Here is a 144,179-nt window from a genome sequence, read left to right on the forward strand (position 1 = left end):
GCAGAGCAATTGAGGGGGGCCTAGCAAGGGCACTGTACACGGTTAATGGGGCCTAGAGCTGGTGTCCTGGACCTTCAGTGAGGCTGGCTGGTGACAGGAGAGGCCAGGCACAGGTTCCCTGAGGAACACCGGGCCTGGCCACCTCTTCCTCCTCTTTTCCCTCTCTCATTTGGTATTTTGAGTCAGGCTCTCACTGTGTGGTTCAGGTTGACCTCAAACTTAGAATCTCCTCCCCTCAGCCTTTCAAGTGCTGGAATTGTAGGCACGCACACCATGCCTGATCTTTTGGGAGCTTTTAGACTCAAGTCAAACACTAGAGCAGCCATAACCCCCTTCTGAGGTGGGTGCAGGATGGAGGCGGGAGGTCTCCTCATTCTCAGGCCTCGGTCCAGGTCACTGACCCTCAGAGATGGTAACGGGAGAGGAGCATGAGGCAGGGATGTGAGGAGCAGGGGGTTCCAGAGAGCTAAGGGCACCGGTCATGTTGTCGTTAGGAGTTTCAAGGTGACTGAAGCGGGTGGCTAACTGAAACGTAACACACTGTCAGGGTGGCGTTAGCTCCCTGGAGGGGAGGGTACCGCTTGGCTTACTACTATTACTGTTATCTCAGCCTTAGTGACATAATGCTGACCCAAATGAATGATGACAAAACTTCTTGGCTGAGTGTTTACTATGTGCTACAGGCTGGGTTGGCCTCCTCAAGCCTGAATGGATGCTATTTTATCCTTTTGAATCTCTCTGTGTAGCTCAGCCCCCAAGTTCTGTGTATATGTATGTATATACCTGGCTGACCATTTTATCCTGCACTTATACCACCTCTTGGTGCACATAGAGCACATGGCTGTGATAGCCCATGAGATGTCATTGGCCCCGGGACTGGATACAGCCCAGCTTTGCCTGTTGTGATCTGTGGCCAAGGTGAAGAAGTGTCCATAGTGTCTCCCCATTGAGAGGCCATAGCTCCAGGAGCCTGCCTGGTGCCCTGTGCAGCCATTTGGTGTGGTTCCTATTGGTCAACGTTCATTTGGTGATCTGATCATGAAGTCTGTTTATCAGTCAGCAGATGGCAAGGCTGAGAGAAAGGAGGGAGAGTCCACACACTAGGGGGGATACAAGGACAATTTGGGGACACAGATATCTGAAGCAAGGCCTAAATGGACATAGTAAGGTTGAAAAAGGATAAACATAAAACCTGTTTTTAAGCGTTAAAAACTCAGAGACACAAGTAGATGACAGGAAGTCTGACGTGGAGGCTGAAGGGGTGAAGCCACTTCCCTGCATGAGTTACAGGCAGATTTGTCATCACTAGGGATGGATGTTAGGATAGGTTACGTATCTGAAATAGAATAAACATGAAGCCCATGCCAGTGGTGAGGTGGCACCTGGTCCAGCCTGGGGAACACATTTTAAAAGGCGCTCAGCAAATTGGATGCCATTCAGGTAAGCATGTTTTGTATAGGGAAGACCCAATAGAGAGAGGAACGCGGCAGTGATAGTATGTGGGAAAGGGGTTAGGTCTATCCATCAACACTAGGGGGCAGCATGACAGTGACGATATGTGGGGAAAGGGGTTAGGTCTGTCCATCAACACTAGGGGGCAGCATGACAGTGACGATATGTGGGGAAAGGGGTTAGGTCTGTCCATCAACACTAGGGGGCAGCATGACAGTGACGATATGTGGGGAAAGGGGTTAGGTCTGTCCATCAACACTAGGGGGCAGCATGACAGTGACAATATGTGGGGAAAGGGGTTAGGTCTGTCCATCAACACTAGGGGGCAGCATGACAGTGACGATATGTGGGGAAAGGGGCTAGGTCTGTCCATCAACACTAGGGGGCAGCATGACAGTGACGATATGTGGGGAAAGGGGTTAGGTCTGTCCAACAACACTAGGGGCAGCTTGAGACAACAGGAAGGTTATGGTGACACAGTGCTAGCAACAAATTCAGTTTGTGTGGGCCGCCTTGAGGGCAGTGGTGCCCCAGTGCATGTTCAAACTCCATGGGCTACTTCTGAGGAAACCCACAGGAAGGTGTAAACAAAAGGTGGGCCCGCTGTGCTGTTGTACACACCAGTTTCCTTATTTATGCTTCAAATTCTTTAGCTATAAGAATCAACTCATTCTTTTTTTTTTTTTTAAGATTTATTTATTTATTCATTATTTATACAGTGTTCTGCACCCATGTATGCCTGCAGGCCAGAAGAGGGCGCCAGATCTCGCTATAGATGGTTGTGAGACACCATGTGGTCGTGGGAACTGAACTCAGGACCTTTGGAAGAACAGACAGTGCTCTTAATCTCTGAGCCATCTCTTCAGACCAAGAATCGGCTCATTCTGCCCTTAGTATTTTGCAGCAACAGAGCCCCTTTATTGAACAGAATTCTTTGTAACCACTCAGCCCCAGTATTCGCCTAGGGCGTTACTGCAAGGCAACGGTTGGCCATGTGTATTCTGGCTCTGATGCCTCTGGGAGCTCCCGGGAAAGGTTTAGGGGAGCATGGAGCAGCTCATCTTTCAGCCCTAGAAACCTAGACTCCCCAAGGTCACTTCTACCTCAGTTTTCTTTCATTGTGCGTGCGTACGGGGTCTGCAAGCACACACGCTTGGCTCAAACTCAGGACATGACGCATGTGAAGCGTATACATGATTGCTGAGCTATTCCCTCACAGTTTTTGATTCTATAGCCCTTGGTATTGGGGTTCTAGAGCCGCAGGACTTGTGGAGTGAATCCCTACACAGAACAGGGATTTGTTAGAATGACTCAACAGGCTTCCATCCAGCTGGGCCAGCAACGAATGGAAGGTCCAGGAACCCAGCACTTGTTCAGTCCATGGGGCTGGATGCCACGAGAAGTCGACCTTCACTAGATGCTGGAATGCTAGGGAGGGGATGGGCTTGAAGGGCAAGGGCAAGCAGGTACAGAGCAAAGGCTTCCTTTTCCCATGTAGGCTTCCAGCAGAAGGTGTGGCTCAGGGTAGAGGTGGACCTTCCCACCTCAGAGATGAGGGTTAAAGGCTCATCTTCCCAACCTCAGAGATCTGGATTAGAAGTGGCTCTCCCTACTTGAAATGACTTGATTTTAGTTATGTCCGGATGGGAGTCAAGTTGACAATTAAAACAGCCATCACACTCCTGTTTGGGTGGGGAGACTATACAGTATGTAACCTTCCTTTTAGCGCCCCAGTAACAAAGCATCTTTTGGCTGCACCACAGTTCTCTCTGCCTCCTCCCAGACAATGAGTTTATTAGGCATATTTACAGGCATGAACGGGGGCCTACTGACAGGGGCACCCCCAAATAGCCACACTAGAACGGCTTTTGCTAACATAGACGATGGCTTCCCCATGGCTGAGTAGACAGAGCCCACTTCCCCCTAGTGTTCCTCAGACTACACACTGTAGGCCCTTAGGACCCGAAGGCCACGCTGTGCAGTTAGGACCAAGTCACAGGGGACTCAGGTGAGGGCTCCACGTCTCCCAGGCCCCACCCTGTGAGAGGCCAACAGTCAGCAAGCAGACTGTGATGACCCTTTGTAAGCAGGCACAGCGGAAACCGTGGTGGACATGGCGCTGGCTAGGAGAATAGTGCTGTACAACAGCCCCAGTTCCTTATTTTATGGCTGAAATATCAGGCTTGAAAGCGTCTGTCACTCTAGCCCATATGTACTTGGCAACCAGGAAGCTGCCAATGATGTCAAGCCTTTCCCTAGAACATGCCAGCGGACACTGCGGGCTGCCGGCTTGTTTTCTAAAAAAAATGTCATGTAACTTTTTTCCCCTGGCAAACATGTAATGACAGTATTTTCAAACTACTTTTGTGTTAGAGTAACCTATCTTTATATGCACAACCCACGTGCGCTTGGTGCTCTGCAACTTGAGTTTCAGAAGATGTGAGCTACCGAGTGGCTGCTGGGAGCCAACCCTGGTCCTCTTCAAGCGCAACAGGTGCTGCTCTTACCTTGCGCCATCTCTCCACCTGCCCCGCCCCATTACTTCATGAATTTACCAAATTTACCTTAATCTGATGCAAAAATTTTCTTGGAGTGGGGACTCCTTATAAATTCCAACTTAACTTTCTTAACACTTGGAAGGTATGTTCTAATGAATCATGGGGCTGTCTTTTATGCTCTCATGTTGTACATATAAAAGTTCAGCTGTTAAAAAGCAGCACTCGGGAGGCAGAGGCAGGTGGATCGCTGTGAGTTCGAGGCCAGCCTGGTCTACAAAGCGAGTCCAGGACAGCCAAGGCTACACAGAGAAACCCTGTCTCAAAAAACAAAAAAACAAACAAACCCCCCCCCCCCCAAAAAGCACTGATTCTATTTGTGTGTGTGTGTGTGTGTTTTTGGGGGGGTACCTGTGTGTCACTGCAGACAACCTTCAGATTGTTGCCTTTCTTCCTTGTTTGTGACAGTCTCTTTGTCACTGTGTAAACCAGGCCTGGAGCTTCTTAGATGAATTTATTTCATGTGTATGAATGCTTTGCTTGCATGTATGTTTGTGCAATGCATGTGTGCTTGGTACCGTTAAATGTCTGCAGGCAGGCTGGTACTGTAGTCACGGATGGCTGTGGAACACCATGAGAGTTGAGCCTGGGTCTTTTGCAAGAACAAGCGCTCTTGAGTCCTGAGCCTTCTCTTCAACCTTATGACTCAATTCTTAGAGACCAGACTCTAATTCTTTCTGGTGCTAACCTGGTGGAAGAGGTCCTACCAAATTACTTCATTTGGAACAAAATTCATTAAGTTTGAATAGAACCTCACATTCATTTTCCCTGAGATACTAAAGTACAAAGACAAAAGGCTAAATTTCTTTTAAATTATTTTATTATTGTATAAGCTAAAAGGAAATTTACACACTGAAATCTCAAAAACCCTTGGGCATGCACATTAACCTTTGTTAGAGGCTCATCTACATGTCTCTCTTTTTTCCATAGGAATTTTCCCAAACATTTAAAACCCATATATTTTTTAAATTGTATATACAGCCTAAACCATAGCAATCTATGATTATGTCATTTTACACTGTGCAAAATCCTCAAAAAATAGTGGTATGAGAGAACAGAAAGACTTCTACAAATTTCATTTTAAGACATTCATATAATTTGGTCCTCCTCCAGATCACACTAATTAAAACTGGCACAATCTCTTTCAAGCCTGCAATCCAATTCTGACAGTGATCCACAGCGCGCAACTGAGAGCAGTGATGACGTGACCTCTGCAAAAGGCCACACAGCAACATGCCAGACTGAAAAGACTTAAAAACAGAGCCCAGGGAAGTTAACAAACGCCAGGTCCCAACAGACCCATCACTTACAAAATTGAAAATCAAACAGGAATTTTGGAGCTTTTTGTGATAATGAAGGTAACAGAACATACGACAGGGAAAATTAAGAGCAGTCAGTGCAATGAGAGAAGACTGAAGGGGATTTCACAGACAGTGGAGATTTTAATTTTAATTTTCTTTTTTTATTTCAAAAGTTTTAAAGAAGGACACCACCAGTGTATTTCACAAAGACATAAATGTATACACCCCTGCAACACAAAAGAATAAATCTTCAAAAATGTTCATCCCCAATTATTTACATTTTTTCTAATATAAATTTAGGACTTCAGTATGTAAATAAATATACATTACTATGTATACCTGTCTAGTGTGGCTTACCAACAAATCAGCTGAACGTGAATTGATTGATTTATTTGTAAATTATAACAATATGCTTCTGATGTCAGGGAAGAGATGGAGGAAAGGAAAAAGTATTTAAAATTGTCCAGTTCAATCAGCTACCCGTCTGCTTGTCCCTGGGAGCACGTGGAAGGTGTCAGGGTGGCTGGGAACATCAACACCTTGGCATGCATGAAGGTCAAGTCTGGAAGGCTGGCGATCACCTTCGCGGCTTCTTCACTTAGGTGTTCCTCTCTTTTTGGTTTCCTATCAGCCAATGAGAAAAGATAAGTGTGTTAATGGGACTGTGCTTTAGGTCAGTGGGAAAAGACGCCCTCCTAAGGTGTGTGGTTGGCAGTCTCGGGCATCTGGCCGGCTTCTCCTCTGCTAGCTGCTGAGTGAAGAACAACTTGTGGCTTTTCTGTTGCTGCCCTGAATCAAGCATGAGGGCATAGATGTCTGTATGTGCATGCATACAGGAGCAAAGCTTTACTTAAGGCTGGAAGCACCTACCCAGCAACCGTGTTCAAATGTTACTCAGCACCAGACAGTGCTAAAGCCTTGATAAGAGTCTGCCCACCCCGATTTCCCCTGCCCACTGCAAAACTATCAACATTACCTCAACAAGAAAGGTGTGGTGCAAGACATGGTAAGTCATTTACCCTCAGGCTTTCTAAACTAACAGGGATTCCAGGAGAGAGAGCCTTCAGCCACGCTGGGATGCAGCGGCAGCATGAGACCTGGGTACAGGCAGGAACCTTACAGGTCTCTGGCCTTGTCAATAATGTCTATTTAACTACATCTCCCTCACTCTAACAAGTACTTTGAAGCCTATCACAGATGCACAAAAACTTCTGGTGAGCTGATGGAGAGATAAGGAAATGTCTGATGACCAGCGAATGTGGCCCAACAGTACACAAGGCCACCTACACCATCCAAGCCCATCAGGTCGGTAAGTATATCCAAAGCATCATTATAGTCACACAGAGTCATTTCAAAGCAAAGGTCATTTGGAATTGACCGCAGAAAGCCCAGTTCTTTAATGGTCATCACACAAGCAAGTGAGTCAATATTCAGTCCAGATCTAGCGTTTCTTAGAAAACAAACAGCACCAGGCGTGGTTGCGCACGCTTTTAATCCCAGCACTCGGGAGGCAGAGCCAGGCGATCGCTGTGAGTTTGAGGCCAGAGTAGAGATGAGTGAGTTCTAGGGCAGCCAGGGCCACACACAGATCCCCTGTCTCAAGAAATCAACCAACCAACCAACCAACAAAACTCCAAACCAAAGTGCATTAAAGACCCTCACATTGGAATATAAACTCTTAGATATAAAAGCTTCCTAATTTTGAATTAGGCCATCATTTCTTCAACCTAAAGCACAAGTAACAAAAACAAGACCCACCAACAACCAACCAACCAACCCCAAACGAACTGGGTTTCATACAAAATAAAGGCTTTTGAGCCCGGCATGGTGGTGCACACTCGTAATCCCAGCACTCTGGGAGAGAGAGGCAGGTGGATCTCTGTGAGTTCAAGTTCAAGGCCAGCCCTAGCAAGTTGAGAACAGCCAAGGCTACAGAGAGAAACTGTTTTAAAAACTAAAGGCTTTTGAATGCCAATACATGGTATAAAAACTGAAAAGATAACGGAGTAGCCAAGTATTTGAAAATTATATATCTGACAAAGGTCTGGCATGTGTAACCTATACGGAAAGCTTACAAATACCTGACTGAAAACAGGCAGACTCTGGAGCGGTCACCTTAAAGGCAGAGGCCCGATGCTAAGAAGCACAACAGAAGGTGTTGAATAGCTCTGCTACCACAGAAATGCAAATTACAACGATGAGATACAACTTCATACCCACTGGGATAGCTACAGCCAAAAGTCAAACCAGTTTTGGAAAGTGTGGTGGGAACACAAAACATTCCAGCCCAGCACTATGGAGGTGAGTGCCAAGAGGTGTTCAAGGTCAGCAGGCGACACGAGACTGTCACAACCAGATTCCACAGGTCCTGAAGCCCTGTGTGGTTTGCACACCTGTAATCTTGGCACCTACAAGGGTGAGGAATCCTGAGTTTGCCACCCTCCCAGCCCCACCTTCTTCTGCCATGTTGCACCAGGGCTCAATCTCAGGGCCTGTGCATGCTAGGCAAATGCTACTGCTGAGCTAAAACCTCAGCAACAGCTAAATGTATATAGGGATTTTTGAGGCTGGGGGTAACAAACATTTTTCTGTGTTAATTTAATGATAATAGTTGCAAAGCTTTGTGAACTACTGGAAACTAGAGAATTTACACATATTAGAAAAGATTTTGATATGTTAATTAAATCAATAAAATCTAAAACCAAAAGCCCCAAAGTACTCATGTTAGCCACTATGTACAAATGTCAGTTACTGCCTCTGTAGATACTTACCAGCTGACCATGCACTAATTTACATTAGAAATTAAACTTTTTCCATATTAGGACAGTTGAGCAAAAAGATGGAACTATTTTCAAACGAAGGACTTGTTTAAAAACAAGCTGAGTGCTGGTGATACAGATCAGCAGTGCAGTGCTCACCTGGTGTGCACACGGCCCTGGGAACAACACCCCACCAGCACAGCCAGGCGCAGTGCACATGCCTGTAGTCCTGCTCCCGGGAAGGTTGAGGCAGGAGGATTGCTTAAGTCTGGGAATTCTGGGCTATAGTGTGCTATGCTAATTTGGCTTGCACAAAGTCTGACATCAGGTGGTGGCCCCTCCAGAGTCAGGTACCAGGTTGCCTAAGGAGGGACAAACTGGCTCCAGTCAGAAATATAGTGTGTCAAAACAGCCACCACAAACAAGAAAATAAGTGAGGTTAAAAGATGGCACAACCTATGTTGAGAGAAGACCACAGCGAGTTTCCTCACGTACTCAAAGGCTCTTAGAAAAGTGTGTGCGGGTCTGCGAGAGGGCTCAGCAGTACAGGAACTTTGCCACCAGGCCTGATGACCTGAGTTTGTCCCTGGGGCCTACACAGTGGGAGGAGAGAACTGCCTCCCACAAGTTGTGCTCTGACCTCCACATGTGCACCGAGGCTCAAGCAGAGAGAGCATCCATCAGCCCAGACAAAAACTAAACAAACGTACTTTAGAAATGGAAAAAAGAAAGGCCGGGCATGGTAGTGCACATCTTTAATCCCAGCACTCGGGAGGCAGAGGCAGGCGGATCTCTGTGAGTTCGAGGCCAGCCTGGTCTACAGTGTGAGTCCAGGACAGCCAAGGCTACACAGAGAAACCCTGTCCTGAAACAAAGAAACAAAGAAGAAGAAAAGGATAAAAGAAAGGAGTGTCTCCTGTCAAATGTCCTCTATCCCAACTATGGTCTCTTTGCTTTTAGAGACAGTTTTGCTTTGTAGCCTAGGCTGGCCTCAAGTTTATGATCCTCCTGCCTCAGCTTTCTAAGTACTGAAATTATATGCTTCCTCAGTACACCCACTTCAGCTACTGCCTTAACCCTCTCTTATCCTGCAGCTCTTTTCATAAAGCTTTCCCACACTCTTATGTACTGTCACAACCCAAGATGACTTTGGCCTGGACTACTACTTCTTCTTTTTTTTTTTCGAGACAGGGTCTCTCTGTGTAGCCTTGTCTGTCCTAGACTCACTTTGTAGACCAGGCTGGCCTCAAACTCACAGCGATCTGCCTGCCTCTGCCTCCCAAGTGCTGGGATTAAAGGTGTGCGCCACCACCGCCCGGCTAACCCAAGATGACTTTAATAATCTTTACTTAAAAAGGAAAAGAAATAAATCCTAACGATCAAGTTACTGAGGAAGCCTTCTGAAATCGTGTGTGCCACTTGCCTGTAGTGGAAGGCTGGGCTGAAGCTCTGCTTTAAGCATCTGCCCAGCATGTCTGAGGCTTTCAGTTTGATCCCAGCATTGCAGAGAGAGGGGGGAAAAAAAAAGAAAAAAGAAAAAAGAAAAGAAAAAAAATTGTAACAACTTCTGCCTCTGCAAAAACAAAAATTAAAAACAAAGACACCTCAAACTCCTGTGGTGATATTTTGTAACTTTAAATACTAATATTAAGATGTGGATATTTTTCTCACTATTTTCTTTTTTTTGGGGGGGGGGGTTTCGAGACAGGGTTTCTCTGTGTGGCCTTGGCTGTCCTGGAGTCCCTTTGTAGACTAGGCTGGCCTCAAACTCACAGCAATCTGCCTGCCTCTGCCTCCCAAGTGCTGGGATCAAAGGCGTGCGCCACCACTGCTCAGCGCTTTCTCACTATTTTCAAACAACAAAACATTCTTCAAAATGAAATCCAAAGTTGACAGCTTGATTTCAATACATTTAATTTTAAGTGTTAAAGTGGGTCTGAGAAAAAAGCGCAGTGGTAGTGCCTAGAGTCTGCGAGCAGGCCTGGGTTTGATCTGCAGTGCCTCTGTAGCAGAAAGGTCAGATAATTATCATGGAGAGGCTACAACATCCCTCCTAGATGTGTGCTACAATTTTAATTTATTCTTTAGTTAAGAAGATGATGAAAAAAGTTTAGTAGCAATAGAGGCTGGGCCCTTGGGAAAAAGAAGGCTCACAGCTAACAGTGTGGGGTAGAGCTCCCCCTGCTGGCACAGTGGATGACTTCTCCTACTGGGAAGTCCTCAGAAGGTGGAGCTGCAGGGTTAGCTCAGAAAGGCAGGGCAGTCTCAGAAAATAAAGCACAAGTCCCATAACAGCCAATGGCAGACGCCTCATTTAACATGCAGGCTGGCAGTGCTGGGGGCACAAATGCAGGACAATGACAGCCATGGAGTGAACCTGTGGACAAAAGAACCTATATGCTCTAAATTTATTTCCTGGAAAAGTTAAAAACATCTACAGTCATAAAACAACTAACAGCAGCTTTTCAAATTTGTTAGCATCTGTTAAATAAACACCCATACGGAATAAAGTTTCATTTAAAAGACACTGCAATCATTTAAGTCAGGCATGGTGGTGTACTCCTTCAACCCCAACACTCAGGGGGCAGAGGCAGGTGGTTCTAAGTTCAAGGCCAGCCTATCTATATAACAAATTTCTGGACAGCCAGGGCTGCACAGAAAGACCCTGTCTCAACCAACCAACGAACCAACCAAAGAGATTGCAACCATTAAGCTAATTTTTTTTTTATATTGTAAAGAAAAAGGGAGGAACAGATATTTCTTATGAAAGAATTCACTTTAAAAGATAAAATCTAAATGGTGTGGTTTATTCAATAGGAAATTCTAAAATTCCCAAAGTGGACCCTCTTGAAGATGCAGGTGGACGGGGATCTGGGGAGCTGAGAAGACTGCTGACCCACCAGTGTCTGCCCTGTGTGAACTGCCTTATCCGATGCCTACCGTGTCAAAGCATGGATTACTTAACTGCGTGAAGGTCCTAGTGACATTCCCTGTCCCTGGCCCAGCAGCAGGAGATGACTGTCCCTAAAGAGGCTCCCATAAAGGAATGGTAAAGGAGCGCATGATGCCTCAAATTAGGAGCACAGTAGCAAAAATTCTGAGAAAAAAAAAAAAGCATTTTCTTTACTCTGTCTTTGCTTCAAAGTGAACACAGTAGCTCATGTGAGGTGGGAGTGTGAACTAGTTCTGAGAAGTGCTTTTCTCCACTGTTATGAAGGGATAGGGATGTTTCTCATGGCATCAGCACCTCAGTACTTAATCAGAACCAATTCCTATGGGGCGGGGGGGCGGGGGGGGGAGGGGGAAAAGAAACTTCATCTGTTAGTAGTCTTCTGCATTAATTTGATGTTTTCTAGGCTTTGCCGCCTACTAGATTTAAGATACGAAGTCAGCTTACCGCCCGAACACTGCCTCCTGCATGCTTTGCTTGTAGCTGTTTAAACCAGAACACAAAGTTGAGCGCAGGCATTTACCTGGTCGACGTGCTTGTCTTCTCCACTGTCGACATGAGCTTCGCAAATGCATCAGTCACCTTGAGGCTTGAGGTGGAGGTCTCCAGCTTAGCAGTTGTTAATTCATACAACTCTGGGTCCACACCTTACAGCACAGAACGACAGTGAGTGAGGGCCAGCTGCATGGGTTACAGTGAGCCACAATCCAAGACGTAACAGCATCTCTACCCACACCTGAGTCTGCATAAGCACCACTCGCTGTCAGGTCATGTGCTGCTCTTCCAATGCGAGAAGTTACTACTGTGTGTGCCGGCACGAGGGCAGGTGTGCCACGGTGGGCGGATGCCAGGTCCCTGCAGCTCACCCGCCACCCTTCTACGGTTTCTGGGGATTGAACTTGGATTACCAGGCTTGAGCAGCAGGCACTTCTGTCTGCTGAGCCTGCTGTGTTCATCTTTGTTTATTTTTTGTGTGTATTGGCCTGCACTGATGTCTGCATATCCCTTGCACGCTTAGTACCGTGGAGGGCAGAAAGGGGTCTAGGAGCCTTGGAACTGCAGTCACAGATGGTTACAAGCCACCATGTAGGTGTTGGGAACAGAACCCACGTCCTTTGCTCTTAACCACTGAGCCAATTCTACAGTCCCATGTTTTTTGTTTTGTTTTTTACATTAAATGGAAGGCTTTTAAGTATCTATAAAAGGAACATATAGAAATTCCATTTTGAAATAAATGCTGTATGTAGCTGATGCCTCCCAAATGTTTCAAGATTTCCATCACATCTGTATTCATTTCTGACACATCAGTGTTTATAAATAGAATGAGCATGCTATGATCGTCTCTATTTTTATTTTGTCAATTTTAAGGCAGGGTCTTTCTCTGCAGCCTACATTGGCTTTAACTCATGGCAATTCTCCTGTCTCAGCTTCCTGAGTGTTGGAAATACAGGTATGAGTCACTACACTTAGTGCCAACATTCTCAAATTAAAAAACTTTTTTCCTTTATTTTGTGTGCACTGGTGTTTTGCCTGCCTGCCAGTCTGTGTAAAGGTGTTTGTGATCTGCCGTGTGGGTGCTGGGAACTGAACTTAGGACTTCTGGAAGTGTAGCTAGTGCTCTTACGTGCTGCGCCATCTCTCCAGCTCAAGAGCCTCAGTGTTTACATTGGCTAATGAGCCTAATTTTGAACCCTGTTCTGATCTCATCTCATCTTTTTTTAAACTCCAATATTTTCTTCCATGTCAGAGACTTAGAGATTGATATAAAGTCTCCGCTGTAGAAAATGATTTGGTTACCTTAGCTATGACTAAAGGTGTGAACAGTTATTAAAAGCATCAAATTATTACAAGAAATAGACTGCATGTTCTTCAAGTAAGAGGTGGAGAGGGTAAAACGCTTTCAGAAAAAGTGGGTAAGTGCATGTACAGTTTCATCTAAATCTGGTAGCCTACAGTTAAGATACCCAGTTAGGGTACCAGAAAGGAAACTAAGTCGGGGCTATAATTAAGCATTAGTTAACAAAAAATGTTTGATAGCTTCTCCATTCTTAAATTATTATTATTTTTTTGTTATTTTTCATTACAATATTGTTCAGGCTGGTCTTAAACTCCTGAGTTCAGGTGATCCTCCTGCCTCGGCTGGAACTACAGATGTGCATGGCTGTACTTGGTTCAATTTTATTTTCTAAGAAGAGGCTACAAGATTATACTAAAAGTATAATAAATGCTCGAACAAGTTCTCTGCTCTCTGAACCGGCTCTGTGAATGAGCACAGACAGAAGTGTGGATCTCAGCTAGCTATAGACATCAAATAGCTTCCGCTTCCACAGTTACCAGGCCATCAAGGAGGAAGGTGCATGCCGACTCCCAAGTTCTTAACAGCTCATTAACATACATTTTCAAGACATACTTTAATAACTTGTTTTTCTACAGTAAGCACACAGTCCAAAGTTAAAATGTATGAAATTGTAGATGTCTACATAAAGATCAAATGAACCCACACTATTTCTCTCTTCCACTATTAAAGGCTAGCTTCCACGTACCCACAATACTGAAGGGGAGCTCTACACATCATGCAGAACACCTGCATCCTGACTGGGAACAGGAAAGTGCCAGTGACATCTTTGATGGGTTTGTAAAATACTGGGCACTCAGCTGTCAGAAGTAAATGGTAGACTGAAAACAAGAGTGCTGACAGTGACAGAAACAAACAAAAAACCAAAAACACCTTTCTAGCCCCAAACAACATTCTTCCCCCAAACTAAAAAATGACTGAGATCTGTAACAACGATAAACTAGAGATTTTTTTTATGGAAGTTTTTTTTTTTTAAATAGAACCTTAATGAGGCACAGCTTAATTACACAATTAAGGTAGCCAACCAAATTCTATGCCAACCACTTAAGAATCACACACAAGATATTTAACGGCAAGCTAAGATAAAATGACTTTCCCATAAACAAGTTTTAAAAAAGGACAAACAAATGGTAAGATGGAACACTAAGGAAGGCACTGATACCTGAAGCCTGGGGGAGTAGTTTTAGTAAAACCCAGTAACAATAAAAAGCCAAGGCAAATTTTTTGTAGCTAAATTTATACAGCAGCCAGAGCACACTGATGAGGTTACAGGTCTCCCCGGGAGCAGAGAGAGGACGCCCTGGACCACGCTCTGCTCACGCTCACTGCAGCGTTGAACTTTCCAAACTGATTGTTTTTCCTGCCGTTGTACCCTGAGCCCAATCATCAAGTCCTTTCTGCACTTCTTTAAGCGACCAGGTTATTTGTGTTCTTTATCAATGCTTTTTAAATGAGCTTAAAATATAAGCAAAATTTAAATCTGAACCAAGTTTTAGGCACCCTGAAGAAAAAGTGACCCCTTTAAATTATAATGCAGACTCTGACCAAAATCAGCTGAGAGGGAACTTGGGTAACTCTTGGCTTCTCCCTTTACCTCCAGTAAGGACTATGAATTGTCAATTTTGGCTCTTCCGGGCTGTTTCATAAGTCAAGTGTACTTAGTAGAACTCTTAAGTAGTAAAATATCAAGTTTAAGTAAGTAGAGAAACCAGATACAGACTTTTTCCATATACTTTCAACAACTTTGAAAACGATGAAAATGAAAACTAGGAGCTTAGATTTGAGAAATCTAGTTACTGTATCCTAGAGATTTGTGGGACTTCCCTGTGGCAGGAGCACAGAGAAGGGTATCTTGGTCCAGCTCCCCTTAGCTGACTTTGTTACTTTCCTTCATATACCATCATGGCTGATAAACCACCGAAGTGGGCGGCTGGGTCTCCTTATAGACTCATCCAAAACAAAACAAAACAACTCACTCACTGGCCACAGTGGGCACAGAAGGGAGTCCTCACTGTGCACTCCAGGTTGGCACTTGAGTCGAACACCAGTGATGATCAATGATTACCAGATCACAACTTGGCATGACAGGGATTCACTCAAATCATATTCAATAAAATGTAAACATTAAGATGCCATTGTAATTTTCATCTTTTATTTAGTTAGAAAATGACAAATACATTAGTCCTTTGGTCAATGAACTGTAGGGCTGAACATTAACAGGTACTAGAAAAGCTTAATGTTTAGCTATTAGGTTCATAGCTTTTGTTAACATTCTTCTTCCTCCATAGAAACTAACAGTATGCTTTCTATTTAAGAGCTACATAAAAATAGTAATTTTTTTGATATGGGACTATATAACTACATGCTAGATCCCAACAGTTTGGATTCAATTATATATTTAGCAATACTAATAAGAACTAATTAAAATGCTAGAATTTGTAAAAGTTACATATTATACACTATAATACGAAGTCATCCTTGTGTACTAAAACATTCTTATCTCTGTAAACTAGTATTATTTTCAAATGGCTTTATAGACTGTGCTTTCAAAATAGCATACAATATATTTCTCACTCAGAGAGGGTAAAACCCAAAACATCTTTAGCTGTCTAAAGCCATCAAGGCTGTATTATATAGAAACCACTGTCAGCGCTGAACATACCCTCTGAGAAAGTTGTCTTTAAACTGCATTTTGTGTAAGCTGTTTCTTACAATCAGACATTAGAAAGGAAGATAGATGAAGGAAAGGTACTAGAGAGAATACAATCTAGGGTTCTCTTGTTTATAGGAAAGTCAAGTGTGGTCATGCTTTTAGTAACAACCAGAACTATGGTTAAATGCTCTGCTGACCTGGGATTGTGCTGCTGCTAGAGCTACTGTCATCCACGGGCCCAAAGAAATCAAGGTTCAGAAGAGTGGAACCTCCACTAGCTTGGAATTCAGTGACCGTGTTGGTAGGCAGCCACACAGAAGGTAAGCCAAGGGAGGAGGGGTTATGTGTAAAAAGGGGTAAGACACACACTTGAACATGCAGGTTATAATTAGTAGTCATTACACATTTTAAAAATCAACATTAAAACAAGGTGTACAGCATTAGGTTTTCATAACTAAAGTAACAATTTAACTCAATGTATATTTCCTCATGTACAATGTAAAGAATGTAACACTTTGTTAGGTTTTAGTTAGAAGTCAGCTCTTCCAATCAAAACTGAAAGGTATCATAAAGACCAGGGAAAGCATACTAGTTAAAGGGAAACAATTTCAACCCAACATTAAATCCCTACATGTCCGATCTTTCATGATAGTTTCTATGAATAATTTCTGGTTTCTAATGATGCTTTTTAAAAGAATGACGAAATTTTAAGTTTTAGGACATGCATCTTACTTAAAATAACACAACATGGGCGTTGTAACTGCCCTGCCCTGATGCATAAGCTGTATTGTTCCCCTTTAACTCTGCAAAAGTAATCACAAATAGTATACATTTTTAAAGAAGTTGTTAATAAAAAGCATGATGATTTGACTAAAGACATCAGACAACAGCAAAAGGTGCATCCAGGCTTTCCTTCAGCAGGACATTCAATTGATGGCTTCCAGGTGCCCTAGGACCAGCTACAAGGAAAAGCTGCCAAGAGTGCCTCAAACAATGGCATGGTAAGAGCCACTGAGACAACAGTAACAAATATTCTGGACAATGGCTCCAACAACTTAAGAAGCAATTATAACTCAGGGTCCACTGAAAACCCATAGCTTGGACTCCGAAACTAGTACTGTGTGTTAAAGGCCCTACAGTACTTGTATAAGTTACTCCCCTTTCAGAGTTTTAAAGTCATTAAAAACAAAACAAACAAACAAACAAACCACTTGATTTCTGGAACTGCTCTGTTAGTATTTGGAGATAAGTTTAAAAATAATCATGAAAATCATTCCTCTCTCATTAGCATGTAAGTACTCTATAAAGTGCTACTGAATCTGAAAACTACATTAAGTCAATAAATATGATCTATATGCACACTGGTTCTGGTTAAGTGAATAATTGTGCTTTATGCTTTGGAGCAATTTCTAGCCACAAGACTTTGTACCAAGAAAAGTTCACAAAGTAAAGCTATAAAATACTCAAACAAATCGGTCTTAGCTAAAATATCATTTAAACTATCTAATTTTGACTTAAGATAAAGAAGCTAAGACTTTACCTTGCTCTTACTACCAATACTTGGGCATTGATATTGTTGGTAACAGTAATGGCTGGAATCTTGAGCAATTGCTATTTAGAAAGAAAGCCTGAATTTCCAAAGATAAGAATAAGAAGTTATGTTCAGAACCAGAGGTCAGCAGAGAGAAGTCTGTCTGAACTGTGTAGCTTTCTTAGCTCTAGCCCTGCTGCTAGAGGCTCTACGGAGAGACGTACCATCTAAAGGGTTAGTAAGGCCACTGCTACTCCAGTCAAACTGCACGGGTGGGAGAGACTCCTAGAGTTGAAAACCAAAAATAAAAAAATAAAAAATAAATAAATAAAAATAAATAAAGAATAAAAAAAATTAATCAGTATATGTAGTAGCAATGTAAAGAATCTTTAAAACAAAGCAACCCCCTCAAAAGACCATTTATGCAACAATGTAGCTATTGGCAAAATTTGGATAACATGCAATTTCAGGTTATTTGCAAATAATAACACAAACTGAAATTGCAGAATTTATAAACAAAACAGTATGCTTATTGTTCTATTATATAAAATTTGCATCCAACAAATGATGTATCTTTTACATTTTCAAACAATTTTATGGACTAATTCTATTTCAATCTTTCTCAAGTTGCTTTTGAAACTGCTAGATTTCAAGAAAAGTATTTAAAAGACTTTTTTTAAAACTTAGTGATTACATTTACTTACATACTAGACATGTAACACTAACAGATAAGATACAATACAACAGAGAAGATTAGAGGAATCTAAGTAGCTAGTTATGACCTTTGCTTAGCTTGTCTCATGAAATATAAAATAAGAAGAAAAAATCCAAGGTCTCTAGTTCTTTACAAGTTTCCTCATTTCAAAAGATAAGAAACCGTGGGCCAATAAATAAGATGTACACTTTCTTTGCTTTTGAGACAAGGCCTTATTACGTAGTTTTGGCTGGCCCCACACTCAGAGATCTGCCTGCCTCTGCCTCCTGCGTGCTGGGATTAAAGGCGAGTGCCACCAGGCCCGGATGAGCTACACATTTTAAAATGCTGATTTTCAGATATCTAATTTAAAGTATGTGTGTGTGAGAGAGAGATTCATGTGGAGACCAGAGGAAGACATAACCATGCTGCTTTATCCACTCTACCTTACTCCACTGAGACAGAGTCACTCACCGAACAGGAGCTGGCAAGCCCCAGGGGTCCTCTAATCCCTGTCCTGCACAGCACTGGGGTTACAGTCTGTGAGTGGATACACCCACTTTTTATTTCAGTGTGGGAGATTCAAACTTATGTCTTCATGCCTTCAAAGTAAGTGTTCTTAACCTATTGAACCATCTCTCTAGCCCACTTAATGTATATCTGAGATAAGGTCCTGCTGAATTTCTCAGGATAGCCTCAAACCTGTTGTCCGCATGCTTCAAGACATTTCGACAGACGGCAAATATGTGGGTGTGTGCCCCACAGCAGGTCAGGTGTTTATTTTAGTCAAGTTTTCTGACTTAGAATTTACTTGGAAATAATGGCTTGCTTGCTTGTTTGTTTGTTTTGAGATGGAGTCTTGTGAAGTTCCTGAGGCTGGCCGGAAGTAGATTATGTGAAGCCTGCTCACTCCTCCAGTGTGATCACTGTGTGCACCATCACGCCTCGGGAGACTCATGAACTAAAGCACTAGCCTGATTCTTACACCTGGCCGACTACCCCAGGGCTTTACATTTCACAACACACAGTGAGCAATGGCGAGCTGGGCAGGCCTGAATGGTTCCCTGGGATGTGTTCTGGGTGCTGGTGCTGCTGCTGCTGCTGCTGCTGCTGCTGCAGGTGTGAAGGGAGCTCAAGCAAGGGGCAAAGTTGCAACAGGAGCACAGGGACCTATAGTGATGTGCATATGAACTTCATTCTTCAGCTGCCAAGAATGTGTTGTCCAAAATGCATGTTTAGCTGTCACGGATGGACTTTCAGCTTTACTTGGTTTTAAGTGTGTATGGAATGTTATGAAAAGACAGTGCTACTGGGGGTCAGATGTGGAAATGCTAGGGAGATAATGCTCTGTAAGTGAGCAGCCATTTCACTTTAAGAGGTTTTTTTTATACAGTAGACTAGTTTTTGTTTTCTCTTTTGTTGGTGTGTTAACAACACTTATGGAAATAATGTGTTCTATTAGACTTTTACATGCTAACATGTTGTTTCTTATTTACTCTCATGTTGTTGGTACTGCTACCCCTACCCTTCACTGTCAGGAGAGCACTGTCACATTACACTTTACACTGCTGCATGTATAGCAGGAACATGAATTCGTTCTTTGGGGAAGATATAACTGATTTGGGAAAATAGGGATAGACAGATTAATATAAGCATCTAGTCTCCAAAAGCCAAGGTCAGCTTGTCCAGCTTGGAGGCTGAGGAGGAAGGTATAAAACCAAGTGAATGCTAACACTAAGAGATGCCAGGAAGCCGGGCGTGGTGGTGCAAACCTTTAATCCCAGCCTCAGGAGGCAGAGGCAGGCAGATCTCTGAGTTCGAGGACAGCCTGGTGTACAAAGTTAGTCAAGGACAGCCAAGGCTACACAGAGAAACCTTGTCTGGGGGGGGGGGGATGCCAGGAATAAAAGAGGGACAGAGGGAGTGTAACTATGAAGGTGTCTCTGTTCTGTGTCTGTGCTGTGTACCAGCTCCCAAGGGCCTGACACTTGTCTACCACTGAGCTAAACCCTCAGCACCTAAGGGAGGTCTCTGTGGTGAGGAAAGAGACTGTATGCTTACTGTGGGGCGGTTTTCTGCATCTTTACGCATGACCAAGTGATACATAACAATATAAAAATAACTGGCATCATATTCCTGATTACAGTTTATATTTACTATAAATGTGAAAGGCAGCCTTCACATAGGTGAAGGACATACAATCCTTTTCTTTGTTCTATCTTTGTAATAACCACGGATATCTGTAATAATTTCATGTTAAAAATAATGTTGAAGAAAACCTAGTTTATAATCTAGCTAAAGATTATAATAAACACTTAGGAAATATCTTTTTTGCTAATCTCAGAGCAAACAGAACCTCGAAGCATTTGAGCAGATCTAAGTTATCCCACTTTTGGATAAGAAATAAAGACCTTTAGTAGTTATGTGCAACAGTGAGGAAATGGGCAGAACCTAAGCTTATACAGTAACACTTCTGGAAAAAAGGTACAAGCTCTTTGATGAACATTTATGTAAGTGATATCAAATAGTTGGAAAATTAGAACTATTTCATTGATTTGCTGGAATTTTTGGCTTTTCATGGATGTTTATGACATTTTGAGGACAACCAAAATTATGACAATGAGCCACTAAATATGAATTAACAACATTTAGTGGAAATGAGGAAGATAAAAAAGCAGCATACTTTAACAAGGTGGCTGATTATAATGACTTCACAAGTAAGGCAACCCAAAGAGAAGCCAAGGGAAAGAGGCTTGTGAACCAGCTCTGCATCACATGCCGTGCAATGGATGATTCTTGCATGTGAACCAGCCCTACATCACACGCCGTGCAATGGATGATTCCCGCAGAGGCAGAAGCACCAGAACAGAAACATGGAGCAGGAGGCAGGAGGCCTGGCCCTAGCACCACTGACCCACTAATGAGCAACCTGGGGCAGTCATTTAGCGTTTCCAAGTATGTTTTCTTATTGAAAAGAGGCTGCATGGTATGAGGCAACCCTCTAAAACACCGATTCACAACTACCCAGCTCATCAGGCAGCTGAAGCTGCTACTGATGACCAAGTGGATAAATACGTCAGATCTGCTTCTATACACTGACATGTGCGTCCAAGACAACCCCCAAAACCCGACCCAGGTGTCCCTTCTAAGACTTTCGCCTTTTATTGGGTTTTATTCCTGATCTACTGAATTTTACATTCTCATGGTGTCATTACTAATCTGCTCACCCTGAACTCAAGGTTTACCTGCCTCAGTCTCCCAAGTGCTTGAATTTTTCTTAACGAAAGAAGCAATGGCTGTAGGACCGACAAATCCTACTTTAGTTGGGGTGGAAAAAACCCAAAACCATAAAACAAGTATTTAAATTGGGATAGAGTAGGTAGATTGACAACCAACTATGCAACTGTGGTATCCTGAAAGTTACTTTTTAATGATGCTGAAAATGAAAACATGCAGGAATGTGGAGTATAAGGTTTCTGGGGAACAGAAAAAGACTGAGGTACTGAACAGGTATTTCCTGAAATAACCTGCAAGCCTTTGCATTACAAGCTATGGCCGTTAACTTCAACAGCACAGCCGCCACAGGATACAGCAGGGTTACTGTATGAACTAAGAAAGTGGCATACAATTACACACAGCCTGCCGACGACCAGTGGTAAGACACTTCGCTTTACATGAAGAAGGTCTTTATAATGGGCCTTAGGTGCTTATTTTATTTTATTATTATTATTATTATTATAATTATTTTTTGAGACAGGGTTTCTCCATGTAGCCTTGGCTATCCTGGACTTGCTTTGTAGACCAGGCTGGCCTTGAACTCACATCAATCCACCTGCCTCTGCCTCCCTGAGTGCTGGGATTAAAGGCGTGCGCCACCATGCCCGGCATTCAGGTGCCTATTTTAACCTGAACCACAGGTATGGAGCCAAGCAGTGATTGTGTAATTGGGTGATGGCAGTTAAGCAGCTCAACACAAAATTCTCAATTAAAATATATGTATTCCATTTGGTCACCTGGAATATGCTTTTGGTTAAGTCTGAATTAAGTGATATAAGAATAGAACCCAGTGCAAGGTTATGACTAGAAGCTGCTTCTAAGATGTAGGAGCATCACAACAAGCTACAGCCAACCCCAATGAGCTGAGCAGTAGCTACGGGAATGGCTTCATAGAAAGAGAAAAGAGGAAACACTGACACTAAGTGTCTCAGTGCAGAAGCTCCATTTTCCCTCAGTATCCCAAACCAGCCAACACTGGAGGATTGTGAGTGATGAGCAAAGAAGAAGTGAATGTGTTGTGGTGGTGATTTAGGAATCAGTGTAGACAGAGTAGGCCTGGACAGCAGAGTAGCTGAGACGTGCTGCCCAGCCATCCACAAAGGCAGGCAGAATACATAACAAACAGGCTTGGCTACCTACTAATACTGCGCCAGCAGTATTCTGGCTTGGAAATGAAATTTAAGCCATACCAAAGAATAAACCACAGTGGCCAGGCAGTGGTGGTGCACACCTTTAATCACAACACTCAGGAGGCAGAGGCAGGCAGATGCAAGGCCAGCCTGGTCTACAGAGCAAGTTCAAGAACAGCCAGTGCTGCAAAGAGAAGCCTTATTTTGAAAAACCACAACATTAACAACAGTAGCATACAGCAGCAGAAACAGGTGTTTCCTGACACACATTTGAACCGGTTGGACCTACATTTTATGTATCATTTTCTAAAGTATATTCTTCAAAATGCTACTTCCACAGAAGTATGCTGTGCTTTCCTGAGTCCTAAAAATGGGTCCTGTGGTCAGATAAAGTGAGAAATGAAGTAAAATTAAACAGCAGCATTTACTGCAGTCTCAGAGGCACTGACTATGTACTGTTAAGGCCTGAGGGTGCTTACAAGGGTGTAGTATTTTCCCCAAACTTACTTTACCTTGGAACAGTGCTCTGGAGGGCCATTCCTATAGAACACACACTGTTAGATACAGCCACGAGCGTTGGCACAAACGCAGTGTTCCCTGCCTTTGCGAGTGTGGCACTCACCAGGTCTGTGTCCGTGTCTATGACCTTCCCTTGCAGTCTGAATATTGAGATCTAGAGACTGTGACTTGGACTGGTTTAAAAACTTACTAATAATAACCATCCTGTATCATATTTTATCTTTTTAATTTTGAAAATTAGATTTGTTCATTGTACTCTAAGAATGTTAACATGTCCACCATCAAGTTTTACAACTATAAAAGAAAAGTTATATTAAGGACAATAAGCCAGTATGTGTGATTTATGTCCATATTCATGCATAGTCACTTGGACAAATAGGGACATCCTTTACCTGGAATGACTCAGATGTACATGTATTCATTTCTGGTGCCATAATGGTTGTCTGGCCAATAGAAGCAATTTTTTCTGCAGCAGAGAGTGGTTTCAGTGGTTCCTTGGTGGGCTCTAACATACCCTGAAAACAGTGCATCAGTTATTCATTGGAGAGGGATCAAGTTTATAACAATGGCAATCTAAGAGAAAATGATTATTTTTCAAATATTGTATATATAATAATTTTAGAATATCATTTTTTGAAGTAAAATCTTTCATTTTTAAATTAGATTTTACATTATGATGCTTAAGATATCAATATTACACAAAAAGGTAACCTTTCTAACAGTGGTATTTTGACAGCACAATGTCTTTTAGAGTGAATTTAATGTGTTTAAATCTGAGCCGGTGTCTCAGTACTTAGATCCTAGGCCTAGGAGAGACTGCCATTTCAGAAGGGAGACATACTATGTAATCCACTGGATCTGAAGCAATTCAAACACACTTTTTAAGTAAAAAGAGAAATTATTTTATATGGGTATAGAAACAAACAAGCAATCAAAACCATTTGGTATCAAGGTTCTACCAAACACAAAATGGATAATCCAGGTAACAGCACTAAAAAGCAAAGTTTTTACACAATATTATCATAGCTGAGGACCAAAGTAAAGTGCTTATATTTATTCCTTCTGAAAACCAAACAAATAAAACCAAAACCTTGATAAGCTCTTAAATATTTATTGAAGCGTACACTCTAACCCTAATTCACTCTTCCCTTTGTGTGCATGTGTGAGAGAGACAGCTGCTAAGCCACTAACCTCAGAGTCTGTACACTTCTAAAACTGCCTATTTAGGACAATCCAAAGCTGGTGAGCTTACCGAGCTGTAAGTCAACTTCCTAGTTCCTACTCAGATCAAGAGACTATACCAACAACCTCTGGAATACTACTACTGTTTGAGAAAAACAGAAATTCAAATAGCCAATAATTAAAGAACGCTCTGGACTGTATTTACCTAGAACAGAAAAGCATACAAAATACAGTAAATAAGGGAGCAGAAACTAGTAAGAAAGAAAATTCCACAACAAACTGCAAAAAGTTCAATGCCAATAAAATTAGTGCTTGTTCACAGAAAATAAATTGTGGACTTAAAAAAAAAAAGGTACAGTTTGCATGCACATATAAGTGGTAGAATTTAGACTTAAGTTTTATGATTCTTTTATGATTCGTTTTGGTTTTTCAAGACAGTATTTCTCTGTGTCGCCCTGGCTGTCCTGGAACTCAGTCTGTAGACCAGGCTGGCCTCAAACTCACAGAGATCTGCCTGCCTCTGCCTCCTGAGTGCTGGGATTAAAGGTGTGCATAACCACCACTGGGAGTTTTATGCCCAGACAAGTCTAAACATTTTAAAAAAGACTTATATATGTAGGCACGCATGTGTATACAGATAAGCACAGGTTCCCACGGAGGCACTGAACCCCTAAAACTGGAGTTACAGGTGGCTGTGAGCTGTGGGTACTGAAAGCCAAACTCAGGTCCTCTAAAGAGCAGCAAGTGCTCCTCTGAGCCATCTCTCCAGCTCCAGGGTTTATGTCACCTAAGCTTTTTACAACTTATGTATCTTGGCTGGCCTCAAACTTGTGGCCATCCTCTGCTTCAGCCTTCCGAGGTATGAAATAACATGTATGAAGCATCAGAACCAGCTTTAAAATACACTTTCTGGCAGGTGTAGTGCACCTTTAATTTTAGCACTCAGGAGGCAAAGGCAGGCAGGTGAGTCTCTGTAAGTCATGGCCAGACTGCTCTACATAGAGAATCCTATGTCAGACCAAGTCTTAAAACAAACATCTACTTTTTTTGGGTCATGCTATATCAGATGATTTTACAGAATGAATGCAATAAAGATAAATATATGCAGAAATATTCTGTACTCACCAATCCTGCTGCATACATGGGCACTATAACAGGTTGCTTCTTATTGCCAGTGAATAGCTATTTGTATTAGGGAGAAAGAACATGTATTTAGAGAATGATTTGTGTGTCGTACAATGAGACTGTTCCTAATATGCTTACAATACTTTATTATAGACTGTGAATACTGAATAAACTGTAAGATTTATATATGGGTTCATATATACATACACACTACATGTATCTACATAACACACACACATGGACATACATAATACATACACACTACACGTATATACATAATATATATACATGTGCATACATAATATACACATGTAGCTGGGCATGGTGGCGCATGCCTTTAATCCCAGCACTTGGGAGGCAGGCAGGTGGATCCCTGTGAGTTCAAGGCCAGCTTGGTCTACAAAGCGAGTCCAGGACAGCCAAGGCTACACAGAGAAACCCTGTCTCAAAAAACCAAAAAACAAACAAACAAACAAAAAACCCAAAAAACAAAACCAAACCCAATGCGCGCGCGCGCACACACACACACACACACACGCACGCACGCACGCACACGCATGCATGCACACACGTATGTTTATATATGTAACCCAGTCCAAAATTTCATTTTATAGTTAAGGAAAAACAAACAAAAATTTTCAAAAATAAGACATTTTTGAAGAAATTTCAGAGAGGCAGACGGATCTCTTTAAGTTCAAGGTCAGGCTGGTCTACACAGCAAGTTCCAGGGCTACATAGAAAAACCTTGTCTTGAAAAACAAAAAAGAATCCTTACAGCAGTGATTCTCAATCTGTAGGTTGTAATACCTTTGGTGCTGAACAACCCTTTCACAGGGGTCACCTAAGACCATCAGAAAACAGATATTCACATTACAGTTCATAACAGTAGCAAAATTACAGTTCTGAAGTAGCAATGAAAATTACTTTGTGGTTGGAGGTCACCACACCATGAGGAACTGTATTAAAGGGTCACAGCATTAGGAAGGCTGAGAACCACTGACTTTAGAGGAGCATTACGGTGTCTTAGAACTGTCATATTCAAAATAAGTGAACACTTCAGCCAATCAGTTTTCTATAGAGCTAGATAATCATAGCTTAAACAAGAGAATAGTAAATTTTAAAACACACAGGTTGATTAAAGGACTTTTCAAGATTCTAACAAACTCACAATGTTTCGAGTGTCTATTCCCAAGGAGCACAGAAGCTTCTTGTTGCTATGGGAGCCACCCCACTGGTATCGCAAGCCATGTGCGTCATGGATATCCTGCAGTTCCGTCCATACGTCCATCAGCTCACTGTAAGGGCCACAAGGAAGCCAACAACAGGTTACTCAAGCGCTTTCACCATAGCTTTACCTTCACCACACTGATGACGTACTACGCAGTTAATCTCACATCTAACATATCTTGTATCAACTGTTATCTCAGTGCAATCAAGAGCTAGCGCTAACAGTGATTAGAAAGGTAAGCTAAACTCATATGAAGGAATACAGTCCAGGAACCAGCTTGTTTCTTAAAAAAATATGTATTTACATGTATAAGTGTTTTGTCTGCCTGGGTATTATGTATGTATACCACATTTGTGCCTCATATCTTCAGAGGCTAGAAGAGGGTATCAGAACCCCTGGCCTTGGAGTTAGGGATGGCTGTGAGCCACCATGTTGGTGCTAGGAACTGAAAATAGGTCCTCTGCAAGAGCAGTGAGTGCTCTTAACTGCTAAGCCATCTTTCCACTCCTAGATTGTCCTTTTTTATTGTAACAAACAAACATTTAAGGGCTGGGGCTATAGCTTAGTTGGTTGGCTGCTGCCTTGCAGGCCTAGATCCCTGGGTTCTATCCCTAGCCCTGAGAAACTTGGCACAGTGGTGCAGGTCTAAAATCCTAGCACTCAGGAGAAAGAGGATCAGAAGTTCAAAGTCATCCTTGGCTACGTAGTAACTTCCAGGCTAGCCACTTGGCACCACTATTAATTAATTAACTAATTAATTAATTTTTGGTTATTTGAAACAGGGTTTCTCTGTGTAACCTTGGCTGTCCTGGACTTACTTTGTAAACTAGGCTGGCCTCAAACTCAGAGAACCACCTGCCTCTGCCACCCGAGTGCTGAATGCTGGCATTAAAGGTGTGCGCCACCACACCTATCTTGGCACCACTATTTTAATAGAGTTACTCAATATTTGTGTTTCAGCTTGAATGTTTATTTTAGTAGTGTGAGGCAGAGTCTCACTAGCTCAGGTAAGCTGCCCACTAGATCCTCGTGCTTCTCCCTCTAGAGTGCTGGGATTACACACTACCATGTCCAGCTCTGCTTGCGTTTTGATTCCCAAACAAAGGTGCAATTATATTATATAACATACTTTTCTACTTTTTTCCAGATTGTATTTTCTGGCCTGCATGTTTACAGAAGTGCCTTCTACTCCATCTGTCACTCTCATTTCCTTTTCATGGTTTTCAGTTACCTGTGGTCAACTATGATATGAAGATATTAAAGGGGAAATTCTAGTAAGACATAACACATTAACTTTTAATTAGGTGCTATTGTGAGTATTAACCTCATACCATATCATCACAAAGACACTGCATCGTCGCACAGCACAGCACTATAAGGCACACTGAGATACCACATTCACCTCTTAATACAGTGTAATCTTCTATTCTATCAGTTATTACTTATAATCTCTTACTAAGTTTAATTTATAAATGGATATATAGGAAAAATACAACACTTCCAATATTTTAGGTATCTTCAGGGATATGGGGACAAAACCCTGTGGACAGAGCAGGGTTGCTGACTTTGCCAGTGGCTACAAGGTACTCATGCACCATGACCTGTTTAGCTATAACCTACATCTCTCCGTAAGAAATCTTTTACTATTTGGCCATCTTTTATTATCTTATGGTGTATATTATTTCCTTAGATTGAGTCTTTTGGAAAGAGATTTGTTACTACTACTATCGGCGCCTGCTTTTTTTCTTTCAAAATCAACAAGAAAAAACAAACAAAAATCTCAGTCTTGAATGGAATCAAGACAGGTGAAAACCTGTACAAGAAATACTGAAACAATAAAGAGGGACAGACAAGTTACCAGTGACTTAGTTAAGTGGAAGACAGGGAAACTTGAGAAGGAAAGGATGCTTCCAGAGGCAGGGAATGGCAATATATAAAAAGAATAGTCCAGACATAGGAGTAACATTGAAATTAAAATGAGAAAACAAATTTCTAACATCAAATAATTAACAAGAATTCTAGGAAGGAAAGCAGGGGCAAAGGAGAGATGGTCATTGTGAAGATAAAACTAAAAAACAGAATGCTCACTGCTGAGAACAAAACACATTAAGATCCTTCACTGTGACGTTTTGGATCAGCAATAACAACTTATAAAGTTGCATTAGCAGAATAGAGTAACACTTTGTGTCTTATGCACTTTCCCTATAGGCTGCACCAAATGGGCTATACAGGAAGTCTAAACAGGGGCAGGAAAGCTGTTGGGCAGTGAGACAGGGAAGGACAGCTTGATAAATTTGATCACAAGTAAATTTTGATCAAGTAAAATTGCATGAAGGCTCTTAGGGGGCAGTGAAAGATGTAGAAAATAAAGAAGAGAGGCTACGTGAAGTGCTTGAGAGCAGATGTGGTTTTGGTTTTAGTCTGTTTTAGATTTTGGAATATCTGTATAGACTATCAGTTGGGCATCTGAAATGCTCCAAAATTACAAAGTTTTTGAAAGTTATGTCAATGTTCAAAAATTTGTGGATTTAAAACATAAAAAGACAGCCTCTCTTCCTTTTTCAGTGCTAGGGATCAAACCCAGGGCTTTGGATAAGCATACTAGGCCAGCGACCCACAGCTGCTCTACACCCACAGCTCCCCAAAACTTTGAATTTCATAGCGCTTCAAAGTGTGAATCTCCAGATTAGGGATGCCCATCTGGAATAAGGATCAGAAAAGACATTGTGTAAAGAAAATAACCGCTAGCCAGGCGTGGTAACAAACACCTGTAATCCCAGCACTCAGGAGGCAGAAGCATGAGGATCACTCTGAGTTCGAGGCCACCCTGGTCTACAAAGCAAGACCAGGATAGCTAAGACCACACAGAGAAATTCTGTCTTAAAAAGCAAAACAAACAATAACAATAACAACAAGAACAACAAAACCACAGAGAGAGAGAGAGAGAGAGAGAGAGAGAGAGAGAGAAGAAAAGAAAAGAAAACAAGGGCATTCAGGGGCTGGAGAGATGGCTCAGCAGTTAAGAGCACTATCTGCTCTTCCAGAGGTCCTGAGTTCAATTCCCAGCAACCACATGGTGGCTCAAACTATCTATAATGAGATCTGGTGCCCTCTTCTGGCCAGCAGGTGTACATGCAGGCAGAATGTTGTATACATAATAAATAAATCTTGAAAAACAAAAACAAAAACAAAAACCCACCTAATTCTCAAGAGTCACTGTAGTTAAAAAAAAAAAGAAAAGAAAGAAAACAAAGGCTTCTTTAGCAGTATAGTATTTATATAGTTAAAAGGAAAATACAAGATTTAAAAAATTAACGAAAAGCTATGATTTACATACTGAGAAGGTGAAAACAAATTTTCAGTTAAACCAAGTGTGGAGACACATTTTCACTTAAGCCAGGTGTGCACACACACACCTGTTATCTCAGCGCGTGGGAGGCTGAAGTAGGAGGCTCTTGAGTTTGAGTGCAGCATGGGCTATGTAGTCAGGCGCTGTCTGAAACAAAAGCCATCTTCTTTATCACACTAGGTAGTCAGGAGGTAACATGACAGGCTAATGATGGTTTTAAAACAAAAGGAACATCTCAGAAGTGGAGAAGGAGGGATTTTTTTCTTTAAGTCTTTTAGCACATGGTTCAGCTTCAAATACAGTATTTAAAACAATGCTGTGAGATATTTACAAACAAAGCCACTGACACTGACAGTCACATGCTCTCCGGGAGCTGTCTACTCACCCACTCTCAGCTAAGGCCTCTTGTGTTCTTACTGGCGAGGTGTTTGTCTCCAGCAAGTGCTTCAGGGAAGTAACTTCCTCCTCAGCGTCAGGGACAAAGACAGAAGGAAAACAGGCTTCGAAAATCCTCTCCAACCGCTTGAGTAAAGCTGTCTGAATCAACCCCCAAAAAGTTCACTTTCATTTCTTCAGTTTTAATGATGTCATAATTTTAGCACAGTGCACATGTGTGCAAACACACACACACACACACGCGCGCGCGCGCGCGCGCACACACACACACACACACACAGAAGGAAACACCACTCAAGTGCGGAAAACAGTGAGACAAGCAACTTCACCAATTACTCTAAATGATTAAGTAATCACATTGTTGCTGCAGCAGGTGACAAACAAATGTAGGGAACAGCCAAGCAACTACCTGGTACTTTCTAAACTGTATCTAAACTGTTAGAGATTCTATAAAGAAAAGGTTACTACTCTGTTATATAGTATAGAAAAGTAACTTGCAAGTTTGAATACTCTTCCAAAAGCCAAACCAAAAGGGAAAAAAAAATTCAGACAACATTTATCTTCTCTCCATCACTCCCTCAGGTAACAGGGTAAGCACAGAGATATACACACCAAGGAAGGTGGGTGTTTGGGGGAGGTAGGCTGCTACAGCTAATCAAAACTGCTTTCTTGACATAAACAGCTTTGTTGAAATACCATTGTTGCAAAAACTGCAGAACACCATGTCTCAATTTAAAAAAGGAGGAGGGGGAGGAGATGGGTGGGCGGCTGAAGAGATGGTGTAGTTATTAAGAGTGTTTGCTGCTCTTCTAGAGGACCCAATTTCTGTTCCCATACCCACATCAGGTAGCTCACACCTCCAGCTGCAGGGGATCACGTGACTCTGGCCTTCTTGGACATGTGTACAAACATGCACATGCCCATATACAAATACATATGTACATCTACACATACTTAAAGATGATAAAAGTTGCTTTTACGTGTATTTGCTCTCTGTGTAGTGGTGGTGGTGGTAGGTGTGCCACGGTGTACACCTGGAGGTAAGAGGGCAACTTTTGGGATTGGTTCTCTCCTTGTAACACAGGGATCCCAGGAATTTTTGTTTTTCTTTGTTTGTTTGTTTGTTTTTTCAAGACAAAGTTTCTCTGTGTAACAGCCCTGGCTGGCCTCAACTCAGAGATCCCCCTGACTCTGCCTTTCCTAGTGCTAGGATTAAACATGTGCGCCGCCACCGCCGCCAAGCTGGAACCCAGGAGTTAAACTTAGGTCTTGGCAGCAAGCACTTTACCTATTAAGCCATCTTCCTGGCCTGAAATTCACCAACTCTTTATCATTTTGACAGACTGCATTGTCTTCTAGAAATCCATTTCTCTTACTAGCCTGCATATTTACTAGAGCATTCTTTATCATAACATAAACAGATAAATTTACTTGGCAATTTGAGATTTTTTAAAATTAATTCAAATTTGTTGTATTTAGAGTAATTTTTTGGAAGGTGCTACTGTATTTATTGTATATGTTCAACCTTACTCTCATTTTCTTAATCGTATTTCATATATATGGCAAGATATTTTGAAACTGAGTGCAATTTATTATTTAAACATCAAGTAGGAATACAAACTTATAAGTTAAAGCCTGTTGGAAGATGTACTACTGTAACTGGTAACAGAAAAATACCACATCAAAATAGTTCCTCCTGACTGGCACAAACAAGGCACCACTTTATTCCTTCTTTGTAGTAATAATCAGGAAAAAGAAGACAAAGGGCATAATTTCCATAATCACATTTTCTAAACTCAAACCTCACTTCTGGAAGCTGTACTGGAGAAAACCTTATCACTTTATAATTAATCTCAGGGTGTCCCTTGCTAACTCTGCCAGAGTTTTCAGATGGCCTCATTATAGTCATGTGAGAGGAGAAAAAGTCTCACTTTCAATTATGAGCCCTAAAGCAAAGGGTAGACTTTAGGTCCCCAGGCTCCTGAAACCTGAGCGTGTCAAGGGGACCCAGCACTAACTGGCTTCAACAAGGGGATGCACAGACATGACTTTGAAAGAGATCAGATAACCATCTAATTGGAAACCTGATGAGCACTTCCCTCCTGGCAGGGAAGGGAAATAAAAACTCACCTAGGACCACATTTTATTTACCTGAAAATTAAATCTCTACTGTATCTTCTTTGTTATCTTTTTAAAGGGACAGGGGGAAAAAACTCAACCTGTTACCAGAAGAAGACAGGGATCCTAAATTCAGCTGGCTGGGCAACACAACATATAACGGAGGCCTTAGGCACACTAGTGCTATCAGCCAACAAGTGCTCAAATGACCGCAGTGTATTTGAGGGAGGGAAATTCCATTAACCTAATCACTTCATTTTTTTTCTTCAGCCTTTCCTCACAAAGAACATAAACTACGTAAAAAAAGTAAAACTGAGTTTTACATATCTTTAGAATTAAATATAAAATATACTTTTGCCTCTAATCTTTTGTTAAATGAGGCCACACAAAGGTTTAGCAACTTTTTCTAGAGAGCAATACAGTATATATTTTAGGCTTTGTGGCTCATCTCTAAAAAAGCAAGTATGAGTGGGTGCTAGTAAAATTTTATGTACAAAAGCCCATAAAAAAGCCAGGTGTGGTGGCACAGCACTCGGGAGGCAGAGGCAGGCGCATCGCTGTGAGTTTGAGGCCAACCTGGTCTACAAAAGTGAGTCCAGGACAGCCATGACTGTTACACAAAAAACCCTGTCTCGAAAAACCAACCAACCAAAACAAAACAAAAAAACCAACCAAACAAAAGCCCATAAAAATACAACCAAGATAATGCTCAGAAGAAAAGAAAATTTACGAAAAAAGAATAGCTTTATTGTGATCAGACAGATCTCTCTGATTTTTCAAGACACTGTGATCAGATACTACTTAACTTAAAACCACCAAACTTTTTTTTTTTTTTTGAGACAGGGTTTCTTTGTGTAGCCCTGGCTATCCTGGACTCCTTTTGTAGACCAGGCTGGCCTCGGTCTCACAGCAATCCACCTGCTTCTGCCTCCCAAGTGTTGGGATTAAAGGCGTGCGCCACCACCGCCCGGCAACAAGCATTTTTTTTTTTAACCATTGTATTTTGAGCACAAAAAATATCACATCAAAGGCTAGAGTTGCTCAAGTAGGATATTAAATTTGGATTTTCTTTTATGAGTTAAAAAAGAACTTTCTTTATATTGACCTACCTATATGAACTATTTCTAAGCAGAGTAAAACTGGTCATAACATGACATTCACTTCTAGCTTTGATATAATGGGGCACCACCCAATTTTTGAAAGTTGTGACTTAAAAATATTTAAATTGTATCTATTTTATGTAAATGGTATTTTGCCTGCCTGTATGTCTGTGTACCACATGCATATCTGGTGCCTGTAGAGACTAGAACTGGAGCTACAGATGACTGTAAGCTGCCATGTGGATGATGGGAATTGAACCCAGGTATTCTGGAAGAACAGGCATCTCTCCAGTCCAAACTTCTTTTTTTTTTTTTCATGTAGTTCAGACTGGTCTCAAATATGGAATTCTGTCTTAGCTTCCCAAGAACTGGGATTATAGGCAAATACTATTATGACTGGCTGAACAGTGATATTTACTAACACTCTACTATATGTGGACTTGCATTAGGCATAAAATCCCCAAAATTCAGACTGGCTGAGCTCTAGTTTCCCTAAATAGGTAAGATGGCATTTGTAAAGCAAACTGAATCACTACAAGCCAGTTTAAGAAAGTAAGAAGCTAAATTTAGCAAAAGACCAAAGCTATTCATTCTCTGAACACAGACACCGAAAGGCCTGATACAATGTATTATAGTTTTGTTTAATAAACCACAGTTACATAGTACTTGCCTTGTGCCAGACATTATTCTAAATGCGGTACAAATACTGGCTCATTTAAGACATGTAAGAAACATTCTGGAAGTAATTTTATATTATTTATTTAGTGTGTGCTGGAATGTATATATATGTTGGAACTATATGCATGCAGGCACCTGGGGCTACAGGTGTTTGTGAGGCATGTGATGTGGGTGCTGGGAAGCAAACCCATGCCCTCTGTAGAAGCAGGGAGTGCTCCAGAAGTAACAATATCAGGTTTACTTTCTAGCTGAGAGAAATGGAGCATAGAGAAGTTACATTAACTTGTCTATAGTAACATAAATATTAAGTGGGAGGCTGAATTTCAATTTTAAATCACTGTATCTGCTGTCATGAAAGCAGTTTTTGTTGTTTGTTTCCAAGACAGGGAGGGTTTCTCTGTGTAGCCTTGGCTGTCCCGGACTCACTCTGTAGACCAGGGTGGCCTCGAACTCACAGTGATCTGCCTGCCTCTGCCTCCTGAGTGCTAGGATTAAAGGTGTGAGCCAACACTATCTGGCCATGAAAGCAGTTTTAAATTGAGCTTCTGAAAATTACAGGGGCTTTGAGGGCATAAACTATGTCTTTAATTTTTGAATCCTGAACACAGTTGGGAGGATAACTAAATCAATGTGAACATGAGATTTTTAAAAAGCACTTCACATTAAAAAAAGATTGATTTATTATGTATAGTGTTTTGCCTGCATGTACATTTGAACACCAGAAGAGGGCACTAGAACTCGTTATAAATGATTATGAGCCACTATGTGGTTGGGGGACTTGAACTCAGGCCTTTTGGAAGAGCAGCTAGTGAGTGCTCTTAACCTCTGAGCCATCTCTCAAGCCCCTATAAAAGTTATCTTACTGTAGCTATCTAAATCACGTGCATAGGTTGGCATGTTTATTTAATCACAATATATTCTGGCAACATCAGCTTAATGTTATGTTTGATGTTAGAAATGTATTATGTGATGAATCTTTTAAAACAAACCCCACCAACTTGCAAACTGGCCTAGCCATTCTGAAAATCAGTGTGGAGAATTCTCAAAAAGCTAAAAATAAACCTACTGTATAACCCAGCTAACCCTCTCCTTGGCATATACTCGAAGGACTCAGTATCCTTCACCACAGCTACTTGCTTAGCCATGTTCATTGATGCTCTACTCATCATAGCTAAGAAATAGAAACAACCTAACTGTCCTTTAACCAGTGAAGGAGTAATGAAAATATGGTACATATACACAATGGAATAATATGCAGCTACAAAGAAAAGTGAAATCATGAACTTTGCACATAAATGGATGGAATCAGAAAATATCATATTGAGTGAGGTAACCTAGACCCAGAAAGACAAATGGCCATGTCTTCTCATTGCAGGCTCCTAGCTCCAAATCTTTAGATATGGGTATATATGCTGGAGTCACTGCAGAAATCAGAAAAGTAAAATGGGACCATTGCACGGACAGGAGGACTGCAGAACAACACAGGGGGAATGTCAGGGTGGGGAAAGGGGGGGGGGGTTGTTGATAGGTATGGGGGAGGGAGGAGGAGGAGGAAGAGGAGGAAGAGGAGGAGGAGAACATAACGTAAGGATGTCTAGTAAAAATAGCTCTAAAATACACGCAGGTCTGTGTATAAATATACATACATTGTTTAAAATTTCTCATCTGGGCTGGCAATGCTACCTAAAAGAGCAAAAGGCCATTAAACAAAAAATACCCAAATCAGGCATGAGAAATTCTCCTCTGAGCTGTTGATCAGAGTTGTCTAAGAGACTCCCCAAATATTACAAGCTATTTAGTGCAACTGCGCTCATCTGACCCCAGGGGTGGATTGTATGTCTCTATTGTTGAAAACATCATACATTTCAGATGCAGAACCCAGAGGCTCCTAAGCTGGGACTGACCTTACGTGACTCCTCCCTGAGGACTAACTTTCATGGTACTAGACAGTTCCATACAAGCTTCTAAAAGAAGGAAGCAACACTCCTACCCAGCTATCAAGTGTATGAATGAGCAGCAAAGCACAGTACTCCATGTTTGGCAGCCTTTAGATGGACTTAAGACTACCTAACAAGAGAGGGAGAGGGGGAAAAAAAAAAGACTACCTAACAAGAGGGATATCGTGTCTGATACTAGAAACTTAACCAACTCCTCATGGATTGTGGGTGAGAACCTACAACCACCATTTTACTTAACTAACATAATCCCTAATTACATTCTAAATATTTGTTCTTATACCCACAGGGAAGTATACTACCTCATCCCTTCAACAAGGAAACTGCTCTCTGAAACAGATGGAGAGTACTACAGGAAACCCCAACCAATCAAAATACAGCACAGGGCCCAATTCTAGCGGATACATCTACAAAGCAACTCTAGCACTTAAGGTTCATGCAACATTAATTAAAGAAGAGTGTGTGAAAGGAAAGTAAGAGGAAGAAGACTAGGGAGTTTGCTGTGAAATTGTGTCTCCTAATAATGTCAGAAGCTACCTCCATTCAGTTTTACCAATAGGTATGGAGAAATGTCTTGAGTGGATGTAACAACTGTCAATAAAGTGCTGTTTAGCCAATCAGCTGGACAGAAGACAGGAAGTGGAAGGCAGGACTTCCTGGAGAGGGGGCGGAGCTAAGATTGATAATTGAGAGGGAGGAAGAAGATGGTGGACAGTTGATGGAGAAGGAGGGGAGAAGTCTCCGAGGATCATAGTGGCAAGTGCTTGGGATATATGTATGCTATGAGATTTAAAGTAGTTTATGTTAGTTTATGAGTAGATTTGTATCAGTTTAGATTCTGCCTGGCATAGTGCTTGCAGCTGTAAAGTACGTTTTAGTCTTTCTGTGTCAGTTATTGGCTTCCTAGGCCAAACCAATACAATTTATTGTAACAAATTAGGACTACCTAAACCAGAGCTGACAAGGACAACAACAGCCATACTAAAGTGGACTAGAGTGGGGTAGGGTGGGGTGGGGCAACCCTTCAACCCTTCAAAAAGAACCACAGGCAACTAAGGAATGCTGAGAGCGAAAGAAATAATCTTCCCCCGGGGAAGAGCATACCAATTGGTTATCCATGAGCACATGCATACAAGGAACATATTACAGACTGAGCAGGTTGTATTTATGTATTTAGGAATGTGTACACACACACACACACACACACACACACACACACACACGTATGTAACAGCAATACTTTTAAAAGGGGCCATGAATTTGAAAGAGAACAAGGAGGGGTATATAGGATGGTTTGGGGGATGAAAAGGGAAGGGAGAAATGATGTAATTACATTATAGGATAAAAAATAAAATAAAAAGTATAAAAAGAAAGAAATCCCACCAGATAAGGGTTATTAGCTCCATGTTATAAACAAACTGAAGCTTGAGATCATTAACTAATCTTATTGCTAGTGTGTCGAAAACCAAGGACTCCAAAAACTTTTTTTTTTTTGCAACAAAGCATGCTCTTATCTGCTTTGTGTCTTTCCAACAGTTCTAGCTTACAGTAGGGTGATGATGATATACTGTATGGAACAATAAAACTAGGAGCGGCTAGCTAAATAACCAGCTTATGTAACTCAGTTGTATTGTCTGGCTTTCTATGTGTACTAATTCCAAGCCTGGCGTACAGTTGCATATCTGGTTTTCTACAAGTACTAATTCCAAGCCTGGTGTATAGTCGTATATCTGGCCATTAAATATCTTAAGAACTGGGGCTCTAATAAAGTGTATGGCTGAAAATCAGATGCTCTGCAATGCAAGTGCCTTTTAATTTTTCCTACTGGAGTCCAATGCTATGAAGCCAGTAAAGGAGGGCTGCTAATTAGTACACAAGTCAACTTTTACTCAGATGTTCCTACCTGTGAAAACTAATGTGAAAACAGAATAGGAACTGTTGCTTTCAGAGTAACCTGAAAGATGAGGGTATTGCTGAACAATCAGAACTAAGGTTAAACCCATGCAATTCAGATTCGCCTCCTTTCCACTGTTAATCAAGACTTACTTATGTTTATATGTGCATTGATGCGCATGTATGTGGTATCCACAGAGGCCAGAAGAGGGCATTCGATCCCTGGAGCAGGAGCTGCAGGTGGCTATAAGCCACCCGATGTGGGTACTAAGAACCAAACTTGGATCCTTTGCAAGAGCAGTAAGTGGTTTTTCTTTCTCTTTTCTTTTTTGAGATGGGGCTTCTTGGTGGGCTTGGATGGCTTGGAACTCTTTATGTAGACCAGGCTGGCCTTGAATTTAGATACAGCTGCCTCTGCCTCCAAAATCTTGGTATGAAAGGTTGTATGTTACTGTGCTTGTTTTTTTTTTTAAAGATGTATTTATATGTTATGTGTGTAAGTGTTTTGCTTGTATGCAATGTACGTGTACCCTGTGTATGTCAGGTGCCCTCAGAAGTCAGAAGAGGGCACTGGGTCCCTGGAACTGGAGTTACAGACAGCTGTGAAACACCAAAGCTGGGTCCTCTGTAAGAGCACAAATGTACTCAACCACCTGGCATCTCACCAGACCTTCAGCAAGTGCTCTTCTTAACAGCTGAGCTATCTCTCCAGCTCCTGAACACCATTTTCTAAAAACTTTGGTTTGGAAATTACTCAGGAACAGCTAACATTCATTGAGCATTTAGCATATACAAAATCAGTGAGCTCAGTACCTTCACAAGGGCAATTTTATTTACCCTCACAAGCATTTGAAGTACTACTATCTCTAAATCATGAGAATGCATATGCACGTGTCAGCCAGAGGCTGACCTTGGGTCTCATTTCTCAGTTGTTCTCCATCTCCGTGCACCTGGAGCTCAAAGATTTGGCTAGGCTGGCTGGCTATGGCTCCAGGGACCTGACTGTCTCTATCCCACCCGCTCCCAGCCAGTGCTGGGATTACCAGCCCTTGACTGACAGTGTCTCTCCAGCCCCTTTACTCTGTAAATCTTGAGGCACAGGAGTTAGACAAGTTAGTCTAAATTCGTGGATCCAATCTAGCAGCACAACTATAGAGACTTGCTTTTAATCATTACACTATGTTTAGTACTAAGGTAGACAGTGGGCACAACACTTAGTTGTTATTAGGGCCTATGATACTTATTTGTTGGGTCCATGAAAATGTTTTAGTATTATCAAAAAGGACAAAGCATCATGTATGACTCATTTCCACAACTGTCCTGTCTTTGTCTGAAGGTAGGGAACCAAAGCCCTAAGGTACATAGGAAGCTGTTTCATCTTGTCTATTGAGGAAATCAGCCCCCCACATTACCTAATACAGAATGTCTCCTACAGTCTGTGTTAGCCGTGAGCAGGTTACCAGTCTTTCAAACAGCTTGAGGGATATGTATGTGTGCATGGTATTAACTCTTACTGTTAATTTTGTGCATCAACTTGACTAGGCCATCAGCTGCCCAGATATTTGGTGAGACATGAGGGTATCTAGATGAGATTTAACATATGAGCTGACAAGCTGACTAAACAGGCTGCCTTCCCTAAGATGAGAAGGCTGCAGCCAATTAAAGACATGGCTAGAAGAAAAAACAAAACAAAACAAAAAAACTGAGAACCAGGGAATTTCTCTCTGCAGACAGTTTTCCTGTCTTCCTATGTGACTGTATTTGTTGAACACACAATAATGTCCTGTCTCTCCTGATTTTCAGGCTTACAAGTTCACACCAGAACTACAGCTTTCATGGTTTCCAGCTTACTATGTATTTTGGGCTTCTGAATTTTTAGTAAATACTGTCTATTATATATTCATTTGTTCTCCCTCCCCCTCCTCTCACGCCCACTCTACGGTTCTGTTCCTTTAAATGATACACAATATACAAAGGGCATATGGGGCTGGGGGTGGGGCTCAGTGCTGGAATGACCCCAGCACAGACAAGGCCCTGTTTGGATCCCCAGTATTGCAAAACCAAACAAAACTCAGAGAGTGTCCTGCAAGTGTAGCTCTGTCTCTCAGAGGCATGAATGGCAAGCCCTCTGGTTTTAGACTTGGTTGTTCTGCCACTGAAATGCCATCTCATTTAAAGTATCTTGTATATAAAGTGTCGGCATAATTCTAATTAGTTTTTCTTTCTTGCTTATGAAGAAATACTGGTTTTTCTATTGCCAATAATTTTGCTACTGCTAACAATGTCTTATATGAAGTAACTTAAAATCAGGGTAATTTAATCTTCCACTTCAGAGGACACTCTATGCCTTACCACCATTAAATATTAAGTAAGATATCAAATACAAGCTACACTTGTATACTTACCAATTCCTAATTTCAAACTAAAAAAAGAACAGCCACTGGAATATTTACCATGCTCTGAAAAGACAATTTGTTCCTTCTGTACAGTTTCTAGACAAACCTAACACAGTTCTCTTACTTGGTATTAAAGGCCAGAATGCCAAATTTTCTGAGGGAGAAACAGTGAAAAAAAGAAATAAAACTCAACCAAGAACTTAGTAAACAAAAATCTTTAAGGCCAAAAAAGTTTACTACTTATTTGTGTGTTTTTGCTTAGGCGGCCTGGAACTGTCTACAGAGCTCACGTTGGCCTTGATCTCCCATCCTGCTGTCATGGCCCCAGGGTTTTGGGATTCCTGGAATGAGCCATCCCACGCAGCCTTTATTCCTTTATTTTGATACTTCCATTTCTAGTTATAAATTCAAATGTGCATGCAAAAGTAAAGCATGCACAATGTTGGGCGAACGATTACAGAGGTAAAAGATCTGTTATATTCAGAGTTTGAGAATGCTGATTTTCTAGTGAAACACTAGTAACTTAACCTCAAAACAGCATAAGCCAAACTGTTTTTCACCACCTCCTTTTCTTTTTTTGCGATATCTTTAATTTTTTTTAAACAGAAGAGATCTTTTTAAAATATACTTGCAAGGGGCAGGGGCATGGCAGTAATGAAAGAACTGCCTGCCAGCCCACACCATTACATTTTATTTATTTAAAAATTTAAAGGGTTAATTTTATGTGTATTAGCATTTTGCCTGCATTTATTTACGTGCACCATGTGCATGCCTGGTGCCGTTGGAATTCAGAAGAGAGCACTGGGTCCCTGGAAGTGGGTTCTGGGACTTGAACCTGCATCCTCTACAGGAGCAACAAATGCTCTTAACTGCTAGGCCATCTCTCCAGCCCCATTCTTAAGTTTTACATTTTTATTTTTAATTATGTGTTTGTGTGGCTCCATGTGGTTATGTACATGTGAGTGAAGGTGCAAGGGAGTCCAGGGGTGTGGGGTACCTTTGGACCTGGAGCCACAGGCAGCTGGGAGTCACCTGACATGGGTGCTGGGGTGGATTTGTATGCTCCCAAAGCCTAGTCCTCTCCACTGCTGAGCCATGTCTCCAGCCCCTGTGTGCCTTCATTCTTTTTTTTTTTTTGAGACAGGGTTTCTCTGTGTAGCCTTGGCTGTCCTGGACTCGCTTTGTAGACGAGGCTGGCCTTGAACTCACAGCGATCCACCTGCCTCTGCCTCCCAAGTGCTGGGATTATAGGCGTGCGTCACCACGCCCGGCTTGTGCCTTCATTCTTAATGTTCTCATCTAATAACCTTTTTCAGTAATACCAGTTGGTGCGACTAACAAAAAATAACTCATGGCGTCCCTTCTAGAACACAGTCATAGTATTTACCCAGTACCTACACTCTCAAGCAGCATTCTGAGTAATATTTAAAGTTTTACAAAAATTTAGGGTTAAATCAGTGCTTGTGCTAGGAACTCTTTTGTTGAAAAGGCTTCCTGCCATTGATCAGGACTCCTGGCCAGGTCGTGGCCGTGCCTGCAAGCCAGCACCTGCAGACTGACGAAGGAAGGCTGCTGCAGCTAGGGGACATTTTAAGAAACACGTTAACGAATCTAATCCTGTCGTTAAAGGGCAAGAGTAGAAGCAGTGAGGTTTTCAGCAGGATCTGGAGTCAGAGGGGAAAGTCCAGCCAGTTTTCCCTCAGAGCACAGGTACAAAAGTCACTGCTGAACCTGTGTTCACTTGTGCCCCAGTCTCCTAGCAGGGCTTACTCACGCCCACCTCAGCTGCCTTCCCAAACTGTTTTCAGCAGTTTCTTCTCCTACACTGCGTCTGTCTCTAAAGCCCTGCAGGCCCCACTCGCCACTAATACAAATGTGAAGCCTGGGACAAAAGAGCACAGCAAGCTTCAGTAAGTATTTTTGCTGTCTCGATGCAGTTTACATTTCTGTTTCTGGATATTTTCCCTCTTTATTCCAAACCATAAAGCTTTCAAGAGGCTGTCAAGATGCAAAAATCACATGTCATATTCCACTGAAGCCCATAGACATAAGTATGTATGTATATTCAATTATTAAATTATATATAAATAAATTCAACATGATATAAGAGATATCCATTTGAAGTGGTCATACTTTTAAAAATTCATTATCCAATCTTGTTAAAAATTCTAAGGCTGCAAACTAAAGATCATCCAATACCACTGTCACACAATACTTTACTGAGATAAAAACAAAATAGGGAAAGGGCTAGGTCAAAGCAACAGTCTGCATTTTGTACTAAAATTAGTTAATTTCTTGCTTAGAATTATAAGACTCTTCCTCAAAAATAAATGATTAAATACTAATAGTGCACATCAGCTAAGCCACGCAAGAACTGAATTAGCATATACAATATTCAGCCTCAAAGCCAATGAAAAGTAAAAAGCTGTGAGTACCAACTGGTAATACCACATGTATCAACGCTATCAAAGTAATGAAGTATTTTTATTTCAATGAACAGACCTGAAAGATACTAACAGTTGAAAATGGGTTTCTTAGCAAAAGACAACTGGAAAAATAGTAGCCCATACTGACATACTCACAGTATATTAAAAATAAGCCTACGGACAAGATGTTCCACGTCAATCACCACTATAAAGAAGTGACCTCCCCAGGAGAACGCCCTTCTCCTCACCACGTGGGCCGAGTTAATGGCAGAAACTAGGACAACTCAGGGCTGTGAAACAATGATTTCAAACTACAACTACAGGGGCTGTTTTAGATCAAAATAAATATTAACGAACCTTTTCTGAAAGAATATGAAGCAGAAAGAATGACCCACAGGTGATGAGTAGTGAAAATATTCTCCCTAAGAAGTTATAAACAAAACACACACAGCAAGAAACTATAAATAAACTAATATAGCCACAGTTAAGTTAATCCATAGTCACTTCTTCTAGGGCTAAACTTTCATTTATCTCTTGCCAAATCTTTTTGTGGCTAAATCATGAGGTTTTAAGTCCCATTAGCTCTCTCCTGCAATCAAAACTGTACTTCAATCTAATTTTTATTATCTCTATATATACATGTATGTATGCATGTTTTTAGAGAAAGGGTTTCTCTGTGTAGCCTTGGCTGTCCTGGACTTGCTTTGTAGACCAGGCTGGCCTTAAACTCTCAGGGATATGCCTGCATGTGCTTCCCTGAGCTCTGGGATTAAAGGTGTGAGCCACCACAATCAGCTATCAATTTTTTAAGAGACATAGCTAATTGACATTTTTTTTACCTCTAAACTTAAGAAAAAAAGACTTAGATTTAAAAAAAAAAAAAACAATATAAAGATAAAAGAAACCAGAAGGAAAATGGATAATATTTACAACAAATATTATTCATGAATAATTTAAACCAATGAATTTCTGTTAACTATTTAAGAAACTCCCTGTGATAGCAGTTTTGCTATTTTTCAAAGGGTTGTGAAAAATCTAATTAATCTACAAGCCAGGCCAGCAAATATATATCACACAAAAGCTTCTGTAACAGGTATCCAGGTAAGTTTTTTAAAAAGCTTGTATTAGAACTCTCCCTGGCAATTAACATGTTATACAATACAGAGGAAATGAGTACATACCTGCGCTGAAGTGGCTGATTCCTGCACATGGCCACCAACAACTGTTCCTTTGGAAGTTACTAAAGAGACACTATGCATCTTAGGGGTTCCCAGAGTATCAATACTCTCATCTGTCCTATGTGACTGCCAGACTTCTTTCCGATGATGAGATTCAGTAGCCTGCTGGTCCCCAAAGGCAGCCCAGGAACAACCATCTTTCTGTTCATCCTCAAAAGCATTCCAGTCTACAGCGTGGCTAAGACCAGCTGAGCTGAAGTCTGCAAAGTCATCTGAGTCTTGGAAAGCACTGTCGTTGTTACCTTGGGTATTTGGCACAGAATCAAAATCTCCAAATTCACTGTCTTGTCCATTTTCCAGTTTTGAGTCAAGTTCACTGTCTTTTCTATCAGGCTTTTCTGCCAATGGATATTCTCCTGATAAACTATCAGATGTCTGTCTTAGGTCTGACTCAGTAAATACCATTTCCTCTTGGCAAGAAACAGCATTTGTATCCTCAAATTCTCCAAAATCATCACCTGGTTCACTAAAATGTAGAAAATGCTCTGAGGATTCTTCAAAAGTGACATCACTCATAGAATCTTGAGTACTAGTAACCAAAGGTGGAGTGGTGCCACTGGCTGTACCAAAGTCACCAAAATCATCCTCATTGGTTTCGTGGCAAGTCACAAAGTTGTTACCGCTGTCACCATTTTTTATGCTTGCAACAGAGTCATCCAAAACATTTTCTTCTGTGGGATCAGGGTCTGGACTTTTGGAATTAGTAAACTTTTTATTTTCTTCTTTGGAAGAACCAATTTCATTAACATCAGGAGTTTTAATAGAATCCACGCATACATCAGCACATTTAGAAGCAAATAAATCATTTTCCTCAGTATTAGACTGTTCCCTCCTAATGGCTTCTGAATTTTCATTTGAGTCTACCAAGCTCCAAGCCTCAGACTGAACTCTTGACTGTAAAAGTTCATCCTGTTGCAGAGCTTGAAGGTCTTGTTTTTTAACACTGAAACCTCTGTCAGTTACCACACTGCATTCTAACACATGGGGCTGAAGCTCTCCATCAGCACCTCCTTTATCCTCAAAGCTTCCACCCAAAGTCACTTCTTTCATAGAATTCAGCTGGTTGACTCTGTTGATTCTGGTCAATGCATCACCGTCATTTAAAACTGCACATGCTATTTCCTCTGGCTGTATCCTTTCTGTTTGGGAAAATGTAGCAAAATCTGCAAATTCCTTAGCAGGACTAGCTGCAGAATCTAAACTGCACTCAGTGCCACAGATGCTAGGAGGCTTGGATCCCTTTGAAGCAGCCACACTGTCCAGGTCATCTGTTCCCTGAGGATTTACAGTTTCCAACCCTGCAAACCCGTTTGTTAGAATTTCCAGACAAGGTGGCTTTTCCCCGTTGCAGCTCTCTAACTGCGTGGTTTGATGAACAATGCTTGTATCAGTTCTAAAATCTCCTGGAGAGAGACTTCTGGGTTGTCCAGTGTTTGGTCCCTGCACCACTACTTTATTTAAGTTTCCCGGGCTTTCCATACCATCAATGGAAGAAGGATCTAAAGTCTTAGATGGAGTCATTTCTTTGCTGGTGGTAGAAAGTACAACATCAGTCTGACTTTTCACAGGAGCAGAAAGTTCAGCAGTGCCACCCTTATCATTTCCATTTTTAATAGACTTAAAGCTTGTAAGGCTATCTACATTTTCTGAATAATCATGAATTGGCATAAAATGGTTTGAAGGTACAAAGTCTTCCTTGGGACGAGTATAATCTGGTGTATCAAAATCAACAAACCCTACACCAGAAGGGCTGACTTCTGAAAACCCTCCGAATTCCCCGAACTCCTCCTCCTCGTCGTCCTCTGCTGCATTGTCTAATGGTGGGGGAGAGGAAGCGTACATTCGAATGATGTCTGGCTCCATTGTTTAGCAGCTTTCCAACAATTAATTTATGCCTTTAAAAAAAGAAAAAGCATTGTATTATTTCTTTTGAGAAGACAGATTACATATAACAAGGTTTTCAAGTTCCTTTTAAATAATACAGAGTTATCTGGCCATGGTGACTCAGGAAGTACCAGCGGGAGGATCAGGGACATTTTCCTGCCAGTCTACCTGGACACAAGAGTGTCTCAAAAACCAAACAACAAGCCAAAGCCACCACCACTAAAACAATAAAAATTACACTACTCTGTTCTGTACACAATGTTTTGTCTGCATGTACACCTGCAGGCCAGAAGAGGGCACCAGATCTCATTATAGATGGTTGTGAGCCACCATGTGGCTGCTAGGAATTGAACTCAGGACCTTTGGAAGAGCAGGCAGGGCTCTTAACCTCTGAGCCATCTCTCCAGCCCTTATGTACTTAACTTTTTTTTTCCGAGACAGGGTTTCTCTGTGTAGCCTTCACTGTCCTGGACTCGCTTTGTAGACCAGGCTGGCCTTGAACTCATAGGGAGTTCTCTGCCTCTCAAGTGCTGGGATTAAAGGTGTGAGCCACTACCACCTGGCTGTACTTAATTCTTTTTTTTTTTTTTAAGATTTATTTATTATTTATACAGTATTCTGCCCACACGTGTGCCTGCCCACCACAAGAAGGCACCAGATCTCATTATAGGTGGTTGCGAGCCACCATGTGGTTGCTGGGAATCGAACTCGGGACCTTCGGAAGAACAGATGGTGCTCTTAACCTCTGAGCCATCTCTCCAGCCCCCTGTACTTAATTCTTAAACTGAACTTGTCAATGTTATTCTGATCCTTTGTGTGAAGACCAAGTAAGACTTAGTATTAAAAGCAAAGGTTGCGGGCTGAAGAGATGGCTCAGCAGTTAAAGGCACTTGCTCTTGCAGAAGACCCAGCTTCCATTCTCAGGATCCACTGATGGCCTCTTCTGATATTCTGGGGCACCAAGCACACACACACAAGCATGTAAGCAAAACATACAAGGAAAACACCCATATGTAGTATAAAATAAATGAATTTTAAAAAGCAAAGATCGGGTAGAGAGAAGATGACAACTATTTTGTGCACAGCTCTGCGAATAAGAAAGGGCAACTGTATTCTGGAGAAAGAAAGAACTCTTAGGAGTCAGTAAAGAGCTGACAATGTAAGGCATGGTGGGTCACACCTGCAATCCAAGCATGCGTGAGGCTGCAGGGGATTCCAAGTTTGGGGCCAGACTGGACTATAGGGAGTTCTAGACCCACTGGGGCTACATTGTTAAACTCTGCCTAAAGAAGGTGGAGAAAAGAGAGAATATGAATACGAATGAAAAATAAATAGGAGAACTAAAAAGCAGACTGGAGAAGCAGAAATGCAAGTCAGCAGCCCTGGCTTCAGAGAAAGGGAGGGAAATCCAGTGCAGCAAGTATAACTCGTTACTGCAGTTTCTCTGGAGTTACTAAGGATTGAGCCTTCAAGAGAAGCTGCGCACCAAAGAGACCTCGCATCAACACAGAGATAGTCCTCCCAACAGATGCTCAGATGCCAACACAGAAAAATATAGGAAAGATGAATAAACAAGGCAAATATTTCTACAAAAATTCATAACTTACCAGTAACTAAATTTAAATCTATGAAATACTGCATGAAATAAATGTAATTCTGGGCAAATAACTAACAAAGATTAATCTAAAAAGTGATCAGTAGGTGCAGGAGAGCTGGCCCTGGTGGCCTAGGCAAGGGAGAGCTGGCTGGCAGGCTGACCACGCCAACATCTACCCCACCTATGAGCTGCTGGAGCCCGTGAAAGGGCTGGTCCTGCAGAACCAAAGCTGCAGGACATCCATGACTCAGGAGGAGTCTCAGTGAGGACCCAGTATTGATGGTGCCGCAGAAGGCAGAGGCCTCAAAGCAGACCAGTGACTCACACCATGACGTACTGCAGCTTCCGTGGCAAGATGTTGATTTTTAAATTTTTTATTTTAAATTTTCTTTTGGGAGGAAGGTGGAAAGAAGTGGGAAATGACTGGGGTTGGGGTATATGATGTGAAATTCACAAAGAATCAATTGAAAAAATGATCAGTGAACTCAAAGAGAATAAAATAGTACAAATAATTAGGGAATAATTAAACAAGTGAATTACTGTCATAATGGATCTGAAAGAACATATCAATAAGAGATTCTGAAAAACAGGCAAACAGAATTCTTAGAAATGAAAAGCTCGCCATATCAAATAAATAAGTCAGCTGAGAGCCTCACCAGTAAGGTGAGCTTATATAGAGCAAGTGTATTAGGGCTTAAGGACAATGCTGATGAATTGTCACGTTCAGACATAAGAAACGATCTTTGAGAGGTAAGAGATCAAAATTATGAGTTGGTATAGACAAAGAAACAGAACTGAAAGCAGAAAGCATAGAAAGTGTATTCAGGGAAGCACTAGCAGAAAATTCCCAAGTCCTGCAGATATTTAGAGTCTTGAGCAGACATGCTCAGAAGAAAACTTCTCCACATCATGTTATAGTTAAACTGGCAACAGTACAAGGAAAGACTATTAAAAGCTACAAGAGAGAAGTGTTAAGTCACTTATAAAGAAGTCCACCAGAATAAACGCAAAGTCACCAGCAGAAACTCTAAAGGTTAGAAGGTAAGGAATGCTGTATTTCAAGTCTTGAAAGAAAATAACTTTGTATACAACAAGGTCACTCTTCAGACTCACAGGTGAGATAAAGACCTTCCAAGATAAGCCTAACCCAAATGCATGATCAACATAAAAAAAAAAAAAAAAAAAAAAAGAGGGTGATGATTACAATCATGAAAGAAACACCAGAATAGTAAAATCAGCCAATGAGATTTAGAAAAGAGCCAAACATGATTGATTTGATAAACCACTAAACCTTTAAGATGAATTCAGAGAAAAAGAAATGGAAGTAGATTATTCAAACTAACCAGAAAAAAAAAACCAAACAAAAACCATAAAAAGACAGGAGAATGTAGTATACCTCTGTCAACAATGACCATGAATATAAATGGTCTTAATTCTCCAATTAAAAGAGGCAAACTATCAAAAAACAACAAACAAACAAACAAAAAAACAACAACCATAAACTAGCAGGGTTAAAAACAAGACCAACAATATGCTGCCTGTAAGAAATCTATACCATTAGTAAAGACAGACTGAAATAAAAATTTAAAGGTCAAGAACTGGTCAGCCATTGAGACTTACATGACAGAAATGTACAAGTCAGAAAAGACTGTACTGTAGCATATTTATGTTAAATTATTTTCATTATAAAATTGTTATAAGGAAGAAAATAACATTAGCTGAGATATTATTTGTCTGCTTTTGTTTGTTTTGTTTTTCAAAACAAGGTTTCTCTGTGTATCCTGGCTGTTCTGGAACTCACTATGTAGACCAGGTTGGCCTCTGCCTCCGGAGTCCTGAAATTAAAGATGTGTGCCATCACTGCCCAGCCTTCTGTTCATTTTATATTTTATTTTTGGTTTTTCGAGACAGAGTTTTTCTCTGTGTAGCCTTGGCTGTCCTGGACTTGCTTTGTAGACCAGGCTGGCCTCAAACTCACAGGGATCCACCTGCCTCTGCCTCCTGAGTGCTGGGATTAAAGGCACGTACCACCACCACCTGGCCTTCTGTTCATTTTAAAAGTAAGAAATTAGACTCACATAGATCTGATCTTCTTTACTTGTCTGGTGGCCCATGTGCATGTGCTGGTGCGTGCTTGGGAGTCAAGAGCACAACACTGGTGTCTCCTTCCTCCTTTGCGCTCTACCTAAGACAATGTCTTTCACTGAACTGGATGCTTCCTTCTTAGCTGGGCCGCTGGCAGGCCATCGAGCTCATGGGGTCTCCCTATTTCTGCACCCCAATACTGGGGTAATAGGCACACATAGTCGTGCCTGGCTTTTTATGTGCCATGAATTCAGACTCAGGTCCTCATATTTGTAGAGCAGATCTTACCCACCGAGCCATTTCTTCAGCTCTCAAAATGAATATAAATAAAATGAATAATAAACAAATAAATAAATATTGGAGGATGGAGAGATGGCTCAGCATTTAAGAGCACAGGCTAGTTCAATTCCCAGACTCATGCTTGTCAGCCCCAGGGATTCCGACATCCTTTCCTAGCCCCCCTCAGACACCTGCACACATAACTAATAAACAGACATAGAAAATACACATACATCTTTTTAAAAAAATAAGTTAAGGGCAGCTAGGAGTGGTGGCGCACGCCTTTAATCCCAGCACTAGGTGGAGCTCTGTGAGTTTGAGGCCAACCTGGTCTACATAGTAAGTTCCAGGACAGCTAGGACTGTTACAAGAGAGATTCTGTCTAAGTTAAGGGTCTGGAGATGGCCCAATAGTTAAGAGCACCAGCTATCCTTGCGGAGGACCTAGGTTCAGTTCCTAACATCCACATGGTGGTTTACAACCCTCCACAGCTCCAATCCCAACAGATCTGACATCTTCTCTTCTGACTTCCTCAGGCACCAGGCACACACGTGGTGCACATACATATGCACAGGCAAAACACTCACACACTATAAATCAACCATTAATCTCTAAAAACCTGGCTCTTCATCTTCCAAAACCCCTCTGTGCCCACATAACAGTAGTTCCTCCTGCTTGCTTTACATAGTCCAGAGGGTCATTCATTTCTGCAGCTACACAACCCTCCACTGGATGTGCACCCCATAGCTGGTCAGAGAACTTTTGGATTGACTGCACCTTTTGGTTATTGTGATAATGCTTCCATGAACATGATTGTACAATATACTTTTTTTTTTAAAGTTCTTATTTAGAAACAACAGATCTTTAAAAGTTGTAAAAATAGTATGGAATCCTATATACCCATTAAGACAGTTCCCAGTAATGGTGACATCTGCACAGCTCTAATACAGCAGCAAAATCAGAAACTGGCTAGCACATTATTAGCATGAGAACAGACCTTATTCAGCTTTCTCTTTGCATGAAACAGAGTCTCACTAAATTGTCAAAGTTGGTAATAATTTGTTCTGTAGCCTCGAGAAGTCTTGACCTTAGAGCATCTTCCCTCAGCTTCCAGAGCAGCCAGTATTTCAGGCCACACTATCAGGTCCAGCTTCAGAGTGCTGGGTAAATTGCACTATACAGAATGCAAACCCCCTGCAGTTGGCTTCTTTTTTTACTGCATATAATGCCCTTGAGGTTCACTGTGGTTATCACATTTGTCCACAGGTCAGTAGGATGCACTGTACAGATGCTCTATTGTGCAAACATTTGCCTGCTGAAGAACATTTGGGTTTCTAGTATTTTCTGCTATAAAAGAATTATAATAAAGATGCTAAAAGCATCCACATATAGGTGCTTTAGAAATGTAAGGTGCCCAGAGTGTGATGCTGGAACCTATGGTAAGTGCACAGTTAGGTTATAAAAGCTGCAAAGATATTTCAAGTGAATGTACCATTTTACTTTCCTACAATGCTGGCCTTTCCCCCCCTCCTGTCTTACTATGTAGCTCAGGCTGGGCTCAATTCACGGCAATCTTCCGGCCTAAGTCTTTTACACACTGGGAATACAGACATCAGGCGCCATGCCCAGCAATACCTGATATTTAAAGAACAGTGTATGATGTTTCTAGCAGAATCTGCTTGCATCTAACCTACTGCTTTTTACAGAATCTTTCACTGTTTGAAAATGGAATAATTAATTGGTTCGAGTCTATTTCAAAATCAGCTGTCAATGCAAACACAAAAATCTGAACCAGGATATTTGTAACCAAGGCAACAACATAGGAAATAGTAGTTTTGTTTTTCCCCTGTCACCTCTTGGCAAGGTATTCCGTTTTCTAGGTATTCTAGGTATTCAGTCCTTCTAGACTACAAAGATTTCTATACTTCTCAATCCCGAGTCACCTGTTGAAAGAACACACATTGCTCTATTTGCTCTCCAGCAGTCTTGGCTTTGACTCATTTGCCCTTAAGAAAGTTTCAGAAAGATCAGGCCACTGCTTCTCAGTTCAGCCCACCAGCTAGTGTGGAGTTGGTTCATACGGTCCCAAACAATTATGCTGTATTCCGCCAACTCTACTCAAAAGAAGCTTTAGGTTAATAAAAGGAGCAATTGTACAATTATTTTAAACATTATATTTAAGTTAAACAATCCATTGTTTTTAAACACTGAAAATATGGGGCCTTAATATGTGCTTTTGCTTAACAGAAATGTAAATGTAAATGAGCTACTTCGATGCTACACCTGGCATACAACACTGCCTCTTCACCTTTCTTAACAGATAACTTACTCAGCACCATAAAAATTTCAGCCAGCCATCTATCTAATTTCTGTATATTACCTGAGCAAATAAGTGAGGAGAGAGGAGGTATTCCACTTGCTATTTTAATGCCTGCTTGTTCCAAGGCATTTTAGAAGGAAGTAAACACATGAGGGTATTGTCTTGGCAGTTAGGGACAGTGAAACCATAGTAAACACAAACAGTTCATACAAGAGTCTCATTACAGGTAGGAAGCAGAATATGCCTGAAGTAGTCAAAGCAGGGGAGTGAGCACGTCAGGAGGGCTGCTGTACTTTGACAAGTTTTTCAGGGGAAACCATGTCCTTATGAGGGTAGAGGTCAATGGAAGTGAGGAACAGTAATTAAAAATGCAAGGCAAAGCATACTATCTGGGCTATAAACCAGAGAGATCAAAGGCTTTGGGGCTTAGGAATTTTTGTAAGTTCTGATATAAAAGAGTCAGAGGAGCAATCTAGAAATCCAAGCTGCAGTGAGCCATAGACTGGGGCCCTTTGGCAGCCTGGCAGTGGAGCATACTGTGTGAGGATGCCATGGTATTAGTCTTTCACCAAGAGACGCTGCACTTGCCTAAGGTCTGAACTGGGCATGAAAAATAGCAGACACTTTTAAAGTTAAGATGCAAAATGAGCTCAGGAAGGCAAGGAGAAGAAAAGAGAAAGGGGACAACTATTAGCTTTTGGCTACAAGTATCAAGACTCAATTTAAGCAAAATGGGTGTATGAGAACACAAAGCTGTTGTTACTGTGAGGTAAGCAGAGGACAGCCTGGCCTTTAAAAATGATGCCAGAGTAACTGCATATGTAACTCTAAAGGTTGGCTTGGGTTACATGAGACCCTGTCTCAAACAAACACATGAGAAGAAACAAATATAGTCAATGTGATTCAAACACAAGAAGCTGAAAGAACCGCAAAACATCCACAGATTCTTCTGGAAGCAAACTGTCAAGTGAAGAGGGATCAAGTGGTAAGGTGTCTGCTGCGTGAGCATGAGAGCCTGACAACCAGGCAACATGGCTCTAGTCCCAGCCCAGGCGAGGTGGACACACCGCAGCAGCCTGCTCCTGCCAGCTCAGCCAACTCAGTGGGATCCTGGTTCACAGGAGAATTTTGCCTCAAAAAAAGAAAAAAAGAAAGAAAGAAAGAAAGAAAGAAAGAAAGAAAAAAAGGCGAACACTGAGGAAGATGCTTGATGTTGTTCTCTGACCTCTCTAACAAGCACCAGTCTCCCCCCCCCCAGACACACACACACAGACGTGCGCGCATACACACACACACACACACACACGCGCGCGCGCGCGCCAGCAGGGGACATCTCTCCTACAGTACAGTCTGTTCCTTCTGATACCTGTTCTGGAGTCTGTCTTTGGTATCAGGCATTAAACAGACGGATTCCTGCAATATGAAGCATACCAGTTTCCCCCTATTTTCTGTATTTTTCTAATTTCCTAATATTTAAGCACCAAAAAAATATAACATGAAGTTATTAATGATTTCAACATACCATTTTTGGATGAACTTGGGAATAATTTGAATATGGCCTTGAAAATTAGTTTAGGTGACTTGGCAAAGCAAACAATCTGAACAGTGTGCACAAAACTCCATTTTAGTGGGCCAGGAAGATAGCTCAGTAGATACGGGGGTTGTTGCGCAATCCTGGTGACCTGAGTTTGATTCCTGAAACCCATATAAAGGTGGGAGGAGAAAACTCAACTCCACAGTTATCCTCTGATCTCTAAGCCAACATAAAGTGCTCCCCCACAACAATAAATTTAATTTTTCTCACTTTGGTGAAAAACATGGAATATATATATATATATCTCAGTGGCAGATCAGGAGCTAAGGGTGGTGCCACATGCCTGTACACCCCTTTACTAGGAGGGTGAAAAGGGAAGACTGCTGGGAGTCTGAGGCTACCCTGGGTTATACAATAAGTACCAAGACAGCCAGGGGTTCATAGTAAGACTCCATTTCAAAAATCTGAACCAAATAAAAACTGTAAGAGATCAGTTTTGTTTTTAAATGTGGGCATTTTTTGTCTTGTCTGATATGACACTCTGTGTGCTTTAAGCATACAAAATATACCCACCAGAACTATTCCTTGAATACCTACTATGTAAAATGCTGCTAGAACAAAGTAAAGGGAGTAACCTTAATGAAACTTAGGACTTAAAGAAAAACATTTTTTAAAGATTTATTTATTTATTATTCTGTATACAGTGCTCGGCCTGCATGTACACCTGCAGGCCAGAAGAGGGCATCAGATCACATTATAGATGGTTGTGAGCCACCAGGTGGTTGCTGGGAATTGAACTTAGGGCATCTGGAAGAGTAGTCACTGCTCTTAACCTCTGAGCCATCTCTCCAGGCCAGGACTTAAAAGAAATTAAGGGAGATTAATATGAGAAGGGCTAAACAATTTAAAACTGTGTGTGTGTGTGTGTGTGTGTGTGTGTGTGTGTGTGTGTGTTTATTAGAGGTGATAGAGTGTGGCTAACAGGATTTTAAGAAAAAACTCGCACTTTGATTGGAAAAGGAAAAATAATGAAAACGAGAAGCTATTGGGGTGGGGTAGAAATTGTCTTTCCTATTTTGTTTTTTGAGACAGCTTCCTGTATAATAGCCTTGGCTGGCCTGGAACTCTGTATGTACAACAGGCTTGCCTCAAACTTCTGAGTGCTAGGATTAAAGGTATACAGCACTATTCCCAGGTAAGAACATTTCTGAAGGGTCTGATAGAGAAAATGGCTGGCACTACGGATAAGACACGGAGCCAGGCACAGAAGGACAGGTAATAGAATTTGGTTAGAATGTAGCATAGACGAAAGGTCAGGACACTGGCTGTACGGACTCCAGTCTTTAGAAGGGGCTGCACTACAGCTTCGCCACACTTAGCAACGGGGAGAGGATAGGTTTCAATTCAAGCACTGTCCTACCACTTCTTATACCTCTACCCCTGGTCCTGGCCGCTGTGCCTGAGCTGCGTCACTGTACCTAGTTCCTCAATGAACGTTTCTGCTCCCACTTTTACACTCCAATAGTCTATTTTCTATTCAGCAGGGACATGCATCCTTTTGTTTGAAAGTAGACGTGTGTAGGAATGTGTGTGTTTGTATGTGTGCATTTGCACATGTGCATGTGTGTAAGAGATCAAATCTACAACACTGTACATGCTTAAGGACAGACTATCAGTGGGTTGCACTCTCAGCCCTAACATATCCATTTATCATAACATAACATATGCAAACATGGCAGAGGGTGGAGAATTGGGGATCAGGCCACCTGCTGCTCTTGCAGAGGACCTGGGTTTGACTCCCAGCACCCCGTGATGGCTCACCACTATCCATAGCTCCACCTGCAGGGACTCTGACACCCTTTCCTGGCATCCTCGGGCACCAGGTACACAATTTATATATATAAATTATAAATAAAGCAAAATATATGTTATCTGACATCTTCCCTTGGAAACCTTGGGAAGCAGTGGCTTCCCAGTGCACATAGTAAACAGCTAGTCTTTAGAATGTTTATAAAGGGTTCCCAACACTGCTCATGCATCCTGTCTCTGAGCTGACCTCTTGTTAACTCTCCTGCCTGTTATTCTAGACATACTGCCATTGTCCTTTCAATATTCTGGGCATGCTTCTGCCTCTTCCATTCTCTCTCCCTGGTTCTCTTTTCTTCCTGTAGGTCTTGCACCTTCAACCCACCATAAGTTAAGCAAAAGAGACCCATCAATACTCTATTACCCAGACTGTGACTTAAAGTAAAAAGTAATTCTCCTTTATCCCCCAAACCAACTTTTTTTTTTCATGCCTGCTACCTTATTGCTATATATATCTACCCCAAACACAAATGTGTATACATGCACAACATATACACAAGAAATCAGTTTTGTGAACGCAGGGCTTTATTACTGTGTCATTTCAGTGTCCGCAACACGTAGAAAGTGGCCTTACACAGAGCAGGTACCTGGTTACTGTTTTAGGAATACATAAAGAGCCTCAGCAGATATTCAGTTAAAGTTATTTACAATATGCTATGTGTCTATAAAGATAAACTCAATAGGAAGAAATTTGCCCACATTTACCATGTTACTTTTCTCTGGGAACTATTCACATTAAAGTGCTTATAAATTAAGCTCTGAAGATACATATATTTAGTTTCTTAGGGATTTATCTTTGAACGGTTTGCCTTTACCCTAGCTATTTGGAATAGGAGTGGTTGTGGTCAACAGGAATAAGACAGAATAGTGTATCTGTTTTCCTCCTCTTTACACTACTCAGGAACTCTTCCCACCCAATAGTGTTTGACCTCTCTTTTCCAGGAAATTGGTCTAACTGCTGACCAACGAGCCCCTACTCTTAGGGCACACCCAGAAATATAAGCCATGAGTGTCATATAGGGCTGTTGACATGTTTGGCAGCAATCAATTTTAGATGAGGGCCCAAGCAAAAGAACTTAAGACAGAAAAACCCAGAGAACCTTTAATCCACACATTTTAAAGCTAATAGTTTCTGTACTTTAAAATGAAGTCAATACAAAAATAACATTGTTTCCCTACTCTCTCCTGAAATCCTGCTAAAAGAAAAAGTGATGCTTTCTTTTCAAGTGAAATATTTAAACTTTTTATTTTACTACAAAGCATTTCAAGTAATAAAAGCTTGGGGAGAAGAAGTGATCACACACCCACTACACAACTGTTAATACCAACCGGTGTGTTACATCTTACTTACTCGAACCAACTAGGGTTTCAAACAGTAAAGATCCATTTGAAAAGTCACAGGCTTGATCCTTTAGCACTCCCACTTCTCCAGAGGCTAACTTTTATACTTACTTGTGTTTACTATTCCACTTCTTTTTGGACAATGCTGGCACTGAACCCAGGATCTTATACATACAAGCAAGTCTTCTACAACTGAGCAGAACACCCCCAGCCCACACATTTTTAAACTTGTGATACATGCTTCATGAGTCTCAGGAGGGGAAAAAAAAAAGGTAGTATAGTGGTGCATTTTAAAAAATTACATAAGGGGACTCTTAACCGCAGAGCCATTCCTCCAGCCCTGAAGAAAGATTTCTTTTAAAAAAAAAAAAATAATTCATTTATTTTTACTTTATGTGTACTGGTGTTTTGTCTGCATGTATGTCTGTGAGAAGGTGTCAGATCTTGGAGTTACAGACAGTGGTAAGCTGCCATGTGGATGCTGGGAAGTGAACCCAGGTCCTCTGGGAGAGCAGTCAGTGCTCTTAACTGCTGAGCCATCTCACCAGCCCTGAAGCAAGGTTATCTAAGCAGCCTTTGACCAATGCAATGCATGCCACAGGTTCCACGTGTAGGGGGAAAAAAAAAGCACTGACCGCTCTTCCAAAGGACCGGGTTCAATTCCTACCAGCCACATGGCAGCTCACAACTGTCTGTAACTCCAAGATCTGACACCCTCACACAGGCATACTTGCAGGTAAAACATCAATAGCCATAAAATATAAATAAATAAATAAATAAATAAATAAATAAATAAGGCCCCAAAACTACATAAATGTTATATTGTCTCTTGCCTGGTCACTTAGTAGCTGCTTTGCCTTAAGAAAATCATTATCTTTGTACCTCTGTTTCCTCTGAAAAATGGGGCTAGGACTCTAGATACTACCTTATAGGGGTATTGTGAGGATTAACTAACAACATATTCTTGGGGAAAATTTAGATTTTAAATTTACATTTATGTGTGCATCCATATGGAAATCAAGATGACAACCTACGGGAGTTGGTTCTCTCCTTTAGCATATATATGGGTCTTGGGGATCACACTCAGGTCACCACAGGCTTGGCAGCAAGCTCCTTTAACCCACTGACCCACCTCACTGACTCACAAAAACATTTTCAAAAGTATCTTGTTGGGCTAGAGATGGGGCTCACTGGCACAGTGCCTGCCTAGAATGCATGGGGCCTGTGGGTCATGCCTTAGCAACACAAAACAAACAAAAAACACTGGCATGTTTGAGACTCCTTAGCTGCATCACACGAAGTGGAAAGGTCACATACAGAAATGTCCTGGTACCTGGGTTGGTTTTGCTGGTAACAACTCTTGGAAGAACAAGTTTTGAAAGAACTACATAAATCATTTTCCAAGATAGTATACCTATGACTACAGCCTTTCACTAAAACTCACTTATTTTATTTTGATTTTTTGTTTGTTTGTTTTTCCGAGACTTGTGTAGCCTTGGCTGTCCTGGAGCACACTCTGTAGACCAGCCTGGCCTCGATCCACACTCTGTAGATCCCCCTGCCTCTGCCTCCCAAGTACTGGGATGAAAGGCTTGCACACGTATCAGTGTTAGAAATTATTATGCAAAGCTGCAAAAGGTCTTGTGATTGTACATGCATATACTAATTAAAAAATAATTACCAAAATGTCATACATAAAATCCATAGTTGCTGCATATTTCAAAGTCACATTAAAACAACTACAACAACAACAAATGAAGTTCAGGCTGTAAAGTCTTTCTGGCCTATATATCAAGGAACTGAAAGTGCTTAGAGAGAAAGGGCCTTTATTTTTTAATTTACAAATTGTTGAAAACTGGATGTTAGCATACACCTGTAATGCAAGCATCTGAGGAGCAGCGACTAGAGAATTAGGGACTAGAAGGCAGCCTCAACTACACATGAGCTACATGAAACCTGGCTAAAACACCAAACACAAGCGGGGCGTGGTGGCGCACGCCTTTAATCCCAACATTCAGAAGGCAGAGGCAGGCTGATCTCTGAGAGTTCGAGGCCAGCCTGGTCTACCGAGTGAGTCCAGGACAGTCAAGGATACACAGAGAGACCCTGCCTTGAAAAAAGGAACAAAAACAGCACCAACAAAACCCCAAAACCAACCAACCAAACACAAAAACAAATTCTCAGCAACATTAAACTGGAATATAAACATTTAATTTAAATCATTCTTGAGGATCTTTTTTTTAGTATCTAAATATATAAGCGACTGCTATAATGAGACTTGAGGAGAAGGTTGCAAAGAAAAAGAGCAATTCCTCAATGAGATGATATTTAATGAATTCCTTGCCTGGTATACTTCTCTCCCTCCCCCGCCCCCCCCCTCACACACACACACACACACACACACACACCAGTACTCAAACTTCACTGCTTTTTTTTTTTTTTTTTTTTGAGACAGGGTCTCTCTGTGCAGCCTTGGCTGTCCTGGACTCACTTTGTAGACCAGGCTGGCCTCGAACTCACAGAGATCCACCTGCCTCTGCCTCCCGAGTGCTGGGATTAAAGGTGTGCGTCACCACTGGCTGCATCAAGCTTTTTATACAGATTAAAATTTAAAATTATGTTTTATAACAGAATCACCTAGATTTTGAGATTTTTTTTCAGACAATTGGGTTCTACAAAATTGATCAGTGTCTTATGGATATATCTTTGCTTGACATGGGGTTATTTTCATTAAAGCTTCTAGGTCAAAAGATCAGATAACATTCAAACTCAAGTGCCCTACGTAATATGTGACTCCTACCGAATTTCTTTCAGGAGCTTTTTCATGATATTTAAAAATGTCTCTAAACACCAATAAATAAATTTGATACATACAGAGAAGAAAGACTTATCTAAGAATCTAGAAGGTGCTGTTTGCTGGACTAGAAATTTTGATGCTGGATATAACGTCTTATTCGTGTGTGGTATCTCCATGCGTAAGACTACCACAAGACACTCAGTTTTAACAAATACACTCCTGGAAAGTATTTAAAACGCTAACTACAACGTTTAGAAAGTTCTAAAATGTAGGTAAACTAGGCTGATTATACCAACGTGTTAGAGTTGAAGCACAGTTCCCCCTAAAGTTTAGCACATATTTCTCTAATAGTTTAAGTGAAAGCAACAGTCAAATGTAAAACCGGATTTAAACCGTTCCCGAGCCCCTATCTCCACCACTACCCTCCCCCAAACAAACAAAAAACCCACCTCAGAGTAGGAGGTTGTAACTCGTGGAAGATGTTTATGCCCTGAACTTAATGGGTAAAGTTTTACTTCTCTTAAACGAGAACTCTGAAACAGAACCATCGCTCCCTTGACTCTCCCCGCCCCCTCCCGTTAATATTTACATGTATGAGTCAGTTCTTTCCTCAACCGCAACAGATTCACAGGGAAATCTCGCTATAACTTGAATAAACCAACGAGGTGGGGGCGGTGGGAGGCCCAACTAGTCTCAGTTTCCGAAGGCAAAAAGACCCACCACTGCTCACCCCTCTCCGGTCCCCGGCACCCCGCAGCACCTGCCAAGCCGGGCGCTCCAAGAATAATGGCTCAACTTTCGAACGCAACGAGGGAGAAGACGCGGCTGATTCCCCGAGGAGTGCCGAGGAGGTCCTCTCCGCAAGGGACACAGCTCTGGGCCGCCTCTGCCCGTTGGAGCAGTCGGAGACCCTGCGAGGCGGCACACTCCTGCAGCAGCCGTCCTCGGGCCTCCGCGAGGCGGACAGTGTTTACACCTGTCACGAGGGAGGAGGGAGAAGGAGGAAGCCGGAGCGGAGCCCCCAAACTTCTTCTCCACAGCGGCCGGGAGGAAACCGCGGGCGCGCAGCTCGGGCAGGTGGACGCCGAGGGGGGCAGGGCGGGCCGCGGCGGCCGGGAGGTACAGGGCTGGCTCTCCTCGGCCGAGCCCGGGATGCCGAGCGCCCTGCCGCCGCTTCGGGAGCTGCCGGCGGCGTTCCGCACCTGCGGAGAAGAGCAGAGCCCGCGCCGGAGCTCGCAGGCCCGCAGCCCGGGCCGACGCGGGCAGGTGCTCCAGGCCGGGGCGATTGGCCCGGCCGGGTCCTCCGCACCCGGCAGCACTCACCTGGCTCGTCCCGGGCGGCCGCGATGGGCATGGCTCGGCGGCCCGGGGAGGAACTGGCTTCCCCGGGGAAGGACCGGCTACTCGGACGCCGAGCTGGCGAAGGCGGAAGGCGAGCTGCTCCCCAGCCCTGTCAGCGCAGCGGCGCCATGGACGCCCACCCGGAGTTTCAGCGTTGCCGCGGGACCCCCATCCCGCTACCCTCCGCCCTCTTCCGCCGCCGCCGCCGCCGCCTCCGCCTCCTCCTCCTCCTCCGCGGAGACCCCCGCCCACTCCACACACTCTCCCATCATGCAGCGGGGAACCGCTGCTGCCGATACGTCACTTCCGGGCGCAGGTGGCTAGGTCGGGGCCGGGCGCTGGTGGGTGCCGGGGTGGGGGAGGACACTCCAGGGGAATTGGTGTCACGGAATTCTTACTCCTGCGCAGGCGCCGTCGCGTGAAACGGCGTTCGCCATTTTGGGTGCGGGCAAACTGTTTTTTTTTTTTTCTGTATTCACTTGACTGAGTCACTGACGTGTGGGTTACGGACGTCCTCCCTCCCCGCCGACCCTCTGAGGCCGCGCTCCCGGTCACGGACCCGAGCTCCTCGCATCCCATTACTTGACCGGTGCGCCCGGGAGCGGGATAAGTCTCGCCTTGGAATAAAAACTGCAGACGTATGGAAATCCGGAACCAGATCTGGACTAAAAACAAAAAAGCAAACCAAAACAAACAAACAAACAGCAACACACACACAAAACAACACCCCGGGCTGGACAACATTCATCAGCTCGTCCTTTTTGCCCGGAAAAAAAAAAAGGACTTTTTCATTGCCTTCCTCTTTTTATGTAAGCCAACAAAAAGAGGAAGCTGTTATTTAACAAATGAGAAGTGATTGTCCTACTTAAGACGAGAAGTCAGCAGGCAAATTAACAAATCGTCTTCGACAAAATCAGCCCCGGATTGTGTTGGTGTTTGGAGAAGATGATCGTTTTTCATACATCTTTCAAATCAACTTGTGCATTTCAGAGGTTCTATCCAATAGAGGCCATAAGAGATTTTGTTTCTGTCAGTCCTGAGCAATTCATCTTTTTGGTTTTTTTTAATGACCTTTCCCCATCCTTTCTCATGAATCTGTTAGAACCCATGACACTGTAACACTCAGACTACAAGGCTGCAGGATTATTATTTCTGTCTGCGAAGGTGAACCCTAGGCTCTACCCTACACAAATCATCAGTCCTACCGGGTCTTCTTTCTGCCCACGTTGAATTATTTAAAATAGTTCCAAAACCTCAAAGCTCAGCAGTAACCCAAAGAAACAAGGACGTCATCACAAACTGTCCACCCCTTTGACTGGAGGAATTATACACGTCGGGAAAGATAAGGACAATAGCAATCCATCATGGTTTATCCCGCCTCTGCAATGTTCTAGACAAATTAACTTGAAGAACCAAAATAGACCCTCATTTGTCTCTTTACAATTCAGTCATTGCAAGATAACGGAGACTGTATCACTTTAAATTGGAAAGTGCTTTGTGGTTATGCTGGATTTTTGTTGTTGTTGTTGTTATTGCCCGGTCACTGAAATGAGAAAAATCTATATGGCTTGTCAAATGTATTCCTTTTGTATTTCGCCCCCTGCTGGTGTAGCTCAGGTGCAAATTAGAAGAAAAAAAAAAAAGCTGTATGTCCACTGTAAATGTTTATTGACAGAGAATGAAAGCCCCCCACCCCCCCTCAGACACACACTGCGTGTAAAACTGGAAAGTAATTGGTTTCAGAGAAACATATGTTTATTTTCACTTGGTAGCTCCAGCAAACAAATACTGAAAAAGATCCAAAGGAAACGTTCAAATGATGAATTTCAAATAACTTAACATATCAAGAAAGTTTAAAATAGTGATTCTAAACATTGAAAGGAAACCATGCTTTTTGGGAGAATATCTTTTCTGACTTCACAGATTATATGATTACCAAATGATTGTTTTTGTTAGGTATGTGAAGACGCTAATTCTGTCCTCACTCCACCATGGAAGTTGAGTAGCTATTTGTCCGAAAGACTTGGGAGCATAATCAGCCTTTCAACAATTGGATACTCTTACATGGGAGTCCCAAGACAGAACTCTAATGCTTAGACATTATATTACAAAGGGAAATTCTGCTGAATGTTTTAAGACGCAGGCCTGTGAGAATATTCTTCTAATAATTCGTTGTGTTTGGAGACACCAGCAATATTCTTGCTTATATTTTAAATGTATTGTCTGACATTTGGCATCAAGAAAAGAAAAATTCTTGAACATGTTTTGTATTTCTAGTTTTTCTCCTATTCAGCTTTAAAATTTTTAAAATAATAATATAGTTAACATTTATATCTATATACCCTTTTTAGTCTGATGTTATGTTGTGGCACTATTGTTTAACATCTTAGTCACTCAAATTTCTTTGACTTCTAAAAGCTCATTCAAGAAGGAGACTCTGTGACTCGTATCTTAAGTTAGAGAAACCTGCATCACACACAAAACAAAACATTGAAAACCCGAAGAAATGTTACCATATACTGATTTATAATTATCTGGTTTTCTACTTTCTATTTTGAACCAGGGTCTCCTGTAGCCCAGACTGCTCCTCAACTTGTTAACTAAAGAAGACCTTGAACTTCTTATCCCCCTGTTTCCACCACCCAAGTGCTGTGGCAGGTGTGTGTCACCATGCCGAAGTATGTTTAAATTTAATGGTGGAAATGAAACTTCTATAATAAAAATGCTAAGATGCCAAAGAAAGAAATAGGAGAAGATACTGGGAGACAGAAAGCCCAATGCTCATGAACTGGGAGAATTAATTAAGGAGTTTCACCTCATTGTTGGGTCTCAGAGACCTACTAAGTCTTTAGTGTCTGAAACCTAATCTTGTTCCTTCAACTGCAGTGCTGCTCTTATGGCTGTTCACTGACAACAGAGGCCCCCAAAGACTACTAGCGAGGTACCCTGTTCTCTCGGATACTGTTACCATGGCAGTCCTCTTCCCTCCCAGAGCTGACACTGCCCCTCATACTTCTGCACCTAAGCCTGGGATGCTGGCATTTTCCTCTGTTGTCAGAAACAGAAGCAGCTTGAACTATGAAGGAAGAATTATCTTTGAGATGGAATAGACCAGGTCTGAACCTTAGCAACAACTTACTAAGAACTTTCCCCACCTGCCAAAAAAAAAAAAAAAAAAAAAAAAAAAAAATCAAAGAAGGGTCCCTACCTCACAGACCTGTTATCCAGAGGAGATGAACATTATACTGCATGTAAAATGTCCCGGCAATGCTAAGAATCTGTCCCATAGTGGGGAACCTTATTGTCATATCTTCCCCGAGACTAATGGTTTTCAACTAGGGGTTAAAATACACAACTCTCCACCCTCACTGCTTAACTGGTGCTATCGAGCAGTATCTGAAGACATTTCTGATTATTACAATTGAGGTGAAGATGCAACTTGATGCTAGCAGGTAGAAGCTAAGGGTCTACCTAAACATCATCCAGTGCAGAAAATGCCAGTCGTGTAACAAAGAATTATCCAGAATGCTGGTCATGCCTACTTTGAGAAATCTTGCCCTAGAGCATCCTCAGGCTGCTGGGACTTGCCTCCACTAATTCTGACCATGAACACTGCGAATCTTGGGGCCCTTAAGCCAATTACTAAGGGTACTTGGACAACTGAGGAAATCCGAATATGTGCTAGCATGAACTCTGGCCTTAGGAATGAATTGTTAATTTTTAGGTATACTAACGAAATTATGGATCTGTACAATGATATATCCAAATTTTTATGTGTTTGAAAAGTATCTATAATTCAGTTTTAAATGGCTCAGGGAAAGAGATTCCATGGCTGCACAGAGATAAAATGAATAGAGCAAAATGCTGGCTACTATTGAGTTGACTTTAGGTAGTAATTATGCCAGGGCCTAGCATGCTCTGCGTTCTATTTCTATGCTATTTAGAATACTTTTGTAATGAAAAAATATTTTAAAATACCTGAGTATGCAGATGAGGTATGGATTTATTTATTTACAAATCATCACATTCCCTAGACAATCACTGTCAAGTACGCATCTGTCATCCTGGAGCAGATATTGTAAGTGGTGATCTTGAAAGGCATTTTAAGGATGTAGAAGAGAGAAAACAAATAATGACTGTAACTCCTGAATCAATTGTAATTAGTTTAGACTGTCTAATGTGCACAAATACAGTGGGGTGCCAATTCTGCTCAGTAAGGACAGTGCTAACACACTGTTAGCAGGAACACAGCGGGACTCACCAAGAGGAGTAAACCACTTACGTGGCAGGACCAACTGGACTTCCTATATATAAAGGACAGAAGTACTGTAAGAGAAATCAGGGAAACACACACACACACACACACACACACACACACACACACACAAACACACACACCTGGGAATAAATGTAACGAAGGAAATGAAATACCTTTACATTGAAAAAAACTGAAGAAAAAATAGAAGCTGACATTAGGAGATAGAAAAGCTTCCAATGCGCATGAATTGGAAGAACTAATACCGTAAAAATCTCCATCCTACTCACAGCAATCTATAGATTCAGTGTGGTCCCAATCAAAATTCTAGAGCCATTCTTCAGAGACATAGGAAAAACAATATTAAAGTTTTTATGAAAGCACAAAAGACCAAGGATAGGTAAAGCAATCCTGAACAAAATAGATACTACAGACCGGGCAGTGGTGGCTCACGCCATTAATCCCGGTTGCTAAACAAAAGTCCCAGTTCCAGGTGTGATACCTCTGTAACTGTTGGTCAGGGAGATCCAAGAGGCTGTCTTCCTGGTTTTCACCAGAACTAGATGACAACACCCAACTGCTTTCCGGTGGCATTCGGGAGGCAGAGGCAGGCGGATCGCTGTGAGTTCAAGACCAGTTTGATCTACAAAGCGAGTCGAGGATAGCCAAGGCTACACAGAGAGACCTTGTCTTAAAACAAAACAAAACAAAACAAAACAAAACAAAAGACCCTACTACTGAAGATACCACACATCTTGGTTGTAAGGCAGTAGAGAAATCAAGCTATCACCGAGCTGGAAATGCCCCCCCTGCTAGCTAGCTTTCATAACGCCGGAAGGTGCTATGCAGGCTACAGTGAGGAGAACAGGCAGCAACATCATAGCCACCACAAGCTCTACACACGACATCACCAACCTGCGAGGCAGGATCAGCCCACTTGTCCAGTTCCTAGTACGACTGTTGTGAGGACAACCAACCACTCTTTACTTGGCTCTGTGGTCCACTCCGCAGGAGGGAATCCATACCTGGTACTGTAGACCCACTCAAAACACATGACTGGGTAAGTCATAGGCCTTAGGGGAAAACTTACTGCTGTCACGTAGATAAATTGATATAGTATAAAAGTGCCATCCAAATATCTATTTTTTTCTTGGTTATTCCAAGACACGGTCTCTCTCTCTCTCTCTCTCTCTCTCTCTCTCTCTCTCTCTCTCTCTCTCTCTCTCTCTCTCTCTCTGTGTGTGTGTGTGTGTGTGTGTGTGTGTGTGTGTGTGCTCCGGCTGGCCTGGAACTTGCTTCGTAGACCAGGCTGGCCTGGAACTCACAGAGGTCTGCCTGCCTCTGCCTCTGCCTGGGGCAAAAGGTGTACATCTCACTATGTCCAGCTCAAATATTTTTTTTTTAAAAAGTCATTGGTAACGTGTGCATGTCTACAGTACTGGTCTTATACCCATCGTAGTTTCTACTCTCCCAGTGTGCTCCACTCCACTCCACTGACAACTTGGAGGCTTCCTTTAAAAGAAAGAACTGTTCTTTTTCTTCCCTGCTTTACCCGCACCCCACATTTGCTGGAGAAGTCACTGAATGGATCAAATGAGCTTTATGGAGTCGCGTGCTCTGTAATAGTTATGTAAACATGCATCGTTTCAGAGTCTTAAAAACCATTAACACTCTTGTCATAGTATCACACCCACGAAGGCGTAGTAAATAAAATGGAGCAAATTTTAGAGCACTGTTTTTTTTTTAAATAAAGTATCAACCATACATTCTTTGAAAATTACCTCTATCCACAATGTTAATGGAGGATTCTTTCTCAACCTGGTAATGGTTCCCCCTTTATGCGCTGCCACAAAAAGTCCCATTGTTATCCCAACAATTACTTTCATTGCTTTTGATGTGAAGATGTTGAGAGTGTGGCTTTGAAAATCCATTTAGATAATATTCCCTAGAGTACCTTAACGCTTTGGGAAGACTTATGCAGGGACGCTCATTTTAGAAGCAGTGTGATGGTAGATCCATCTTGTGGTGCTTTTAGCCCTATGAGCTGGGGAAGTCAAGGCAAGCCTGGGAGAGATCACCCTGCGAAACATGTGCCTTGAGGAGACAGCTCGGAGATCCCAGCCCTTGACAGCTTTCTGGGTGTCACAGGATCCTTTTAGAGTCCCATCAGTTTCAGGCGTAGATGATGCTCAAATGGTAATTGAGAGAACAATCGATCACACGGGGCATGAGGGCACTAGCTCTGTTCTGTGTTGCCGTCTGTGGAGCTATGTCTATCCTGAACAATTCAAGTACTGAGCTTAGCACAGGCACACGCCTGAGGGAACCCCAGTTAAGGTTCTGGAGAGAAAATAAAAGTAGAACTAGGGATTATGAGACTTTGACGTTAGCATGACCAAAAGTAAACACGTACATGGTGGTAGGGACACAGGGACAACCAGTTTACACTAGTACTGCACGAACTGCAGCATCCGCTTAGAGCTGCGTTACCGATGCTCACTCTTGCCAGCTCTGTCATACATCAGTGGTCTAGAGCTACAGTCAGGTGGATTCCAGCTCCTTCAGCCCAGGAGGGCAGCCAGTTATGTGCTTCCAAGGTTCTGTTGGTTAGGAACTGGGAGTCCACACAGTGCTGCATGATAGATTGCACCTGGACCTACGAGCCACCATCTGGGTGGGGTGTGTTTGCTTGTTTCCCTGGTCCAGCCACCTCCAAACTCAACCTTGGGACTACTTCCAGAGTAATTATTTATACTAGAAATCTGGTTAAGTTATTCATTACTGAAAATAATTTTTTCTTTTCTTCTTCTCCTTTTTTTTTTTTTTTTTTTTTTGGTTTTCCAAAACAGGGTTTCTCTGTGTAGCCTTGACTGTCCTAGACTCACTTTGTAGACCAGGCTGGCCTTGAACTCACAACGATCCGCCTGCCTCTGCCTCCCAAGTGCTGGGATTAAAGGCGTGCCCCACCACCGACCTGCTAAATTCTATATTTTCTTCCGGCTTGCCTCAGTGACCCTAGCTCATGTCAAGCTGACAAGAAACTGACAAGCACAGTCACAAATGATTTAGAAAATACAGAAAAGACTACTGTAATGGAAGGTTTTTTTTTTGTTTTTTGTTTTTGTAAACTCAGTCATGTTATGTAAATATGTTTTTGTTTTAATCCCAAGTGTGGGGTTTTGGTTTGGACTTTAGTTTATCCACAGCTGATAATTGTCTCATGTGGGGTGTGGTCTTTGCCAGCTGGTAATGGCCTGCCTTGTGTGGTATGGAGAGGGGCGTGGCCTAAGACTTTGAGGGAGATAAATAGGAGAGCCCAGAGAGAGTAGATGGGGTGTGTGGTGGTGGCCTGAGACTTGTAGCAGTTTGGAGAGACCAGAGACCAGTGTGGAGGATGGAGTGAAATGTTTCAATACAGCTGCTCAGAAGAGAACTGTGTGTTATGTTTTCTGTAGAGATTGGTATAGCCCCCAAAATATCCCAAATGACCCTAACCAGCTGGGAGAAGTAAAGAGGTCTGCATCTCCTCTCCCCACTAACATTCTTTCTCAGACCCAGAGTTAAGGGGTTGGTGGAAGAAAGGTAGAGGCTTCAATATCCCAAAGAAAATAGAGATTAAAAAAACAAACGTCAACAGACTGCACTTAAATTTGAAAGAATAGTAGAAAAAAAAAACCCACAAATTGGAGCTGGAGAGATGGCTCAGTGGTTAAGCACTCGTTGCTCTTTGAGAGGACCCAGGGTTAAATTTTCAGCACATGGCAGTTCACAATACACCTGCAGCTCCAGTTCCAGGGGGTTCAATGTGCCTCTCGGCCTCTGTGGGCACCAGCCACACCTGTGGTGCACAGATATACGTGTAGGCAAACACTCCAACACGTTAAAAAAAAAAGTAAGTGTATTTTCCCTTAAAAAGAGAATTGGTTTATAGAAAATGGACTCTGTGAAGTAAATTACTTGTACCGGAGGCATCTTGTTTGACTGGTGTTATGTTGTCCGTTTCTGCTCTTTGCTGATAAGGAAGCTGAATTAAGGAGCTGATGAACTAAACAAGGGGCCCTTGTTAGCTTGCTGCTGTTGGCACGGTGGGGAAAGCCTCACATCGCTACAATTTTGTGCACTGAAATCCATGAGGGCACTGAGTGCTCTGCTCCATTAGTTGTAAGTTGGTAAGTGTGTCATTGTTACCAAATGCCTTTGCTATAAAGTCTTGCCCATGTAAATCCATGACATCTGTGTGAACACAGGGTTGGTGACAAAATCTTACACCAGTGTTTCTCAATCTTCCTAATGCTGCGACCCTTTAATATGCTTCCTCATTCTGCGGTGACCCCGTCCCCCAACCATAAAATATTTTCACTGCTACTTCATAACTGTAATTTTCTACTATTATGAATCATAATGCAAATGTCTGGGCTTTCTGATGGTCTTAGGCAGTCCCTGCGAAAGGGTCATTTGATCCCCTAAGGGGTCACAACCCACAGGTTGAGAGCCACTGTCTTAGACAGTTGAGGAAGTCAATCAAAACAGTGATAGTTGATGGTGGTGGTTCACAAACTACTTTCATTTGTTGCCTGGAAATATACACACATTAAATCCAAAGCATTTTCTCTTTTAAGACCGTTCATTGTGATCTCTGGCATTCAAGGCAGCAAACCCTGGATCTGTGAGCTTCCCTCTGCGGTGATTTCAAAGCAAAATTCATTTAAAAATTCTTCTGACAGTTTATGGACCAAAAATTCAACAAGGAGCTCTGTTTCCACTATAAATTAAAAATAAAACAAAACCACTGAGACATTCTGAGCTGAGAAACTGGCTGTCGACAGAGCTGACCAGACCCAGCCACAGTGGCTTTCACTGATAACTCGCCCTCAAAGTATCAGTTCCTCTTCCTGTGGCAACCGGTCTATCTTTGGGCCAACTTTCCCCTTCCCAGTGTCTCTGGCCTCCTCCTGTCCTCCCCTTCCTCCTCCTCTATTTCTACAGCTAGATCTGCTCAGTGGGTACGGTACACTCACCCCACCCAGCAAAGACAGGGTCCTATTCCGGATAGAGCTTTGGACAAGCTACCTTTTTTTTTTTTTTTTAGATTTATTTTATTATGTATACAATGTTCTGCCCCCATGTGTGCCTGCATGCAGAAGAGGGCACCAGATCACATTATAGATGGTTGTGAGCCACCATGTGGTTGCTGGGAATTGAACCCAGGACCTCTGGAAGAGCAGTCGGTACTCTTAACCTCTGAGCCATCTCTCCAGCCCCTGGACAAGCTACCTTTTAAAAACTAAAATATAAAATAAAATAAAATAAAAACTAAAATATATTATGGACATTTCTTCCTATCCAGTTATACAGCGGTTTCCTCTTAACTAGTCTTTCTCCTCCTCCTCCTCCTCCCCCTTCCTCCACCTCTCCCTTCCTCTTCCTCCTCCTCCTCCTCCTCCTCCTCCTCCTCCTCCTCTTGCTAAGGCAGCTGGCTGTAACTTTAAGAAACAACAGCTCTCATGCTAAGTAACTGAGGGATCATATGGTGCTTTGCTGTGATGGGATGGGGCAAGGCTGGTGTTGGTTGTGACAAGCTGGTGGATGGCGTGCAGCTGGACTCGGGACGGGACAGGCTGGGAGTTGCGGAGGGAGGATGTGAAGATGAGGAGCCGTAGAAGGCTGCTGTAAGTGTTGGCTCTTCCGTGTCTTCATTTGGGAAGGTGTCTGGAGACCAGCTGGGGAGGGTCTTCAGCTCTCGCCTGAGGAGGAGTCTGCAGCAACTGGGAGGCCGTTTGTGGATGTAGTTGATTCAGACTTCAGACAAAACAGCAATTAAGGAAAAGCCACACTTGGGGAAGGGCACGACTTATCACCTAATTACCTTCATTTCCCAGGAGTTTCCCGCTCTAGCCATGTAGTCCGTATCCTTTGTACACTTTACCTGTTGACAGGTGTGTGCCCAGAACATCCTGCTGGGCCTGTCCCACACACCTGTGGAGTCCAGCAGGGTTCTGCAGATGGGTGTGGCCTGACTCCAAGGCCAACTGTCTCTTAATTGCACAACTTTATGATTACTTCTTTCCTATAGAAATCACTCTTTGAAGTATCACTAGTGGGAAATAATTGTTTTTGTTGTTGTTTTTGTTTTTCAAGACAGGGTTTCTCTGCCTAGCTCTGGCTGTCCTGGATTCATTTGTAGACCAGGCTGGCCTTGAACTCACAGTCATCCACCTGCCTCTGCCTCCTGAGTGCTAGGATTAAAGGCATGTGTCACCATGCCTGGCCTGGTTTTTTTTTTTTTTTTGTTGTTGCTTGTTTGTTTTTTGTTTTTAACAAGGTACATTTAGTAAAGAGCATTGTAGCACTAACAATCCACAGCAATATGTAATGTGTATTAGTAGCATCAGTCTCCAATAACAAAAATAATGTGATGTCTAAATTTCTGAGCATCTATTTGAGTCTCTAAATGTAATGATTTCTATCTTCTATGAAGAGATGACTGCGGAGGGAGGCTTTTATTCTATCTTTTTTTGTTGTTGTTTTTGTTTTTTGTTTTTTCGAGACAGGGTCTCTCTGTGTAGCCTTGGCTGTCCTGGACTCACTTTGTAGATCAGGCTGGCCTCGAACTCACAGCGATCCATCTGCCTCTGCCTCCCAAGTGCTGGGATTAAAGGCGCCACCATGGCTCGGCTCATTCTGTCCTTTCTGCTGTTGCGCATGGGTGGTCAAAGCGTGCCTCTATTTTCTGTTCTTGGTTCCCCTTTGAGCAGTTGGCCCCTGTATTTTCCTTTGCTGAGGCTCTTTGGGGTGGCATCACCCAGTCACTCTTCTCTGGACCAGGAGCATGCCCTCACTGCTTGCCAGCTTTGCTGCTGTCGTTTGCCAAAGACTTGAATCCACAGAAACCGTTTAGAAGCTGGAAACCGTTTATTTCTGGCATCAGTACCCTAAATCCGTTCTTCCTGCCGATCGTTTCTTACCCCCATGGCAAACCATGTCCTTTCTTGCCAGGGCTCACAGGCACTGGTTCTGCAGGAAATGACTCTTACAGTCTCTTCACAGAAGCACGGGAAAAAGGAACTGATGCCTCGCTGCTAACTGACCGCACTGTGGTAGAGAAGGCCATGGGCGTATGAGTCAAGGCTTTAGAGTGCACACAAACATATCTAACAAAGGCCAGCAGCTGGTATCACTGGAGCGGGTAGAAAAAGCCAACTTTGTTTGGAAAAATCAATAACGGGGTCACCAGAAAGTCGGTGTGTCAAGGAGTGACTTAGGGTGTCATGATGGACGGGGAGACTGAGATCAATACTTGCTTGGTGTGTAGGTGTATGAGTGGGCGTGCATGCGTGCGTGCATGCGTGTGTATCAGTGTGTGCCGCTGTAAGGGACGGGCTTCTGGAGCTGACAGGGCTAATGAGTGTTTTAACAGCCGATGGGAACGGCAGATCTCGTTTCTCTAAGTACTGAAAAGAACATGCTAATGGTTATCTCAGCTCTTAGTCCTTTTGCTAAAGACTTCCAGCAGCCACAGACACGTAGCTAGATGTTGTAACAAGCACCACCCCCACAAAGCAGACACCCGAGAGATTTCCGAGGCCATCAGTCTGGACTAACACGTTACCCAGGCATGTTGGCTCTTCAGACTCTTGAGCTGTTCTGCGGCCAAACAGCCTTATCATTTCTCTGACCCGCCTTTGACTTGATGACCCCTCCAAACCCTGCTCTGTCTTCTCTCCTCTTCCACACTTCCTGTTGCAGCCCCAGCCTCGTGGTTAGTTTTGTTCTTGTGCTTTGCCTTTCCCTCCATTTTTTTTCCCTCCCTCCTTCATGACAGGACACCGTCTGGCACCTCTGGGTCCTCGTTGCCCAGCTAGCACCTTGACACACACCGTAATGACGCAGCTGTAGACGCCTGTGACAAGCATGGCCGCTTCTTCACGTGATCACTACCCTGTCCTCCTTGTTTCTTTTACAGGCCTTTCTGGAAGGTGCAGGGTACGGCTGGTTGCTCCATTTTTTTCTTCCTGGTTATTGGTGCTGTACTTGTCAACCCCTTGAAAACTGGAGCCATCACAGCGTTTGCTGAAACTGGCTTAGACAGTTTATTGACAGTGAAAAAGCATTTACTCAAAGTATATATATATATATATAGTAAATATAGTAAAATATAGCATACCTACACATTCAGGGTAGTTTTTTTTTTAATTTTTGTTATCTCTATCTATATGGAGTTCTATCTTACTTATTGGGATTTTCTTTCTATCACTGACCAAAGTCTTAACATACATATCAAGACAAACAGGAATATTCAATTTGATGACTTTTGAGTAATAGTTACTAGGGAAAACATATTACACACGTTATCTGTTCTCAATCCCTGGGTATTTTAAAACAAAATTATTTACTAAAATATGAGAACAGCAGGCAAGATAGCAGCTGTGCCTGCTCTTTTTTTTTTTTAAACGTACACTTGCCACACAAACTAGAGTCATCTAAAAGGAGGGAATCTCAATTGAGAAAATGCCTTCAGAAGATCCAGCTGTAAGGCATTTCTTAATTAGTGATTGATGGGGAGGGCCCAGCCCACTGGAGGTTCCATCCCTGGGCTGGTGGTTCTGGGTTCTGTAAGAAAGCAAGCTGAAGCCAGGCACGGTGGCGCACGCCTTTAAACCCAGCACTCAGGAGGAAGAGGCAGGCCGATTACTGTGAATTCAAGGCCAACCTGGTCTACAAAATGAGTCCAGGACAGAAAAAAAAAAAAAAAAAAAAGCAAGCAAATGGAGCAAGGATCCAAGCCAGTAAGCAGCGTTCCTCATGAGTGCCATAGTCTCCTGCCTCCAGGTTCCTGTCCTAACTTCCTTTGATGATGAACATCAATGTGGAAGTATAAACCAAATAAACTTTTTTCTTTCCAACTTGCTTTTTGGCCATGGCGTTTCATCACAGCTATAGAAACCCTAACTAAGATGGAAGCTATAAGGCAAAGTCAAATAAACCACTTTGATAAGATTCATAGGTACCATGGTAATAACTAATATGTTAAATACAATTCTCCTGCACGCATGGAGGGGGAGGGAGAGAGCACTGCAATTCTTTTTTTTTCTTTTCTTTTTTAAAATATTTTATTAATTTATTCATATTACATCTCAATGATTATCCCATCCCTTGTATCCTCCCATTCCTCTCTCCCTCCCATTTTCCCCTTACTCCCCTCCCCTATGACTGTGACTGAGGGGGACCTCCTCCCCCTATATATGCTCATAGGGTATCAAGTCTCTTCTTGGAAGCCTGCTATCCTTCCTCTGAGTGCCACCAGGTCTCCCTATCCAGGGGACGTGGTCAAATATGGGGCACCAGAGTTCTATTTTTGTTTTTTGTTTTTTCCAAGACAGGGTTTCTCTGTGTAGTTTTGGCTGTCCTAGACTCACTTTGTAGACCAGGCTGGCCTCGAACTCACAGCGATCTGCCTGCCTCTGCTTCCCAAGTACTGGGATCAAAGGCATGTGCCACCACTGCCTAATGACATACATAATCTTAATTTAAAGAAATAACAGCATAATAAAAGTCCTCAGATCATCACTTGGTACTTCCTGAACATTTATTTTATGGTATCAAGGAGTGCAGGCAGTGTTTGCTATGACTTCGTGGGTTCTTTTTCTCTCTTCCACCCTTCTCCACTCTTATTAACTCCCTAACACTAGGTAAGAGAGAAAAAAAGAGAGGAGGAGATGGGGCGAAGTTATCCTTAGACTGCATCCTGCCGATTGGGGCATTGGGTTCCTCGGGTACAAGCTTGATTGTGGCTGTCAGGCCAATTTCATCTTCCTGTTTCTTTGTGCATGAGCACTTGACTAACAGCAACCAACAGCGGCAACAGCATCCCTACCACTTGAGGCCCTAGGATTTATACTTCCTCGGGAAAAGTCCCCAGAATTCCAAACAACACACACTTGCAGAATCATGCCCCTGCCAGAGCACGAGGCAAATCGTCATCACCTGCTGTCAAGCAGCCTCGTATCCCCACACCTGGGACTAAAACAAAAAATACACTCCCATTGTATTTCTGTATCGTTTTGCTTTTCAAAATAGGGTTTCTCTGTGTTTTTAAAAGAAACCAAAATTATGAAATTCTCACTACAAGGGAGTGAGAATTTTAAAGGAATACCAAACACATGCTTATCAGGGTGTTTTAGACAACTGAACTTCCAATGGATACTTGGAACAAACAACTAAAGCTTCATAAACCTACCTTTTCAGGTAAAAATCTGCAAACGTGACTTACTGCTAACTGACTCTGTGATACTGAGTTAGGCTTGTGCTATAAATGCATGGAATCAGACAGCAAAGCAATTTTAAACCCAAGGGAAATAAGCTTCTTTCTTCTTCTTCTTCTTCTTCTTCTTCTTCTTCTTCTTCTTCTTCTTCTTCTTCTTCTTCTTCTTCTTCTTCTTCTTCTTCTTCTTCTTCTTCTTCTTCTTCTTCTTCGTGGAGGAGCACACCTTTGATCCCAGCACTCAGGGAAAGAGAAGAGAAAACTCTCCAAGTAGCCATCCAGGAAGTAAATCTGAGTGTAACACACTTGCCGCGGTTCCGGTCAGAATCAGACCCTCGAGCCGTGTCCACTCTGGTGTAGCGCTTGGGAGCATAAATGTGGGTTTGTCTTTGGAAAAAGCCTTGGACAAATAGCTCAGAGCCTATAGAGCGGTTTTCCCTTACTTTATAGGCCTGCGCATATTACTAGTGCCGAAAAATGTGGTTCCGGTGAGGGTTCCCATTAAACATGTCATGTGTTCTGAGCCACTTACCTGTTACCAGTTGTCCTAGTTAGGGCTTCTATTGCCGCAATGAAATACCATGACCAAAAAGCAAGTTGGGGGGAGGGGGGAGGAGGGAGGGGGAGGGAGGATAGGGGAGGGGGGAGGGAGGAGGGGGGAGGTTTGTCTGGCTTACACTTCCGTTATCATTGCTCATCGTCGAAGGAAGTCACAACAGCAACCGGGAGGCAGGAGCTGATTCAGAGGCCATGGAGGGGTGCTGCTCCCTGGCTTGCTCGCTCTGCTCTCTTGTGGAACCCAGGACACCAGCCCAGGCATGACTCCACCCACAATGTGCTGGGCCCTCCCCCGTCAATCGCTAAGAAAAAAGCCTTACAAGCTTGCCTACAACCTGATCTTATGGAGACATTTTCTCAATTGAGGTTCTTGTGTCAATTGACATAAAACTACCCAACACACTAACATTAAGAATCCAAGCAAGGGGGCTCGTGAGATGGCTCGGTGGTTAAGAGCCCTGCCTGCTCTTCCAAAAGTCCTGAGTTCAATTCCCAGCAACCACAAGGTGGCTCCCAACCATCTATAGTGAGATCTGGTGCCCTCTTCTGGCCTGCAGGTGTACATGCAGGCAGAACACTGACACGTAATAATAAATAAATACTAAAAAAAAAAGAATTCAAGTGATTTTTATCCTCAAAACTACATCCATGTAGGAGGGTACAGCATCACTTCTGGAATCGCTTGAATCTAATCATGAAGAAGCAACAAACAAATCAAACGGGAACATTCTACAAAGCAACAAGTGCCTACTCTAGAGGGAAAAACCAAGGGCTTCGGTGAGCTGGCTCAGTGGGCTTGACTTTCAAGTCTGAGGACCTGAGGTCCAGCTCTAAGACCTACACGGTGTAAAGAGAGAACCAGTTCCTACAAACTGGCCTCTCCCAGTCACGGCACTCATGTGTCCCGTTACACAAACGTGGTTCCGCGTCTCCCGGAAAGGCCGCCGGGCACCAAGCTGGATGTGTGCGCTTCTCCTCTGAGCGTCATCAGTTCCCAGGTGGAAAGGACGAAGCACAGCGTCCCAAGTTCACTTTCCTCAGGAGCACTGGGCTCCAGGCAGGGAAAAGTAGAGCACAGAAAGAGATCCATGCCACAAAATTTTCAGTCCAGCTGTGCATGCGGCGCTTTCAGTTAAGCAGCTGTTTTTATGGGCAGATGGTGTTGATGAGGTGACAGCTGGGTGGTGGGTTCTGGAGCTGAGCCAAGGAGCAACGGAAGGCAGGCGGAAGCAGAGGCCTTAACCTCGCCGGAACTCCAAGGAGGATGCGGGCAATCAAGTCCGGGGGTTCAGCGAGGAATTCTTCCAGGAGGAGGGGGGGTCCCTTCTTTCCCCAGTGCTACAGCTTAGAATAAACAGCCAGTCTCAGATGACCTCCAGTGAATTACATGGCGTGCTGGAGTGTATGTTTTATTTTGTGTGAAACCAAGACTTATAAACCTTGGGCAGTGGGCGGGCCTTTGAGAATGAATGCATCTCATTCGCTGGGACTTGGATGCTGGCAATGCTCTATTTACATGAGGAAAGATAACAGGTGACAAGCTCTTGTGACTGACCATCTGTAGCCATGTGAGGTTGTGTCACGTGCTCCTGAGGGGGGGGCAGTAAACAAGGAGAGAGCTTTGTCCCAAACCCTCCGTTCAAGATTTGATTTTAAATCTCAAGTTTGAGATTTCTGGGGTTTGAACATGATCCATTTAGCCAGTTCTGTGTCAGTTCTCCCGGAGGTATGGTCCAGGAGGCCCCACATACAAACACACACACATGTGAACATATAAATGTGGTTTTAGGCTGGGCGTGGTGGCGCACGCCTTTAATCCCAGCACTCGGGAGGCAGAGGCAGGCGGATCGCTGTGAGTTCGAGGCCAGCCTGGACTACAAAAGCGAGTCTAGGTCAGCCAAGGCTACACAGAGAAACCCTGTCTCGAAAAACCAAAAATAAATAAATAAATAAATAAATAAATAAAAATAAATAAATAAATAAAATAAAAATAAAAATAAAATAAAAATAAAATAAATGTGGTTTTAAAATGTCAAGGCCACAACAATCAAAAGAAACTGCATCTAGTTAAAGGGTCTTAAAGAAACATTACAACTAAATGTGTCACGTCATAGATTATATCAGATTCTACACAACTATAAGGGGTATTGGCTAGTAATTCTGGCCTAAATTGAACAAGCTCTGCAGATTAGATAATACCATGGGTTCAGTGTCAGCGTGTGGAGCTCTCCTATGGTTATATAAAAGAGCAAACTTGTTTTGGAAAATACACACCGTAGTAGGTAGAGGTAAAGGCCACCATGTTTGCATTTATGCTCAAAGAGTTCAGAGGGGGAAAAAAACCCCAAAAACTATACATAGAAGGAGACAAAAGAAAATTTAAAGTAGATGTTGTAAAACATTAACATTTGGGGAATTTAAGAAGACTATATAGAAGCCTGGTGTAATAACCACGTTTAATTAAGGCAGAGGCAGGAGGCTCCTTGAGTTTATCTACAGAGTGAATTCTTGGCCTCATTCATCTGCAGAGTGAGTCCTTGGTCAGTCAGTGATGGGCCAGCCTGACTCCATTAGAAGCCACTAATTACAAGGTCAAAATAAGTTTATTCTTGCTTTCTGTAGAACTTAACTTAGCTGTTTTGGGGTCTTGATACCCTCCTTTTAATTTGGCATGTTTCATATTCTATACCCTGACCTCTATCCTGATAAGACGTTCTGCCAAATAATTAAAAAATGTTCAGCCAAATTCCTATACAATCAAGAAATCCCCCAAACTTTGGAAACCCCCTAATCTTGCATTTTTAAAGCTATATAAACCCCACTGTCCCTTGTGTTCACTGCTGTTATTTAAGCCTTGCTTTAGGGAGACAGCCCAGCTTGACAAATGAAGCTTGCTTAATTTGACTAAAATAATTTGATTCTTTATTCTCATTTGGTGGGATTAACATCAGGGTTACATAGAGAAACCCCGTCTCAAAATACAAAACCAGAGGGGGGAAAAGAAGAAGAAGAAGAAGAAGAAGAAGAAGAAGAAGAAGAAGAAGAAGAAAAAGAAGAAGAAGAAGAAAAGATCATATGGAAACTCTCTACTCTGTACTACTTTTACTTTGCACGGTCTGAATTATTTCATAATGCAAAGTGTAAGAGCCTCTCAGAACAGCACAAGCTATTTGTTGGAGACAATGGATAGGTATGAAAAGCTTCCTAAGTAACCTTCAAAGCCCTTTGTCCTCATAATACCCTGTGATCTTCACATTAACCCTATGTGATAGGTGGGCTTATCTTCAAATTAAAGATGGAGAAACAGGTTTAGACAGGCTGAGAAACTTGGTCAAAGAGCACTCATTAGGAGTGGTGGAGACACAGCGAACCGACACTGTCTGATCCCCGGGGTATAATTACTGAGGGTGACTGGGCAGCTCAGCTCTCCGGTAGGTTTCTCGATGATATCACAGCATACAGACATAACCAGGTGGCTCTTCAGAGACCTACCACAGAGCGCCAGGTACCAGCCTAAAGCAATGGATGCCCATCCCATTCTTTGTCCTGCATGCAGAGGAAGACTATATACTTCCTGATCTTTTGTAGGCAGACAAAGCCACGTGACTAGTTCAGGCCAATAAAAGACCAACAGAAGTGATGCAGTCCACCACGTCCAAGGTCAAGCATGTAGAGGTCAAAGTGCTTTTCCTAGGTCTGGCTTCTCCTTCTAGTAAACAAATTGAAATGGCAGAGCCATGGGCTGGAGCTAACCTGTATTCTGAAGTCTCTTCATGGAGGAGAGTCCTGAAAACCCACCTGCTCCTGGATTTTTTATGAGTGGAAGTAAACCTGCCAAATGAAACCTCAGAGATGTGAGTGTTTACTCAGGAACACATCCCAGCCGTTCCTACATAGGTGAAGGGACCAGCCCCCTTAAGGACCCCCATTAAGGCCAAAGTCTGGAAAAATGTAAAAGTCGGCCTCTCCAGTCCTCCCTTAAGGACCCCCATTAAGGCCAAAGCATGTAAATTTCTAGAGGGTCCAGCTTGAACCAAGGACAGACAGATATCAGATCACTGTGTGTGTGTGTGTGGCAGGGACAGGAAAAACCTTGAAGAGTCCAACTTGACTCAAGGTCTCAGTCTGTGCTCAGGGTCCAGCTGGACTCAAGGACAACCAGCTGTCTTTAAAATTTCCACTACCCCTGCCCAACTAAAAAAGTTCCTAAACGCCCTCTGTGACTGCTTCAACCAATCTTTTCCATAGGTTAACTTGCCCGTCCACCCATTATCCAACCACCAAACGCCAAGACTTGCAACTCCCTGCTTGCAGCTTTTCTGCCCAAATGCCAACCAATCACATACTGTAAAACTCATTTCTTTGTCTAAAACCTATAAAAGGCCTGTGCCTCTGCTTCTTGGGGTCTGCAGCTTGAAAGAGCTGGACAGACCCCGTCGCGATGGCTCAATAAATTCCTATTCCTATGCCTTTGCATCGACAACGGACTCCGTCTCTTAGTGGGGACTCCGGGGATAGACTAGAGATCTCTCTAGCGGTCTCAGGCAGAAAGGCCTGAAGGTCTGCGGAGCTTGGTCAACAACTATTGAGTATGGTCTGGTGCTTTGTATTTGCTAATTGCTTCCCCCACCTCCCAGATTCTCACAGCAGACTGTCATGTACCCCAAGTATTGCGGGTTAACCTTGTCTCCTGGCTTGACTAATAAAGAAAGCTGATACCTGGCCAGCGATGGGGGTCGGGTGGGGAGGTAGGCATGGCGAAGATTCCTGGGCTTTGGGGACAAGAGGATCATGGGAAGGAGAAAGGAGCCAGGTACAGGAGAAGAAAGAAGGACAGAAAAGAGCCACACGGGCCCGGAGGAGGAACTGTAAAGTTCCACATAAAAAGAAATGGCCCAAGTGAACAACCCTAGCATGTATTTTGGGATTATGGGATGGGAGGTAGCCCAGATAGAAACTATTAGAAGCAGATGGCATGGGATGGAGGCTGGGATGTAATGGAAGGCAGTTGAGAGGATTAATATCTGCCCTGCCCCGGGTGAATCAAGGCTGTGCTAAAATACAACAGGTGTCTGTGTCTCTTATTGATTGAAAGTGGGTAAATAATACCACCCTAATAATTATAAGCCTAGTAGTAAACATTTCTTAGGCCATTCTATTGGACCAGCAGCAACAAAGAACTAAATGTAGGAAGCATCTGGGAGCGAGTCTAAAGAAAGAGGCCAGGGAGGCAGAGAGCTCTGGGGAATGGAGGTGTATGCCCCACTGTGGGAAGAGATGTGCTCTAGTCAGACCCAGTGCGTTGTTTTCTAAAATAATTTGGTAATAACACTACCAGATCTCTTCTCTCTCTCTCTCTCTCTCTCTCTCTCTCTCTCTCTTTCTTTCTTTCTTTCTTTCTAGACAGGGTCTCTCTGTGTTAGCCTTGGCTGTCCTAGACTCCCTTTGTAGACCAGGCTGGCCTCGAACTCACAGCGATCCACTGCCTCTGCCTCCCGAGTGCTGAGATTAAAGGCATGCGCCACCACGCCTGGCACATTGCCAGATCTTTACTAAGCGCTGTTGTCTTTTCTTTTATTTTCTTATTTATTTATTTATTTATTTATTTATTTATTTATTTATTTATTTATTTTATTACACCTACAGTGTTATTCCTGAACACCAGAAGAGGGCACCAGATCTCATTATAGATGGTTGTGAGCCACAATGTGGTGGCTGGGAATTTGAACTCAAGACCTCTGGAAGAGCAGCCAGTGCCCTTAACTGCTGAGCCATCTCTCCAGCTCCCTAAGGGCTGTTTTCAAGAAAATCAGAAAACCTGGATTTAATATGGGAACCCCCAGTTAGTAACATACACTGTCATAGGACCAAACTGAAGACCAGGCATCGATGCCAGCTCCCAGGCATCCTAGGTGTGCTGCTGCCTCTTGTGCCTTCTGTCCTAGGCTCCAGCAGTCCAATCCCTCCTCCTCCTCTGGTCTTTGCCAGATCCCACCTTCTCCATAGCAAATCCTTTCCTGGCCCACCGCTTTAAGCTGCGCCTCCTCCTTCCTATGGTATACTCTCTGCCCATTCTGCATGCTTCTTTTTCTCTGTATTATTCATCATCTTCTAAAATAATAGGCTTTAGATGTAATCCTACCACTTCAGAGTCTGGGGCAAGAGGGTCTTGAGTTTAAAGCCATCCTTGGCTACATAGGGAGGTCCTTGTTTGAAAAAAAAATAATTAAATTAGACTAAGTCATAGACTTTGAAGGACATACTGATTGGCCTGCCCAGTACAATAAAAACATGTAAGGTGAGGCTTGTCCTCTGCTTTGTCCAGAGTTGTAGGCCAAGTGACACCTGGAGTAGTACCTGACACGGTGAGTGTGCAGCAAGTGTGTCTCAGTACCTGACACGGTGAGTGTGCAGCAAGTGTGTCTCAGTACCTGACACGGTGAGTGTGCAGCAAGTGTGTCTCAGTACCTGACACGGTGAGTGTGCAGCAGGTGTGTCTCAGTACCTGACACGGTGAGTGTGCAGCAGGTGTGTCTCAGTACCTGACACGGTGAGTGTGCAGCAAGTGTGTCTCGGTACCTGACACGGTGAGTGTGCAGCAAGTGTGTCTCGGTACCTGACATGGTGAGTGAGCAGCAAGTGTGTCTCGGTACCTGACACGGTGAGTGAGCAGCAAGTGTGTCTCGGTACCTGACACGGTGAGTGAGCAGCAAGTGTGTCTCGGTACCTGACACGGTGAGTGTGCAGCAAGTGTGTCTCAGTACCTGACACGGTGAGTGAGCAGCAAGTGTGTCTCAGTACCTGACACGGTGAGTGTGCAGCAAGTGTGTCTCAGTACCTGACATGGTGAGTGTGCAGCAAGTGTGTCTCAGTACCTGACACGGTGAGTGTGCAGCAGGTGTGTCTCAGTACCTGACACGGTGAGTGTGCAGCAGGTGTGTCTCAGTACCTGACACGGTGAGTGTGCAGCAGGTGTGTCTCAGTACCTGACACGGTGAGTGAGCAGCAGGTGTGTCTCAGTACCTGACACGGTGAGTGAGCAGCAAGTGTGTCTCAGTACCTGACACGGTGAGTGAGCAGCAAGTGTGTCTCAGTACCTGACACGGTGAGTGTGCAGCAAGTGTGTCTCAGTACCTGACACGGTGAGTGAGCAGCAAGTGTGTCTCAGTACCTGACACGGTGAGTGAGCAGCAAGTGTGTCTCAGTACCTGACACGGTGAGTGAGCAGCAGGTGTGTCTCAGTACCTGACACGGTGAGTGAGCAGCAGGTGTGTCTCAGTACCTGACACGGTGAGTGAGCAGCAGGTGTGTCTCAGTACCTGACACGGTGAGTGAGCAGCAGGTGTGTCTCAGTACCTGACACGGTGAGTGAGCAGCAAGTGTGTCTCAGTACCTGACACGGTGAGTGTGCAGCAAGTGTGTCTCAGTACCTGACACGGTGAGTGTGCAGCAAGTGTGTCTCAGTACCTGACACGGTGAGTGTGCAGCAAGTGTGTCTCAGTACCTGACACGGTGAGTGTGCAGCAAGTGTGTCTAAGTGATTTGAATGGGAATCTTACTGTGCCGGCGAGACAAAGCTCTTCTTAGCGACTTGACTCAACCCATACACCATTAATTTACAAACTGTTTCGGATCCATATTGAACAATTGTTGGGAAAAAGTGTCCCTTAATGTTGTGAGCCATACGCTGTCTCCCATGATGTCAGTGTTTGATTTATTTGCTTCTGTGAAATGAACCACAGTGGGTGTGAAGAAAAGAATTGTGAGTCCCAGGAAGGCACACATTTGCCTCTGCCTTCCCAGGACACATTGACAGAGACTAATTGTCCCCCTGCTCCTGTCATGGATCCTGCGTTTGTTCCTACCTACGTGTCTGCCTCAGTATCAGCTCATGGCTTACGCTGGTCTTCAGTCCTGAGAGACAGGTGCCTCCTGTGACTCAGAAACTTGGTTGTGTTTCTGTCGCTGTGAACGAAGCTCTGGTCACTAGAGTTGGCTCTGAGGGAGATCCTCATATGGTTTCTTAACTTTTAATTTTAATTTTATGTGTACTTGTTTGGGCACTTTGCTCGTATGTGTGTCTGTGCAGTACGTGCATGCCTGGTGCCCATAGAGACCAGAAGATGGCACCAGATACTCTGGGACTGGAGTTACGTAAGGTTGTGCGCCATCATGCGGATGCTGGGAACTGAACCCGGGTCCTCTGTAAAAGTAGCCAATGCTCTTAAACTGCTGAGCCGTCTCTCCGGCCTCATGTTCATATGGTTTGATAGCTCTCAGTCTTCCCACTTACAAAAATGAAGAGGTTAGACAGAAATAGGCGCAAAAATCTCATCCAGGATAAAATCCCATGACATATTTTGGATTTTAAAGTAAAGATTTATTTAGGTTTATTTCATGTGTGTGCATGTGAACTTGAGTGCCTGTGTCTGAACCATGTGTGTGCAGGTGCCAGTGAAGGCCACTAGAGGGTATTGGATCCTCTGGAGCTGGAATTACAGTTATGACCCACTGTGTAGGGGCTGGGGACTGAACCTGGGTCTTCTGTAAAAGTAGCCAGTGCTCTTAACCGCTGAGCCATCTTTCCAGCCCCAACATTTTGGAATTCTAACTGATTTAGGGCTCCTAATCTGTGGAGCATACACTAAAAAAAAAAAAAAAAAAAAAAAAAAAATATATATATATATATATATATATATATATATATATATATATATATATATATAAATCAAACAAACAAACAAAAAACAAAGACCTGAAATGGACATAGGTCTTCACAACCATCCAGCCTCTCGTTCCAACCCTCACTGATGGTGCCAGCCGTCCACACCTCTGTGGTTGGTTGTTCTTGCCGCATGGGTAGAAGCTGTTCCTGTTAGCAGAGCCATTTGTATCAACTCAAAATCCGTTCTACAATGCCGCCCTTGTGTTTCTCTCCAAGCCAGTGCCCTCTGTCTCCTCCTAAGGCCTGCTCCATGCCTTGCTCCCGTCATACTAACCTGCAGCCTGCAGCCCTTTCACTGGCTTTCTGCACTGCAAGGCTTCTACTGTGTCTTCCTGTCTCTGCCTATTTTTCTTGGGCATTGGTAGACATTTTACATTATTAGCTTAGGTCAGAAAGCTAGATCAGTTTGTTTTCTTCAAATATTTTTATTTGTATGCATATGGGTATTTTATGGGCATGTATGTATGTGCACTATGTGCGTGCCCTGGCGTAGGCTTTGATCTTTTTAAAGCCTACTATATTTTGAGTTCTTAAGCCTCTGTCTCCCTTATCCATCCCTGTCCCTTCCAACACCCCAAAACCAGGTAGGAGAGAAAGAAGGTTAGTGGGGAGAAGGGGCACAGTTCTCTTTGGCTACTTCCTGCTGCTTAGGGTCATCTGGTTCTTTGCGGCAACACCTATCTCAGGACATTCAGCAGCTTCAGCAAATGCAGCAGCAGCCTCCTCTTCCTCCTCTTCCTCTTCTTCCTCCTCTGACCGGCATCTCCAAGCATTCTTCTTATAGCCCTCCTTCCCTGCCCCTCCCCCTCCTTCTCTCTCTCTCTCTCTTTCTCTGCTTCTCTCTCTCTCTCTGTCTCTATCTCTCTGTCTCTGTGTCTCTGTCTCTGTCTCTCTCTGTCTCTGTCTCTCTTTCTCCCCCTCTCCCTCTTTCTCAGCTCTCATATTTATACCCTCTCAGAGTCTCCAACAAGATGTTTTCCAACTGGCAAGGACCCTCTCAAGAGTCAGTTTCCAGCTGACAAACAACATCACGTGCCCTGTCATGAAGCAGTTATCAGCCGCGCACAAACTGGACCGGCCCCCATATCCCACATCTGGGATTAAAACAAAAACATGGTTACATAAAATAACTGAAGTAAAAAAAACAAAACACTCCATAACTTCCACAATACCCCGATGCCCGAGCAGGCCAGGAGGGGGCATTGGGTCCCCTGGAACTGGAGTTCTAACTAGTTGTAAATCGCCAATGTAAGTACTGGGAGCAGAACTCAGGGCTTTGAGCCTCTTCTCTAGCTTGTCACCTCCACATCTTCCTCCTCCTCATAGAATCTGATCAAAGCACCTGGTTGACAGGGCTGTGGGCTTGGTCACTACCAAGGTTCTTTGCTTTACCTCAGCCTCAAACAAAAGTCGCAGGCGTCTCACCTAGAGCCAGATGTCTGGAGAAGACCTTCCAGTTCAGGGCACACTGGGTAAACGCTACCATTTGCCTAGCCCACGCAGCTGCTGGACCACACTTGGGTGTAAAAATAACAATAGATGACATTTATGGAATGTTATCAAAGTGCTAGGGACTTAGCAGAGCTCTACATAAATAGTTTTAAATGAGAGCAATTTTCTTTTTAGTCTAGAACATCCTTTTTGAGAAAACCAATGGTCTTTTTCATCTTCAGATCTGCTCAGACTAACTTCTCCCTGTGACCTGTTCTGGCCACCCCTGTGCCGCAGTCCCCACAGTTCCCCCCCTTTCTACTCCGCTTTTGTTCTCTCGCCACCCTTAATCTTTAGTGCACTAAGCCGTTCAGTTTACATACTGATAGGCATTTGTGGCTCAGCATTTTTCATAGCAATAGGATGCTGTGGTTTTGTCTTTCTGTCCTGACTAGATACAAGCTCTAAAATAGAAGCATTTTTTAAATTTTTATTTTTTTAAGTCTGTGTATGGCTGCCTCTTAAGTCCTAGAGCAGTACCTAACGCACAGAACAATGAACATTGGTGGACGGAATAAACGAGCTTCATTTTACAGATGGAGAAGTGATCTAAAGAGGTAACCTCCATGTCACATAGCCTGCAAGGGTCTGAGCCCTGGTTCTGCTCATGCCTATACTGCCTTTGTGTCCCCACACTCAGAGCTGATTTCCTTAGGTGTAGCCCTTCGTCACTCATATACCCCTAGGGCTCTGAGAGAGCCAAGGTGTGGATCCTAACTGCTCATGAGCTTGCAAGCCTGTCCCTCCATTCAGTTCATGCCCATCCTTTTCCTAGCCCACTTCCCGATGGTTGGTTTTCAGTAGGATAGCCACTAATCTAAGGAAAAGAAGGAGTTTCTCTTCTAAAAATGTTAGCTTGTCACTTTTCCTTGGACGCTTCTTGGAAGGATATTTTTAAACAAACCAGAGCTTGCTCTGTGTGCACGCACTGTTGTGATGTGACAGTCACTCCTGTCGTACCCCAACTCCTCTTCCCACTCCAGATGCAAAATTCTTTCCTGAACAGTTCTAACAATTCGTTCTAGTAGTCCTGAAATCCAGCCAAGTTACCTACATGCTGAAGCTCCTGGGAGCAAAGAGGGCCTAGGTGAGGCCACCTGTCAGAGGGCAAGTGTGGTAGGGCCCCCAAATCATCCTCTGTGCAGCTGTGGCATCAGATGACCTTCACCTGTGCAGCTGTGGCATCAGATGACCTTCACCTGTGCAGCTGTGGCATCAGATGACCTTCACCTGGGCAGCTGTGGCACCAGATGACCTTTACCTGCAAGCTTGGCAAGAAGATACAGTTTCCTCCTCTTTGTGCTCTTCCACCCTCCCCCATGGCTAAGAAAGGAAAGGAAGAGCGGCTGAACCTGTCAGTGGAGGGGCTCAGAAAGCCTGTCTGTAGCTGATTCCGCACCCCATAGTGCAAGCTCTGTGCAGTGCTCCCACTGTGTGTCCTTGCCTTTTTTTTCTTCAGAGAAAGCTGTCTTCTTTCTGCATATACACCTACCCGCCAGAAGAGGGCACCAGATCTCACTGTAGATGGTTAATGAGCCACCGCGTGGCTCCTGGAAATCGAACTCAGGACCATTGGAAGAGCAGACAATGCTCTTAACTTCTGAGCCATCTCTCCAGATGAAAGCTGTGTCTTCAAAGCACAATCTCCCCTTTTGTATTCAGTTTCCCGTTGATGTTCACAAAGGCACTAATATTAATGAAGGTCTTATTTTCTCTTGCCAGAAAGCCAACATTTAAGAATGTTGTAGAGGGCCGGGCATGGTGGCGCACGCCTTTAATCTCAGCACTCGGGAGGCAGAGGCAGGGGGATTGCTGTGAGTTCAAGGCCAGCCTGGTCTACAAAGTGAGTCCGGGACAGTAAAAGAAAATTGCCTTGGTCAAACCTCGGTGTTCTCCTTTGTAAAGGTTAGGGGAAGGGAATAGGTACGTTCAGAAATGTGCTTCCAATCTGATGGACCCCGCAGAGCATCTTGGAAAGCCCGGTACACTGCGTGGAAACTTGAGGGAGCTTCTGGTTATCGCATGAGACAGCAGGAACAGCCCTAGAGGTTTATTTCAGCAAATTCTGAGAATTTGCCCTTGTTAAGTTCCAAGGGGAGGGCGTTGCTCCCGATCTGGAGGCACGCGCGCGTGCGCGCGGACACCTACAGGTCATGCTGTCCTCTGCCCAGCAGAAGGAGACTGTCGGAGTCGCCTACCTGGCTGGAGGGGAGCCAATCAGTGGCAGTCCAGCCTTCTGGACGTTTAGCACTCCCTCCCACCTGCAGAGGTCAGCATAGTTCTGCCTTAGTCCCGGGCCACTGTAACAACAGTGTTAGCTCCTAAAAGGTTAACTCCATTTATGCCGGCCTCCCGGTGTCACAGTGAGTGTGGTATGCTCAGTGTTAGTTCTTGGCTCAGTAACAGGGTCCAATCGACGTTCAGCAAATGAACAAATTTGAATATTTTTCACAAGATCTAGTGGAAGAGAAAGGCGAGAAGTGGTGGAGTGAGCTTTGCGCATGATCACCCTAACAGGGAGAGTCATTACTGGCTCTGAACGCAATAGCATCTTCTGAGCCGGAGTGAGCGCCGGACTTTCTCCGCTGTGAGATTCCACACGCGGAACTCAAGCCTCTGGACAGGAAGAGGCTGCAGAGGCCAAATCAAACCAGCAGAGGGAGTCTGTAACAGCGCACCACAGGTGCTTTAGGAAGGTGTCCCAACTCGTCTCTTATTATTTAAGAAAAAAAAAAATCAGTGTTGTGTTGTGAATATTAGCCTTTCTACCAAGTCAGCTTCAGTTTTCATCAGCCCGTTCGCTCGTAAGAGACCATCGGGAGCAGGCCAGCTATCTGCCGACGGTCCCTCTGAGAAGGAAGGAGTGCAGTCTTCATCCGAGATTTTGGATGCTCTCTCCGGCTGTTTGCAGCCCTGTGTCTGCAATTCTGCTCTAAGCTGGTGACCTGAGGTCTCAAAACATTGTTTTTTATACTACAAGATACTGCAAACTTTTCCAAAGAAACATATGAATAAATAAACAATACACACGAAAATTCCCAAGTTAAGCTGACCCTGGCATTCATATTTGCAATTATAGCACTCCGGAGGCAGAGGTGGATGCATCATGGTTAAATTCAAGGCTAGGCTGGTCTACACAGTGAGTACCAGGCTAACAGGGGCTACATAGCAAGACTCTGTCTCAAAAACCAAACACCCTCCCCCCCCCCAAACAAATAAACAAAACAGGAAAATTTTCTGAAGGCGAGCCAAAGCCTCTGGTCTGTGGAGCAGTCAGATCCTCCAGTGCCTGGTACATGGCTCCAGCAGGTGACAGCCCCTCAGTTCTGCAAGCTTCCATGCTAGGAGACTTGCCTCGTGTGGAAGAGGCACACATTCAAGGAAGCTCTGAGGGAGACTGAAGGCGTTTTTGTAGGGGAAGAAACCAAAATCAGACTGATTTAAAACAGGACCCTTTCCCCTGCTCTGTCCTTTAAGCCACAGTCCTTACAGTAGATCATCTAATCCTTTTTGTTTGTTTGTTTGTTTGTTTTGAGACAGGGTGTCTCTGTGTAGCCTTGGTTGTCCTATACTCACTTAGTAGACCAGGCTGGCTTCGAACTCACAGCAATCTACTTGCCTCTGCCTCCCGAGTGCTGTGATTAAAGGCGTGTGTCACCATGCCCAGGTCATCTAATCTTACATACTTACTTATATAATTATTTCATACTACTTACATACATACATACATACATACATACTCATATAGTTACATCTATCTTTACTGCTACTGGCAGATTTGATTTCATTCTATAAATAATTAGAAGATGTAACAGTGTTACAAAAGCCCTGTGGTCTTTTGTTTGTTTTGTTTTCTTTTCTTTTTTACCGAGACAGGGTTTCTCTGGGTAGCCTTGGCTTTCCTGGACTTGCTTGTAGACCAGGCTGGCCTCGAACTCACAGCGATCCCCCCTGCCTCTGCCTCCTTGAGTGCTGGGATTACAGGCATGCGCCACCACACCCTAGCAGGCCCCATTCTCAATGGGAGACACTGACTCAGTCTCTCACTTCCTGCTGCGTTTCCAAAGTGGCTCTGGGCTGGTATTGCCTCATTTCCACGTTCTCTCAAAATTCCTGAGGTGACCATGGGGCACAGCCAGGATGTAAGACAACTTTACACGACACACCTAAAGAATAACCTGAAATGGACCACGGGAGCAATAACTGACCCTCACCGGCCTCACATCTCCTGACCACTGGACAAGTGCTTGGAATCTGAGCATCACTCACACTGTTCTTCCTCGTGCTCCTCATCACACTTCTCCCAAGCTGCCCTCCCCATAGAACTGGTCTGCTTTAGTAGTGTCACCATTAGCCACAGTCATCGGAGTATGACACTTTGCAGTTATTTTCTAACCGACCAGTACCCTTCGTCTTCTCTACTGCTACCCTCAGCATCGGTTCTACGGGATCTAAAGGTCGCTCCTTACCATGGAACTCTCCTGCTTAAAAGTCACCAACACCACACCTGGCGGTTCAAGCCTACAATCCCAATACTTGAAAAGCTGGATCAGGAAAACCTCAAGTTCAAGACCACCCTATATAGGGAATTCCAGGATAACCTAAGCAACACACACACACACACACACACACACACACACACACACAGGAAAGGGAGAATAAGAAGAGAGGAGGAGGAAGAGGAGAAGAAGGAGGACGAGGAGGAGGAGGAGGAGGAGGAGGAGGAGGAGGAGGAGGAGAAGAAGAAGAAGAAGAAGAAGAAGAAGAAGAGGTGCCCAGGGAAGAGGGATTAGAGGTGGAACATTTTGCTTTTAAATTCTAGTCATTTGGGAGACTGTTCATTGGAATCCTAAGTCCTACCACTCTGTAGAGCTGAATTATAAACAACACAAGGTGATAAAAATTGCATTTAAAACCTTTATTATTATTTACTTTGAAAAGTTCATACCGCCTCAGCTGGCTATGCATCTGTTTCCTTTATTCTCCTTACACTGCTTCCTGAGTAATATCTGTACTATTAAGAAACGAGGTGCCAGGGGCTGGAGAGATGGCTCGGTGGGTAAGCACACTGTCTGCTCTTCCGGAGGACACAGGTCCAATTCCCAGTGCTCACATAGCAGCTCACAACCGCCTGTAACTCCCAGGGGGGTCTAACACCCTCTTCTGATCTCAGTGGACACTGCATGTACGTGGTGCACAGACATACATGCTGGCAAATCCTCATATATGTTAAACATAAATAAAAAAGAAAGAAAGAAGTGAGAGGTCACATGGTCAGCCAGCAGCATATTGCTTAGCAGAATGTTATCCCGATGTCATCTCTGGTGTCAGCTGAGTGAGCATTTTCCCTAGATCTTTTCAGCTAGTGAAGAGAGTATGGTCTCAGAAGTGGTTAAAATGTTCCCTCTTTTAACACGGACCCTTGCTTATACTCAACTTAGGTATCTTTTCTGGATGCATGCAGTGTGTGTTTGGCTGTGTGCGTGGAGGTTCTCATGCATGGCAGGAAAGCACTCTGCTGGTAAGCTACGCCTTCCATCTCCTGCTAAGCTTCCTTCCAGCATTTTAATTCTTGTGATTTTTGTCTCTAATATCTGTGTCTGAAGGTTGGTAGGGCCCCACCACTGTATTTGACAAGTAGTCACTTGTGTCCCTGATGCTATGACTGTAGTGTCTTAGGATCAGGCGGGGAGGCTCTGAGCTTATGTTTATGCACCCAGGCAACCGTCATGTTTACTGTCTCTGGTCAGCTTCCAAAACAGCCGCACCGCACCCGTTAACACAGGCTCCCTGCTTGCTTGCTGACGGCTTGCCCTTCCAGTTACATGGACTTGTTAGTTTTAGCTTGAGCAACTGGTGGTTTCTTTTGAGAGGCAGCATCACCGATGTACATCAGAGTTTCGACTGACAAAAATCCCTGCTGCTCAATGAGGTGGTGAAACTGAGAGGCGTGGCGTGTCCTGATGCGTGTCTGTTCTTTAGCTTATTTGACATTGTGTTAGGCCCCAGAAACCCAAAGATAAAGTATGGTGAGCCAAGAACACTGAATATGGGAGACACTGGGCCAGAAAACTAGGAACAAGAACAAAGAGCTGTAGGGTACAGAAGACATGAAGGACATTTGGGGAAGGTTTTAGAATAGTTGATATTTGAGCTGGATATAAAAGGCGGGGGGGGGGGGGGAGAGACATTTAAAGAGCAGTGGGCATCAGGTGCTAGGCTCGGTGCTTTAGCTGCTCCAACTCTCCCAGTCTTTATAACAGTCCCACAAAGGGAGGGGGGCTATAGTTACCTTTTATTGTGGACGTGATGAAGCCAAGGCACACGAGGTTAAGTCGCATCTCTCGGATCAGAGTCCTGAGATGCTGTTGGGTGCACAGGAGGCTGCATCCCTGTTCACACCTGCAGTCTCCGTCCTTCAGACGATCCCCCCTGCTCCTCCCTCACTTTGGGGACCTTCGATTTCTTAGTAAGAACCAGGCATTTTAAATCGAAATCTTAGAACTGGAAACCTGGCAAGAAAAACAACCACAAAGAACAATTAGTTTAGCTCTTTGATTTTTTTTTAATAGATGCAAAAAACTATGGCTAGGTTAATTTAAAAAAAAAAACATTTTTTTTCCTGTCACAAGCCATAAGACCCATTTTAAACTATCTCAGATGAGAAGGGAGATATATTAGGTTTTAGGAGTACAACCAACCTTCAGGATTAGGAAGGAAAAAAAAAACCCTACTGTCAGTTGCTGTTTGTGTTCCCTCTTTTATCTTAAATCTGCCTCTGCCAGAGAACACAATGGCCTGAATGGCTCCTGTTGTAGTTGGAATTCATTTATATGGCTGGAAGAAGATACAGCCACGGGAAACCACAGGCTTATAATTATCCCATGTTAGTGATTTCAGATTAAAGAGCGAACCTGTCTCTCCTTATTTCTACTTCTGTAAACCCCATAGAGAGGCTCCGAATGGTGAAGCTTGGGGACACGTAGGTCACAATTATGGTGCCCAGAGGATGTGCGATGCTGGGGTGCTCTGGATCTCACACCATCCCAGGCTAGGGATGGGGTGGGTGGCAGGCATTAGGGAGGGCAGTCCCACCAGAGTCACGTGCCCCTTTATGTGGGAAAGAACACTGCATTCACCAGAGAGAAGGGCAGTAGGGTAGACAGCCCTCTAAGGCTGGCCTCAGTGACCGGCTCCTCCCGGTACCCTGCTCTTCATGTGATATTTTGAGCATGCGCTGAATCTGTCTCTCTTCTAGTGAGTAGGATAAAGGAAACATGACGATGTACCACTTTGAGAAAAATTTTGAAAATTGGTGATGTTCCTCGCTACTCCACCTTCATCTAGATCATACTGAAGAAGCCAATCCCCATGTTGTAAGCCAGGAATGAAAAGCCAACAGCAAAGCCCACCTGCCAAGAGACTGGGCCTTCCGACGTTAGTCAGCAAGTAACCGAGACCCTCAACCCAGCTTCTCACAAAGGAGCGAGTTCTTGCAGCATCCTCTGGACCGCCTGGGGGGAACTTGGGACTTGAAGGCCATCCTGACATGACGGGCAGCTGGGACCTCGGGATGGATGACTCGCCTAAGTGTCACCCAAATTCCTGACCCATAAAACAGAAAGTAGATGGCCATCGCTTGAAATCACTGTGTCCTAGAGTGACTTGCTATAAAGCGACAGAAAATGAATTCAAGGTGAAAGACATTGAGTCGAAACCTGTAAGAACAGAAAATACCACCCTTGTTCTGGCTTCTGAATGTCTCCAGTGCTCCCTCCCAGACTTCCGGCATTGTGCTCTCCCCTCCCCCTCTCCCCCTCCCCCCCTCCCCCACCGTGTCAATCACTGCTTTTCTGTGGTGCCCTTTATTTTGCATTCTGCACGCTTTCTTAAGAGACACTGGGAAAGAGAAACACACCAACGAGGGACTACGTTAATTAGCTGGTACTAACGAGGACCTGCTCTGGTGCCTAGCAATTTTCAGACCCTGTTCCATATTTGATCTCGTTTAATTGCCCCCTCAAACCTAGTAAGTCTGGTTTTATGAGTCCTTTTCTACACATAGGAAATTTGAGCCGAAGAGCAGACATGCCTGGCTCAGGACTGCTTATCTGAGAAGTGGCGGAGCTGGGATGCAGGGAAAATACTTATTCCAGTGCAGTATGTGTGCCCCGGCAGGCAGATAATTGCTTTTATCCGATAATCGGCCCCCGAAGAAAGTATGCCAGGCTAGCTGCGGCTTCAAGCCTTCCTGCAAGTCGACCTGCTTAATCGTCCAGCATTCACCGGATTACCTGCTGCTTTTGTTTCTGTGCCAAAGATAATGTCTAACCAGACCGGCTGTCAGCTGAACAAGTCCCTCGAGGAGGAATCCTCCGCCCGCCCTCCGCATCTCATGCAAGTGAGGACGCAGTGCTGTCAACCCCACGGGAGCACGAGAGCACGGGAGCACGGGAGCACGGGAGCACGGGAGCATGGGAGCACGGGAGCACGGGAGCCCGTGCCGGCCCTTGGTTATTGGGGAGAGTGGCCTATCCCAGGGAAAGGGGCTGAACAGGAGCTTCTGGGTCCAGAGAATGTCTTGGCTATAGCAGGAATTTCTCCTGGTGGATCAGGAGGCGCTCTTGGCAGCTGTAGCTCTGAACCCCGGGCAGCTGAACAAGAAGGCCAGACAGGGCTCCCAGCCACACAGAGACTATAGATAAAGTAAGAGGCCTGCTTTCAGATCAGGAGCGTCATGGCTCAGGGCTGCACTGCTGAAAAAGCATTTGGGGGACACTATGCAGAGGAGAGAGAGACAAGTCTAAACCCTTAGTGATAACATGATTTTTAAAGACTAATGCCTTTTCACAGGAGGGAGTTCTTCTAATAAAGACATCAGAAATGAATATATAGTTAAGCATGATTTCACAAGAAAAGCGATCTAGAAAGGAAAACATAAAATAAAACTCAAACTAGTGGTCGGGTGTGGTGGCACATGCCTTTAATCCCAGCACTCGGGAGGCAGAGGCAGGTGGATCTCTGTGAGTTCAAGGCCAGCCTGGTCTACAAAGTGAGTCCAGGACAACCAAGGCTACACAGAGAAACCTTGTCTCGAAAAACAAAAAACAAACAACAACAACCCCCCCCCAAAACTCAAACTAGTTTCTCATCTACGACGTGCATTGCTCTGAGCTGAGATTCCATGATCCGTGACTCAGGGTCCAGACCCTGTTCTCAGATCCTGATGGTCACTGGATGTGTTTCACCACAAATCCAATTTATAGGACTGGGAGTCACATTTTGGTAGGGATTACTGATATGTCCATATATATATTCTTTATCTCCCCATTTATATTTCCAATATTTTTATTTGCCACAATGAAAATAAGAAAGCTCCATGACAAACATATGCTAGTAGCCCATTTTAAACAAAAACGGAGTTGGATGTATGCAGTTTGAATATAGAATTTCCACCTTCTTTTTTCTGAAATCATCCGTCTTAAACTTTTATTCCCCACTGTCCCTGATCTGGAGGTTCATGTCAACAGTCTCTGTAATGTATCTTTGCCTCCTACCAGACCCTAGAAGCCCCTGTGTCTGCTGGGGCTGTGTGTGATGTAACTTGGCCCCAGAGTGGAGTAGCTACTTTTCAGCTCCTATATGCTGAGATTTAGGAATGCTGTTTGACCCTTACAGACCACGTGGTGAAATTAGCTCCCCATGTCTGCGAGGGATTGCTTTTAGGATGCTCTCAGATATGGAAATCTGTGGCATACAAGTCCTTTATGTAAAATGTATTTTCATATAAAATATACATATTTCTCTATATACATCAGCTCATTTCTAGACCATTTATCATATATAATATAGTATGATACAATATAATATCTCCATAAATAGCTGTTATAGTGCCCTATTCAGGTAGTAAGGATGGAAAACTCTGTAGGAACTCAATACAGATGCAATATTAGAACCATTTTTGATCTTCTGCAGATTCTGTAGAAAGTCAAGCAGGTATGAGAGGAATTTTTTATGTCTAAAGTCTCAACTCATCTTCACAAGAAACTAGTCTCTCTTGGTACCATGAGTGTGATATCCCAGAAACACAGACGTATCTGTGTCTTCCCACAATGTCAGTGGTTCAGTGACAGACAGCAGTTTGCCAGGCAGTCCCGCTCACCTTTGTAATCTGGCCTCTAACCCCGGATCCTGAAGATGCAATGTTTTTTTCTTCTGTCTAGTCATCAGAACACTTATGGCATCATTCATATAGACACATAAAGAAAAAGGAAAATAAACTTTAAAAAAATTGGTTGGTCATGAGATTCTGTGTTGATAAAGCAAGGAAGCCGGCCAATGCTGGGAGAGAGCTGCTGATGGAGACATCCCTGTCAGGGTCCCCCTGTGAGGTGACATCCCTGTCAGGGTCCCCCTGTGAGGTGCCGTCCCAGTTAGGGTCCCACTGTGAGGTGACAGGCTGAGCTGGGGCCCAAGGGCAGGAAACACTGGGCTCAGGTCCAAGTCCAGGCATGTGAGAGGTAGGTGGGTGCTGGAGCAGGCGGCGTCAACAGTGGGGTCCAAGCTGAGTTGAAGGCCCAGGGACTGTCAGGGAGTCTTCTGTTTGTCTGCTTTTGATATATACACTAAGTATCAGATGATAGCTTGATGTGGTCCTTGTCATCACAATGTTTTGTGTCCATCATTTTATGGGTCCAAGCAAGGGATTTACACCCTTTCCCTGGTCTGCTGTATCTGATAAATTTTGGGGCCTGGTTACCCTATACGATTTTAACACAGCTATGTGCGCCCAGAGTCTCAATTCACCTTGACAAATTCACAAAGTGGCTCTCTTTCTACCTCTACAAATAAGACAGTTACCAATCTCGACCAAGGTGGTGCCTGCTGATGTATTTTGTGGGTCCACCCAGGTACTACAGTCATTCTCTTTAAAAAATGGAGTAAATATATGCTCATAAAAGTCTCCTACGGCAAGGCACTGGCAGAAAACAAAAACAGAAACCTTGGAGTAATTAGCCGAGGGAGGCACAGCCTGGTCATAAGACTTGACCACCTTATCTTACCAATGACAATGAAGGAAACTCTAACCCCCGTGTACAGACTTGCAAACTTAGTATACCGTTGAATTAGAACTAACCAGGCATGGTGGCACACGCCTGTAACCCCAGCACTCTGGGAGGCAGAGGCAGGTTGATCTCTGCAAGTTCGAGGCCAGCCTGGTCTACAAAGCGAGTTCAAGATGGCCAGGGACAGGGAGAAACCTTGTCTCGACAAACAAACAAACAAACAAACAAGAACTAATAAAGATTCCACAGCTTGTTATTTCAACCTGTTTCTTTCTTTAGTTTTGGTGCAGCCCCTCCATATGTAGCTAAGGCTATCCCAAAACTCATAACCTCTCCTAGCCTCTCCAGTGCTGGAGGTACAGGTGTGTGCCGCCAATCCGTGCATAGCTTTTGCGGTGAACCGCAAGGCTATTTACTTGGCTCTAGAACTTGGTCCATTTTCTTTGAGTCACAGCTAATTGGCTGCAGTATTGCTATTCTGTGAGATGAGATAGATGCCCGTAAGCTCTATCAAAAAGTCATCCGTCGAACACCCACTGGATAAGGGGCTTTGTGCTAATAAACATGGGGTGGGGCTTGGTATGGAGAAAAGCCAGCAGTCACATCACTACTCACTTGTGAGAGTAGATTTGGTCCATGGCAATCCGTGACATGTGTTGTCTGGGTTTTCTTCACGTCTTCCTTCAAGCCTGGAAGCTTCTTCCCACTCAGGAGCGTCCCCTCCAGCTTCTGCGGACAGCGTTGTACCCGTAACTGGCCTTCAGTGCATCTTTCCTTTTAGATGGTCCAGGTCCACAGACACTAATGCCTGTTCCCAGGCTGTGACTGGTCGCTCTGTTTGCGAGCGAGCAGACCTTGTACTCTGGTAGGTGACGGTGGCCATGAGCCCTCATAATGGGGTAAAATGAAGTAAGAACTCTAGAACGGAATAAATAAAGTGACGTAGGACCCTGATTGAGGAGTAAGGCCCCTCCTTTTTTTTTTTTTTTTTTTTTTTTGGTCTAAGAAACAAAAAGATCTAGTTTTATGAGATGGCGCTAAGCACAGGGTGTTCCAATATACACAGGTAAGCCATCTAAGACTCTTTCATTTCACGAATACCCAGAATACCCAGCGGCACTTGATAAGAACCCGACACTCTTTTAGACCCAGGAGTGAAAAAGGCAAATGCCGCCCTCCCCGCCCCTCCCGCCCCCCGCCGCCCCCCCAAGAGTTCATGCTTCACCCTTTAAGGTGGGAGCAATGGCGTGGGAAAGCGCCCATCCTAGCAGAGTAACTGCAGGCTCTTAGGGGGTCTTAGGGGACCTCAGTGACGCTTGGAAAAGTGAGGTTGGCAAGCCAGAAGCAGAGCATTACGTGCTTCGGAGATAAGAACCGCTCCTTCACAGGTGGTCCCCAAACCGGTGCCTACAAAATTCCCAGCCCCAACCCTGGTGTCTCCCTGTCGCCTAGGAGGGTAGGCTGGTATCACCTCACGGTGCAGAACTACACGGCGGTTACCGCAAGCGTCCTGCCAGCGCAGTGGCTTTCCATAGGCACATCTGCCAGCGGGCTTGGGCTCGGGCCAAAGGCAACCGGAAGGTTGCAAACTCACTTTCAGAGTTGCCAGGAGGGCCAGGGAGGTGTCAGTTCTTTTAGAAACCAAAGCCATGGGCTCAGAAACACCACTGGAGGGCGTGGCAACTTTTCAACCCACTGGGAGTGGGGTGATGTTATTGTGCGGCACAGGGGCCCCTGTGGGAAGAGGGCAGGGCTAGTCTTCCCAAGGACTGCCTTTCCTTTTTCCTTAAAAAAATAAAATAAAATCCAGGAGATCTTGATTATATTATCAGAGTTTATAACTTTATATTTTAAATAATGGACACTATAGTTATTGTTTTATGTGACCTATGAGATATAATTACTAAACTTTCAAAGGTAGCACAATTTATACAATACATTTATTTGTGTATTTATTTATATGACAAAGGTCTCCTTAGGTAGCCCAGGTTGGCCTTGAACTCATGATTTTCATCTTCCTTGTTCTGGGATTAGAACCGTGAGCACGGGCACCAAGCTTTATGGCCAGTCCTGGTTTTCACTGACAATGCTGAGACATTGGAGGGTGGGGTGGGTATTGGTTGTGAGATTTGCACTGTCTCTCACCTCTTTCCAAATTTTGGTTTATTCTGCAATCCTACCCTAATAATTTATCTGCCCACATTCACACTTTCACTTACTTTCTGACATGTAAATTGAGAGCCTACGTAGCTCTTCCCAGTGCATCCAATAACGCTTCTGGAGGTCAAATAAGAATACAATAGTTTGAATGGGACATCTCCTAACAGTCTTGAGCATCTGAGCACTTGGTCCCCAGTTGGTGGCTCTCTGGAGAGGCGGAGACTGTGTGGCCTTGATGGCGGAAGCGTATCAGGCTGGTTGGCTTTCGGGTGGCCACAGTCCCCAGCTGGCTCTCTGATCCTGTGTGTGGTTTGAGATGTGCTGCTCCTCTGCCACCCACCTCTGCTCTGCCAGCATGGATTCCAGCCCTTTGGGTCTGTAAGCCCAATTAAAGTCTTTCTCCTATAAGCCGCCTTGGCATTTCGTCACAGCAACAGAACAGAAACCAATGCAAAGGGAAAAGAACTGAGTCCAGGAAGTCTCTGTAGGCTTTAAAACATAAAACATGAAAAGGTCAGCAGAGTTACAAGGACGACCAAAAGGCCACAAGGACAACCAAAAGGCCCCGTGACACTCGGGATTACCGAGGGCCCTGGAGCTTTCTCTGGCCTCCTAATCTTGCTTGATCAGTGAGCTCTGGGTTCAGTGTGTGACCCTGTCTCAAAAAACAAAAACAAAAACAAAAAAACGTGGAGAGTGGTAGAGGAAAACATCCAGCATCAATCTCCGGCCTCCATATGCAGGATTAGACATGTGCATAGGTACCCGCACATACACGCACATGAACGAATACACACGTGAACTTGTACACCTGCACACAACACACAAATTAACAAACAACAGAATCAGGCCTAGGCCTGGATTTGTCCCTAGGCTATTGCTTATCACTCCCCACTGTTTCGGTTAAACGCCAGCAGGCTACAGTCAGTGGAAACCAGGAACAAGGGAAATGGGCTATGAAACGCTGTCAGGGGTCACTACACACTGTAACCCTCCTTTACTCTTCCGTGAGCCAGCAGACTGTTTTACCGGCCTCTTATGGTTACCTGGTGCTGTGGGACTAAGTGGGCAGGTACCACACGAGGGGACGATGGGCAGGCAGGAGCTTCCACCTTCAGGTCTGGCCCCTTAGAGACATCCTCACTTGTTCCATATGGATCTGCTGATGGGGGAGAGAAGACCCAGAGAAGGTTCTAGGCCCTGGAAATGATTGTCAACTGACCTGGGAAAGAGGCCCCACCGGCCTGCCTGTGGAGGACATCTTAATTAGGTTAAGTGGGGGGGGGGGGGGGAAACCTGCTTACTGTGGTGGTGCCGGTCCCTGGGCTGGGATCCTGGACTATATAAAAAAGAAGCCGGGAAAGGGGTGGGGGGGAAAGCGGGGGGTGGGCGGGGGGTGGGGGTGGGGTAGGGCTGTGAGATGACTAAGTGCACCTACATGGTGGCTTACTACTACTGTCTTAATTCCAGTTCCAGGGGATCCCGCACCCTCTTCTGACCTCAGGGGCGCCAGGCACTCACATGTTGCCCAGACAAACATGCATTCAAAATAAATAAATAAGAATAAATAAATAAGAATGAAAAGGAGAGCCGGGCATGGTGGCGCACGCCTTTAATTCCAGCACTCAGGAGGCAGAGGCAGGCGGATCGCTGTGAGTTCGAGGCCAGCCCGGTCTACAAAGAGAGTCCAGGACAGCCAAGGCTACACAGAGGAACCCTGTCTCAAAAAACCAAAAAAAAAAAAAAAAAAAAAAAAAAAAAAAAAAAGAATGAAAAGGAGAAAGTGAACTGAGCACAAGCATTCACGACTCTCTGCTTCTTGACTGCAGAGGCAAAGGATGCTGGGAATCGAACCTGGGTCCCCTGGAAGGGCACTCAGCACTCGTAGCTGCCACGCTACGTCTCTAGTCTCTGCGATGCCTTTTGTCAGGTAGTCATCCAGCAAGGCCTGCTGCTGCCTGCATGGCTTGGGGTCCTGGAGCTCCGACTAGCAATGGGAAGGAAATGAAGAACGGATAGACACACAGACACACGGTACAGGAAAGCTGGGGTCCTGTGTGTGGGGTGCTGTCTAATGGAGCTGCACCTCAGAACACACAGGGGAGGGGTTAGCTAGTCTCTGTGGGATGTCTCTGTGAGCAAGCAGTATCCAGCCTTAATGGCTTTGCCAATGTCCATGGGTCTAAGGCCTTGGAATTCATGTATTAACAACGCACATTCACTCAGGACGTCACATACTCAGGCCTTCCTCAGCTCCCTAGAGTGGCTGCAGGGCTTCCTGCTTCCGTTTTTAGGTTTTGTTTGGTTTGGTTTAGTTTTTTGAGACAGGGTTTCTCTATGTAGCCTTGGCTGCCCTGGACTTGCTTTACAGACCAGGCTGGCCTCGAACTCACAGAAATCCGCCTGCCTCTGCATCTCAAGTGCTGGGATTCAAGGTGTGTGCCACCATGCTTGGTGCTTCCTGCTTCTGTCAATGGAGGGTTTCGATTTTCGAAAGCGTGACTTTTTTGTTGTTGTTTTTGTTTTTTAAATTTTTTTTCTACTGCTGGGCTCCATGCAGCACTCAGGGAGGCAGAGGCAGGTGGCTCTTTGTGAGTTCGATGCCAGCGTGGTCTATAATGTGACTCCAGGACAGCCAAGGTAGCTGTACCTCATTAATGCCTTAAATGTTTTTTTTCTTTTCTTTCTTTTCTTCTTCTTCTTCTTCTTCTTCTTCTTCTTCTTCTTCTTCTTCTTCTTCGTTGTTTTTGAAGACAGGGTTTCTCTGTGTAGCCTTTGCTGTCCTGGACTTGCTTTGCAGACTTGGCTAACCTCAAGCTCACAGTGATCCACCTGCCTCTGCCTCTCGAGTGCTGGGATTAAAGGGGTGAGTCACCATGCCCAGATGCCTTAAATGTTTCGTTATGTGGGCAAGGTGACAATGGAAATCAAGGCCTATGTCTTTGAAACAATTCATTTTCTGGAGGAGTCGCCAATGCCCTCTAACCTGGAATGCCTTGGGAAACACTGTGTACTTGGAAGACTCAGCTCCTCTCCCCCAGTGCTGCTTTACTCACCCTAACTTCTCACCCTGTCTCTCCTGCCCCCGGCTCTTCCCTGCAAGGAGCCCTGGCCTGGGAGACAGGAGCTCTGGAGTTCCCCTCAGCACCTGCACAGTTTTAAGCAGTTGGCCTTATCTCCTTAGATGTCAGCTTTTTCTTCTGTGGGAAGTTAGACACACTGTGCAGCAGACTCCTTGGCTCCTGTCAGCCCGTCCCTTGCTTCAGACCTAGATCTGTGTCCCAGTCCCTCGGGGGTAATACATTACCCTTCTGGATATTTCCTGTGTTCTCCTCACAGGTGGAACACAGAGCTTATCTCCAGCACACGACTGTGGGGTGCACTGGCCTGCATGGGGTGTGGGTAGCGGCGCTCTTAGAGCAGGAATCTCTGCCGTCAGCTGCTCACTGCAGAAGACCTATCCAGGCAGTGTCTGTTTGGGGGGTTTGGCTCTATGCAGGCATAACCTTCATACACACTGAGCGAATAGTTTTACATGGTTTATTTAGGTCATGGAGGACATGGGTTAGAGTGTACCTTGAACCCAGTGGAGTGTGAACAGGCCCAACTTGACGCTTTATTTTCAGGAGCAGCAGATGAAATTTCATATGCCAAGGTTTTTACCGGAGCCCGTATCCCTGGTCTAAACATGTAGGTGCTTTGCTCATCACCAAACTATGCAGTAGTTAAGTAGAAAAGAGAAAACGTGCTCTCTTTTCCCCCCTGGAGCTCTAAATAGATTTTTAGTAGGCTCTAGAATGGATTTGAAAAAGAAGTGAGCTCTCTGGGTACAGACAAAAGCTGTTCAGGTGGACTGATAAAGGCTTAAAGCCAGGCATAGAAATCCCAAGGCGGTCTCATCACTTGTCACTTCCCAGCGAGCATTAAACTCTACTCAGAAAGGATGTGTGTGGGGGTACTCAAGGCGGAGACTAGCTCATCACAGGAGCCTGCCCAGTGAGGAAACAAATGAAAAGCCAAGCACAAGAAAACAAACAAACAGCAACAACAAACGGGGTAATTAGCAAGGCTGTCCGGGGATTCCCTCCCGGGATCACAGCTGAGCAAGCTCATTAGGGCCTAAGTGGCTGTTTCCATCTGCCTGTGGCTGCCGGGTGCACTCCGGTGGCTTGTTGCAGTGAGGATCTCCTGTCACTGCTCTTTTCCAAGCTACTCGTTAAGCTCGGAAAGCTTTTCTAACCAATGCTGGCAGGTGGGTCAGACCCCATGAACTTCTCCCAAGGAATCAGCCAAAGAGGTAACCGGATACCCCTGCTCACCACTGACTGTCACCGCAGGGTACACAGCGGTGGCCTGTGTCTGGTGCTGGTTCCCACTAGGATGTCCACAGATAGACAGCAGTAAAGTCCCTGCACAGACAAGTCACATAAGTGCCCTCCACCCGTTTCTTTCTCACATGAGTGTGAGAACCGAGGGGTGATGAGTTACTCCGGACACTGAGAAGTGTAAGCCCAGAGTGAAAAAAATATCAGGGCTTGGTAATGTAACTCAGGCATGTGTGAGCCTCTGCATTCAATCGCAGCACTTCACAAACAAAACCACTGTCTGTCTGTCTGTCTGTCTCTGTCTCTCTATCTCTTTTTGTCTGTGTGTCTGTCTGTCTTTCTCTTTTTCTCTCTCTCAGTCTCTCTGTGTCTGTGTCTGTCTGTCTGTCTCTTTCTCACACATACACAGACTAGACTGTACACCGTGGAGATTGTCACCTTGGTGTGGTTCTGTCAGTGACCCCTTACTGAACTCTCCTGACACGCTGGGCACTGTGATGAGTACCTTACGGAGCGTCTCTTGTGTCATCCATAGTCACTGTGTAAAGAGTTTTGCAACCCGCCATTGCAGATGAGAGAAAAAACAACGAGGCCTGGATTGCTCAACCCTAATCACCATGGTCACACAGCTGATAAGTGGCAAGATCCAGGTTGCCCTCTCTCTGTCATCATGTTTTTCTTCTGCACTCAGACAATGACTTCACTCAAAAGACATCGTGACATACAAATCAGGCCCCCTCCACTCCCCACCCCCACCACCGCTTGAAGAGTCAACGCCATGAGGCATTCCAGATGGTTTTTAAGTTTATAGCTCTGGCTGAACTGGCGATCACTAGGAAGAGCAGGTTGGTCTCAAATCCGCAGGAATCTGCCTGCGTGGCTCCTGCGTGGCTCCTGCGTGGCTAGGATTAAAGGCAAAGGTGCGGGCCACCACACCAGGCCTGCTTCGTGCGGTTTTATGCCTGTAGATGGATACTGTGTTAAGAACCTGGAGTTGGGGATTTAGCTCAGCAGTAGAGCGCTTGCATTGCAAGCGCAAGGCCCTGGGTTCGGTCCTCAGCTCTGGAAAAAAAAAAAAAGAAAGAAAGAAAAAAAAAAAAAAAAAGAACCTGCTGTCTCGCCGTAACCTATGGGAGAGAGTCCACCGTGGAAGGTAGCTTCACCGACAAGGAAGTCCAATGGCGGAGGCATCTTCAGCATGTTTCTGCCAGCTCCTGTGCCCAGTGGGTCCCCAGTCTCTCTCAGACTTCTTGTTATGCTTGCCCACCTTCTGCCTGCTCTGGGGTGTGGAGTCTCTGGGAAGGGCAATGGAAGAATCCAAAGGCTGAGTTTAAGACCCTCTCACCTAGCACCCAATCAGATATCTGGTTGCCGTTGCACCCAGTACCCAGCACCCAATCAGATATCTGGTTGCTTTTGCACCCAGTACCCAGCACCCAATCAGATATCTGGTTGCTTTCCATCTACTCTTTGATCTATGGCAGAGGTTGCAAAATGTCAGCTGGTAGGCCAGATCCAGGCCCGCGATGACCTAAACAGCCGACATTATTTTTACCTACTTGGCATTTTGCAACAAGGGCTAGGTCTAAGTGACGGCTGCCAGCATGTCCATTTTACTTAATCATGTTATTTGCTTGCCCCGTGTGCACATTTGATTTAGAGACCTCTGCCTTAATTTAGCAATGGCCTTTACTCTAGGCCTCTCTACTCAATCCCATTAGGACAACAAGCATCAAGCTGGAAGACAGAGAAATGCTCACTTTACATATTTGCTCGAGAGTACTTACATATTTTGCTAACCTGAAAAAAAAAAGATTATTTTTACAAAGTACATTTATGCTTATTTGAAGTTCCCAGGAGGAATCCATTTTTCACCCTCTGCTGATAATTCTGAGATTTGGATGTAGTCTTTGTGAAAACAGGAATTTGATGTTTTAGGCCTGTTGGGCATTTCTGTGTTCTTTGTGTTGTTTCTTTTTTTTCTTTTTCTTTTTTTTTTTTTTAGTTTACTCCAAGGATTTGGATGTATGCACCCCGAGGGGCTGTACTCTATATAGGATGGAGGGTTCCCAGGCAACAGCAGCCTAGGTTGACTATGGAAGCATAACAGTCATAAGCAACCTTCCTTTGGCAATTCCAAGTGTGTGCAAAGAATGCGTGCCCATGGCCGCCAGCTTCCAAGATGGCTCCCAGGCCTGTCTTCCTGGTGTCACACTCCGATGTAGCCCCCTCTCAGCTGGGTAGGCTGACCTGAGTGAGTGATGGAATATCATAACAGTGTAGCTTCTGAAGGTTCATTTCTCATTTCCTGTAGTCCTAACTCCTGGGTCAATCTCTATGTTCACTCTAGCAGTCCTATGGAGAAGACTGCAAGGCCAATAGCCCCGTGAGTGAGCCACCCCGGAAGTGGATGCTGAAACTGTTGCCTTCCTAACTGCTGCAACCCTAGGTGGCAGCTGAGCGCCTCTGACTTTCTACACACCAGAAGCTGTATGAACCAATCAATGGCTACTGTTTTAAGAAGCTAAAATTTTGGCCAGGCGGTGGCGGCGCACGCCTTTAATCCCGGCACTCAGGAGGCAGAGGCAGGTGGAACTCTTGAGTTTGAGGTCAGCCTGGTGTACAGAGTGAGTTCTAGGACAGCCAGGACTACATAGAGAAACCCTATCTCCAAAAATCAGAAGGGAACAAAATCTTTACAAGGACGTAAATGTTGGGATTGGCCACCATTCGTACATGAAAAACATTTATTCATTATTAAGTGTCCAGCACCATTCTAGATACAGGATTTAGTAGAAACAGAGCTCTCATATGGTACATGGTACAGACCCTCAGAGAAATTCTAAACAGCAAGCAAGCCAAGAGACCGGAAATACTGACAGGGAAGAGTTGTAACATCTTTTGAATGGAATTGCTACTAAGCATGGAACAATATTAGCCTGGGACAGCTATGAGTGAAGCCTAACACAAAAACTATAAATTTACTTAAAACATCACTGTCACCATGTATGTGTGTGTGTGTGTGTGTGTGTGTGTGTGTGTGTGTGTGTGTGTGTTCCTTCATCACGTTGTACCTGCCTTCCTTGAGACATGTTCTCTCACTGAACCGCAAGCTTGACTCTGGCTTGGCCGTCTGGCCAGAGCCTCCCAGAACCCATCTGTCACTTGTCTCGCACCTTTGGGGTAACGGGCAGGCACAGCCACACTTGAGGTTTTACATGGGTATGGCGGATTGGAACTCAGGTTTTCATGCTTGCACATCAAGTGCTTCCCCCCCCCCCCCGCCCCCAGCCACTCCGAAACCCATACTCGGAACTCTGGACAAACCCACCAGTGCAAGGGTGCTACTCCCTGAGGGACGGCATGTTTCTGCTCTGTGCGGTTCCCCACCGGTAGCCATGCTCTGAAGGCTTGGCGGTGACATCATGTCGCTGCTGACAGCTGTACAGAGGGGGCTGATGACAGACTGGGGTGACACTGTTGCCAACGTGACACCATGCTGGACACTTCGGGGATACTTGAGAGGTGTGTCGGGACGCGTCACCGCACACTGAATGCTGCCCGTGCTGCTGCCGTCTTCCTTCCGTGGTCCAGGGAGTGGGATTCACAGAGCGATTGGTTTGGGGAAGGAAGACAAGCTTGAGGAGGATGTGGAGACTCTTCAGTCCTGCGGAGCAACATCCTAATTTTACAACTAGTCATCTTCCTTTCCCCCTCCCCCACCCCCCTTCCTGTGACAAAGTAACTGACAAAAGGAACTCATGGAAGGAAGGGCTCACAGTTGTAGGGAAAACAGTCCACCACTGTGGTAGTGGGGAAAGCATATCAGCAGGAGGAGGTGGCTGGTCACAAGGCGTTCACAGTCCCGAAGCAGAGAGTGATAAATGCTGGTGTTCGATTAGATTTTTTCCTCCTTTTTATATAGTTTAGGACCCCAGCCCGTGGAACAGTGCCACACACAGCTTTTCCCACCTCAACTGACTTGATCAAGGTAACATCTCACAGGCACGCCCGGATCCCGCCAAGCTGCGTATAAACATTAGCTGTCACAACTTAAAGGAGGGGAATCTTTCATTTTGCTCCTGGTTGCAGATAGGACATTCCATAAGGGCAGAGAGAGGGTTTCCAAGGCACTGATGAGGCCACGGCCTGAGGACTGTCCCTCACAGGCACACCAGTGGTGCATCTCTTGTACACAGCTTACTTTCATTTTTTTTTTTAGTGTTTTTATCTGCGTGTATGTAGGCCTGCACATCATGTGTGTACCTGGTGCCCACAGAGGCCAAAAGAGGACATCGGATCCCCTGGAACTGGAGTTACAGACAGTTGTGAGCCACCATGTGGATGCCAGGAATTGAACTCAAGTTCTTTCTTTGGAAGATCAGCAAGTACTTAAGCCAGCTCTAGTCGCCATTTCTAAGTCAGCCGGGTCATCAGTCAGCACTAAGCATTACAGGCTCAACAGACAAACTTGCCTTCATATCTTCAGAGGGCCTCGTAGTCCTAACAGGAGCTCGGCAAAACCTAACGCTCTGGAGATTCAATTCCTCAGTCACTCAGTCACACTAGCCACATTTTAAGTGCTTAATGGCCACATATGCTTGTGGCCGCTATATTAGGCAGGGTGGATTACAGGCTATTCCCCAGGCACCACAGCTGGCTTAGATGGATCTGTGTCTAGAACCCACGAAGAGAATAGCTTCCCTCTATAATAAGAAAAGTACCTTCTTGGGATAAGTGGTGCAGGATTACCCACTACAGTCAGCACACACAGGGAAATCCGAGACAGCAGATAGAGATAGAGGGGAAATAGCTTAATCTTTTAGAAAGGGACGTTTCAGTCTAGCGCTACCCCACTCCCAAACTCTTCCCCTTGGCTAGGGCACGAACCAATGGCCTTGTAAATGCCAGGCAAGCTCTTCACAGCTGAGCTACATCCCCAGCAGGAGGCGGCTCTCAGGTGTCTAGTGTTACACTTCTGTTTTTTTGTTTTTTGTTTTTTCTTCCCCCCTCCTAGCTTTGGAGGAGGAGTTGTTTGCTTCATTGGTCAAACAGGAGGTGAAAGACTTGGTTTTCAGTTAGGGCCAACGTGTAAAACATGAAAATGGTATCTTCAAATTTTCATATAACACTGCAGGGAGCCAGAGGGATGCTCTCCGAGAGCCAGGAAACAGCCACCCCAGTGAGTGCAATTTGAGTCACATCTCTTTTCTTAGGCTCTTGACTCTTTTAAAGGGATAACAGGTGAACTGCCCACAGGGCTTCAGTAGCTCTTTTTCTATATATGACTTTTCCCCCCTTTTGTTCTGTTGCTGAGTAGGTGGAGCGGAAGTATGAATCCTCATAGACAATCCTTGCTCAAGGCTTAGGTGAGAAGGGTTAGCTTTCTGGTCAAACTTAAATGTTTTTTTTATAATTAAACAGTACAAAGAAAAGCAACAGAAAAAAAAATCTGGGCATGGTGGGGCAAATCTGTAATCCTGGTACTGGCGAGGGAGCCTAAGGCAGGGAGAGGGATCAAAAGTCGTGGTCAGTCCAGCTGGGGCTACCGAATAAAAAAACCACTTCCCTCCCAAAACACAAAAGGAAAACAAAACCAACACAATCCCTCGCTGGAATTTTCTTGTGGAAGTGAAAACTTTAAGACCCATTGGCCCCAAAGATCAAGGTGGTACACTGTGGTGGCCGCAGAAGCCAAAGGCCATCTTGGACCACCCCGCCCAGCACAGAGCATGCGCTCCTCTGCTTATTCCAGCTCTAAGTATGTGGGGGCGTAAATCTTTCCTTACATAATGCGTCACACGTTTCTCCTTAAGCCACAAATTCCTCAAGAGCAGCGATGCCTGTCTTTTACCTTTTTATCACCCATACTGTCTAATATGGGACCTTCTGAGCAGAGGGCGACATTCAGATTCTAGCCTCATTAGCATATTAGAAGTGAGTCTTTTACATGGGAGAAGAGCGATGGGCATCAGCTAAGTGTTTAGACGTGCTTTAAAAGCTCAACTAATAAAAAAAAGGGCCAGGCCAGCATTTACTCTTTTGACTTGGGAGACTGAATTTTAAAAGTATGTGCTTAATTTGAAGGGTTCTAAGGGGACTCTCAAGACATCTCCAAGAGTAGAGACAACGCTAGGTGTCTTGATCAAGCCTTTGAGAGGACCTCAGGTAACTGACTTCCAGCTCCTTCTAGCACGGCAGACCACCGGCTTAGGCCGTATGGGATCCCTTTTTCATGTGAGGACTTAAAAAGTTAGTGCTAAGCAAGTGGCTAATTAGAGTCTTAACAAATCACACCACTCAGTGAAGACTCTAGTTAGAAATCTTGTTTTCAGCATGACCTCATTATTTTAAAAGAGCCTCTCTCCTGGTTAAATATTTTATCACTACATTAAATGCTATTTAATATTATTTTAATTGCATTAGGAGAAATCCTGTTTTCTAATATTATAACGGTCTTAATAATTCATATTTTAAAAATCCCTAAGTAGGGGCTAGGGCATAGCCCAGTGGATGGTCTTTGCTGTGAAAGTCAGCCTCCAGCCTTCGCATGTGTCCCTGCAAACCCATGTGTCCAGATATTTGCAGACACGCGCACACACACAAGCCATATACATGCACAGAAAAAAAAAATCCCTAAATGTATTTTTCAAGTATCATTCTGAATATTTTCCAGTATTTCTAGTTTAGGTTGGATTTTTGTTTTGTTTTGCTTTTAGTTTTTTCCAGTCAGGGTTTCTCTATGTAGCCGTGGTTGCCCTGGACTCACTTTGTAGACCAGGCTGGTCTCTAACTCACATCAATCTGCCTCTGCCTACTGAGTGCTTGAATTAAAGGCGTGTGCCACCACGTCCAGCCTAGGTTGGATTTTTTGCTGGTATTTGTGTTTTGTTATTAAGTTTTTCTATTTCCCTGAGGAATAGCCCAGGCTAGCCTCAGGTTTGAAACTCTTGTTACTGCTTTTATCTCCTGAATGTGGAATCACAGGTATACGCCACCAGGCTAGCCCTTGGCTAAATTTTCACTAAGATTCCAATGTAATTGTGGGGAAAACATTCAGATAAGCATGCTTTTTGATTGTTTCTTTATAAAAATATGGAGGGCTGATGTACACATTTGCGTCATGATTATTTTAAACTTTAGCCCTGTCAGGTGTCAGAAACATTTGATTCCAGCCAGTGGCCACCACTGGCTCTCCAAGCGTGTCATCACCACTGCCCATTCCCACAGGAGGTAAGAGAAGGCTGTTGACTTAAGGAACCCACCTGAAAACATTTCTCACATGCAGCGGCTACTGCCCCTGGCCCTAACCACAGACCGACCACCGTCTCCTCCTCAGCTCAGAAGAGCAGTTTAGGTAAACTGTAATCATTTGTTTCAGTTGTTTTAAAATTAAGGCCATCTGGGTGCTGTGGTCTGGAAAACAGGGAGAGACACTGACAGACTGGAAGGTGCAGGGCTTATTAGCAAATGTTTGTGACTGTTCTAGATCCTGAAAGCTTAGGAAGGCCTCAAAGGTCCCAAACCCACATCATGCCTGGGGGCCTGTGGCTGGCTCACTACTTCCCAGGACCTATTATTTAGAGACTGTCTTTGTTACCCTATCAAACAATGGCGCCTCCTTCCCAGGCTTGCTCACCTGGCCACCAGCTACTTCTGGGCAGTGGAAGGGTGTATCAAAGTAATGAACAAGTCAGTGGCTATTTCTTCTCTTGTTCTCTAGGGTGGTATTGTTTCGGCATCTTAGACACACCCACTTTAATTAATTATGAAGTGTGTTTTGCAAGGCAGTTTTCGGCTTTATACAGGATCCTTTTTTTTTTAAGGGTAAATCATTGTGAAACTGCATGGTGATTAAGACGAAGGCAGCTGGAGGCAGTCTCAGAGTGTTCGATCAGGTGCACTTTCTTATGAAGGCTCTGAATTGATTCCAAGGTCCCATGAAAAGTCGCTTGGGCCAGGCGTGGTGTCTGCACGCCTTTAATCCCAGCACTCGGGAGGCAGAGGCAGGTGGATCGCTGTGAGTTTGAGGACAGCCTGGTCTACAAAGTGACCCCAGGACAGCCAAGGCTACACAGAGAAACCCTGTCTTGGAAAAAAAAAAAGAAAGAAAGAAAGAAAGAAAAAGAAAAGTCAAGTCATTTGGGCCTCTGCTCTTACCCTTAGCTTGCTTTCAGGTTGTAAGACACCATGTATTGGTCTTATTGAGCATCTGGGCCTCACAGTGAGTAACTGAAACACTGAGAAGGAAGATGAGCCTCTCCTAGGACCTGTCTTTCAAGGGTGTGCACTATTCACAGTGAACGGCAGCGAGACCCCAGGTCCTTACCTAACCCAAACAAGAAGCAAGTTTACAGGAAGGGCAACTTACATAGGAAAAGCAAATTTCCTTTTTACCACAGTGCATTTCGGATTAAGAGGCAAGGACACGGCCTGCTGAGTGATGCCAGGGGCAGAGCTGAGAGTAGGAGACGCATCAGTCACAGCACTTCGGAACTCAGGGCCAACAGTCCGAGTCAGGGACTGGGAGCCTTTGAAGGGCAGCTTCACCTGGGACCTAAGACCACCTACACCTAAGATGTTTTTCTTGTGAACACACAAACTCCTAGGTACTGCCAGATTCATGGATAGAATTTCCCGGAGGTAGGGATAGAGTCCTGAGTGAGTCATCCATTGACATGTAAAGCCACCTGGGTCTTTTTAACTCACTGACAGGATCTCGGTGTTTAGAACAGCAATTGACACAGTGCAACAAACACCTGGCGAGTGAATGACAGCCCTAAGTGGTTGGAGCCTTTAGAGGCTCTAATTACTGATCTCGGTTAGACATCTAATTTAGCGTGCCGTCACAAACCTGGCGGAATGACCTATTCCCCAAGGACGTTTCACTGGTCTCTGCCCGGCAGCCTCAGCAAATTGTCTCACCTCACCCTCTCCCTGCCTGGACTGAACTGCGGAAGTCAGGGCAGAGCAAGTAGCAAACCTCAGTCTGCCTTCTTAAAAAAAAAAAAAGGGAAGGAAAGGATTGTTAAATTAGTTAGGAGTAGCTGGGCGTGGTGGCGCTCACCTTTAACCCCAGCACTCGGGAGGCAGAGGCAGGTGGGTCTCTGTGAGTTCGAGGCCAGCCTAGTCTACAAAGTGCGTCCAGGGCATCCAGGGCTGTTTCACAGAGAAACCCTGTCTCAAAAAAGCAAAACAAAAACAATGAAATGAGGAGTGAGACCCCATGGTGGCAGCTGAAGCTGGGTTTACTTCTGTAGGTTTCCAGTTTTATTCGCAGGCCAAAGGATCAAAAATTCCGGCTTAATCATTCAAACCACTGGAAAGGAAGGCTGGGCTGCTGTGCATGCTCTGTACAAAGACTGTATTTAAAGGTCTATCAACAATCCATCATCCCTTCACTTGGCTGCTGAGACCAGAGAACTGGAGGATAGCCTGGTACGCTGAAGCAGGAGGATGGCAATTTGGAGGCTAGCTCGGACTACACAGTGGCACCTGGGCAGGGGTTGGGGGAAGTGGAGAGAGAGAGAGAGAGGGCAGGAGCCCCACGGCATCCTAAAGGAGAGTGGACGGAGAGACGCACACCACTGTAGAGCGCACCCTCACAGTGCAGTACGGCTCAGCAACGTAAGGGGACAGAATATGGCTCAAACACACCGTGCAAACCCAAAGAAGCCAACTCTAAAACATTACAGGGTGAAATGCTGTGAGACTCTGTCATTTACAATATTACAGAAAACACAAAGCTGCAGCAAGGGAGAACAGATCAGGGGCTGCCTGGCCGAAGACAGAAGCTGGAGATATTTAAATAGAATGGACGGGGGTGGGGGATGGAGCGATGGAGCAATGATTCTGTATCCTGACTAAATAGTTACACACTAAATCTATGCATGCATCAGCCTCATAGAACTGTGTCCCAAATAGTAAGGTCAATGCATGCAGAATAGCATTATGTTTTATATTTTATTAAAACAGAACCCAGGCACCCACAACATAAGCTCACTAGGTCTCTGGAGGCCTCTGAAACATTTTCCTTTATCACTGTGGGAAACAAAGTACAGGTGGTCCTACAGCATGAGAGAAAGACTGATCACGGTTAAGCACATGGACCATGGCAGCTACATCAAATCTAGGGCCAAATGCAGCATGTAACGACCCAGAAGCTACCTTGTAGAAAATTCCTTTATTATAGTGCAAATAACTTTCAGCAGTGACATAATGTAACAACACATTTAACAATACTTTACACCACGCAGTAAATAAGAAAGTGTTTCTTTGAAAATATGTCATCGTAGGAACATTATCTTTATATTAATGCTGGAAAATGCCCAAGCTGTTTTCTCAAGGCAATAGGGCTCCATCCTTTTTTTTTTTGGATAGTTTTCTCTTAATGCACACGGATTTGCCATTTAATGCATTGTCAATTCTAAGAGCAATCTCTTAGGAGGTTTTAGAGAAGTTGGCAAGATTTGAAACTGGGCTTCAAAATTTAAAAAAATAACAATTTTAAGACAGTTCTGGGACTGCCCAGAAAATGGAAGTCACTTCGATTAACTTGATAGATAGACATATTTACTCCAATTCTGCTGCCGATTGTCTAAAGCCTGTTTATTTCCCCAGAGCCGGACTGGTATCCCTTGGTTTTGGTTATTGCAAAACTAGGGCCCTGGGTAGATATAACTCCTTACTTATGCGAATACTGGCTCCGTGAAGCTTTAAATCACACGTTCCATCCTGAGATTCCCACATTAGACCTCTCAGGCTGAGGAGAGTGTGAACGTGTCCTAGTTTTTAGCTAGCTATCAGGACAGTGGGATGTGTCCCCTATTTATTTAGCTAGTCCCAAATCAACCCATCACACCACTTACACAAATCCCAGGAGGATGCCCAGAGAGGACCCCTTGACCTGCAGGGTGACGGCTTAACACTGTTTTACCAGCCTAAGGGATCGGTGGCTTAGGAGTGTCTTACACTTCCCAGTCGACTAGCTTCCGCTGAATTATACTTGCCTGGCCCCTCAGAAGAGCCCTCCTGGGGGGTGCCTTACCATATGAGTTAAATCCAAATCCTTACAAATGTTTTTCAGGGTGCTTTCTAAGTCTCTTGACAAACACTCCTCTGAGAAATTGATCACAGGCTTAAAAAAAAAATACCTGGAGCTACAAAACAGCTCTTATGGCTGAGAAGCCAGCTGGTACATAAAGCTTTTTAAGATGCAGCTGGACTTGGTGGACAAGTCTTTGTATATAACACCGCGGAACTGTGCTAAACAGTTTCAAAGTTGAGAAGAGTCCAGATATATCATCTATAAAAAAATTCATTATTTTAGTTTGCTTTATTTATCTTAGACTTTGGTTCTGAAACACTGTCTACATTCTTGACACATGAAGATGACATGGCCACTTCAGGGCCTCTGCATGTTGTGTAAAAGAATCTTAAAAGTGAAGCAGGACACGCGAGATGCCCTAATGACACATGTACTGTACAAACAGAACCTAAATTATATATAAATACATACCCACCCAGCACTCCTTTCTTCTCCCACTACCTGGCCAAAGCAATGCCAAGGGCCCTTCTCTCCAGGACCAAAGAAGTGTATGAAACGCGATGTCTACGACTCCAAGCATGCCTAGCCTTGCAGGTCTGTTAATAATCTGCGACCCACTGCGAGAGACAGCTTCAGTTCCATCGGTTCTGAAAGTGCAGGGAAGCAATTTCTCCGGCAGCATGGACACTATTGGCTGGACTCAAACACCTGACATCCTGGTACGTAATCTTTCAGATGACCTAACTGGATCCCACCTTGTCCTACCTCCTGCAAGCCACCAAGGCGGCCCCGTCTCCTCAGAAGCTCCGAAGGCATTGCTTAGGGGTACGGGGAGGGGAGGGTCTCAGAAGAAAAAGTATACAATGAGCTAAAAGCCTAAGTTGATATAAATTATTTGGGGCACTTTGCTTCTGCCTTACACTGAGTTCAGGAATAATTTTCATACTATACTATTAAAAAGTGATATAATAGTTACTTTAAACGTTGTCAATGCAATCACCTCTTATATGCTTTCCATTAATTTAATGCAACTTAATGAGTGATTATGTAAATCTAGGGAGTCGTTAGCCTTAAGGAAGCCAATACTGTGCTAATTCACAAGAAGGAGAAAAAGCAATGCAAACAAAAGGTCACATCATCGACAAAAACTTAAGTTTTATCGAAGTGTTGCAAAATTTCCCCAAAAGTACTTAGAGCAGTTTATGTTAAGAAGCCAAAGCTAAGGGGGTGTGGAGAATACGTTCGGATTCTTTAAGGTATAAATCCACCTGTTTTATGCTTGTAATACATAACCTCCCCCTCAGACCTAGGTTCATAATCTTAGACATTGCTCATTCTCTAATACACATACTAAATATGAATAAATAACTGAGAAAGCTAAAAAGCCGAGTTAACATGATGCTGCACCAAAACAAAAACAAAAAAAACTAAATCAAAGCCAAAAAACCCCAAGGAAACATACAAACCAAACCTTGTACAATCTACATTCTATGTAAATACCCTGACTAAAATGTCGGTTGTGCTTACGCAATTCCACTTCAGTGCAGAAACGCACCGATTTGGTGTACCGTTGTTGTTTTCAAGGTCTTTAGCACTTTTGTTTCTAAATATCACCTTGCTCTGAAATGATGGATAATTGCTACTGAATCATAAATCGCCACAAATCCATTTTAGTCTAGTCTGAATAAAATCCAGCATAAATGTATTACTTTGTTCTCAGTATAATGGCGTCTTTCTTGCGAGCTTTCTTCCTCTGGGCAAAGCACAGATGAAGTTGTCATTCGGACTTAAACTGCACAGAAAGAGACAGTGAAATGTGCCTTTTTGTTTTCGTTTTGAGTCTCCGGATCTTGCTGGGACACCTCTCTCAGACAGTCATGAGGCTGTGGCACCTGATTGTATTTGAAATGGAAGTGCTTTCACCGTCAGCCGAGTTTGGTGATCTGGAGGTCCCCATTGATCTTTATGGTGTCAATTGCAGATAAGGTTTGAATACGGTGGTAAAAGTCGAAAAGTTGGTGTCCATCCACAAACACTCTGAAACGTGGGTGCTCACAAAGAATCTCCACCTAGAAGAAACAAAACCGTAACAAGCGCAGTTTGGGATGGGGCCCGATAGGAGGAGGGAAGCAAACAAACAAAGAAACCAGCAAATCCGCAACTTCATTGCAGACAAGAAAAGCAACGCCCCCAGCGAACCTCAAACGCGCGCCAAGATGCTGAGAGCTGCAGTGCAGGCTGCTGGCTTCCACTTCCCCAACTCTCAGTGCAGGAAGTCCAGGGCCCTGTCCACAGATACGCACTCTCACCAGTGCCAAGGAAGTGCTGAGATGCTGGGGCAGGGAACCCGCTTTGAGAACCATTGCTCCTCCTATACATCAAGTGGAGATCTAAAGGGGGCACGATCTGTTTATATGACACTCCAGGGCGCCTCTCCTGAGGCAAGATTGACTGGTAGCCATTAGCAGCAGCTAACGACAGTCTAGACAAACATGGTAAACACTACGGCAGGGAGGGAGGATTACATAGTAATTACCGCGGGGACCAAAAAATGTGTAATTAACAAGGCTTTGTTAAGCCACACAAACAATGATTCCACAAGCTAAACCTTTTCCCTCTTCTCTTCCATAATTAACCATAGCCCCGCCCCCCACATTTCGCTGTGTAGGCCTGGCTGTCTAGGAATTTGCTCTGTAGACCAGGCTGGCCTCGAACTCAGAGATCCGCCTGCCTCTGCCTCCCGGGTGCTGGATTTAAAGGCGTGCGCCACCACCTCCCAGCCGTGACCAAGTTGGCTGTGTGCTATGATGTGTTTAGAAGTCTTGGCAGGCTCCATGCAGGAGACTCCATATGTGATATTAATCACATTTGATTCACATGCACATTACTCTTTATATTATGTCACCCGGAAGTTCTATTTCACTCCATTTTTGTCGTTGAGAAGCACAGTGTTCCTCCTAGTCAGAAGCTCTTAACATCCGCGAGAGCTCAGTTGGTGACATACTTGTCTTGCGAGCAAGAGGACCCGCGTTTAATTCTCTAAACTCCTGCAAAAATGCCAGCTCCAGAATGCAGCTGTAATACCAGCAGTGGTGGCGACAGGAAATAATTGGGTCACCGGACAGCCAGTTTAGCAGCATCGGTGAGATGAGGACAGAAGACCCCATCTTAAAGGAGGAGGGGGATGTTGTTCCTAAGGACGATGCCTGAACGGTACTCTAGCCTGCAAGTCTACACATCCTGTCACGGCAAGAGGAGCCCATAAGGGCTCACCATTATAAAGGAGCTAAGGTAAGGTAACTTCCTACATATGATTACAAGCAGAAAAATCTCATCTCTATCACTGACGTAAAAAAGGTTATCAATTTTTTTTTTTTTGCCCTAGACTATAATAAGAAAGGAGAAGACGTCACAAGGTCTTGAGAAGTTCCACATGAGGTGTTAGATATTAAGAAGCCTTTTTTATTCTGGCTTATTAGCAGCATGGAGCTTTTAACAAAGATGGCATTCCCGTGACAGATGGTAAGAATGTTCATGCAGACCTCATCACCAGGCCTGACATGTCAGCAAGTGTCCCGTCCCCCCAACTCCCCCACCTCTACCTTAATTTTGGCTTTTCAGGATGTACACGTGGCTGTCCTAGACTTGCTTTGTAGACCAGGCTAGCCTGGAACTCACAGTGATCCGCCTGCCTCTGTCTCACTGAATGCTGGGATTAAAGGCGTGAGCCACCACGTCCGGCTGCAAGTGCCTTTTTATATTTTTATATACTGACTTGCACCTCTTAGTTGGCATTGTCCTACAGAGGAGGGCAGTGGTACAGTTGCCTGTGAGATGGCAAATTTGAGTTTGGTTTCCTGCCTATCAGATAGTGGGAGCAAACCGACATTATCCAAGCCCAAGGGAAGAAATTTGTCATCCACACAGCTTGTGACCATGAACAGACAAACTTAATGAACCCACAGGGGGAAATAAATATACAAATATAGACTCATTAGCGAAGGGAACAAGAGAAAATGAAATGATAGTCACCAAATTGTTTTAAACCCATAACTAATAAGGTTTCGAGCTACTTAAAGGCCGAGAAACATGAAAATTCTGGACCCTCATTAATATTTAATAATTAATCAGACACTTGGGGGTGAATTATCACTACATTTCTAACACTATGTTGTGTTATACAGAAAATTATTACTAGATTATTATTAATATTCTCTAATAATTATTCTCTAAACTCCCACAGAAATGCCAGATCTAGAATGGGCCTGTAGCACAGGTGGGGAGTTGAGACAGGACTCCACAGGTGGAGAGAGATACGTGGGCTCGCTGGTCAGCCAGTTTAGCCTAATCGGCGGGATCCAGGCCAATGAGAGAATAATAATTAAATTATTACTCCCAGCTTGGCCTGATGGCCACAGGCCTGTAATCCAAGCTACTCTGCAAACTAAGCCAGGAGGATTACAAGTTCAAGGCCAGCCTGGGCAAGTTAGTGAGCTCCAATTTCAAAACAGAAATCACAAAGTGGGTTGGGATTGCCGCTGAACTGTAGAGACCTTACCTGATGTGCACTAAGCCTTGGGTTCAATCCCCAGGACCTTCCCGAAAGTAAGCAAGTAAATAATTAATACCTTCCCCATATTGGCTAAGTAGAACTGTGGCTAAGTATTTAGCAATTAGGTATGCATATATGTGTCCATTAACGAAACATATGGGCTGAAAAGAAATCAAGAGCTACCGTGGTGGTGTTAGGTATTAATGTCTACCAGCGAGCAGGCCTCTTTGGTTGCTTTTCATTCTTTTCTCACTGCTGGGCGACAAGTTTCTTGGACACGAAGAAATTCTTAAAGAGCTCCTGGCACACAGAAGATAAGGCGTAAGCCGGGGGCCCTGCCAACACTGCGCTCAGGCACTTACCCTGAATGGCTGGTCTGGGATGAATGGAAAGTAAGGGATTGCTGACTGCTCTTCACCCTTTTCTCCTGAAATACAAGAGTTTCTGAGGAGCTGCCGGTCTGTGAAGACAGCTTTGAGTTCAATCGCCACATCGGCAGGAGGATCTTCCGAGTCACCACACGTCAAGCTGATGGCAAAGCTAAAAAGGAAACAGTGTCACTTAGCTCGAGTTAGATGTAACATTTTAACTTGACCCAGTTCCTCCTCCTGTGGGTTCATCTGCTTTTAATGGGCTGCTACTGTTTACACAGAGTTTAAACACAGAGGAGGACTACACTCAACCCAATAGATTTTGTTACCTGAAGCAGGCTTTGGTGAAAACTTCAGTGTAATTGAAAATACTTGCAACTGAAGACTTCAAATGCCCCAGGCCACCGGTGCAGTGCCTTAATCCACTTCAAAATTCTCAGAAAGGCCCCCACCCAGAAGTTGGCAAGGGAAATACCTTGTAAGTTTTGGTTCTTATTTATTCTAATAGCTTTGGTTACAAGTACGTTTCAAAACCAAAAAAAAAAAAGAAAGAAAGAAAGAAAGAAAGAAAAAGTCTTTTTGGCCTCCTCAAGGGTCAAAGAGAAACTGTAAGCCTATTTTTATCAGTGCTGATATAAATAGCTAATGGGGGAGAAGATGGCTAGGATTCAGATTCATACACATTCTTTTCCTGGGAACATGGAACTTTTCTTGGCACTCCTAACTAGCAACACTGCCTACAAGGAGAGGAAGAGGAGGAGGCACGCACCGCTGGACACCGCAGGGCTCTGCCCTTACCTTTCTGGGTTGAGGTCTACGATGCCCATCACTAATACCTTCTTGCCTGGTCGCATGCCACCTTTAATGTGCCCACAAAATGGAACTATCTGCAAAGGAGGTGGGAGAAACAGGAAGTTTACAGGCTGTTACAACAAGGGAGAGCCAAGCCCTCAGCTCTGAAGACCCTGACCCGTCAGAAAAGCAAGCAAAATGCATCCGAAAGGAAGAAGAAAAAGGATAAAGGCCACCGAGACACTGAGCACATTGATTTACCAGTCGTGGGAAGTACACGTCGGCTTGAACTGGAGAACCCAGGGAGTTGTTTAAGTGCCCATCATCAAGTTTCTAAAAATAGAAGCACACATATTGGCTTTCCATAGACCCTTGTTTATTAGAATGGAAGGTGAGGAATCAACACAGATCTGTGGGTACCCTGCAGCCCTCCACAGACACACAGGCAGCGTCTACATAACGATGCCTCTTTATAGCCCATTAAATAACCGCGAAACAACCCCCGGCCTTTCGACCCGGTCTAAGCCTCTGATGATCCCCAGACTCTTCAGACCGGATCAAATTCTTCAAGGTCGCCGCCCTCCCGGGGAAGCAAAGGCCGTGTAGGTGGGCGGCAGGCCCCTCTCCCAGCACAAGCGCTGCGGGAACCTCTGCCCGCAGGCCTGTCCTCCGGGGACGTGGCTGGAGTGCTGCGACAGCGCTCCGCTACTCCCGGGAGCCCCTGGCGCGGGACCGATTCCAAAGGGGGAAATCCCCGGACGCCGGGGCCGCGGCCCCACAGTAACGCACGTGCACGCACACGCGCCCGGCGCGCACCTGGCCCGCGCCCTCCCGCCCCGCGCCCGGGGGCCCCCGAGCTCCCACCCGGCGGCGGTTGACAGGTACGGTGCCTCCCGCAGCGCCGCGGCTCGGTAGCCCTCGCTCCCCGGCCCGCCAAGCTTCCCGCCTCTCGGGCGGCCGCTGTACTCACCACCACGGCGTCACTGTCGGCCACGGACCCCGCCATGTTCCTGCAGCGAGCGGCGGGGACGCGGCGGCGGCGGCGGCGGCGACGGGCGCGGGTTCGAACCGGGCGCGCGCACACCCGAGCGCGCGCGCACGCCCGAGGCTGGCGCGGCCACAGCGCCCGGGAGGGGGAGGGGAGAGAAGGCGGGCTGCGCGGAGGTCGCAGCGGCCGAGGGATGACGGTGGCGAGGGCCGCAGTGCGTCCGCCCGGGGTGGCATTTAAAGGCAGCAGGGCCCGGCTCGGGAACCGTGGACCGGGAACAGGGCGGGGACGAGGCCGGGGCGCCGCGGCTTGCTCAGCGTGCCCTGCCCCACGGCCATTGGACGGTGGCTGGAGGCCGAGGAGGGCGGTGGCACGTCGGCGGGAAGGTGGGTGGGGCTGGAGAAGAGGAGAGGGAAGGCCCCAGGTGGGCCAGGTGACAGGTGCTGGGGACACACTCCTGGCTCGTGGCCGAATCACTCACCTCCTTCCGCATCCTTGGGGACCTAGTGGTCTGATGAGGAGCGAGATCGAGAGAAGATGGGAGACTCCAAAGCGGGAGACCCCGCATGACTTCATTCAAAGAATTCCAACCGGGAGGGAGGAAAGCTAGTTTCATGGTCTGGATGAGAAAGAATAGAGGGTCCATGGCTGGCAGAAGAATATATTTGACCCTAAAAAAAAGAAGCAGCCGGGAGTTTGCTGAGCACCGGAGCAAGCCTCTGTTTCCAGGGAAGCGCGGGCACGTGTGGGGTCCCGGAAAGCTTTCTTCAGCAGGTGCCTCGCAAATTAAACTGGACACTGCCCTCAGCCATTTTCACTTGCTTAGTTTGGGGTAATGAGTTTCTCACCGGAAATCTCCCGACATCCTTTGTGTAATACTTCCCGGGGAAATACACTTCTCTTTCATTCTAAGGCTCAGACTCCTTGATGGTATCCCCACATTAGCATGATTATGCAACTTCTCAGATAAGGCCTTATCAACCTACTCTATTTTAGGTGACACGCTCAGCTTGCCCACTGCACTGTGTGAATCACCACGCTAATAAGCAAGGAGCTTGGAGTGAGCTGCTACAGTCCCAGAGGGGCCCTTTGTGAGGCCTTGGCGGCTTTTGTGTTTTAGTCTTCCCTTTATGGGTAGTGCTAATCATGGTAATCTCCGTGGGCCAGGGAGAATTACCCGAGCATGCCTGTAATCCACAGTCGGAGCCTTTGTGGATGTGGTTCTCAGAATTAGAGGCTGAAGGGAGGTGTAATTGTGGTTCTTGTTTTGCTCTTGTTTACTAGTCTGAGCTGGAAAAATCACACCTATTAATTATCCTAAGATATTAGGCAGTTATAGGAAACCTGATATTTTAAAGCCACGCTTTGATTATCTGAGTTTCTAAGAGTCTAGTATAGGGGAGAGCACTGAAGTAATTATTTGCTGTTAGCTGAGAGTGATACAATATATCATGGTGGTTGTAGAGGGCTGGTGTCCTGGGTTCAAATTTTGCCCCTTACGACTAATAGTAGTGTGCCTTAACTTCTCCATCAGGCACGACGATGACGATGACCATGACAATGCCTATTTTGTGCAGATGAGTAAATTGGTTCACACACCTTCCCCAGAAGAGCTCCCAGCACATTCTAAGCAAAAGTCTTGAGTGCCTGCCGTTGACCTGAGGCTAAGCAGGGGCATTGCTGAGATTACATTCTAGTGAGGAAAGGCGGACATAAGCAAATATGCAATTATGCAAGTAGAGAGGATTCTGGAGAAAAATAAGACAGGGAGGGGGAGAGAGTTCAGGACGGCTCTGTTTAAGTAAGGTGGTCTGCTAAAGTGATGCTGAGGAGAACTCTGAAGGAAGGGAGAGAGGATCTGACCCCCAGAAGAGGTCACTGGCACAGGAACTGTCCCAAGGTGGGGCCTGTGGAGCAGTGCTGGGCCAACGGTGCAGAAGCGCAGGCTGAGGCCTTGGAGAGCCCTTTTACTCTGAGGAAGATACTGGAAGTTTGTGAGCAAGGGAGAGGAGGTTTTGGTGTTGGAGGTCCTAGGAGGCAAACCCTTGTATGTGCAGACTGCCACTGAGCCACATGCTGCACCTGTACACTGATGTCGATGCGGTGACAAAGGCCTGAGGACAGGGGGCCTGTAGGAAGGAGCACAGGAGGTGGGAGGCTTCTGCCTGGTTCAGGTGGGAGGCTGGCAGTGGAGAAGCTGGGCAGGAGGAGATCCAGCACTTCCCACCACGAAGCTTTGACAGTTTGTCACCAAGCTTCTCTTAGGTCTTAGAAGTTTCTAGTTCTGAAAAGCTGTGTGAGCGGTACCGGCCACATTTGTGGGGTTCAGTGTGCTGCTGCTGCCGCTGAATGAAGGTACTCAGGCCCAACCTTGTAATAAATGCTTTTCAGGGTGAAGAATCACCCTTAGATTTGTGAGTTGCTGAAGATGGGTTTTTTACATCCCAGGGGTAAGATACTACCTGGGATGTCTTAACATGGCAAATTGCCTTTTATTACAAAAACAAACGCAAGAACAAAGCAAAAAAACTTTCTCAGTCTGTCTAAATGGTTACTTTTATTTGCAGTGATCAGAGAGAAAACCTAAAATATTGTAACTAAACTTTGTAACTAAAAGCTAAGCAAGGTTGAACTATTTCCAACACAGAAATTCTACGAGTGAATTAATGAAGCAAGCCCTCAGAAGGCAGGGGCAGGTGAATCTCTGAGTTTGAGGCCAGCCTGATCTACAAAGCAAGACCAGGATAGACAGGGTTACACAGACAAACCCTGTCTCGAAAAACCAAAAAAAAAAAAAAGGATTCAAATTTTCCTCTGAGCTGTAAAGTGAAAGACAGGCAAACATTTCACTATGCTTTGCTATAGGCATTTATATCCCCCCCCCCAAAAAAAAGCCGAACCAAGACTACAATTATGAAATACAACCAGAACTCACGGTGAACAGCATTTCTCCTGGGAACTGACGTCTAAAGCAAGGGCCAGTCTCGAAAAGAAGGTAAACAAAGCTTTGAAGATGGACTTCTTAAAGTCAGGAGCTCACTTTCATTGTGCCCTTGGGTTCTGTATATTTGGCAATCGTGCTTGCGGATTTCCGATGGTTCCCCCCCCCCCCCCCCGCCTACCTTCCCCCACCACCCCCCCACCCCCGTGCCATCGCCCTGTCAGTAGTGCTGTAAGAAGCGGGACTCACGTACTGATTTGTGAATGTCCCACCAAGAACCGCTAGCTGTGCTATTGCTATGAGCTCAGATGTCTCTGTAGTAGAGGTACTTGTGTGTAGTTTGCAGTCCATGGAATATTGCCAGGTTAATTTAGATATAAGCCTAATGTGCTTAACTGTCTGAATATTCATTAAAATAGGTGCTCCTCAAATGTTCACTGTGCTCTGGTACCCCATGACACGATTCCCTCAGTCTCCAGGCTGAGAAGGGAGGACCACAGCCCACTCTGAGGAACAGGGCCCTGCACACTGCTCTAAGTCCACGCAGGCATTTAGTTTTTAATAATTGTTTTTGTCAAGCCAGTCTCTACTCTTATAAGCAATATTCACACAGAAAAAAAAAAAAGCCAAACCAAACCAAACCAAAAACCCAAACAAACTCAGCATTTTTTGATTTGCCTACTTAGGTAGGAGGCACATTTATCAAGCAACTTTTCTGTGTTTTAAAAACATGATTATAGTTTTTAATTATTTTAGGAACTATGGCCCAGTGATCAAATAATTCTTTTAGACATCCACAGAATTTTCTCATACCCAAACAATTAAGAGACAGCTGTAAAACTTGGCAGTCAACACTAGTTCTGAACGTTTCATTAACTTCTGTTATTTATGGGGAAGCCAGCCCCAGCCTCCTGTGTGTTTTAATTACAGAGCAAAGAAAGTCTCCCTCTGAAGAAGATAGTCCTGACCCATGCATGCCCTGGGAGAAGGCGCGGGCTTCAAAGACTGTGCAGTTCTAGGTCCCCTTGTCCCCTTCCAGACAGCTCCCTTCTCTAAAAGGCAACACGAGCCTGGCACAGGGGAGCCACAGAACCCTGCTTATGCCCTCAGAGCTGACCTTGCGAGTGGAAGGTGTTTTGAGACTCCTTGGAGCCAGACTTGTGCCTGTTCTGAGAGTCACTCCAGGCTGCCTCTCCAGCTTACGTCCAGGTGTTTCCAAGAGCTCTCACTGACCTGAGACCAGTGGGCTCTCTGCTGGGAGTGTGACAGTCTCCGTGGCTGCACCCAGGCTCAATTACATCCTCCCTCATTGGTTTTGGACATTTCTGTTTTTAATTGGTGCCGTGGTTTCTGTGCCTTTATTTTCTTGTTTAGTGGCATGAAGGGCCTTTTTGTTTTGTAGTTTGTGGAAATTTGCCTGGTTTGGCTAGGTGGAAGGAGACACTCTGTCCCTCGGGGATTTAGAGTCCCTGGCCCACAGGAGGGAAATCAGGAGCCGGAGAGGGAACAGCCAGCTGACACAGGTTGCCAGCCTCCTTCAAAGCTGGAGACTAACAGCGTAGCTTCTACAAGGACCGTGGGCGTTTAAACCTGAGGTCCACATTTGAATGCTCATGTGCTTTGCCTATTTAACAGTCCACTGAGCTGGGCTCCGCTTAGCTTGCTATTTTGTTAATGTATTACTTTAATAAAGAGGCCAGGCATAGTGGCACAGGTCTTTAATCCCAGCACTGGGGAGGCAGAAGCAGGCAGGTCTCTTGTGAGTTCAAAGACCAGCCTGGTCTTCATGGCGAGTTAGCCATGCAAGCCAGGGCTACATAGTGAGATAATCCCCTGCCCCTGGTAAAACAACACACAAACCCTGGAGACAAAAGTTAAAATCAACCACACACATATCTTCACTTAAAGACCTTAGCTCTGTGTGTCTTAAAGGTACCACCACTGTTACTGTAATGTTGGGGCAGAGGACACGCCATCCCAGAATATGACCGAATGCGCATTCCCTCCACAGTGTATCTCTATGGCATATTTTCAGCTGGTTATCCTGAGAATCTGCAGATAGGGGTAGCTCTGAAAAGAACATTTCACCTATAAGGGAAAGAAAACTGTATTGGTAATTACACATATCAGAGAGCGGGGTGCCCTGAAGGATTTTATGCCTGCAGAGGTCACAGACCCAGACAACCCTTATTCACCAGGCGGTCCCATTTTCCCATAACGCGTCAGTACCCTTCCCCCACTCCACGCCCCTGTTCTCCGAAGCTCAAGGAGCTATCCAAGTTTATTCTATTTTTTTCTTATTCTCCAATTTGTTCTGAGACTCTCATGACTAGGTGTATAATTAGGTCTGATTTCACTCCTCTTAATCTGTCTTATGTCAGTTTAATTCGTAGCTTAGGCAAAAAACCAGGGAGGCAAAGGGAAGCCATCTTCCCATCCCTACGTTCACATACTTGATTCCGCCCACACACACCGTCGCTTCCGCGTGGCAATATTCAGAATGAGCCTTCAAGCCTCTCTGCCAACATTCTAGCCTGAGAAAGTGAAGAAATAGCGCTTTGAATTCAGGGACCAGCTCCAGCATTTCCAGTCAGGTAGTACCCTTTCCGTCCAAGTCTAGCCTTTCTGATGCCTTCAGATGGAGTTGTTCAAGTGATTGCACCATAGGTTGGGTCAACTATTGAAGAGGATACTTTCTAACATTTCTTTGTGGTGCCCAGGATGAACTGCACGTGCCGCCTGAGAACATGTTAATTAAGAACTTCAAATTGCCAGTGTGCATTGACTAAGTTGGCTACATGCTGTTCATTTGCAGTGTTGGTAGCTCGGCCTGCTCCCGATCTGGAGCAATAGTTAGGACTCTGTGAACTTAGGACGCTTTGGGCTGGGTACCACTTTTCAAGACTGACTAGCATAGAGACGGGATGGAATAAAGGTGTGTGTGTGGGTCATCTTTTCTTCGAAGCCACGTCTCTTTTACTGCCAAGAACAAATAAAAGTAACTTGGGGAGAGAAAGTTAAGTCACTGCGTGTATCTTGTTTTGAGTTGGGCTCTCGCTATGTAGCTCAGGCTGGCCCCAAATCCTCAACCCTCCTCCCTTAGCCTCCCGAGAACAAAGAGTACAAGTGTGTACAAACCCTCCTGGCTTAATCCCAGACATTCTCTGTCAGAGAAAACACCATGATGAGGAAGACAAGTACCTCATACTTGCTTTTAGGTGCTTATTAGAGGAACAGGGGCCACACTCTTGTGCTTCCTGCTGTCTTTGTTAACAGGTGTGCTGCTAGATACCAGCCTGGAATCTTCTAGCACTCAGGGCTTCCTAGACAGTTCTGTCCTGACCCTGGCGCCAGCTGCTTCATAATGTAAGATGGTCCACTTCCTAGAATTGCAGCTTCTCCCCTGGACCAGCTGGCCTGTTTGATTCCCGGCCCTCTGGACACCTTCCCTGCTTTCTCCGTGAGGTCGGGGCTGGCTTTCCCAGCGGCAGCTTCTTCCTTCACAGCCTGTCCTTAGCAGCTAGATCTGGCAGGCAGTTCTCACCTAGTCTGAAAGAGCTGGTCTCCAGCGACGTCCAAGAGCTAGTCATTAGTCTAGAGGAGTTACAGCTGAGGGGCGACCCGAGCTGATTTATGGATTAGCTAACACTATAAATGATACGCTGTAAACAGGGACGGACGAGAAGGAGCGAGCCCACGGGAAGGGAGGCGGCTGGGCTGAGTGGTTTTTCCTCAGGCCGGGTGCTGATTTTAATCTATAGCGCTGCTCGTTCTCAATTTTCTAATAAAAGCTCATAAAACAGCTACAGGATCCCCTGAAAGCCCGGAGTTATTATGACACAGGGCTAAACTGGAGCATCACCCAGGAATCTTTTAGTACAGTGTAATTCAGGTTTCCTTCATCACTGCGTAGCTTGCTTTTAGTCAGCCTTTTTTGAAGTGGAAGCTGTTGCGTTGCCAACCTCATTGAAATCCCTTGGCGAATCTCTGGATGTTCAGAATGCAACTGGAATCCCTCTGCAGGCGTGGCTGCCCCTCCAGCTTTCCCCAGTGCCCCACTGAGCCCTGCCCAGATGAAATGGCCTTCCTGGTATTCTTTCCCAGGACGAATTCTTTAGGTCTTGACACCCGCCCTCCTTTCTGCCTGGGATGTGCTGCTCTGATTATTTTCTTCTGGGTTTTCATCTTTAAATTTGCCAGCTCAAAATGTCATTTCCCCGCCCCTGAGGGGCCTTCCATGACTAAGCCCCAGTAGGGTTCCCATCTCCTCAGTGCTCCGACTCCCTTCGGTGGTCTTGCCTGTTGCCTGCTGTAACCTTCCGCCTCAGCGAGGGGAAGGAGAACCTGGCAATCAGGACCTGTGAAAACGTGGAATGACCGAACAAATGAATTGTTGGACAATGTGTTGGACAGATGTGCAGCCAAAACACCCAACCTCAAGGCGGCGAGGACCCTAGGCCACTCATCTGCACCCTCTGTTCACAGCCCAGGAGCTGATACTCTCTTTGGGTTGGTTCTGCACTGTAGGGCCTTTTCATCCTGAGAAGTCTAGTTCTAGATAGACAGCCTATGGGTTTTCACCTAAGTTCACGTTAGACAGTAGCCAAAAGGAAGAAAAAAATATAATTTAATTTATATCAGAAAATACTCCTGAGAACAATGAAAAAATTAAATTTGTGTGATCAAAAACAGGGACGATAATGGTGAATCCCAAGTCATAAGCCTAGGAATATATAGAAACAGCCACACTAGCTAGCAGTATCAGAGCGTCTTCATCTTGACTGGCTGACTGCCGCTGATAGCAAACTTGAACATTTTCAGAGCATGCGCAGTGAAGCCTCTGCCTTTCCAGATGGCCTCCTCGTTTCCGCTTAGCAAGCACTTGCCTAGTGTGCCTGTATGAATATGCAAGAATTAATGCCACAGGTTGGCTCCCCTGGAAGGAGGCAGTAGATGAAACAGTTTAGGTGTGAGCTGCTTGTTAGGGGTTCTTCCCTCTGAGGAGAAGGCAGAGCGCCAGGAGATGCAGCCAGCCCCAGAGCGCCAGGGTCTGTAACCTGGGCTCCGTGGCAGCAGCCAGCCAGCCAGCCCAGGAGCCTGAAGCCAACGCTGCCTTGTCAGGGGTCTGCATTAGCCAGAATGACCTAGCAGTTGCATCCCCCTGGCGCCTACGGCCTCTTTCCGAGCCGACAAACACACGAGGGCGTGGAGAGCTGAAGGACTTGCCAGCCATCCTCCTGGCCGCTGGGCAGCAAGCCCTTCCTTGAACAGAATTGGGCAGGGAATCGCTTTTCAGAAACAAACCTGATCCTCAGACTAGTTCCATGACCAGGGAGGGCCCCGTTCTCCATTTAACTGATAAGAAAGCTGAGACATGGAGAAGTTGGGTAACTCAGCAAACTTTGTCAAGCGAGCAGGAGATAAAGGGAGCGTGGGTCAGCTGTGCTGTCATTGTATTTCAGTCTAGAGAGAGTTGAGGGTGGCCCACCAACCACTGCCACAACATTAGTGCTGCCCTTCGGTCCTGTGGCATTTATGAAGAATGCCATCAGAAGGGGGATAATTTAGAATTACCTACTAACTTCAAATACTAAATCTTGCCTATAAGAATCTAAGAACCAGGAGCAGAGGCTTTCGGGGCAGAGACTAGGCTTGTATTGGGGACAAGATGGTGTGTGCGGGGTGGGGGTGGGGCCGCGGCGGGGGCTTGTGTTGGTCCTAGAAAGCTCCCCTCTGGAGTTCAGAGCGACAGAGTGACTAGAAGGAAGAAGGCTCTAAACGGGGCCAGGCTGAAGGTGTCTGCTTTGTGAGGCACAGGAGGGAGGAGCTAGTGGTGCAAAGGTGCCTGAGAGAGAAGAAGAGGGGAGGGGCTAGCAGGTGCCAGAGGGAGGGTCCTGGGCACTCTCCAGCCTTGTGCCGGTGCCCGTTGTAATCCTAGAATTTGGGAGACTGAGGATATAGAATTGGAGTGCAGCCTGGAAGTTTGTCTTAAAAAAAGAGAGAGAAGTGGAGGAGGGAGGAAGAGGAAGGAGGAGGGAGGAAGAGCGGGAGGAAGAGAGGAGGGAGTGAGGACAGTAGACCCTGGGAAGGACCCCGAGGGCTGGGTTTCAGAGGAAAGGTGGTGTACAGGCAGCTCCGCGGACTGGAGTGAGTGGATCTACACTGAAGAGAGCAAATCCAGTAAAACCGTGTGCCCACTGGCGTTTCGAACTATCACTCTTATATTTATATTTCTTATATTGTGGAATTAGACTTCTTATCCATCCATGGTGTTCCTGGATGACACAGAAGACACATTTCTCTGGGATCTACAGTTTATTTCTGTCCAGAATAATTCATGCAATATTAAGTTTTTGTCCTTAAGCCTGTAGCTCCAGTGGGATTTACTGGCATCACATTCTTTTTCTGGAGTTTGATGAATCCCCTCTGAGTCCAACCGAGAAACTCTGTCTTAAACTCTTGATATTTTTACTTGTATGTAAAACATGGTGCCCAAGGCTAGAACAAACTCTTGGTAGTAAGAATGCTTTGCAAAAATAGTGACCAGGGATCAAGTCTAGCCACGTGCCGGGTAAGCAGGCCACATGTGTCCTCTCAGCCAGGGCATTCGAGGATCCTACTGGGGCGTCCGAATGAAGGTTCTTCCCCCCCCCCAGCCCCCCACTGAACAGGTATGGTCACCATTGGTGACCCTTGTGTTAACAAGTGTAACACCCTGCCGCATTCTCTCTCATTCTCTATGGACACTCTAGCACGATGTAGCCACTTGCTCATTTCCACAACATATAAACCATCTTAGAAACTTGCTCATAGCACAGCGCTACTCTATATAATTTACAGAATAAATCAAGCACAGAGGTGTTTGAAAAGTTATGTTTGACGCTTGCAGGAGAGCACGCGGAGCCAACCCAGGTCTCGCTTAGAGTAAATACCGAAGTCATTGTTACAGGAAGCTGGAGGCGGAATAGGAAGAGACAGTGCGCCTCCAGTAGCATCTGCCTGAGAACCGACACGGCTTCAGGTTTGCCTTCTTCTTACACCACACAGCGTGTATGTAGGATGGATAACATCTTAGTTTGGTGTCTGTTGCTGAGATAAACACCGTGACCAAAAGCAACTTAGTTGGAGGAAAGGGGGTTTATTTGGATTTCTCATGATAGTCTATCATCGAGGGAAGCCACGGCAGGGACCTAAGAGAGGAACCTGGGGCCAGGGACGGAAGCAGAGGCAAAGCTGACAAGCAGGATATTAGCCATCACATTTCCAAGGCCCAGCCCATTTTTACTGAAGAGTGTTTCCCAACACCTGACAGACAGACCTTCTGAAAGTGAACATAGGAATGCCATGCGGGTCAGCGGCCCTGGTGGAGGGAGAGGAGAGCTTGGGGTCTGACTTAGGATTCTGTGTTTGTTTTTGTTTGGTTTTTTTTGAGGGGGGGTTGTTTGGTTGTTTGGTTGGTTTGTTTTTCGAGACAGGGTTTCTCTGTGTGTATCCCTGGCTGTCCTGGACTCACTGTGTGGACCAGGCTGGCCTCGAACTCACAGAGATCCACCTGCCTCTGTCTCCCGAGTGCTGGGATTAAAGGCGTGCGCCACCACGCCCGGCTTGCTGACTTAGGATTCTGAGTTACCTTCACATAGTCATATTCCAGCTGGACCTGGCTTGTGGATCCAGTTAAAATAAGCTCTGTTCTAGGACACAGAAAGGGGCGGATGCACATATATGCATATTATGTATCCCAAGTATATGTGTACATAATTAAATGTATCATTTGAAGTTTTCATGTGTGTGGCTGTTTTGCCTATGTACTGCCTGTGCACAGTGCCCACAGAGGCTAGAAGAGGGCAGTAGGTCCTCTGAAACAGGAGCTGCAGAGGACTGTGGGCCGCCATGTGGGTGGCAGGAACTAAATCCAGGTCCTCTGGAAGAGCAGCAAGTGCCCTTACCTGCTGAGCCATCTCTCCAGCCCTGCTCATGTCAATATATATTTATATTTATACGTGAGTATGCATGTATATATGTATAGTGCACATTATCTTCTTACTATTGAGAGTTCACAAATTATCTCCTTTATACTAATCTTTTTTTATCTAATTAATTGGCAAAAAGCAACACTACCAATCACACACATACGAAAGTGTCAGTATTGTGTTTCTGAGTGGGTGTTTAAGAACAATCCTGAATTATGATTTACGAATTAGATAATAAAAAAATTGAAAAGAAAAGTCTAACTTGCTAATTTGTACATATCCACTATAAAGCATAAGAAGTAATAAATGCTTATTTTATGTTGGACATAAGCTATACTAAAACGACTTTCAGTTGTAAAAGGCAGCATATTTTGGTACATGAAATTTTAATTAAATTGCTGTTGTCGAGAACAGTGTAGACCAGTGGTTCTAACCCTTCCTAATGCTGTGACCCTTTAATACAGTTCCTCATGTTGTGGTGACCCCCCCAAACATAAAATTATTTGTGTTGCAACTTCATAGCTGTGATTTTGAATTACCTAGGTGCATATACACTCCTATGTTGCTATGAATCGTAACGTAAATATCTGATATGAGACCCCTGTGAAAGAGTCGGTCCGCCCATAGGTTGGGAACTGATGGTGTGGGCAGTTGCTTTCTTCTCTTCCACCATTGCCTGTAGAGGACCAGTGAACACAAATTGAACCACAGGTGAGTCTTCTGCTTGGTTCTGCAATTGTGAGAGGATTTCCCAGCGTGTAAGCACACTGATATACCCAGCTGTACAAATCAACTAAAACCATTCAGTAGGTTTTGAGGCAGCATCTCCTATCTTTGTGGAGAGCTGGATGTTAACTAAGTAAGCCCATTCCTATTTTTGGGATAAGGAAAACAGTGATGGTATTTACAGAATTGCAGGTGCTAGCTTTTTGAAAGATCGTATCAACATTACCATAAGCCGACTTTACTTAAATTAATACTGTACAACAGAAATATTCTGTTAGCCCTTAATTGCCTGAGCGCTGATGTGTGAATTAAATTATGGTACACATTGAAAGCCATGAGACATTTGTTTTTAGTAGCTTTTAAAAATAATCTATCAGGTGTGCCCTTTCTCCCTTCTTTTTAATCCTGGTGAAGACCATTTTTGTTTCAGGATGCACTTTCTGGGATTCCCCACATACTCCATCGGGGCATCCTGTGCCCAGGTGATGCCTCTGTTCTCATTGGCTCCTGTGTAAAAGAACCCAGTGGCCTGACCTGCCCAGACCGTAGAGATTAGATCTAGTTTATGCTTGTCTGTTCCCACTGTGTGGCACTGGGCACACTTCTGGACAAACGTCTTCTTGCCTTTCTCAGCATCACGCATTCAAGTCACTCCTCTCTGGCTGTGGGGGTTGGAATGAGAATGCCCCCAATAGGCCCACACATTTGAATCCCTGGTTTCCAATTGGTAGGACTGTTTGGGGGTGTGGCCTTGTTGAAGTAAGTGTGCCACTGGGCGTGGGCTTTGAGGTGTCTAGGGACTCTCCTGGATTCTCTGTGTCAGCCTTGTGGTTGTGGATCAAGATGTGAGCTCTCAGTTCTTTCGCTCTGCTACCGTGGAATCTAACCCTCTGTACTCCAACTTAAATGCTTTCTTTTATAAGTTGCCTTGGTCATGGTGTTTTATCACAGCAGGAGAAAAGTAACTAAGACACTGGCCAACATCTCAAACATTATGACTTGAAGCCAAATGCTCCACTTTCTCCTGATCATATGTTTTTTCAAAAGATGCACTTGTGATTTTTATATTTATATATGTACCTATGTGCACTTATGTGTACCATGGGTATGCAGGTGCCCTCAGAGGTCAGAGGGCATCATATCCCCTGGAACAGGAATTACAGGCAGTTGTAAGATGCTTTATGTGGGAATTTCACCTGGGTCCTCTGCAAGAGCAGTAAGTGCTCTGAACTGTCTCCCCAGCCCTGAAGTGTTCATATTTAATCCTTGGACAGGGCATTTAAAAGCCAAGCCTGTTTCCAGGACATGTGACTCTCCCAAGAGTCACTGGATTCAGTATTAATTTTAAGTTTAATACTGGATTCAGTATTAAAATATGAATTGTTTGTAGAAGACATTATAACACACACACACACACACACACACACACAGAGAGAGAGACAGACAGAGAGAGAGAGAGAGAGAGAGAGAGAGAGAGAGAGAGAGAGAGAGGGAACATGGCTTTGTGAAAAATCAAATAATTTAGGTTAGTGGAATTGTTGGATCATAAGTTAATATAATCCTTTAAAAATATTTTTATTTAATTTTAAATTTATGTGCATTGGTGTAAGAGTGTCAGATCTTGGAGTTACAGACAGTTGTGAGCTGCCATGTGGGTGCTGGAAATTGAACTCGGGTCCTTTTGAAGAGTAGACGGTGCTCTTAACCACTGAGCCAACTCTCCAGCCCCTGTTAATATAATCTTATATCTAATAGTTTTTATAGATGTGACTAATTTCTATGCAGCATGGCTAGACCAACTATATATATTTTCTATTCTCATGCATGATACATTTTCACTCACGTAAAATAACTTTAGGACACATTTATTTCCCCTATCGGAAAACAGACAAAAATGGAGTGGCCTGGTGACGAAAATTCGCTATGTATCTTAAATGCCCAGTATACATCTTGAACCTTATTTGCTGGGCAACATCACTCTCCATTCTATGCCTCTTTCTCTATGGTGCAAGTCACATGCATGTTCTAGAATTAACTGTACAACTCTCACAGGATGACATTCAAGCCACACAAAGACAGCAAGGCCAAAGAGGGCTGGAGGGACAAACAAGCGGACCCATAAAACCAAGAGGAACTGAAGACTTAACAAGATTAGCAGGTGCTATTGAAAAGTGCTCCCTGACCTGAGACACAGGGAAGGGGGCGCCAGCCCAGAGCTCCGGAAAGATCCGCTCAGCTTTGCTGTTGCTCTGCATAGCTGGAAAGCTGCTGAAAGGCTGGCAGCATGCTGTGATAAATCTCTTGGGAAGACAACCAAATGATCATATCTTTAGTGACTATTTCCACTGGACTTTGGCATGAGGAATGAGTTTTGGTTTTTTTTTGCACTGGTCTGACTAACTGTTAATATTTCCTTTGTCTGCCTTGTTCAGCTGCCCAGGTTCCGAAGCTTGAGCCATTTAGTACACAGGAAATGCTGGACTTGCAATGGTTACCACCACCACCACCACCATAACTCTGGCGACTTGAACAGCGGGTGGAAAGAGACGTCCTTTTCCCTGCCAGGCTGTGTCTAAGTCTGTGAACGAGTGCAGCTCACTAAATTATGGATGAAGCTCATTACTCAGGTGCCCACCAATCTGTCTGTCCCTGGGCCAGAGCAGTTTTTCTAGCTCAGTCATGTAAGCTCTTATGACAAGGGCCATTTTTAGAAGATCCTGTGCTTTATATTGTATCTGCCGAAACTTGGCTTTCAATGCTTAATAACGAGATGATCCGGGAATTCTGGGTAATCTCCGGGCAAGAGATCTGCTAAATGCTATATGCACAGGAAGCTTCTAAGGACAGGCTAGGCACGTTTGCACCGAATCAATCAGAGGGTGGCCTTTTGTTTAGACGCCAGTTTGGAAGCTTCAGGTGGGATTACATTTGAAGAGTAAATATTTGTCCTCTGCCTGGTGACTTAGGTGATTTGAGGCCTCCAATCTGACATCGTCTCCAGTTGATTACATCATCTTAAAAGCCCCTTTCTATTATTTATTATTTTGGTTTTGGAGGAAAAGTGTCAGGCTGGCCTGGGACTCCTGGTCAGCTTCCCCAGTGCTGGGCTTATGGACACGCACGACCACATCTGGCTTCAGTTTTTTTCCTTCTCACTATAAATGGGACCTATTTGGGGATAAGTGACAATTTATTATTCCGACTCCCCGTCTTCCAGGACAGTTCTGTAAGTACTTCTAGCCAATATGATTTGCATGGAAGTGTAATTGATGAGGTTTGGGGGTGTGTGGGGGGAGCCAGTTTACCCCATAACAAGTTGGCCCGAGAGGTTTGTGGGTGTGTGTGGGGGAAGCCAGTTTACCCCATAACAAGTTGGCCTGAGACCTCTCTCTCTTCTCCCTCTTTGTCTATGAACTGGGATTCGGCCATGGTAAGCAAGGGTGCTAATGATGGGAAAGTGGCAGGTTGGAGTTTGGCCCTGGATGGCAACAGGGCCCATGGGTGGCCGGTCCTGTAGCCCACCTCCGACTTTTTATTTTTCAGTGGTAGGGATTGAACTCCAGACTCTGAGCATGGTAGGCAGACTCTCTATCACCAGGCCACAACCCCAACCCCACCTTTAGTCTTCTTACTCAGGGGGAGTCAGGCACTTGCGGGGACTATAGTCAAGTTCTGTGTTTCACACCACGAGGCACCGACACTGTGAGTGCTGGGATTACAGGTGCGCGCCAGTGTGCCTGGCCGGAAGTGGTTTCTCCTGACTCCAGACTAGGGTGGTGCTTCCAGAGAGGGTTAACTGAGGAGGGAGGGCTGGGGTCCTGGCATGAATAAAAAAGGGAAAGGCTTGAGGACCAGCACTCGCCTCCCTACATCCAGACCAGACATGGCATGGCCAGCTGCCACACACTTCTGTGGCCACGTCTCCCTACCACCTCAAATGGATTGCACCCCACAGTCTTTTTTTTTTTAATTTTTAATTTTTATTTTTTTCCTCCTTTATTAATTTATTCTTGTTACATCTCAATGGTTATCCCATCCCTTGTATCCTCCCATTCTTCCCTCCCTCCCAATTTCCTCTTATTCCCCTCCCCTATGACTGTTCCTGAGGGGGATTACCTCCCCCTCTATATGATCATAGGGTATCAAGTCTCTTCTTGGTAACCTGCTGTCCTTCCTCTGATTGCCACCAGTTCTCCCGTCCAGGGGACATGGTCAAAGGTGAGGCACCAGAGTATGTGAGAAAGTAATATCTCACTCTCCACTCTACTGTGGAGAGTGTTCTGTCCATTGGCTAGATCTGGGTAGGGGCTTAAGGTTTACCGCCTGTATTGTCCTTGGCTGGTGCCTTAGTTTGAGCGGGACCCCTGGGCCCAAATCTGCCTATCATAATGTTCTACTTGTAGGCTTCTAGGACCCTCTGGGTCCTTCTACTTTGCCTTTCTCCCATGATTCTCTCATCTAGAGTCCCACTAGAATGTCCTCTCCTCTGTCGCAGTTTCCTGGTAAGTGAAGGCTTTCGTGGGACATGCCCGTTGGGCTAATATGCAGATATAAGTGAGTATATACCATTTGAGTCTTTCTGCTTCTGGGTTAACTCACTCATTATGATCATTTCTAGCTCAATCCATTTATCCACAAATTTCGAGAATTCCTTGTTTTTAATAGCTGAATAGTATTCCATAGTGTATATGTACCACAGTTTCTTTATCCATTCTTCTATTGAGGGACACTTAGGCTGTTTTCATGTTCTGGCTATTATGAATAAGGCTGCTATGAACATGGTTGAGCAAATTTTCTTGCTGTGTGCTGGAGCATCTTCTGGGTATATTCCAAGGAGTGGAATAGCTGGGTCTTGAGGAAGCCCTATTCCCATTTTTCTGAGATGGGACCTCATGAGGCTGAGAAGCTTCTGTAAGGCAGGTGACACGGTAAAGAGAACAAAGCGACAGCCTACAGACTGGGAAAAGATCTTTACCAACCCCACATCTGACAAAGGTCTAATATCCAAAATATATAAAGAACTCAAGACATTAAATACCACCAAACCAAATAACCCAATCGAGAAATGGGGCATGGAACTAAACAGAATTCTCAACAGAGGAATATCAAGTGGCTGAGAAACACTTAAAGAAATGCTCAACCTCCTTAATCATCAGGGAAATGCAAATCAAAACAACGCTGAGATTCCATCTTACACCCATCAGGATGGCTAAGATAAAAAATTCAAGCGGCACCACATGCTGGCGAGGATGTGGGGAGAGAGGAACACTCCTTCATTGCTGGTGGGAATGCAAACTAGTGCACCCCACAGTCTTGCCTTGGTTATTTATTGTTATTATTCCTTTTGTCTGCCAAATCAACTCTTGCTTAAGTTGCCTGGTCAGGTTGTCGTCACAGGGATGAGAAAAGAGCCACATGGCCAATACCGGCCTCCACGCCACTCCTATTAAGGATTGGGAAAGGTGTTACGTGGCTATAATAGAAGCAGCTGTACAATAGAGCATTTAAGCTTCGCATCAGAGGGAAAAGAAACTCAGATAGATAAAAAACAATTCTGAAGACGGTAACAGTTTTTGGAAAATAGTTTAGTAGGTAGCAGGAAGATCATAAGAGTCAGGTGACCAGGAAAACTGCGGTGAGGTTTTGTCTCCTAGAAATGACAGGAAGCTACTGGTGCTGCGACAACATGGCTGCCCAAACAAGACCTGGCAGGTACAACAGCAGCAGAGATGCTAACACAGAAGGGGGAGCTTCCATGGGGGGCCTCACCCCGAGACAAAGAACTGCGGCCAACTATGGAATGCTCACCGAGAGTGGGAGACTCTCCCTCCAGAACGAGCTGCCTAATTGGTCATCTAATACCAACTGGCCACCCCTAAAACCATACATGTACAAGTGTCATGAAATAGAGTGAGCGGGTTGTGTTAAGGAATCTCCCTCTTTGTGTGTGTGTGTGTGTGTGTGTGTGTGTGTGTGTGTGTGCATGCGCGCGCTTCCATCTATATGTGGGTTCTGGAGATCAAACTTGGGGTACCAGGCTCACATAGTGAGTATCTTGACCGAGAGGGTTCATCTCCCTGGTGCCAATATATGCCAAGGTGCATATATTATAAAAACAACTCAAAATGGATCATAGGCAAGAAGTAAATTATAAAACCATAAAATGCTTAGAAAGAAACATTATAGGTCACTGGGGAGATAGCTTAGTCAGTAATGTGCTTGCCCTGCGAGCATAGTCCTCAGAACACACATTTTAAAAGCTGGGTACAGTGGTGCATGCTTATCACTCAGTGCTCAGGGGAGACGGGGACAGGCAGCCCCTGGGGCTCACTGGCTAGGCTGCCTGGCTTACTAAGCCAGTGGGAGACCTTGGCTCAAAGGAAGTGCACAGTGGTGTTCCTGGGCAACAATGCCTGGGGTTGTCCTGTGGTTTCTCCATATGTGGTACACACATACACACACACACACACCAGACAAGAACACACCCCCAGACACAAACACACACACACACACCAGACATGCACACACACACCCAGACACGAACACACACACACAACACAGACACAAACCCCCACACATGCATACACACACACACACACACACACACACACACACACCAGACATGCACACACACACCCAGACACGAACACACACACACAACCCAGACACAAACCCACACACATGCATACACACACACACACACACACACACACACACACACACACATGCACACACATACGGGAAACAGGAGGGAAATGTTTGCATCTGGGGTTTGGCAGAGAGTGCTTTGGATCGACAGAAATACAGTCCACAAAAGCAAAAAATTGTTAAGTTAGACAAGCAAAATTTAATTTGGTCTAAAAGGTCCTTTTTAAAAACAAGAAAAGATAAATTACAGAGTGAGAGACAATATTTACAGGCTCATATCTGCCAGAGACTAGGAAGTACAGTTGTTGTTGTTCCTTCTTAAACACGGGAAGAACGGTCAAGCTCCAGCTATGAAGCAGGCAAAAGACACTAAAGGACATTTTTACAAAAAAGTTTCCAAATCGCAAACAAAGAACTGAAAAGATGTTCTCCATCATTAGTCACTAGAGAAATGCAGTTTAAACCCACAATATATTTGGGCTCATTTACCAGAATGGCTGGACGTAGACAGCTGGCCGGAACGTGGAACAGTATTCCGTACGTGTGGCTGGTGGGGAGATCAAGTGGGGCAGTCCCTCTGGAAAGCAATTTGGTAATTTCCTAAGCTACTAAATGTAGCTATTTGTCCCAGTGAAATTAAGACTTAGATTTAACTAAAGGCCTCATGTGTTTATAGTAGCTACATTTTATGGAGCCAAATGTTAAAGGCTCTGGATCTCCGCCATGCTGAAATTCAGTGAAACGTTCTCCAGAGAATGCTGAAATTCAGTGACATGTTCTCCAGAGAAAGTTTGTACTCACTGTTTGTGCTTTTGTAGTATGGAATAATAAAAGAAAAAAAAACACCTTTAGAAAACAAATGACTTGATTTAAAGGCTACACAGTCCATAGAGAAAAACTTCAAGGTCTTGCAGCACTGCTCTTGTGGTAATTCATACGGACCTGGGTAGTACTCTATGGGATTTGGATTCCTGCAAAAAATAGTTTTATGTTCCATGAGTAATTACTGAACATCTATTATGTGCATGGCATAAAATTCCTCATGAAATTAACATTTATACCTAACTGTTGTGTGCTTTTTGCCAATAGACAAACTGGAAGCAGAGGGTTCTAGAATCTTCTCTGTTCTATGACTGCTGCTTGATCATTTGATTTCAAGTCCATAGTTAGCTATGTTTAGGTTCCATACGTTTTTGATCCTCACGTTTTGGTCAGCATTAGGAAGGATGCACCACACTGCTCTGAGATAAGACCCTAAAAATAGGGTGATGACAACTGAAGAGCTGATTAATATGTGCAAGGAAAAGGGGACTTGAATTAGTAATCTTCACTCAGTTTCTTTCTCTGCCATCCGGGTCCCCAAGGGTTAGGGGAATAGAATGTGCTGAGGGAGCAATAGTGGATAAAGTGCTTGCTGCGTAAGCCTGAGGACCTGAGTTCAAATCCCAGCACTCATGTAAAAAGCCAGGTGAGGCGGAAGTGGTTATTCCTCTACTGCTGAGACGAGGAGACAGATGGAGCTCTGAGATTCATTGGCCAGTTGGTCTAGCTGAAGAGTCAAGCTCCGCGTTCAGTGAGACACCCTTGAAGTTTCCCTTCCCAGAATTCCCGTTCCTTTAGCAGAGGCCCTCCCAGCTGCCACAGGGCTCTGTTGGGTCTTTCCCGCCTTCTACCCTTTCTGGTGTTCTGGGCTTACTCTTTCTCTGAAGGTCCTCTTCCACCGTGCGGCTGCTTGTGTGTCATGTGACTTAACTACCATGCCTAACTCAAACGGCACAACTCTTCCTTACTTTTGAAACTCAGAATATAACGAATTTAAAAAGTTATGAGGAGAAGCAATTGAGGAAGACATCCTGGTGTCAGCCTCTGGTCTCCACAGGCACCCTCATGAGTGAGCACGCCCGTAGCCATACATGCACCCCCCCCCCATGCACACAGACACAGACCAGACAAGTTTACGCTATACCAAAGGCAGGAAAGTGATGACAGAGGAAACGTACTGTGCATGCTTTCTACCCTCTTGGGAGACAACTCAAGGATCTCTCCCAGACTGGAGAGGACACAGCTAAGGGGCCTTGCTAATGTGGCCCCAGTTGACCCCAGAGCTATTCTTCCCCAAGTGAGTGGGGACACTTCTGTGTGCAGGCAGAGGAGCCGCATTACACAAAGTCTTCCATCATGGTTGTGCCTAAGCAGACTCCTTACGCTTTTGTTCTACAACAGAGGGTCCTGGGCTGCAAGAGGTAAGAGCAGTATGCAGTATGATGGTGGAGAGGCACTTGGCGGAGGACGGACCACGGGGACCCTGCCCTGCTGTGGGTTCAGAAGGCCCATTGCAAAAAGCAGAGTCATCTCTGTAGAGAGGATTTACCTGACTCAGATCTGTCTGAGTCCCCAAGGCAAAATCGGGGTCCTTTCGGTCACCGGGCCCAGAATTCAAGAGTCTTGGTTAAGTGGACAGGGTCATGTCTGTCTAAAGGATGGCTCCAGTGTGGGGAAGACAGGCTGGTTAAGAAATGGCCAGTGACTGGCAGTGCTCCTGGAAGCAGCCATCCCCAGCGACACCCGACGAGTGAGCATTCCCAACAGGTTCCTAGGAGCTGAGGGAAGAGGAGCCAGGCAATGGCTGGTTCCTGGAGAGTGAAGCTTAGGGGCTCGTGTTGTGCCTGGATTTGGTGTTCTGATTAAAATATGAACAATGAACACGGAGCGAAAGGGGAGCCATGGCTTCCTGCAGGAGCACTGAGAAGAAGCAACAGCGCCCCCTCCCCCACGGCCCCGCCTCTTCCCCCATCACTGCAGCTCTCCCTGTCCAGGCATGAGGACCCACACTCCTACTAAACCTCACGGTCTTTGTCTATACAGCGGGACGACTGGATTGCGCGACTGAGAATGTTGGAACGCTAGGATTCCTCACTCACTTTAGTCAAGCACAGTTTCTCCACACGGGCTCGGCTGTGGCACAAGCATAATGCGGTGTGCAGTGTGCAGTGTGCATGGTTCTGTGTGTTCTACGTGTTGGTATGCTGTACCGTACGCTCTTTGCCCTGGCTGTTCCGAGCAACCTCCCTATTGCCCCATCTATACCAGATTTCCAATCCTCCAGAAACGCTCTCCCCGCCCCCCTGCCAAATGAGCAAGAACACATGTGTGAAGCCCCCCTCCACCCCTCTCGCTTTATTTTTTTTTTTAAACTGCATTGCCTCTTGAGATGCAGCCACACAGCTGGAATTACATGCTTTGTAGAGGACCAGGGATGTGGCTTGGCTTTGGGAAATTCAGTTTGTATTTAGATGCCAGATTCCTATTTTCAGAACCTGTGGGGACACTTTAGTTAGCTTTCTGTGGCTATGATAAGCCGCTCACGGAACCCACAGAGGGAGGAAAGGGCTTATTTGGCTTACAGATTACAGCCCATCTTTGAAGGAAGCCATGGCAGGAACCTGGAGGCAGGAACTGAAGCCGCCGCCATCGAGGAAGACTGCTTACAGGCTGGTTTTCTCCGACAGCCCAGGCCCATGTGTCCAGGGGTGGGACCGCCCACAGTGGGCGGGGCCTTCCTACATCAATTAGAAATCAAGACGAAGATCCACAGACGCCCCCGTAGGCCAGTCTAATGGAGGCAATTCCTTAACTAAGGCTCTCTCTACCCAGCTGTCTATAGATTTGTGTCAGGTCGACAGAAACTAACTAACACAGAGGGCAAGAGAGAGTGGAGCCAGGCTGCCTTTCGCCAGCTGGTGTGCATCTGCCTAGGGGACTTCTTGTCCAGATCTCAGCCAGCCCCTCCATTGGCATGCGCACCTGCATCTCAGGGTCCTGTTTTAAAGCCAGCTTCTCTCCTCTTGTCCGTCTTTCTCTCCAGCCGTCTCCCCCGCCCTCTCGCTTTCTCCTTTGCTTAGAGTTAGACAGTAGGTCAAGCTCCGTCTGGACTGTAGGTCAGGGTTCTTAATCCCCACCAGGTCAAGGACCCGGATTAAAAGTGCAAGGATCAGAGTGGTATCTGATGGTCAGAAAACTGGCCCCTGCATCTCTTGACTGCTTCCGCCTTCTTGCTTGGGAAGGGGGCTGGGCTTCCCCAGCGTCCCGCAGCATACTATTGGTGTTTCAGGCCTGGCTTGAGATAATAACCATTTGCATTGTTTACAAATCTGGGCTCAAAAGGGACAGCTCATTTCTGCTTCTGCTTGGCAGTTATTGGCCAGGCTGGAAGGTGAGAGGCGACTTCACAGCCCGGAGCCAGCAAGCTCTTTTGCCCACATATCTGCATTTTGTCGCTGGCTGTTGGCTGGGACCTTGGCTGGGACTGTCAGCTGTTGCACCTATGTGTGTGGCTTTTCTGTGAGTATGTGAAGGCAGGGGGAAGAGGGAGGTTCTCAAGAGACAAGGGGGTAAATGGCATTCTTATGACTTAAGTCTCTTTGTAGTGTTTCTTCCTTTATTGTGCCGATATATTTGGTACTAATATATATATAATTCTTCATCGGTGATGCGCTCACT

At 44.6% G+C, this 144,179-nt stretch overlaps 2 protein-coding genes and 1 long non-coding RNA gene across 5 annotated transcripts; all 3 read right to left on the reverse strand.

The window, feature by feature from the left end:
• Positions 1 to 4,809: 4,809 nt before the first annotated feature.
• On the reverse strand, positions 4,810 to 63,058 carry AFTPH (aftiphilin). 3 transcript variants are annotated; one of them, XM_084799549.1, is made up of 10 exons: positions 60,786 to 63,058; positions 43,703 to 45,654; positions 29,945 to 30,096; positions 26,151 to 26,277; positions 24,983 to 25,039; positions 23,068 to 23,190; positions 17,281 to 17,341; positions 15,723 to 15,803; positions 11,541 to 11,664; positions 4,810 to 5,932 (listed from the first exon to the last, which is right to left on the reverse strand). In XM_084799549.1, the coding sequence occupies exons 2-10, from the start codon at positions 45,620 to 45,622 to the stop codon at positions 5,785 to 5,787; spliced, it is 2,793 nt and encodes a 930-aa protein (XP_084655675.1). In that variant the 5' UTR covers positions 45,623 to 45,654; positions 60,786 to 63,058; the 3' UTR covers positions 4,810 to 5,784. The 3 variants fall into 3 exon arrangements, with proteins under 3 accessions (XP_084655675.1, XP_084655676.1, XP_084655677.1); XM_084799550.1 differs by lacking the exon at positions 60,786 to 63,058 and adding an exon at positions 60,223 to 60,359; XM_084799551.1 differs by lacking the exon at positions 15,723 to 15,803 and having other exon boundaries at positions 60,786 to 63,054.
• Positions 63,059 to 91,024: 27,966 nt separating this feature from the next.
• Positions 91,025 to 98,768, reverse strand: LOC311607962. Its single transcript, XR_014782799.1, has 4 exons — positions 98,631 to 98,768; positions 97,775 to 98,077; positions 92,386 to 92,605; positions 91,025 to 91,312 (listed from the first exon to the last, which is right to left on the reverse strand). It is a non-coding gene; the product is annotated as an uncharacterized lncRNA (long non-coding RNA).
• Positions 98,769 to 113,812: 15,044 nt separating this feature from the next.
• Positions 113,813 to 121,717, reverse strand: LGALSL (galectin like). The gene is made up of 5 exons (XM_084800203.1): positions 121,377 to 121,717; positions 120,668 to 120,739; positions 120,413 to 120,501; positions 119,606 to 119,783; positions 113,813 to 116,760 (listed from the first exon to the last, which is right to left on the reverse strand). The coding sequence occupies exons 1-5, from the start codon at positions 121,410 to 121,412 to the stop codon at positions 116,617 to 116,619; spliced, it is 519 nt and encodes a 172-aa protein (XP_084656329.1). The 5' UTR covers positions 121,413 to 121,717; the 3' UTR covers positions 113,813 to 116,616.
• Between the last annotated feature and the right edge of the window lie 22,462 nt (positions 121,718 to 144,179).

This window comes from Acomys minous, assembly GCF_964271855.1.
Source record: "Acomys minous genome assembly, chromosome: 10".
Taxonomy (NCBI): Eukaryota; Metazoa; Chordata; class Mammalia; order Rodentia; family Muridae; genus Acomys; species Acomys minous.

Excerpts from the sequence above, each read along its gene's own strand:
- AFTPH (XM_084799549.1), bottom strand. The coding sequence starts at position 45,622 with ATGGAGCCAGACATCATTCGAATGTACGCTTCCTCTCCCCCACCATTA. Across the intron at positions 17,342-23,067 it reads GTACATCTGAGTCATTCCAG|GAGTCTCTCCCACCCGTGCA; the intron begins GTAAAGGATGTC and ends TTTCAACTCTAG. Across the intron at positions 15,804-17,280 it reads CCTTACTAACCCTTTAGATG|CTAGTGGAGGTTCCACTCTT; the intron begins GTACGTCTCTCC and ends CTGAATTCCAAG.
- LGALSL (XM_084800203.1), bottom strand. The coding sequence starts at position 121,412 with ATGGCGGGGTCCGTGGCCGACAGTGACGCCGTGGTG. Across the intron at positions 120,740-121,376 it reads CCGACAGTGACGCCGTGGTG|AAACTTGATGATGGGCACTT; the intron begins GTGAGTACAGCG and ends TTCTATTTTTAG. Across the intron at positions 120,502-120,667 it reads ACGTGTACTTCCCACGACTG|ATAGTTCCATTTTGTGGGCA; the intron begins GTAAATCAATGT and ends CCTCCTTTGCAG.